This window comes from Trachypithecus francoisi, unplaced genomic scaffold (genome assembly GCF_009764315.1).
Source record: "Trachypithecus francoisi isolate TF-2019V2 unplaced genomic scaffold, Tfra_2.0 Lachesis_group5, whole genome shotgun sequence".
Taxonomy (NCBI): Eukaryota; Metazoa; Chordata; class Mammalia; order Primates; family Cercopithecidae; genus Trachypithecus; species Trachypithecus francoisi.
In genome coordinates this window covers 141986809-142122034 of record NW_022681470.1, presented here as the reverse complement: position 1 = coordinate 142122034, position 135226 = coordinate 141986809, and the positions used below count along the sequence as shown (strand labels likewise).

Genomic DNA, 135226 nt, shown 5'->3' with positions numbered 1-135226 from the left:
AGTAGCTGGGGCTTCAGATGTGCTCCACCACACCCTGCGAACTTTTTAAATCTTTTGTAGAGATGTGGGTCTCCCTTTGTTGCCCAGGTTGGTCTCCAATTCCTGGGCTCAAGCGATCCTCCCGCTTTGGCCTCCCAAAGTGCTGGGATTACAGGCATAAGACACTGCACCCAGCCTTAGGATACATAACTCAGTAGAGAAGTTGAGAAGTGAGGAGAGCATACTGAAAGGTAAGTCAGAGTCATGGGGGCTCAGAAAGTCCCAGAAAGGCCAGAAAACAGATTCCACAAACATCAATTGGGTACTTACTGTATGCATGATTCTGCTAAAGGAATAACTGTGTGGCCAACAGAGCTAGAAAATACAGCTTTTCTCAATAATGAGCTCCCTGTTCACGGAAAGAATCAAGGATAGGCTGAATTTTGTGAGCTCTGGGAAAAGGTTTGGACCAGCAGATGTTTAAGGCTCCGTTCTTCTGGAATAGTCTACAATTCCACAACAGGGATTGAGTTTGGGGGAAAGATAGGAGGTGGACAAGAAACAGAAAACGAGGACACGGGCCGGGCGCGGTGGCTCACGCCTGTAATCCCAGCACTTCGGGAGGCTGAGGCGGGTGGATCACCTGAGGTCAGGAGTTCAAGACCAGCCTGGCCAACATGGGGGACCACACAGTGAAACCCCATCTCTACTAAAAATACAAGAATTAGCTGGGCGTGGTGGTGGGTGCCTATAATCCCAGCTACTTGGGAGATCACGCCACTGCATTCCAGCCTGGGTGACAGAGTGAGACTCTGTCAGAAAGAAAGAAGGAAAGAAGGAAAGAAAGAAAGAAAGAAGGAAAGAGAGAAAGAGAGAAAGAGAGAGAGAGAGAGAAAGAGAGAAAGAGAGAAAGAAAGAAAGAAAAAAGAAAGAAAGAAAGAAAGAAAGAAGAAAGAAAGAAAGAAAGAAAGAAAGAAAGAAAGAAAGAGAGAGAAAGAGGGAAGGGGAAGGGGAAGGAGAAGGGGAAGGGGAAGGGGAAGGGGAAGGAAGAAAGGAAGACAGAAAGGCCAGGTGTGGTGGCTCACGCCTGTAACTCCAACACTTTGGGAGGCCAAGGTGGGTGGATCACTTGAAGCCAAGAGTTTCAGACCAGCCTGGTCAACATGGTGAAACCCTATTTTTACTGAAAAAAAAAAAAAGTTACCCGGGCATGGTGGTGGCTAACACCTGTAGTCCCAGCTACTCGGGAGGCTGAGGCAGGAGAATGGCTTGAACGTGGGAGGCAGAGGTTGCAGTGAGCCGAGATTGTGCCACTGTACTCCAACCTGGGTGACTGAGGGAGACTCTGACTCAACAAAACAAGACAAAAAACAAACAAACAAACAAACAAACAAAAAAAACAGGACACCGAAGGAGGAAGGATGGGAGTGCAGGAAAGAATAGCTTGGGAGAGGAGAGAGGGAAGGGATGCTGGATAGGCAGGCCCCAAAGTTTGGGCTTCGCCCAGGAGGGTTCTTGCCTTCACTGAGGAAAGAATTCAAGGGTGAGCTGGTGGTGTGAGTAACTTTTACTGAAGTGGCAGCAGCAGCAGAGGTTCTGCTCCTGGCAGAGCAGGGCTGCCCCACAGGCAGGGAGCCCAGAATAGCAGCTGAGAGGCAGTGCTGCAGTGAGACTTATATCCACTTTTAACTGCATGCAAATGAAGGGGCAGATTATGCAGATATTTCTTTCTTTCTTTCTTTTTTTTATTCTTTTATGCAGATATTTCTAGAAAAGGGTGGTAACTTCTGGGCGACTGCCATGGAAAGGGGTGGTGAGTTCTGTGTGTTGCTATGGCAATGGTAAACTGACATGGCCCACTGGAGGGCGTGTCTTAGGGAGAGGTGCTTTCACCTGTTCCCTGTTTCAGCTAGTGTTTTTTGTTTGTTTGTTTTTGGGGGACGGAGGCTCACTCTGTTGTCCAGGCTGGAGTGCAGTGGTGTGATCTCAGCTCACTGCAACCTCTGCCTCCCAGGTTCAATATTCTCCTGCCTCAGCCTCCCAAATAGTTGGGATTACAGGTGCCCACCACCATGCCCAGCTAATTTTCATATTTTCCGTAGAGATGGAGTTACCTCATCTTGGCCAGGTTGGTTTTGAACTCCTGGCCTCAGGTGATCCACTGGCCTCGGCTTCCCAAAGTATGGGGATTACAGGCATGAGCCACCGTGCCTGGGCTGTTCCGGCTAGCCTTCAGTCTGGTCCAGGCTCTTAGCCCCATCTCAGGAATCTAGTCCTGACTCCTACCTCAAAACAACTGGATGTGGCAGGGTTTGCGGTGGCTCACACCTGTAATCTCAGCACTTCGGGAGGCTGAGGCAAGCAGATCACCTGAGGTCAGGAGTTTGTGACCAGCCTGGCCAACATGGCGAACATGGTGAAACCCTATCGCTACTAAAAATACAAAAATTAGCTGGGCGTGGTGGCGGGTGTCTGTAATCTCAGCTACTTTGGAGACTGAGGCACGAGAATCACTTGAATCCAGGAGGTGGAGGTTATAGTGAGCCGAGATCGCACCACTGCACTCCAGCCTAGATGACAGAGCAAGACTCTGTCTCAAAAAATGAAACAATCAAAAAAAAAAAAAAAAAAAGAGTGGATGGTGGGTGATGATGCAGAGAGGTTTAGGAGGGCAGGTTTTAGGTGAGACCTCCCTCACTGACTCTTCTCACTGACTTCTTCATCAGACACCCTCTTTCCTGCCTTCCCACACACACACTGCTAAGACCATCTTCCCCAAGGTCACGATAGGATGCCGTGTCCCTGGATCTAATGCAGCCACCCACTTCTTATCTCACACAGCCTCCAGGCCAGCCCAGGACACTGGAGACTACTCCCACCTTCCCAAAGCCTTTGTTCCCTTGTTTGCTTGATTTCCTCCCTCTCTGGAAACTCAGAGCCTCCTCTTTCTCCTCCATTCCCTCCCAGGGCCACATTCTCAACCCCGTGTCTCACTTTCCATGGAGCTTCCATTTCTATCACTGGCACACCTATATTCCCAGTCTAGGTTTGTCTGTTTGTTTTGAGTCAGAGTCTTGCTCTGTCCCCCAGGCTGGAGTGCAATGGCGCGATCTCGGCTCACTGCAACCTCCGCCTCCCTGGTTCAAGTGATTCTCCTGCCTCAGCCTCCCGAGTAGCTGGGACTACAGGCGCCCGCCACCATGCCCAGCTCATTTTTTGTATTTTTAGTAGAGACGAGGTTTCACCATGTTAGCCAGGATGGTCTTGAACTCCTGACCTCAAGTGATCCGCCCACCTTGGTCTCTCAAAGTGCTGGGATTACAGGCGTGAGCCACGGCGCCCAGCCCACCATTATAGTATCATACAGAGTAGTTTCATTGCCCTAAACATCCTCTGTGTTTCACCTACTCATCCATCCTCCCTCTTAACCCTTAGTAACCACTGAACTTTACTATCTTCATAGTTTGGCCTTTTTCAGAATGTCATAGAGTTGGAGAAGTACACAATAAGTAGTCCTTTCAGATTGACTGTGTTTTCCATTTAGCCATATGCACCTAAGTTTCTTTGATGTCTTTTCACAGCTTCAGAGCTTTTCTTTTCTTTTTTTTTTTTTTTTGAGACGGAGTCTGGCTCTGTCGCCCAGGCTGGAGTGCGGTGGCCGGATCTCAGCTCACTGCAAGCTCCGCCTCCCAGGTTCACACTATTCTCCTGCCTCCGCCTCCCAAGTAGCTGGGACTACAGGCGCCCGCCTCGTCGCCCGGCTAGTTTTTTGTATTCTTTAGTAGAGACGGAGTTTCACCGTATTAGCCAGGATGGTCTCGATCTCCTGACCTTGTGATCCGCCCATCTCGGCCTCCCAAAGTGCTGGGATGCTTTTTTTTTTTTTTCTTGCTCTGTCACCCAGGCTGGAGTGCAGTGACATGATCTTGGCTCACAGCAACCTCTGCCTCCCAGGTTCAAGTGATTCTCATGCCTCAGCCTCCCCAGTAGCTGGGATTACAGGCCTGTGCCACCAGGCCCGGTTAATTTTTTGTTTTTGTTTTTGAGGCGGAGTCTCGCTCTGTCGCCCAGGCTGGAGTGCAGTGGCGCGATCTCCACTCATTGCAAGCTCTGCCTCCCGGGTTCACACCATTCTCCTGCCTCAGCCTCCCGAGTAGCTGGGACTACAGGCACCCGCCACCTCGCCCGGCTAATTTGTGTGTGTGTGTGTGTGTGTGTGTGTGTGTTTTGAGACGGAGTCTCGCTCTGTCGCCCAGGCTGGAGTGCAGTGGTGTGATCTCCACTCACTGCAAGCTCCGCCTCCCTGGTTCACGCCGTTCTCCTGCCTCAGCCTCCCCAGTAGCTGGGACTACAGGCACCCGCCATTGTGCCCCGCTAATTCTTTTTTTTTTTTTAGTAGAGACGGGGTTTCACCGTGTTAGCCAGGATGGTCTCGATCTCCTGACCTCCTGGTGATTAGACGGGCGGCTGTCTCGGCGTGTGTGTGTTTTTAATAGAGAGGGGGTTTTACCATGTTGGCCAGAGTGGCCTTGAATTCCAGGCCTCAAGTGATCTGCCCGCCTTGGCCTCCCAAAGTCCTGGGATTACAGGTGTGAGCCACCAGGCCCGGCCTTTTTTGTTTTTTGTTTTAAAGAGAGATAGGGTCTCACTGTGTCACCCAGGCTGGAATGCGGTGGCGCGATCACAGCTCCCTCCTCTGCTCTGGGGATCTTGTGGATTGGTGGAGGCACCTGGGCCAGCATTCATCACATGGTAAAGATGACACATTTCTGGCCTCCTTGATGGCCCTCTGGGATGTGAAACTCAACCCGACCAAGACGAAACTCATCTTCCCCACCCAGCCTGGCCCCCATCTCCTGTCCCCATCTCAGCATGCAGCACCACCATCTACCTGCTTGCGAAAGGCAGAGATCTGGGCATCTTCCAAGGCTCCACCTTCCCTCTCCTGGCCGTCTGTTCCCATCCACTACAAGCCCTGCCAATTCCATCTCCCAACACATTCTGCACCCGTGCGTGCTCCCTGGCCCCAAAGCCACACCCTGGGGTTGACCTCATTAGCAGAGCCTCTGTGGTCTACCCGAAATTGTCTTAGAACCACCAGGTCCCCCAAGGGCCACCTGAAGCCCACAGATGTGCAAGTTCTCAGGTTTGATTTTGTCACCCGTATGTACGCGGTTTTCTTTTTCTTTCTTTCTTTTTCTTTTTCTTCTTCTTTTTTTCTTTTTTTTCTTTTTTTTTTTGAGATAGAGTCTTGCTGTGTCGCCCAGGCTGCAATGCAGTGGCACGATCTCGGCTCACCGCAACCTCTGCCTCCCGGGTTCAAGCGATTCTCCTGCCTCAGCCTCCCGAGTAGCTGGGATTATAGGTGTGCATCACCATGCCCAGCTTACTTCTTTTTTATATCCTTGGTAGAGATGGGGTTCACCATGTTGGCCAGGCTGGTCTCGAACTCTTGACCTCAAGTGATCCACCTGCCTCGGCCCCCCAAAGGGCTGGGATTACAGGAGTAAGCCACTGTGCCCAGCCTGTGCATGGTGTTCAAGGGGACAATGATTCAGCCTGCTGGGGGACGTTTGGCAATGCCTGGAGCTGGAGAGGGCTGCTACTGGCATCTGGTAGGTAGAGACCAAGGGTGCTGCTAAACGTTATGCAATGCACAGGACGGCCCCTGCAGCAAAGAGTTATCCAAATATTCTACATTTTGATAGTGCCATGATCCAGAAACCCCATACTGGAACTACTCAAAGTGTGAACCGCAGCCTGCAGCTGGTCCCAAGCTGTTGATTTTCCATTTAGATGAGAGAGTCCAAAAAAAAAAAAAAAAAAAAAAAAAAACAACTTTCAGAACTTTTATTTTTATTTATGTTTTTTGAGGTGGAGTCTCACTCTGCTTCTCAGGCTCGAGTGCTGTGGCACAATCTTGGCTCACTGCAACCTCCGCCTCCCAGGTTCAAACGATTCTCCTGCCTCAACCTCTGGAATAGCTTGCTCCACCATGCCTGGCTAATCTTTATGTTTTTAATAGAGACAGGGTTTCACCATGTTGCCCAGGCTGGTCGTCTCGAACTCCTGACCCCAGGTGATCTGCCTGCCTCGGCCTCCCAGATTGGTGGGGTTACAGGCATGAGCCACTGTGCCCCGGCCAGCTTTTAGAATCTTTAAAGGCTGGGTACGGTGGCTCACGCCTGTGATCCCAGGACTTTGGGAGGCCGAGGCAGGAGGATCACTGGAGCCCAGGAGTTCTAGTGCAGCCTGGGCAACATAGCGAGACCCCAACTCTGCAAAATAAAAAATAAATTAGCCAGATGTGGTGGCACATGCTTGTGGTCCCAGCTACTTGGAAGGCTGAGGTGGGAGGATCGCTTGAGCCTGGGAGGTCCAGGCTGCAGTGAACCAGGATCACACCACTGCACTCCAGCCTGGGCGACAGAGTGAAACCCTATCTCAATCAATCAATCAATCAATACATAGAATCATTATAGTAATTTGACATAGTAATTTTGTGACAGCTGGGCTCATGTTCTGCATGCCTTTTAAATTCCTTCTGTATTAATAGACTTTTTTATTTTATTATTTTTTTTATTTTTTAATTTTCATTTTCTTTTTTCCCTTTTTTTTTTTTTTTTTTTTTGAGACGGAGTTTCGCTCTTGTTGTCCAGGCTGGAGTGCAATGGGCGATCTCGGCTCACCGCAACCTCTGCCTCCCAGGTTCAAACAATTCTCCCGCCTCAGCCTCCCGAGTAGCTGGGATTACAGGCATGTGACAACATGCCCGGCTAACTTTGTATTTTTATTAGAGATGGGGTTTCTCCATGTTGGTCAGGCTGGTCTCAAACTCTCAACCTCAGGTGATCCGCCTGCCTTGGCCTCCCAAAGTGCTGGGATTACAGGCATGAGCCACCGCACCTGGCCTTTTATTTTCATTTTCTTGGAGATAGGGTCTCACTCTGTTACCCAGGATGGAGTGCAGTGGTGTGATCACAGCTCACTGCAGCCTCCAACTCCTGGGCTCAAGTGACCCTCTCGCCTCAGTCTCCTGAGTGGCTGGGACTACAGGCTTGTGCCACCTTGCCCAGCTAATAGACTTTTTAAAGAACAGTGTTAAATTTTCAGAAAAATCAAGTAGATGGTACAGAGAGTTCGAGTACACTCATTCTCCCCCAACACATACACGATACAATTTCCCCTTTTATTAACATCTTACACTGATGTGGCACATTTGATACAATGAATGAACCAATTTTTTTTTTTTTTTTTTTTTTTTAGACAGAGTATCGCTCTGCTGCCCACACTGGAGTGGAGGGATGCGATCTCAGCTCACTGCAACGTCTGCCTCCCGGGAATGAACCAATATTGATACATTTTTAGTAACTAAAGTCTGTTCTTCATTCAGTTTCTTCAGCGTCCCCTTAATGTCCTTTTTCTGTCCCAGGATCCTATGCAAGATTTCTTATTTCTTTTTTTTTTTTTTTTTTTTTTTTTTTGAGGCGGAGTCTCACTCTGTCGCCCGGACTGGAGTGCAGTGGCCAGATCTCAGCTCACTGCAAGCTCCGCCTCCCGGTTTACGCCATTCTCCTGCCTCAGCCTCCTGAGTAGCTGGGACTACAGGCGCCCGCCACCTCGCCCGGCTAGTTTTTGTATTTTTAGTAGAGACGGGGTTTCACCGTGTTAGCCAGGATGGTCTCGATCTCCTGACCTCGTGATCCACCCGTCTCGGCCTCCCAAAGTGCTGGGATTACAGGCTTGAGCCACCGCGCCCGGCCGACTAAGATTTCTTATTTCTTTATTATGACAGAGTCTCACTCTGTCACCCAGGCTGGAGTGCAATGGCATGATCTTGGCTCCCTGCAACCTCCGCCTCCCAGGTTCAAGCAATTCTCCAGCCTTAGCCTCTCAGTTCCTGAGAAACTGTCCCAGTTGAATGGAAGGAGATGATTGAATGTCATGTGAGGCTGGGCGCAGTGGCTCACGCCTGTCATCCCAGCACTTTGGGAGGCCGAGACAGGCGGATCACTTGAGGTCAGGAGTTCAAGACCAGCCTGGCCAACATGATGAAACCCCGTCTCTACTAAAAAGACAAAAATTAGCCAGGCGTGGTGGTGGGCGCCTGTAATCCCAGCTACTCAGGAGGCTGAGGCAGGAGAATCACTTGAATCCAAGATGCGGAGGTTGCAGCGAGCCCAGATCTCGCCACAGCACTGCAGCCTGGGTTACAGAATGAGACTTTGTCTCAAAAAAAAAAAAAAACAAAAAAGAAAGAAAAAAAGAAATAGCCAGATGTGGTGGCACCTGCCTGTAGTCCCACCTACTCAGGAGGCTGAGGTGGGAGGATTGCTTGAGCCTAGGAGGTGGAGGCTGCGGTGAGCTGTGATCGCACCACTGCACTCCAGCTGTGGTGGGATCAAAAAAAAAAAAAAGTACATACGAACAACATAATTTCTGACTGTCAAGGTTGTGTTTGACCATCTGCTGGAGTCGTGTGTTAGGTTTCTCCACTGTATCCCTGTTCTTGCTCTTTCCTCCTTCTATACTGTGCTCTTTGGAAGCAAGGCACCCTGTGTGGCTTACACCTAAGGACTGGAGAGTTACGTTCCACTCCTTGAGAGTGAATCTACATGAATTATTTGAAATTCTTCTGCAGGGGAAGAAGTCCCTCATCCCGTATTATGAAATTATGTGCTCTTTTTTTTTTTTTTTTTGAGACAGGGTCTTGCTCTGTTGCCCAGGCTGCAGTGCACTTATGCAAACACGGCTCACTGCAGCCCCAACCTTCCAGTCTCAAGCAGTCCTCCCACCTCAGCCTCCTGAATAGCTGGGATTACAGGTGTGCACTGCCACACCCAGCTAATTTCTTTAATTTGTTTTATTTGTAGTAGAGATGGGGTTTCGCTGTGTTGTCCAGGCTGGTCTGGAACTCCTGGCCTCAAGTAATCCTCCCGCCTCGGCCTCTCAAACTGCTGGGATTGCAGATGTGAGCCACCAGGCCTGGCCTGCTCATTTCTTGACATCAGTATGGACTCTCAAATATTCATTTTATACTTCGGATTCTGTACTTCGGTCATTTTTTGTTTTTTTGGACAGGGTCTCTGTCTGTCATCCAGGCTGGAGTACAATGGTGCAGTCATAGCTCACTGCAGTCTCAAACTCCTGGGCTCAAAGGATCCTCCTGCCTCAACCTCCCCAGCAGCTGGGACCACAGGCATGCACCACCATACCTGGCTAATTTTTAAAGTTTTTATTTTTCAGCCTGGGCAATGTGAAACTCCATCTCTACTAAAAATACAAAAACTTAGCCGGGCGTGGTGGCGCGCTCCTGCACTTCCAGCTACTCGGGAGGCTGAGGCACGAGAATCATGTGAACACGTGAGGCAGAGGTTACAATGAGTTGAAGTCTTGCCACTGCACCCGCACATCAGGCTGGGTAACAGAGTGAGACTCCATCTCAAAAAAAAAAAAAAAAAAAAAAATGGGACCGTGTGCGGTGGCTCACGCCTGTAATCCCAGCACTTTGGGAGACTGAGGTGGGCGGATCACCTAAGGTCAGGAGTTCAAGACCAGCCTGGCCAAAATGATGAAACCCCGTTTCTATTAAAACTACAAAAATTAGCCATGCATGGTGGCGTGCGCCTGCACTCCCAGCTACTCGGGAGGCTGAGGCACGAAAATTGCTTGAACGTGGGACGCGGAGGTTGCAGTGAGCTGAGATCGTGCCACTGCACTCTAGCCTGGGTGACAGAGTGAGACTCCATCTCAAAAAAAAAAAAAAAAAGAAGAAGAAGAAGAAGTGGTCCTTCACCAGGGAGAGTTTGGACAGCAACAAAACACCCTCCAGCATCTCCTTGCATTGCTCCTGGCTGCATGCCAGGAATAGTGACCTTCCTTGAGTACCAGCTTGGTCCTTCCCCAGGGCCTCTGTCCTTACCATTTGCTCTGCCCGGAATGCTCTTCCCCCATCTGCTTCTTTTCATCGTCCCATTCCCTGCCCTACCTCTCCTTCCTCCTGGAAGAAGCTTGCCCCGACAACTGCCCTAGCAAAAGCAGCTCCCACCCTATCGCTAGCCATTTTGCTAGACTGTGTGATTGTCCCAATATTTTATTCCTAGGTGAAATGATTCCTTCCTTCCTTCCTTCCTTCCTTCCTTCCTTCCTTCCTTCCTTCCTTCCTCTCTCTCTCTTTCTTTCTTAGACGGAGTCTCGCTCTTTCGCCCAGGCTGCATCCAGCGGCATGAACTTGACTCACTGCAACCTCCACCTCCCAAGTTCAAGTGATTCTCTTGCCTCAGCTCCCGAGTAGCTGGGACTATAGGCACGCACCACCCCGCCTGGCTAATTTTTGTTTTTTGTTTGTGTGTGCGTGTGTGTGTGTGTGTGTGTGTGTGTGTGGAGACAGGATCTCACTGTGTTGCCCAGGTTGTTGTCAAACTCCTGGGCTCAAGTGATCCTCCCACATCAGCCTCCCAAAATGCCAAGATTGCAGGCGTGTGCCACCGTGCCCAGCCAATGTTGTTCTTAAAAATTATTTTGAGGCTGGGCACGGTGGCTGGGCACTGTGGCTCACACCTGTAATCCCAGGACTTTGGGAGGCTGAGGTGAGCAAAGCACTTTAGGTCAGGAGTTCGAGACCAGCCTGGCCAACATGGTGAAACCCCATCTGTACTACAAAAACAAAAATTAGCCAGGCTAGTTGGCAGGTGCCTGTAATCCCAGCCACTCGGAAGGTGGCACAATCTCAGCTCACTGCAACCTCTGTCTACCGGGCTCAAATGATCCTCCTGCTTTAGCCTCCCGAGTAGCTGGGATTACAGGTGCCCGGCACCACACCCAGTTAATTTTTGTATTTTTAGTAGAGACGGGGTTTCGCCATGTTGCCCAGGCTGGTCTTGAACACCTGACCTCCAGTAATCCACCCACCTCGGCCTCCCAAAATACTGGGATTACAGGCGTGAGCCATTGTGCCCATCCTGAAGGTCATAGACGTTGAGAGAAGCGTGAACCAGCCTCGCAGTGGAAGGGCTGCAAAGTGGCTCAGCTGGTGGACCCTAGATTCGACTCAAAGCCTCCTTCCATTCGCCTTGGTGTATGACTCAGGTTTTCCATCTGTAAAATGGGTACAATCCTCATTATGCTGGTGTTGGCATGAGGATTAATGAGACGATGTCGGGCATATAACACACTCAGAAATTGTCATCTATGAGTCCGATCCCTGAAATGCACACACAGGCAGAACTTTGCAGATGATTTTATGGGGTTTCATATACTCCCCCAAACCAAATCCTGAACTCCTGACTTATAAATCCTCTAAGTCATCCCCACCCCCAGCTTAATAACCAGGCTCTGTCTAATGAGTTAGGAGGCGTGAGAGCCCAAAGAGCTCCAGGTGTGGGAGGAGGCGGGAGGCTGGAGGGGGGCTCAGGGAGGGGCCGCCCCATGGGCACAGGGCAGCCAGTGTGTCTGAGGCTGCCTGGGCCAGAGGAACAGGCCCCCAGGGGCAGGTGGGATCTCGATTCCAGCCGGCAGTGTGTGGGTGGGGCAGTCTAGACCAGCCAGGCTTTCCAGTCCGCCCAGTGTGGGGGTTGGGCCAGTGGAGGCCCCTGGAGGCAGGGGCAGGAGCACTCGACCTGTACCGACACCTCTGGACCTGGACGGTCCCCAACCCATCCTTCCTAAGCTGCAGCCCCCTCCCGGGATGGGAAGCTGAACCTGTGCGTCCACCCCGCTTCTCCCCGGATTGTGTGTGAGCAAGTTGCATTTGCCGCCTTTGCTGGGTTTGTCCTTGGGGTCCACAGAGGTCCTGGGAACCATCCCAGGGAAAGCAGACCCGTGTGGGAGCTGGCAGGACACGCCAAGCTCATAGAGGGGCAGGGCATGGCGGGAGCACCCTTTCCTGCTGGAAATGCTTCCCCGGGTCGGGAGCCCCAGGTCTCCAGATGGGGAAACTGAGGTCCAGTGGGGAAAGGACCTTGTTTAGGTCCTTCGAGGGGACTGGGACAGGAGCGGGGGCATGTGTCATCCATACCAGCACCTGTGCTCACACACATAGACACTGGCCCCTTTATGCACCCACACCCACTCCTGCACGGGCATATCCAGACAGGAGCGCCCACGCCCCAGCTCCCCTCCCTCGGCACACCCACCCCCATGCCTGCTCACAGGCTCCGGACCTTGAGACCCACGCCCCAAACACACGTGTGCAACGCAAGTCAGGGGGGCCCTGCAATGGGGCCACCATCTGGGGTCAGGGTCTTGGGGACCGGCATGCTACAGCATCTTTCCATTTCATAGCATTTTTTTTTTTTTTTTTTTGAGACAGTTTTGCTCTTGTTGCCCAGGCTGGAGTGCAATGGTGAGATCTTGGCTCACTGCAACCTCCACCTCCCAGGTTCAAGCAATTCTCCAGCCTCAGCCTCCTGAATAGCTGGGATTACAGGCATGTGCCACCACGTCCGGCTAATTTTGTGTTTTTTTTTTTTTTTTTTTGAGACGGAGTCTCGCGCTGTCACCCAGGCTGGAGTGCTGTGGCCGGATCTCAGCTCACTGCAAGCTCCGCCTCCCGGGTTCACGCCATTCTCCTGCCTCAGCCTCCCGAGTAGCTGGGACTACAGGCGCCGCCACCTCGCCCGGCTAGTTTTTGTAGTTTTAGTAGAGACGGGGTTTCACCGTGTTAGTCAGGATGGTCTCGATCTCCTGACCTCGTGATCCGCCCGTCTCGGCCTCCCAAAGTGCTAGGATTACAGGCTTGAGCCACCACGCCCGGCCTAATTTTGTGTTTTTAATGGAGATGGGGTTTCTCAATGTTGGTCAGGCTGGTCTGGAACTCCTGACCTCAGGTGATCCACTGGCCTTGGCCTCTCAAAGTGCTGGGTTTTTTTTTTTTTTTTTTTTTTTTTTTTTAAGACGGAGTTTCGCTCTTGTTGCCCAGGCTGGAGTGCAGTGGTGCGATCTCAGCTCACCACAACCTCTGCCTCCTGGTTTCCACCAATTCTCCTGCCTCAGCCTCCCAAGTAGCTGGGATTACAGGCATGCACCACCACCTCTGGCTAATTTTGTTTTCGTATTTTTGGTAGAGATGGCTTTCTCCATGTTGGTCAGGCTGGTCTTGAACTCCGGACCTCAGGTGATCTGCCCATATCGGCCTCTCAAAGTGCTGGGATTACAGACATGAGCCACTGGGTCCAGCCGTTTTTTTTTTTTTTTTTGAGACAGAGTCTCGCTCGTCGCCCAGGCTGGAGTGCAGTGGCCAGATCTCAGCTCACTGCAAGCTCCGCCTCCTGGGTTCATGCCATTCTCCTGCCTCAGCCTCCCGAGTAGCTGGGACTACAGGCGCCCGCCACCTCGCCCGGCTAGTTTTTTGTATTTTTAGTAGAGACGGAGTTTCACCGGGTTAGCCAGGATGGTCTCGATCTCCTGACCTCGTGATCCTCCCTTCTCGGCCTCCCAAAGTGCTGGGATTACAGGCTTGAGCCACCGCGCCCGGCCTTTTTTTTTTTTTTTTGAGATGGAGTCCTGCTCTTCCACCCAGGCTGGAGTGCAGTGGCGCGATCTCAGCTCACTGCAACCTCTGCCTCCTGGGTTCAAGCAATTCTCTTGCCTCAGCTTGGATCACAGGCGCCCGCTACCACACCCAGGTATCTTTGTATTTTTAGTAGAGGTGGGGTTACACAATGTTGGCCAGGCTGGTCTCGAACTCCTGACCTCAGGTGATCCCCCTGCCTCGGCCTCACAAAGTGCTAAGATTACAGGCATGAGCCACTGCACCTGGCCTGTATGTTATCTTTTTACGTATCGCTTTCTGAATGCATTTGTGTGCATGAAGCTGACATTTACATCTGTGTGAATTTGTGAATATTGTGTTAGTCTGTGAGCATTTTCTCTCATTCAAAAGGTGACAAGGTGCATGTGTGTATATGTGTGTGTGTGTGTTTTCTGAAAGTAACACACTTTTCTTTCCAGGCCTGGAAAGAACGAACTCACACAAACACTTGTGTGTTCACAATTACATGCAGCTAAGAGGAATGCAGGGGATATTTTGACAAAAATACAATAGAGGGCCAAGCACAGTGGTTCATGCCTGTAATCCCAGCACTTTGGGAGGCCGAAGCAGGAGGAGCTCTTGAGCCCAGGAGTTTGAGATCAGCCTGGGCGATATAAGGAGATCCCATCTCTACACAAAATAAAAAATTAGCCAGGCATGGTGGCTGCAGTGAGCCGTGCGTGATTGTGCCGCTGCACTCAAGCCTGGGGTTACAGAGTGAGATCCTGTCCAAAACAGCAACAACAACAGCAGCAAACAATGGAACACAAAAGCAAATGTTAAAATATTAAAAACATCTGGCCGGGAGCGGTGGCTCACACCTGTAATCCCAGCACTTTCGGAGGCTGAGGCGGGCAGATCACCTGAGGTCAGGGGATCGAGACCATCCTGGCTAACACAATAAAACCCCATCTCTAATAAAAATTCAAAATATTAGCCGGGCATGGCGGTGGGTGCCTGTAGTCCCAGGTACTTGGGAGGCTGAGGCAGGAGAATGGTGTGAACCGGGGAGACGGAGCTTGCAGTAAGCTGAGATCACGCCACTGTACTCCAGCCTGGGCGACAGAGCGAGACTCCGTCTCAAAAAAAGAAACAAAAACTCCACAAATCAGTGCTTAGACTTTACAAATAAACACACAATTGCACTTCTGTACACAAACACTTGTACTCAACACGTTCACACATACCTCCATACTGACAGACACAATCAGATTCATACACAAAAATGCATTCGGTCACACAAATATGCAATTCCTAGATAAATATGCACATTTGAATTCTCACAAAAGCAGTCAGAAACGGGCATTCTTTATTTTTATTTATTTATTTTTTTTATGTGACTGAGTCTTGCTCTGTCACCCATGTTAGGGTGCAGTGGCACAATCCTAGCTCACTGCAACCTCTGCCTCCTGGGTTCAAGCGATTCTCCTGCCTCAGCCGCCCAAGTAGCTGCAATTACAGGCGCAGGCAACTACGCCTGGCTAACTTTTGCATTTTTAGTAGAGACAGGGTTTCACCATGTTGGCCAGGCTGGTCTTGAACTCCTGACCTCAGGTGATCCACCCCCCCCCCGGCCTCCCAAAGCACTGGGATTATAGGCGTGAGCCTCTGCACCCGGCAGAAACAGGCATTCTTGCACACTTATACCTGCTTTTATGCTTACACAATGTGTCACAGGCACCCACCATGTGTTCAAATCCACAAAGATACTCACATGTAAACATACATATATGCACAAAAATATAGGAACTGCTCATCATAGATCACACATTCGTGTGCATACAGCCCCAGGCCCGGCTAATTTTTTGTATTTTTAGTAGAGACGGGGTTTCACTGCATTAGCCCGGATAGTCTCAATATCCTGACCTCGTGATCTGCCCGCCTCGGCCTCCCAAAGTGCTGGGATTACAGGCGTGAGCCACTGCTTGGCCTGAAATACATACACTCTTAATGTCTCTCCATACTCCTGCATAGACAGAGACATCAATAACACCCTCATACAACACAGTACGTTTAGATGCACAGAGAGACATACTTACATGCACTCCAACAACAGACACACAATTGGGCGCGGTGACTCATGCCTGTAATCCCAGCACTTTGGGAGGCTGAGGTGGGTGGATCACCTGAGGTCAGGAGTTTGAGACCAGCCTGGCCAACATGGTGAAACCCCGTCTCTACTAAAAATACAAAAATTAGCCGGGAGTGGTGGCCCACACCCATAATCCCAGTTAATCGGGAGGCTGAGGCAGGAGAATCACTCGAGCCCCGGAGGCAGAGGTTGCAGTGAGCCGAGATAGTGCCACTGCACTCCAGCCTGGGTGACAGAGTGAGACCTTGCCTCAAAAATAATAATAATAATAACAACAATAAAACAGACACACACACACTCATCACTTCCATCCTCAGGATACGCACATCTATATAATACAGATCCTTGTACACACAACAAATTAAACACACACTTACACGTGCCCAGATACATACCCCAGAAACACACACCCCTAGACACCCCGCAGTACACTTGGTCACCACCCAAATGCATTCAGAGATACACGCACAGATACGAAGACACACATATTCTTGTGTCTTCACCAACATAATCAGAAACAGGTGCACCCAATCACACGCTGCCTGCGGGCCCGGCGTTTATTGCAAGCACGTGCAGGAGCTCCTATGCCTAAGGGTAGACACTGGGGCTGGCACACACAGAGGGTCCCTAATCCTTTCCAATGCGCCAGGCGCGCGCGCACACACACACACACGCGCGCGCACACACACACACTCAGTCCGCTGCAAGCTCCCTCCACCATCGCCACAGTCCAGGCCCCCCCACCTCCCACCCCTGCTGCTCCGTGCACCCTGCAGTGAGAGGTCCGGGCGGGGCGCAGGGGCGCGTCAGGGTCCGGGTCCGGGTTCGGGGGCGGGGCGCACCTGGGCTCCTCCCCAGGGCGGGCCCGACGCAGCGTCGCCAGCGCAAGCGGCCGCACCTGGCTCAGCAGCAGCAGCGGCGGCGGCGGCAGCGGCAGAGGCAGCAGCAGCGGGCCCGGCCCGGGGCGCGAGAGCGGCGCAGCCCAGCCCAGCCCAGTCCGAGCGCGGACCCGGCGCCCGCAGCCCCGGCGCCGCCATGGTGGAGGCGGCGCCCCCCGGGCCCGGGCCGCTGCGGAGGACCTTCCTGGTGCCCGAGATTAAGTCGCTGGACCAGTACGATTTCTCGCGGGCCAAGGCGGCGGCCAGCCTGGCGTGGGTGCTGCGGGCCGCGTTCGGGGGCGCAGGTACCGGGGCTCGGGCGACCGGGGTGGGGGGCGGCGGGCCGGGCGCGGCAGGTGCGGGGGGGCGGGGCGCCGGGCCGGGAAGGCCGGGGGCCGTGGGAACAATAGCGCCGGCCGCCGGGGGTCCCCGAGCTCTGGCCCCTGCCTCGCCGGGGCCTCCGAGCTTCCTGCTCGGCCCGGGCGGTGGACTTTGCCCCGCCGGCTGCGGGAGCGCGGTGGGGGTGGGGCCGGCGGCCCAGCTCCGCGCGGGGGTCCCCGGCGTCCAAGCCTCCAGGTGAGCCAGGCGGGGTCTGCGGGCGAGCCGGGTAGGGTCTCCCCGTGCAGACCTCTCGTTCCCGCCTCCCGCACCCCCGGGGCCTTCCCTTGCACGCCTTCTTCTCTTTTACACACATCACGCCCCTGCGAGGATCTCCGCCTCGGTCTCTCCCCCCGCCACACACCCTGGAGACCCAGACCCCGGCCTCGCTGGGCGGTCCCAAGTGCTCCGGTCTCCACCACCGCACGACCCCCAGGCCCGGACACACACCCGGCGTCGGCCCTGGCCGCGGTGCGGGCAGCGACCGTGGAGCTCTGGGAACCCCCTCTTTCGCCTCCATAGCCCCCTCCAGCGCCTGGCAGCTGTGACTTATGGCCCCGTTTTACTGGGGAGGTTGGCGAGCCCAGCCGAAGGGAAATGGCTAGTCCAAGATCGCCCGGGGTGGGCCCCCCCCTCCCCGGCTGGGCTGCGGGGCCTTCTCCCATTAGAGCAGATCCTTCACTCCCTCCCCCAGGCCCGCTTGCCTGAGAACCCGAGCCACCCGAATGGGGAGGATGCTGTAATCCCGGGTCCCCGGGATTAGAGGCCCTGGACACACTCAGTCCCGGTTTTGGGCGGCTTCACAACCCCAGGCCAGAGCTGGGAGTCAGGGCCTGGCCTTGGAGAAGACGGGTTAATTAAGGTCTGGGCCTTCCAGCGGGGAGCCGTGGGGGGGACACCCTTTTCTCCCACTGGTTCTGCCCACTGGTGTTGGCACAGCCCATCCCCCCTCTCCCTGACCTTCCCAGATCAACCAGTTCTGGGTGTGGGTCTCGGTGACAGCTGTCCGTCCGTCTCCTGGTTCCGCCCCAGCCTGTCCCTCTTTCTCCCATACTCTCTCTCTGTCTGCTCTTTTCCATGCATGCACGGCCCAAATATCTGCACGGCCTGCAGATATTTGCTTGAGGAAGAAAGATTGGGGATTGGACAGCCAGGACAGCCCCAGCCCCAGCCCCAGCCCCAGCTCCAGCTCCAGCTCCTCACTCGCAAGGTTAGGAGGCTGTAGAGAACTCAACGTGGAGAGTCAGAATTGAATGTGAATCCCAGCTGCACCAGAATGCGAATTATTCCAATTATCTGAGCTTCTGTTTCCCCTTCTGTAAAAGAAGGCGTTCGTTGACTGATTTATCCATTTTGCAAGTGTTTGAGGGGCAGGGGCACTTACTATGTATAGAGCACTGCTCCGGTGATGGAGACCCCAGTTACCTCTTTGCAAGGTTGCTGGGAGGCTAAAAAGCCATAGTGACCACAGAATCCTTCACGTGGCATGGGGCGAGCGATACATGCGAAACAGATGCTCGCTGCTGGTATGATTGGTGTATTTTGATGAATAATATTAACGTTATCCATTATCCCCTGGCCAGGAATCAGAGTAGAAATTATCCCATTTTGAAGAAAACAAAGCGAACTTCTGATGAGGGGTGTTGGTGAGCTCCCAGTGCCCTGAGTCACCCAGTTCTGTTCTTGTTGACCCAGCTTCCTCTGCTATGTGACACATGGCAGTGGCTGCCTCTACCCTGAGGGTCAAGTTCAATCTGTTCCCTGTTCAACTCCCCTAAAAAGAGGAAGGGGGCTGAAGGAAATGGGAGCAGAGTTCTACAAGATTCATGAGCTCTGGGGACTCTTGACGGGACCATGCCTATCAGGTGCCGGGCTGGGCGCTCAGGGTGTAGAGGAGATGGCAGGGGATGGATACGGGGCGGAGGGAGATGGGCAGGAAACCAGATCATAGGGAAGCTGGCCAGCAGGGCTTGGGGGAGGCAATTCTTGAAATCTTCCAGGGAGGGAAGAGATCCCACAGGAGGAAAGATTTGAGTCTGGAAGGATGCATGGAAGTTAGACATGGAGAAGAGACGTGTGGGCAAAGGCTTAGAGTGTGGACCGGCAGGGATTTCTCAGAGAAGAAGATGTAGGTCCCCGGGGTGGCAGTGGGAGATAAGGGAGGCTGGTGAGACTGAGGACGGCCCTTCAGGTCCCTGGTTGTGGATCCAAGGGTACTGGGGAGCCACAGACGGTGTAAGGAACTGACCAGTTCAGGTATGCAGTGGCCCTGTGAGAATAGTGATGGCTCAGAGGAAGGCATAGTTCTGGTAAATCCCAGGCACAGGTGTGAGAAGGCTGTGCAGAAATAAAAGTGGAACACAAGCTTGGAGATTAGATAAGAAAGAGTTCCAAGCTTGGCCAACATGGTGAAACCCCGTCTCTACTAAAAATACAAAGAATTAGCCAGATGTGATGGTGCACGCCTGTAGTCTCAGCTACTTGGGAGGCTGAGGCAGGAGAATCCTTGAACCTGGGAGGCGGAGGTTGCAGTGAGCTGAGATCGCACCACTGCACTCCAGCCTGGGTGAAAGAGTGAGACTCTGTCTCAAAAAAAAAAAAAAGAAAAAATGAACAAAAGGGTTCCATGTTAAACACATTTGGGAAACACCCCATGCAGTTCCTTATGCCTTTGGAACAGCTGCGTGATGTGTGAAGGAAACTTGAGTTCATGTCGGATGTTTTTATCCTGGACACGTTATCTCAACTCTCTAGGCCTTGGTTTTCTCATCTGTATAAGGGGTATAATAATAAGTGTTGTAAGGATTAAATGACTGGATGCAGGGAAGGTCATGGTATAAATAAATGGTTGGGTGTGGTGGCATGCGCTTGTAGTCCCAGCTCGTCAGGAGGCTGAGGCAGGAGGATCGCTTGAGCCCAGGAGTTCCAGGGTACAGTGAGCTATGATCATGCCACTGCACTCCAGGCTGGGCAACAGAGTGAGACCCTGTCTCATTCTTCCATCCACCCACCCACGTACCCACCCACTCACTCATCCACCCACCCACCCACTTACTCATCCACCCACCCACCCACTCACTCACTCACTCATCCACCACCTACCCATTCTCCCACCCACCCACCCACCCACCCACCCAGCCACCTACCTCCCCATCCACCCACCTACCTCCCCATCCACCATCCATCCATCACCAGCCATCCACCCACCTACCCACCCACCCATCCACCCACCTACCTCCCCATCCACCCACCTACCTCCCCATCCACTCACACATCCATCCATCACCAGCCATCCACCCACCTACCCACCCACCCATCCACCCACCTACCTCCCCATCCACCCACCTACCTCCCCATCCACCCACACATCCATCCATCACCAGCCATCCACCCACCTACCCACCCACCCACACATCCACCCACCTACCTCCCCATCCACCCACACATCCATCCATCACCAGCCATCCACCACCTACCTCCCCATCCACCCACCTACCTCCCCATCCACCCACACATCCATCCATCACCAGCCATCCACCCACCTACCCATCCACCCACCTACCTCCCCATCCACCCACCTACCTCCCCATCCACCCACCCATCCACCCCCTACCTCCCCATCCACCCACACATCCATCCATCCACCACCTACCTCCCCATCCACCCACCCACCCACCCACCCATCCACCCACCCACCCACCCACCCATCCACCCACCCACCCACCCACCATCCATCCATCACCAGCCATCCACCACCTACCCACCCACCCATCCACCCACCTACCTCCCCATCCACCCACCTACCTCCCCATCACCCACACATCCATCCATCCACCCACCTACCTCCCCATCCACCCACACATCCATCCATCCACCCACCTACCTCCCCATCCACCCACACATCCATCCATCCACCCACACATCCATCCATCCACCCACACATCCATCCACCCACCCACACATCCATCCATCCTAGCTATGTTGTAGACTTGTGCTATTCAGTATGGTGACCACCAGCCAGATGTGGCTTCTGAGTCACTTAAATGTGGTCAGTCTGAACCAAGATGCACTGTAAATGTAAAATATACTCAGGGTTCCAAAGACTTGGTACAAAAACAAACAACAAAAACCAGTGTAAAATATCTTATTAATAATATTTTTATGTTGATGACATGTTAAAATAAGAATTGGATATGTCTTGGGTCAATGTATTACTACATTCTTATTGTTTCTGCATATGTAATGTGGCTACTAGAAAACTTGACGGCTTATGTGGGCTCACATTATATGCATTATATTTCTCTTTTTTTTCTTTTTGAAACAGTGTCTTGCTCTGTGGCCCAGGCTGGAGTGCAGTGGCACGATCCCGGTTCACCACAGCCGCCACCTCCCGGGTTCAAGTGATTCTCCTGCCTCAGCCTCCTGAGTAGCTGGGATGACAGGCGTGCACCACCACGCCCCGCTAATTTTTGTATTTTTAGTAGAGATGGAGTTTCACCATGTTGGCCAGGCTGGGCACATTGTATTTCTGTCAGACAGCAGTGTTCTGCTGTAAATAATGCTCAGTAAACATTTTAGCCAGGTGTGGTAGCACATGCCTGTAGTCCCAGCTGCTCGGGAGGCTGAGGCAGGAGGGTCCCTTGAACTCAGGAGTTCAAGACCAGCCTGAGCAACATAGTGAGACACTCAGCTCTAAAATAAAATAAATGAATAAATAAAATAAAAAGAAAGTGGGGCCAGGTGTAGTGGCTCATGTCTGTAATCCCAGCACTTTGGGTGGGTCACTTGAGGTCAGGGTTCGAGACCAGCCTGGACAACATGGTGAAACCCCATCTCTACTGAAAAATAGGAAAATTAGCTGGGCGTGGTGGCGCACACCCGTAGTCCCAGCTACTTGGGAGGCTGAAGCAGGAGAATCGCTTGAACTTGGGAAGCAGAGGTCTCAGCGAGCTGAGATGGCACCGCTGCACTCCAGCCTGGGTGACAGAGTGAGACTGTCTCAAAAAAAAAAAAAAGAAAAAGAAAAAGAAAATAAGTTTATAGTATAAGGAAGTGGTTCTCAAATGGTGATGATGTTGACACTTAATTGACATTTGGCAGTGTCTGGCAATATTTTTGGTTGTCATTACTTGGGAGGAATGTACTGCTGACGTCTAGTAAGTAGAGACCAGAGATTTTGCTAAATGTCTTACAGTGTACGGTACAGGACAGTGTCCCCTGAATACAAAGAATTTTCCAGCCCCAAGTACCAGTGATACAAAGGTGGAAGAACATCTGTCTATAATAAGTGCCTGATAAATGTCAGTGTAGCCCTGGCTCAAGGTTTTGGTATTTGAACAGTTTTTCATCTTAAAGGCCCTGAGAAGTCCTGTAGGAAAGGAACACGTGTGATTTTGCTGGTGGGAGCAAGATGTGCCCAGGGCTGGGGCGGTAGAGAGGAGGGTTTGGATTTGGGAGATGTCAGGAGGTTGAAAGCCAAGGATGCATTAAATGTGGGGTGAGGGCGTAAAGAAAGGGAGGGAGGGTGATTTCTCACTGCTTTGGGGGCGGGGAGGAGGGGAGGTGTGGGTGAGATGTTGAGAGTTGTGGGAGATGCCCAGGGCACAGTGGGGGGCTCATGGTTGGGGCTGCCGCAGTTGCGGTCCTCAGGTGGCCCTGGAAGCTGTCACGGGGTAGGGTGGCCTGGGGTGGGGGTGGGGCCCGTCCATTTACAAGGAGACGCCTGTGGGAGGAAGGTTTCTGGAAGAAGGAGGCGCTGGGCACAGAGCCCAGGCGAGAGATATGGGCCCACAGATATGCTTCGGAGGTCCCTGCTGGCCTTGGGGAGGCTGGAAGCCATGAGGGCAGCACCAAGCTCAGGGAAATTGAGGGAGAGTTGGAGGGGGGCTGGGAGGGCAGGGAGGAAGTGAGCCTGAAATACCTCTTCTTTCAAGGAGCCAAGATAAGAGGGGCAAAAAGAAGGCCCAAGTCTGTATGCAGGTGGTGCGTTAAGTGGGACGGTCCAGTGTGGTTTTAGAAGGTGGGAAGGGAGCCAGGACAAGGAGGGACGGAAGGCAGCCAAGAGTGCCTGGGTCCTCACGGGTGGAGGAGTCACGTTCAAGTATGTTCTGAAGCACTAGAACCCCCCTTGCCCTCTTCTTTCCTTTCTTCCTTTCTTTCTTTTTTTTTTGTTTTTGAGAGTCTTGCTCTGTCACCCAGGCTGGAGTGCAGTGGCGTGATCTCGGCTGGCTGCAACCTCTGCCTCCCAGGTTTAAGTGATTCTCCTGCCTCAGCTTCTCGAGTAGCTGGGATTATAGGCATATGCCACCACGCCCAGCTCATTTTTGTATTTTTAGTAGAGATGGGGTTTCACCATGTTGACAAGGCTGGTCTTGAACTCCTAACCTCAAAAGATCTGCCCACCTTGTTTTCCCAAAGTGATGGGATTACAGGCGTGAGCCACTGCACCTGGCCCCCACTCCGTTCTTTCAAACACACACACAGAACCCCAATATACAAAACAAGCTGGGCACAGTGGCTCACCCCTGCAATCCCAGCACTTTGGGAAGCCGAGGCAGGTGGATCACCTGAGGCCAGGAAATTCGCGGCCAGCCTGAGCAACGTCATGAGACTTCCATCTTTACAAACAATTAAAAAATTGGCTGGGCGTGGTGGCGGTGCCTGCGGTCCCAGCTACTCAGGAGGCTGAGGCAGGGAGGACCCCTTGAGCCTGGGAGTTCCAGGTTGTAGTGAGCCATGATCGTGCCACTGCACTCCAGCAAAAACTCAAACAAACAGAGAAAGCTGTGCAGGCTGGGCGTGGTGGCTTACGCCTGTAATCCCAGCACTTTGGCAGGCCGAGGTGAGCAGATCGCTTGAGGCCAGAAGTTCAAGACCAGTCTGGCCAAAATGGTGAAACCCTGTCTCTACAACATACAAAAATTAGCCCAGTATGGCAGCATCGCGCCTGTAATCCCAGCTACTCGGGAGGCTGAGGCAGGAGAATCATTCAAACCCGGGAGGCAGAGGTTGCTGCGAGCCAAGATTGCGCCACTGCACTCCAGCCTGGGTGACAGAGAGACTCTTATCTCCAAAAAAACAACACAAAATCTGTGCAGATTAGAACAAGAGCTGGACAGGTTTCCTGCTGTTGATTTTAGTCATCTCTTCCCTGACCCCTGCCAGGCCTTCCTGGCTTTCTCCTCTCCACTCTTGGTCCTGTGTGGATTTCTGCCCCCAGGCCACCGTCCACCTGGGACTTCCTCACGCCTCTTCCCACTGTCCTATTTAGGGACCTTAGGCTGTCTCTATGATGTGACTTCACCATCTCCCTAAGCCCCAGCCTTTCACATAATCTGCCTCAAGCATGTCCTCAAAGCCCCTCACATTCAATTTCACCCCTTCACCTCCCATTCCTCCTGCATCCCACCTCAGTCATTACCCCTCTGTTCCATCTTCCCCCTCAGACCCAGCAAGGCCCCGGCCACCTCCCTCTCTGTCCCTTGCCTCCTCCCTTCAATCACCAGGTTTACATCACTCAACTCCCTTGATGTGCCCACCTCCCCTGCTCACCCGCGTGCCGCCCCACTCATCCCACCCTACCTGCAAGCTGAGAGAGGGCGTCCAGTTTGCTGGGTCTAACCTCAGTCCTGGCGTTGAAGAGCTATTTGGCCTGGGGCAAGGGACTTTCCTTCTCTGTGCCTCAGTTTCCTCTTTTGTAACATGAGAGTTGCCAGTTGGGCCCTGGCTGCCTCCTAGCATTGACGTAAGGCTCAGTGAGTCTACACTGGCAAGTGCAGGAAGGCTCTTAGGGTTGCGGATGTTATTGTCTTTCCTGGGACCTACAAGAGCCAGTCCAACTAGCCTGGGATTGGGGTTAGCCTCCCCTCCTTTCCACTCTAAGTGCCCATCAGCTCCCTGAGGCACCGCGTTCTCTCCCACCTCCTGGGCTTTGCATCTGCAGGCCCCTCTGCCTACAACACCATCACCCCTTCCTCCAGCAAACTCCTGCACATCTGTACTCTCCTTCCAGATCCCCTCTCTCCCTTCCCAATGCCTTCCCCCCGGTCCAGACCCACTCTTAATCCAGGCCATGTGGTGTGTGTGTGTGCGCGCGTGCGTGTGCGTGCGTGCGTGTGTGTGCGTGTGTGCGCGTGTGCGCGTGTGCGTGCGTGCGTGCGTGCGTGTGTGTCTGTGTGCGTGTGCGCGTGTGTGCGTGTGCGTGTGCGCGTGCGTGTGCGTGCGTGTGTGTGCGTGTGCGCGTGCGTGCGCGCGTGTGTGTGCGCGTGCGTGTGTGCGCGTGTGCGTGCGCGTGCGTGCGTGCGTGCGTGCGTGTGTCTGCGTGCGTGCGTGTGTGTGTGTGTGTCTGTGTGTGCGTGTCTGTGTGTGCGTGTGTGTGTGTGCGTGTGTGTGTCTGTGTGTGTGTGTGTGTGTGCGTGTGTGTGTGTGTGTGTGTGTGCGTCTGTGTGTGTGTCTGTGTGTGTGTGTGTGTCTGTGTGTGTGTGTGTGTGTGTGTGTGTTGCGTGTGTGTGTGCGTGTGTGTGTGTGTGTGTGTGTGTGTGTGTGTGTGTGTGTGTGTGTGTGTGTGTGTGTGTGTGTGTGTGTACGTGTGTGTGTGTGTGTGTGTCTGTGTGTGTGTGTACGTGTGTGTGTGTGTGTGTGTGTGTTGTATCTGGTGACCCTGACCCCGTGTTTCCTCTCTATGCCCTCACAGAGCACGTGCCCCCGGAGCTGTGGGAGCCCTTCTATACCGACCAGTATGCGCAGGAGCATGTGAAGCCCCCGGTGACACGGCTGCTGCTCTCAGCCGAGCTCTACTGCAGAGCCTGGCGCCAGGCGCTGCCACAGCTTGAAACACCCCCCAACCCCTCTGCACTGCTGGCGCTGCTGGCGCGGAGGGGCACAGTGCCTGCTTTGCCCGAGCGCCCGGTGCGCGAGGCGGACCTGAGGCACCAGCCCATTCTCATGGTAGGCCCCGCCACTGCCTGTTAGACCACGCCTACCATGCTCATCTCCTTCCCCCAAGCTCCTCCCACTAGGACTGGCTCCTCCTTTCAAGCTTTGTCCATTAAGCCTAGCTCCTCCCATCAGGCTTGGCTCCTCCCCTCAAGTGCTAGCCATATGCCTAGTTCCTCCCACCAGGTCTGGCTCCTCCCCTCAAGCGCTATCTATTAAGCCTAGCTCCTCTTCCCAGTCTTGGCTTCTTCCCTTAAGCTCTGTCAATCAAACCTAGCTCCTCCTATCACTCGGCGCCTTCCCTTAAGCTCTGGCCATCAAACCTAGCTCCTCCTACCAGTCCTGGCTCCTCCCCTCGAGCGCTGTTCATTAAGCCTAGCCCTTCCTCCCAGCCCTGGCTCCTCCCCTCAAGATCTTCCCATCAAGCCTGGCCCCTCCCATCAAACCCAGCTCCCCAAAAAGGCGCCATTCTGGCCCTTGAGGATTTGCGTACACAGTCCACCCTATCCTAAGGCCTAGCATCTGACCTCAAAATCCCGCCCATTGTGCGTGGCTCCTCTAGGACCCCATTTCTAGTTCCTTCCCTAAAGGCCCCACCCATGAACCACTGGCCCCGCCCCCTCAAGCTCCACCCCCCCCCATCAAGTTCCTTCCATCTCCAGGTTCTTCCTTTTCCCAGGCCTTTGGGGGCCAAGGTGTGCCTCCTGCAGCTCTCGGGTCTCACCCTCTAGCCCTTGCCCCCACAGGGAGCCCACCTAGCTGTCATTGATGCCCTCATGGCTGCCTTTGCCTTCGAGTGGACAAAGACCCTGCCAGGTCCCTTGGCCCTGACCAGCTTGGAGCACAAGCTGCTTTTCTGGGTGGACACGGTAGGTGGGGTTGGGCCCGGGGTGGGTTCAGGGACCAGCATCGTCCAGTGGCCAGACCACTGACCCCCCCGGCCCCCCCGCCCTCCAGACTGTCCGGCGGCTGCAGGAGAAGACAGAGCAGGAAGCGGCCCAGCGAGCCTCTCCAGCAGCCCCTGCAGACGGGGCGGCCCAGGCGCAGCCTTCGGTGAGGCCAGGGCATAGAACCATCCAAAGGATGGGGGGACCGGAGATCTGGGAGGGCTGGGCGGGGCTGTGCTTCCGGCCACTCCTGAAGTGGGGAGGGGGCTAGAGGTGACACACACTCTCTTTCTTCCCCCTTCTCTCAATCTCTCTGTGCCCCGCCCGTCCCCTGTGCCGGTACCCGCTGCCCTCCTCTCTGCCTCTCTGGCCTCAGTGCCCTACGCGCTGGTACTGGAAGCTGGTTCCTGTAAGTGGGGCTGTCTGTCCGCCCCGTCTGCCTGCCCTGCTTGTAGCTCTGTCTGTCTGTATGTCTGTTTCCGCCTGCCTGTCTGCACGCCCTCTCATACCTCCCCAAGCTGTGAGCAAAGGAAGTTGGACCCCAGTCCTGGGAGACAGAAACCCTCTGTGCACCAAGCGAAGGGTAGAATCTGGGCCATTAACTGAGAGGGCGGCCCCCTCCCCAGTGAACTGATGGGTGGAGACGAACTTCCCCTCCCATTATTCAGAAGGGCAAACACTCCCCGTTCCCATTAATGAAGAGGGTGGGACCCCCTGAACCTGTCCCCCTTAACCGAGGTGGGGAGACCGCATAAATTTCTGAAGGGGGGACCTGCAGCCCATCACAAACGTGGATCCTGACCCTAGCAGGCAGGGCACCCTCTAGCCAAGAGGAAGACCCTCCAGTGCAGAAGATAGAATAACCTTCCTGAGATCCCCTGCTTCCCTAGAAAAAAATCCCAGCTTTGAGAAGGAGGAGGAGGCCCATCCCTGAAGCTAGAGGTTGAAATTTCTCTCTTCCCTGAATGAGCTGTGTGACCTTGCAGAAGTATCTAAACCTCTCTGTGCTTCATATAAATTACTCCCATAGTAGATAAACAAGGAGGAAGTGGGGGAGGTTTTGGGCTGGCTGGCATCCCCACCTTTGCTCACTCCTTCCCCCGACCCTGGGGCCTGGGTTGGGAGGTTCCCTTCCTGCCTACCCGCTTCCTCCGCATCCTCTCCCCAAGCTGGGGGCCTGGGTCTTTTGTGGGAGGAGGATTCCCCGCATAAGAAGGGATCCCTACTCTGTGGGGTCCCTTGGGGCTGGGAGGAGCTGGGATTTGCAAAGCCGGCCAGAGCAGTCAGGGAGCTGGACGGCCGGGGCTCAGGGCCAGGGCCAGGGCTACCCCCTCCCCCCCAAGGTGGGCTTGGGGGCCCAGCAGGTCAGCATCCCTCCGCCTTGCTGATGGCTGCTCCTCTCCCCCCAGCACGCAATTGCCTTCTGTTTGAAGGAGTCGGGGAGCAAACCCCCCATGGTAATGTATCCCCCGCCCCGGGGTCCCAGGAGTCCCTGTCCCCAGCCCCCGCTGCTGGCCTGGCTGCTCGAAGACATCTCCTCTGCCTCTTGCTGCTGCCCCTCCCCTGCTCCAGGCTGGCCCTCCAACTCTTGTCTCTGGGACCCCCAGCTTCCCGCCCCCTCATGGCGGAAACCCCAGGCCTCCCCGCCCAGCCTGCATGACCGCTGACCCTGGGGGCCAGCCCGGCCACTCACCTGACCTGGCTCCCATCTGCAGATCCGATACCGCAAAGACCGTGTGGTGGCGCGACGTGCCCCCTGCTTCCCGACGGTGACCAGCCTCCAGGACCTGGCCAGTGGGGCCGCACTGGCCGCCACCATCCACTGCTATTGTCCCCAGCTGCTTCGACTTGAGGGTGAGTAAATGGACGTGGACCAGATCTTGTGCGGGGAAGCTGGACATCCTAAGTCCCAGCCCCCCAGGTCCGAGAGACCAGTAACAATGCAGTGGTCATGAGGGCAGTTTCCGGAATTGGCAGACCTGAGTTTGTGTCTCTCTCTTCCCCGATTAGTTGTGTGACCTCACGCAAGTGTATAAACCTCTCTGTGCTTCCACGAATTCATTCCTGCAGCAGATGAAACGTATGGAGTGTGGACTGTGTGCCAGACCTTGTTGTAGGCACTGGGGATCCAGCCAGAATAGAGACATACTCCCGACCTCACAGATGGCTCTAGCTGGGGGAGAAAGATACTAAGTTTATCCAGAAGTACTTTTTTTTTTTTTTTTTGAGACGGAGTCTTGCTGTGTTGCCCAGGCTGGAGTGTAATGGCATGATCTTGGCTCACTGCAACCTCCACCTCCCAGGTTCAAGCCATTCTCCTGCCTCAGCCTCCTGAGTAGCTGGGACTATAACCACATGTCACCATGCCCAGCTAATTTTTGTATTTTTAGTAGAGACAGGTTTCACCATATTGGCCAGGCTGGTCTCGAATTCCTGACCTCAAGTGATCTGCTCGCCTTGGCCTCCCTAAGTGCTGGGATTACGAGCGTGGACCACTGCACCCGGCCCAGAAGTATTTTTTGGATGTTGGGTACTCCTAAAAGCAATGGGTGGTCAGAAAAAGCTTTTTTTAAAAAAAAAAAACAAACTTTTTTTATTTTTATTAAAAAAAAAAAATTATAGGGCTGGGTGTGGTGGCTTATGGCTGTAATCCCAGCAGTTTGGGAGGCTGAGGCAGGTGGATCACGAGGTCATGAGTTCAAAACCAGCCTGGTCAGGATGGTGAAACCCTGTCTCTACTAAAAATACAAAAATTAGCTGGGCACGGTGGCAGATGTCTGTAATCCCAGCTACTCAGGAGGCTGAGGCAGAAGAATCGCTTGAAAATAGGAAGTGGAGGTTGCAGTGAGCCAAGACCGCGCCATTACACTCCAGCCTGGGCGACAGAGCAAGACTCCATCTCAAAAAAAAAATTATGTAATAGAGATGGGGTCTTGCTATGTTGCCCACGCTGATCTTGAACTCCTGGACTCAAACATCCTCCCGCCTCAGCATCCCAAAGTGCTACGATTACAGGCATGAGCCACCACACCTGGCCCGGAAAAGCTTTTTGATCTAGGGAACCCTGAGCTTGTTCCTGCAACTAGACGGTCCCAGCTGGGGGTGATGGGAGACAGTGACAGATCATTAGGCATTCGATTCTCATAAGGAGGGTGCAACCTAGATCCCTCGCATGTGGGGTTCCAATACTATTCGCTCTCCTGTGAAAATCAGCCACTGCTGATCTGATGGAGGCGGGGCTCAGATGGGCCTGCAAATAATGGGGAGCGGCTGTAAATACACTCACTGCGGCTCACCTGCTGTACGGTCCGGTTCCTAACAGGCCACACCCCGGGGGCTAAGGACCCCTGGCCTTAGGATGGTCTATCATAGAATTCACCTCGGCCGGGCGCGGTGGCTCACGCCTGTAATCCCAGCACTTTGGGAGGCCAAGACGGGCAGATCACGAGGTCAAGAGATCGAGACCATCCTGGCTAACACGGTGAAACCCCATCTCTACTAAAACTATAAAAAATTAGCCTGGTGTGGTGGCACACTCCTGCAATCCCAGCTACTCGGGAGGCTGAGGCAGGAGAATCACTTGAACACGAGAGGTGGAGGTTGCAGTGAGCCGGGATTGCGCCACTGCACTACAGCCTGGGTGACACAGCAAGACTCTGTCTCAAAAAAAAAAAAAAACAAAAAAATTCACCTCTCAAATGGCACCTGGCAGAAGCCGGGCTCATAGGAGGTCTTCGTGTGGGGGCTGCTGGTCCCTGGCTTCCCTGGGGCCCCCGTCCTCCTTCTCATAGAGTCAGGGACCCACTCCTCCTGTCCCCACAGAGGTCTGCTTGAAGGACCCGATGTCTGTGGCGGACAGCCTGTACAACCTCCAGCTGGTGCAGGATTTCTGTGCCTCCCGCCTTCCTCGTGGCTGCCCCCTGTCCCTTGAGGACTTGCTGTACGTCCCACCACCGCTCAAGGTAAGGCCATCCTGGGGCCTCCTGGGCTGAGACGGGCGTCTGGGGCCGGGGGTATCCCGTCTGCTGACCCAGCCTCCCACCTCCAGGTCAACTTGGTGGTGCTGCTGGCTGAGTTGTTCATGTGTTTTGAGGTGCTCAAGCCCGACTTCGTGCAAGTGAAGGACTTGCCCGATGGTCACGGTGAGGCCCTGGGGGCCTGGGGGCCGGGTGGGGGGTGGGTGGGAGAGCCAAACCCCACCTGACCTTCTTCTCTGTACCACAGCTGCCTCCCCCCGGGGCACTGAGGCCTCCCCACCTCAGAACAACAGCGGCAGTAGGTACGGTCCCCACACCGGGCGAATCTCTGGCATGTGGGTGGGCGGCGCCATGTCTGCCCTGCTGGGCACTGGGACGCAGCTGGGTGACGCTGATGTCTACCCCCTGGGGAGAGGCGGAGGAGGAGGTGGGGGTCCTGAGGCTGAAATACGTCTCTCTGTACAGTTCTCCTGTCTTCAACTTCCGCCACCCGCTCCTGTCATCTGGTGGCCCCCAGTCCCCACTCCGAGGATCCACAGGTGAGGAGGGGGTAGGTGGCTTCTGTCCTGGGGGACCCCCCCATCCACAGACTGCTCCAGTGGGCCTCATGTTGTCTCCTCGTGAGCCTTCCAGTAGCCCCTCCATCAGGTCCCCCTTGGGCATCCCAAGGTGAACCCTAGAATCGCCTCCCCAGTGGCCCCACAGTACCCCGTAGTGACAGTAAATGGCCCCGGGTATCTGTTTCTGGAAACCTCTGGTTTCACTAGACCACATGATGAGCCATCAGTGACTCATCCAGTGACCTTGCAGAGGTTGTGCCCAGATGCTGGCTGACCCCACTCAGGGTCCCCATAGTAACCACTCATCGCCTACCCCAGGCTCCCTGAAGTCTTCCCCATCCATGTCCCATATGGAGGCCCTGGGCAAGGCCTGGAACCGGCAGCTCAGGTGAGTGCACCTCATGGGCCAGGGTAGGGGGTGGAGCAGGCTAGGGCGGGGTGGGGCCGAGGCTGGTCCCACGGGCTGACCCCTCCCTCCGGCCGCCCAGCCGTCCCCTCTCCCAGGCTGTGTCATTCAGCACCCCCTTTGGCCTGGACAGCGACGTGGATGTCGTCATGGGTGACCCTGTGCTTCTCCGCTCTGTGAGCTCGGACAGCCTGGGCCCCCCGCGTCCCGCGCCGGCCAGGACCCCCACCCAGCCACCGCCGGAGCCTGGCGACCTGCCCACCATCGAGGAGGCTCTGCAGATCATCCACAGTGCCGAGCCCCGGCTCCTCCCAGATGGGGCGGCCGACGGCAGCTTCTACCTCCACTCCCCTGAGGGGCCCTCCAAGCCATCCCTGGCCTCCCCCTACCTGCCCGAGGGGACCTCCAAACCACTCTCCGACAGGCCCACCAAAGCACCGGTGTACATGCCACACCCCGAGACCCCCTCAAAGCCATCTCCCTGTCTGGTGGGGGAGGCATCGAAACTGCCAGCCCCATCCGAGGGGTCCCCGAAGGCGGTGGCTTCGTCCCCAGCAGCCACCAACTCTGAGGTGAAAATGACCAGCTTTGCAGAACGCAAGAAACAGCTGGTGAAGGCAGAGGCTGAGGCTGGAGCGGGGTCCCCCACGTCCACTCAGGCCCCGCCGGAGGCCCTGAGCTCGGAGATGAGTGAGCTTGGCGCCCGGCTGGAGGAGAAACGCAGAGCCATCGAGGCTCAGAAGCGACGGATTGAGGCCATCTTTGCCAAGCACCGTCAGCGGCTGGGCAAAAGCGCCTTCTTGCAGGTGCAGCCGCGGGAGGCCTCCGGGGAGGCAGAGGTGGAGGCCGAGCCAGGCCCAGTCCCTGGTGGGGAGCGGCCGGCGGGCGAGGGCCAGGGTGAGCCAAGCTCACGGCCCAAGGCAGTGACCTTCTCGCCAGACCTGGGCCCGGTGCCCCCTGAGGGGCTGGGGGAATACAATCGAGCGGTCAGCAAGCTGAGTGCTGCCTTGAGCTCACTGCAGCGGGACATGCAGAGGCTCACGGACCAGCAGCAGCGGCTTCTGGCCCCGCCGGAGGCCCCCGGACCTGCCCCACCACCCGCTGCGTGGATCATACCTGGCCCCACAACAGGGCCCAAAGCTGCATCCCCTAGCCCCGCCCGGCGGGTCCCAGCCACCCGGCGCAGCCCTGGGCCTGGGCCCAGCCAGTCACCCCGCAGCCCGAAACACACGCGGCCAGCGGAGCTGCGGCTGGCACCCTTGACCAGGGTGCTCACGCCACCCCACGACGTAGACAGCCTCCCCCACCTGCGCAAGTTCTCGCCGAGCCAGGTGCCCGTACAGACGCGCTCTTCCATCCTCCTGGCAGAGGAGACGCCCCCCGAGGAGCCGACTGCCCGGCCAGGCCTCATCGAGATCCCTTTGGGCAGCCTGGCAGATCCCGCTGCCGAGGATGAGGGAGACGGGAGCCCCGCTGGTGCTGAGGATTCCTTGGAGGAGGAGGCGTCTTCAGAGGGGGAGCCCCGGGCGGGGCTGGGGTTCTTCTACAAGGTGAGTCCCCGAGCAGGTGGCTGGAGGGTCCTGGGCCTGGGGCGGGGGGTGTGGGCAGATGCATTGTTGGATGAATAGGGCTCTACTGAAGGATGGGTGGGCGGGTGGGGGATGGATGGGCAACCAGGTGTGAGTGGACAGAAGAGGTGTGAGTGGCTGGGTAAGGCCTCCATGGGTGTAGGGAGAGGGACATTTGCACGGTGGGGGCCAGGTGGGGTAACAGGGGCCTCAGATGGGATTTGACCTTGTTTGTTGGGTAAGGACTTCCACAAGGGGCTGTAGGGGTGCAGTGGGGTGAGAGGTCCTCCCTCTGTGGCTTAACGAGTGAGGCCCTCAGGTATGTTTGGGGGTGAGGGGTTTCCAGTGGGGGCTGGCCCAGTCATCTCCCTCCCAAACAAGGTATGGGTGGCTGGACAAGGGGGATAGATAGATGTGGGGAGTGGTGGAGAAACAGGGAGGAGTGATGGATAGACAGATGGATGAGTGGCTGGTTGCCTGGGTGGGTGATGGACAGATGGATGGACAAGACCAGGATCTTTGGCCGGGCGCGGTGGCTCAAGCCTGTAATCCCAGCACTTTGGGAGGCCGAGACGGGCGGATCACGAGGTCAGGAGATCGAGACCATCCTGGCTAACACGGTGAAACCTCGTCTCTACTAAAAGAATACAAAAAAACTAGCCGGGCGAGGTAGCGGGCGCCTGTAGTCCCAGCTACTCGGGAGGCTGAGGCAGGAGAATAGCGTAAACCCGGGAGGCGGAGCTTGCAGTGAGCTGAGATCCGGCCATTGCACTCCAGCCTGGGTGGCAGAGCGAGACTCCGTCTCAAAAAAAAAAAAAAAAAAAAAAGACCAGGATCTTCAGGCATCTTCTTGCTCATCCTCTCTTTCACCCCGTCACCCCCAGCATGCTCCTTTCCTGGCCCTTCCCTATGTCCACTGTCTCTCCATTCCCATGGCTCTCCCAGCTGGGGCCACCACCGTGTCTCATCTGGACACCTAGGATCACCCTCCGACTGGCCTCTGCTGCCCACTTCCATCCCGGGCCATTTTCCACTGAGAAGTGGACTGCTCCCCTTACCCTTGCTTTTAGAATGAAAGTCCTCCCCAGGGCTTTGGGCTATGCTCATTTTTTTTATTTTTTATTTTTTGTTTTTTGAGACGCAATCTTGCTCCGTGGCCCAGGCTGGAGTGCAATGGCGTGATCTTGGCTCAATGCAACCTCCACCTCCTGGGTTCAAGTGATTCTCCTGTCCCAGCCTCCTGAGTAGCTGGGACTACAAGACTATGCCACCACACCCAGCTAACTTTTGTATTTTTAGTAGGGACAGGGTTTTGCCATGTTGGCCAGGCTGGTCTCAAACTCGTGACCTCAGGTGATCCACCAGCCTTGGCCTCCCAAAGTGCTGGGATTACAGGTGTGAGCCACTGCACCTGGCCTGTGCTCACTTCTGACTTAGTCCTGCGCCACTGTCCTCAGCTCTGTGTCCCAGCCACACTGGCCCCCCTGTACTTCCGTGCCCCCCAATAGGTTTGTTCCAGCCTCAGGGTCTCGGCACTAGCCGTCGCCTCTGCCTGGAACGCGCTGCTCTGTACCCCTGTATGCCTACCTAGTTAAGTTCTGATCATTCTACAGGGTAGTTCCTCTGGGAAGCCTTCCTGGGTGTCCAAAGGCCAGGCCAGGGTCCTCCCGCAGTGTAGAGTGTCTGCCCAACACGAGCTTTTGCTGGCACTCATTGCTGTTTGCTGCCTTTGTCTTCCCCGTTGGGTTAAGCACTGTGTATGTGAGCAGCACCCAGTGTACCCCATCCCTGTATGTGTCCCAGTACTTAGTGTGGCTGTGCATACAGTAGGCACCAACTAAATGCATTTAGAACAGTGATGAAAACGAAAGCACAGGTGGGTGGCGGGCAGCCTGGGTGGATGGAAGATGGGCCTCCAGCCATGCTGGGGGAGGGGGTGGCTAGCTAGACTCGGCATCTGTCCCCAGGATGAAGACAAGCCTGAGGATGAGATGGCCCAAAAGCGGGCCAGCCTGCTGGAGCGGCAGCAGCGGCGAGTGGAGGAGGCGCGGCGGCGCAAGCAGTGGCAGGAGGCGGAGAAGGAACAGCGGAGGGAGGAGGCCGCGAGGTGAGACTGGGCCTGCCCTGGACGGCCGCTCCTTGGCCTGTCTACCACTGTGGACCCTGTGAGTGGTTCTGATGCCCATTCCCTGTGATCTGCAGGCTGGCCCAAGAGGAGGCCCCCGGCCCAGCCCCGCCTGTGTCCGCAGTCCCCGTAGCCCCGATGGCGACCCCATCCCCTGCTGCCCGGGCTGCAGCCGACGAGGAGGTGGGTCCCCGGAAGGGGGACTTCACGCGGCAGGAGTACGAGCGCCGGGCCCAGCTAAAGCTCATGGACGACCTCGATAAGGTGCTGCGGCCCCGGGCTGCGGGGTCCGGGGGCCCAGGTCGGGGCGGGCGGAGGGGCCCCCGGCCTCGCTCTGGCTGCTGTGACGACTCGGCCCTGGCACGAAGTCCAGCCCGTGGCCTGCTGGGTGAGGACCCTTGGGAGATGGGGCCTGCCCAGTGCCCTTTCCGGGGCTGACTGGGTGAGGCTCCCCGTGGGTAAGGGGGGAGGGGGAGGGAGATGTAAGCAGGGGTGCAGGGAGGGGACGGGTGTGTGGGGTGACAGGGGGCCTCTGGGTGTCTTTTGGGTAAAGACTTCCATCGGTGGCTGGGCGCCGTGGCTCACGCCTGTAATCCTAGCACTTTGGGAGGCTGAGGCGGGTGGATCACAAGTCAGGAGTTCAAGACCAGCCTGGCCAACATGGTGAAACCCCATCTCTATTAAAAATACAAAAATTAGCCGGGCATGGTGGCGCGCCTGTAGTCCCAGCTACTCGGGCGACAGAGGCAGGAGAATCGCTTGAGCCTGGGAGGCGGAGGTTGCGGTGAGCCAAGATTGCACCACTGCACTCCAGCCTGGGCAACAGAGCGAGACTCCGCCTCAAAAAAAAAAAAAAGACTTCCATAGGGATGTGGGGTACAGTGGGGTGAGGGGTCTGTCTTCTGTGGCTTAATGGATAAGAACCTTTGGGAATATGTTTGGGGTGAGGTGTTGCCAGTAGGGGCTGGCCCAGTGCTGCTTGCCACCACCTGCTGGACAGAGCATCCTCCCTCATGGGGGGGCCCTCCATAGGGGGGCCGCAGAGGGCCGACGGGTCTTGGGCAGGGCTGACTCCTCCTGTGCTCCCCCCACAGCCTGCTGGACCGCGTGTTGTGGAGGGCAGGGGGCTTCTGGTGGGCACTGACCTGCACTCTCTGTCCCCAGGCTCTCGGCTGAGCAAAATCTATTCCCAGTCCACCCTGTCACTGTCCACTGTGGCTAACGAGGCCCACAATAACCTCGGGGTGAAGAGGCCCACGTCTCGGTGAGTTCAGCCTGCACGGGGGCGGGGGGAGCGTGTCATGTGCCGGGCGGCCTCTCTCAGCGCCTGGGAGGTGTGCGGGCATCTGGGTGAACCTAGAGGGTGGTATGGCCCCAGTGTATGGATATGCCATGAAGAGATGGAGGGACGCCTGTGGGCACGTGTGCATGGGGGAGGGAGAGTCTGTACCTGGCAGAGAGGACCCAAGCGTGTGCCTCGGTGCCCGAGTGCCAGGTGTTCCTGAGGGAGGAGGACAGGATGGGGCGCTGCATGGACTTGGGAGGGTATGCAGTGTATACCGCCTCCTCTGCAGTGTGTGGGGCCCACCTTTTCTTTTTGTTTTTTTGAGAGGAAGCCTCACTCTGTTGCCCAGGCTGGAGTGCAGTGGCGCAATCTTGGCTCACTGCAACTTCTGCCTCCTGGGTACAAGCGATTCTCGTGCCTCAGCCTCCCGAGTAGCTGGGGGTTACCTGTGCCTGTAGAGATGGGGTTACACCTTGTTGGCCAGGCTGGCCTTGAACTCCTGACCTCAACTGATCTGCCCGCCTTGGCCTCCCAAAGTGCTGGGATTACAGGCGTGAGCCATGATGCCCAGCCGTGGCCCTTCTTTTCCTTGGTCCCTCTGCACATCAGGAAGCTTCCCATCTCTGACCCCACCTTCATCCCATCCTTTCCCCACTGCAGGGCTCCCTCCCCGTCAGGTCTCATGTCCCCAAGCCGCCTGCCTGGAAGCCGCGAACGGGACTGGGAAAATGGCAGCAATGCCTCCTCCCCCGCGTCAGTGCCCGAGTACACAGGTAAGCGGGGGCGCTGGGTGATGTGGGGAGCAACAGGCACCCTCCTCCATGGCCCCTGCTCATTCCTCCTGTCCCCCGCCGCGCCCCCTGCCTCACCCTCTAGGTCCACGGCTGTACAAGGAGCCCAGCGCCAAGTCTAACAAGTTCATCATCCACAACGCCCTGTCACACTGCTGCCTGGCGGGCAAGGTGAACGAACCGCAGAAGAACCGCATTCTGGAGGTGAGCCCGCCCACACGTGGGAGTTGGGGGCCGGTGGGTGGGTAGGTGGCCTGGTGGTGGGCGGGTAGGTGGCCTGGCTTGGCCGGCTGACCATGTCCGGCACTCCTACCCAGGAAATCGAGAAAAGCAAGGCCAACCACTTCCTGATCCTCTTTCGCGACTCGAGCTGCCAGTTCCGGGCACTCTACACGCTGTCTGGGGAGACGGAGGAGCTGTCGCGGCTGGCGGGTTACGGGCCCCGGACCGTCACACCCGCCATGGTCGAAGGCATCTACAAGTACAACTCGGACCGCAAGCGCTTCACGCAGATCCCCGCCAAGACCATGTCCATGAGCGTCGATGCCTTCACCATCCAGGGACACCTCTGGCAGGGCAAGAAACCCACCACTCCCAAGAAGGGCGGCAGCACCCCCAAATAGCCCCACCCAGGCAGTCCACGGGCCGGGCCCTGTGTGCTGTGGCCGCCACCCCCCGGAGGACAGTCAGTCGGTATTCCTGGGTCCTGTCTGTCCCCAGCCGTGTCTGGGTGGGGCTGGAGTCTCCACCCTCTGACTTTGAGTCCAGTCCTGCTGTGGGGGCTGAGCTGGGAGGTTCAGGGACTCAGGGCTCAGCTCAGTCCCCTTGTCTGTCCTCCCCCACTTCTTGAATAAAATAATTTAAAGAGAAGTTGAGCCTTGTCCCCTCCGAGGCTGGCCAGGGTCCCACACTCCCTGGCTATGTTTTCAGTCTCCTGTTCTTTCTTGAACCCACTCGTGTCTTCAACCCCCATAATCCCCTAATGCAGCTTCAGCCAGGGTCTGAGGGCCCCGCCTTCCTGCCATCACCCCTAGTACCCAACCAGGGCTGTTTCAAAGCTGCCTCTGAACTGATCTCTCGGGCTCCAGGCTTCCGACTGGCCCTGCAGCCTCGGCACCCCCCGCTTGCTGGATTTTCCTGTGTGGCTGCTGTTACTGGCCCTAACCAGTGTTTGGCCTGGGGCCAACTTCTAACTTGATCTTGTCTACCCTGGCCAGCCTGGTGTTTTCAGGCCTGGCATCTACCTCTGGGCCAGCGATTCCGGGTTTGAGAGCTGACAATCCGGTTGCCCCCTTGGCATTGCCTGGGTGTGTCAGATGCAAGGCCTGCCCTGCAACCCAGGCTGGCACTGGCTTCCCAGCTGCTGCCCAGTTCTACGCAGCTCAGCCCTCCCCGCCTGTCTGTCTTCTCTCCAGCCCTGTCACCTCCCCGCAAAGTCCAAGCCAATGGCCTGGGCCTCCCCATGTCCCCAGCTGCCTCCTGCCCACACAGCAGCCTGTGTAACCCGTTCAAAGCACAAATCTGATTATATCCCTTGATGCTTAAAACCCCTTAATAGCCTAGAGTCCACTAATGGCTTCCCAGGCTTAGGACTAAGGACCACGCCCTGGTCCTGGGCCGTGCACGAGGTCTGGCACCCAGCCCCCCCAAGCCACGGAAGCGCCTTACTAATCAGTTCGCAGAGCTGGGCCAGAGCCTGCCTGACTCCAAGACTCGAGGGCAAGGGCCAGTCCCTGGTGGGGAGCAGAGAGCGGGTGCCACCCCAGGGAGGGGGTAGTTGCCTGGGGCCACACAAGGGCTCTGAGAGGCAGGGGCTAGTGAGACCTGGGCAGTCAGGTCGGATTGCCCTTCCCAGGCTGCAGAGGCTCAAGGAAGTTTCCGGGCAGGACCCACTCCAAGGCCCCAGGCAGCGGAGGGACTGGCCTCTCGAGTCCAGAACTGGCTCTGCGGGGTGAGGCCGGGCGGTGTCTGGCCTAGGGCCCAGCAGCCGCCCCACCTCCCACAGCAGCCAATCCGGGCCCAGGGCCAGGCACTCCTGAGCTGCCCTCCCTCGGGCACCTGGGCGGCAGGAAGGAGGCTCAGACCACTATGTACAAACGTGGCTGTATTGGGGAGGGGAGGGGATAGGGAGGGGAGAGGGGAGACGGGGGAGGGATGGGTCAGTCTTCCTTCAGGCTCCCGAACACTGCGGCTGGCACGCTCTGCTGCTCCAGCCGAACCTCTGTGGGGAAGGCGGGAGCCAGTCACCCTCCTGGCGGTCGCCTGTCCCCGGAGGCCCGCCCTGGCCCTGCCCCGTCCCCATCCCTGCCAGGCCCTCACCGTTGGGCTCCAGGTCCATCTCGTCCTCGTCCTCGTCCTCGCCCAGTTGGATCTCCTCAGGGTTGACCTGCTGTGCCAGCTCCGCCAGCTCCTCCCGGGAGGCGTCACTCCTGGGGACAGGCCAAGCTGCCTCAGTTCCCCACCCTGGGCCCCCTCGGGACCTGTCCCAGTCCTGTCCCATCCCAGGATCCGCCCTCACCTCACGAACAGGATCTTGCTCTGGGCACGTGGGGGCTGGTCACGCTCCGCCTCAGCCGCCAGCTGCTCTGCCCGCTGTTCCAGCAGCTTCATGTCGTCCATGCCGCTCTGCCCGGGGGCCAGGTCAGACACTAGGGGGCGGGAGCAGGGGGTCAGCACCACAGGGGCCCCTCCCACACATCAGATGCCACACTGTCCCAGTCCCCCAGGTGATGGCCCAGCCCTCAAGGAGGTGCCCCTCAGGACCTGAGGCTCCAGACCCAGAAAGCCCAGGTCAGGCCGGGCTGAGATGCCCTGGATCAGGGACCCAGCCAGCCGGGGTGGCTCACCGGTGCCTGTGGCACTGCCCGAGACCTTGAGCATCTGCGAGGCCATGAAGTTGACCTGCGTGTTGTACGTGGCCTGCACGCTGCGCCGGATGCGCAGCATCTCCTTGATGGTGTCCTCGTTGCCGTGCCGGACCTCGAAGTCCTTCCACGTCTGCCAGAACGCGCCGGTCGTCTGTGTGGGGGGCAGGACAGGGCAGGGGTGGGTGTGTGGGCCCGTGAGGTGGCTGACTCCGCCGCACCCCCAACCCTGATGCCTGTCCCTCCCCAGCCCCCAGCCCTACCCGGGGGTCACAGATCTGGGAGCAGAAGCTGTAGATGGCCCTGGCACGGTCGATCTCCCCGAGCTTGCACTCCATGTCTGCAAACCGCAGGCACATCTCACGCGCGTGCTCGTCCGACAGCACCTGGACACCGGGGTTGGGGAGGCCGGGAGTGAGGCCAGGGTAAGTCAGGGCTCCCAACACACCATGGCCATCTCTGTGCTTCCAGAAGGCTCCTCCCCAGCCCCTCCCACCTGCCTGGGCCCCTTCCATCTGCTCAGGGACCTCTGGCCCCGGCCCGGACTCCCGCAGTGGGTACCTCAATGGCCTTCTGGTAGATGCCTCGAGTGTGCGTGACCCCATAGATCTCGGCCGCCCGCTTGATGTAGATGTTGAACATGTCATACTGCTGGGCGGGCTCCACGGCCCTGGTGGCACGCTCGTACACGGCCATGGCATGCCGGGCCAGGCCCCACTCCTCCTCCAGCTGTGCGTATAGCAGGTATAAGGCTGGGCAGGGCAGAGGGGAGAGGAAAGCACAGTCAGCTAGGATCAGTCAGAAACCCAGCCTGCCTGCCCCCCCATGCCGTCTGCCCGCCTCACTCTTGGCATATTTTGGGGGACAGCCATCCAGAGCCTGTTCAAACAGGTCCCGCGCCCGCTCCAGCTTGCGGCCCCCATAGCGGGCAATGAATTTGGTCAGGTAGGTGCTCCAGATGTCGGACACGTTGGGCCACTTGAACAGCGAGATGCCGCGCTCGTACGCCTGTTACCAGAGGGACAGTCATACCTAAGAGTCTGTAGACAGAGACCACCAGGCACCCGGGATGTCCTTGGGTGACGTCCGTAGGGAGCCCGCTGGGGTCTCCCTCGGGGCCCTTCCCTGTCCCTAATGGCAGTTGTTGGGGTCTGTCCTCTGCACTGTCTTCCTCTGCGAGAACCCCAAGAACAGGGGTGCAATGGGACCTGCTAAGCAGTCTGACCCCATAGGAGGTGACATGATGGGGATGGGTGAAGGTAGGTGGCTCCCCAGTTCCGCTGATACTGGCTGCCCATCCCCAGGGAGAAGGCCACACCCCCAGGCAGAGGGGCAGGCAGCAGCACGCATGTGCATGTACGACCTTCCCATTTGTGTATCTGTATAATGCCCACACGATCCACAGAAACACACACAAACACGGTTGACTACTCCGGCCGCGGGACAGGGCCTTGCCACGGAGACACGCAACACAGCCCATGGACCCCACAAGCCATCTCCTGAGCAGCGGGGCAGGGACAGCCCGCACACGCTGGCACCAACAGCCTCCCCACGAATCACGGGTACACACGGAAGCAGAACTCCGTGCCTGCTGTGGAATGAACTGTGCCCCGCCACAACATTCGTATGCTGAAATCTTAACCCCCAGTACCTCAGAAGGTAGATTCGTTTGAAGATGAGATCATTAAGTTAAACTGAGGTCGTTAGGGGCCGCCTAATCCATTATGACTGATGTCCTTTTAAGAAGAGGAAATTTCGGCCAGGTGTGGTGGCTCAAGCCTGTAATCCCAGCACTTTGAGAGGCCGAGACGGGCGGATCACGAGGTCAGGAGATCGAGACCATCCTGGCTAACACGGTGAAACCCCGTCTCTACCAAAAAAAAAAAAAAATACAAAAAACTAGCTGGGCGGTGAGGTGGCGGGCGCCTGTAGTCCCAGCTACTCGGGAGGCTGAGGCAGGAGAATGGTGTGAACCCGGGATATGCCCAGGATACAGAGCTTGCAGTGAGCTGAGATCTGGCCACTGCACTCCAGCCCGGGCGACAGAGCGAGACTCCGTCTCAAAAAAAAAAAAAAAAAAAAAAAAAAAAAAGGAGGAAATTTCGAAGTGACACACACAAAGAGAAGGCCACACAAAGACACAGGGAGAAGGTGGCTGTCTATAAGCTAAGGAGAGAGGCCTCGGGAGGGACCAGCCCTGCCCACGCCTCCATCCTGGACTTCCAGCCTCCAGGACAGGGAGAAGCTGAATCTCTGGTGTTTAAATCACCCAGTCTGTCTACTGTGTCACAAGGGCCCCAGTGGACTTGTAAGGTGCCGAGGCTCCCTGGGGCAGGGGACACCACCGTCAGGGGCCTCCGGGTCTGCCCCAGCCCCTCACCTTGAAGCTCTCCTCAAAGTACTTGTGCTCCTCCAGGAACATGGCATAGTTGATGACGATCTGGGGTGTCGCGATGCGCAGGTCCAGGATGCGGTCATACACGGCTTTGGTGGACTATGGGGGCGGGGATGGGGACAGGTCAGAGCTGGTTCTGGAGCTGAAGCCGGGGCCCCGTCCCTCCCCAGCCACAGGCGGCTCACCTGGAAGGTGCCGAGGCTCTCCTCCAGGTCGGCGAGCATGGACCAGACCTTCAGCGACTTGTACACGCGGTTCTGCACGGGCTCGGAGCCATCAAAGTACTCGGCCCGGCGGGCAGGCAGCGCCGTGGCCTTCTGCAGGGGCAGCCAGCGGCCGGGGAGGTGCTCAGGGGCTGTCCCAGGCCCCGGCCGTATAACCTGCAGCCCCCACCCCACAACCTGGGCCTGCTCTTACTCGCAGCAGCCGCAACGCCTCATCGTAGTTCTCGTGTCGGAGCTCCAACTCCCCGCACTGACACCACACGCTTGCCAGGTCATCCACCTGCTTGAAGTTCACCTTGGTGGCCTTCTCCAGGATGACACGGGCCTGCAAGGGCAGGCAGAGGCCAGGCTGAGACCCTGCCCGCCTGGACAGCCCCCATCATCAAGGGTCAGAAAGGCGACCATGCTCACAAACGTACAGGCACACACATACATGCATACACACAGGCACACACATGCGTGCAGACATGCATGCACCCAAACACGCACACATGCACACATCCATGCACACACGTGCGCACACAGGCACACACATGCGTGCAGACATGCATGCACCCAAACATGCACACATGCACGCATCCATGCACACACGTGCGCACACAGGCACACACATGCGTGCAGACATGCATGCACCCAAACATGCACACATGCACACGTCCATGCACACACGTGCGCACACAGGCACACACACATGCACACATCCATGCACACACGTGCGCACACAGGCACACATGCGTGCAGACATGCATGCACCCAAACATGCACACATGCACACATCCATGCACACACGTGCGCACACAGGCACACACATGCGTGCAGACATGCATGCACCCAAACATGCACACATGCACACATCCATGCACACACGTGCGCACACAGGCACACACATACACATGCACACATCCATGCACACACGTGCGCACACAGGCACACACATGCGTGCAGACATGCATGCACCCAAACATGCACACATGCACACATCCATGCACACACGTGCGCACACAGGCACACACATGCGTGCAGACATGCATGCACGCAAACATGCACACATGCACACGTCCATGCACACACGTGCGCACACAGGCACACACATGCGTGCAGACATGCATGCACCCAAACATGCACACATGCACACGTCCATGCACACACGTGCGCACACAGGCACACACATACACATGCACACATATACGAGCACACACATGCATGCACACATACATGAACACACAGGCACACACAGCAGGGTGCTCACATCGTCCAGCTGCCCGTTGTCCTCATAAAACTTGGCAAACGCCACCCACAGAGTGTGGGGCTTGCCTGTGGCCTTGAAGGGGTCCACCGTCTGCACGGCCTCTGTGTAGGTGTTGATGATCTGGAGACAGGAGACAGGAGGTCATATGGGACTCAGGACCCTGCAGATGGGTGTCGGGGCAGAGCTGTGGTTCTGGCGGGGGGGGGCCTGGAGGGTGCTGTGGCCCCGTCAGGAGAGGCCAGAAAGGAAGTGTGGCCCCTGCCAAGGGTCGGGACCAAAAGAGAGCTGTGGTCCCCCAAAGGGCAGGGTCAGGAGAGCTGTGGCCCTAATGGGCGGGGCCGGGAGAGAGCAGTGGCGCTCCAAGGGGTGGGGCTAGGAGGGAGCTGTGGCTCTGAGGGGCGGGGCTAGAGCAGGACAAGAACCCCAAGAACATGGGTGGAATGGGACCTACTAAGCACAGTCAGGCCCCTAGGAGGTGACATTATGGGTGAAGGTGGGTGGCTCCCCAGTTCTGCAGGAAACTGGCCCTCGGGGGAGGACCAGGGCAGGCTTCACGCACCTCCCGGGGGCGGCCCTGGTGCAGGGCGACACGCTTGTGCCACTCGTGCACGTGGTGTGGGTTTTGGCGCAGCAAGACGCTGTTGAGCAGCAGGGGCCGTCGGCTGATGAGCTGCTCAAAGCGGGCCAGGCGCAGCTCCAGGTCCACATCATCTGGGAGCCGCGAGGGGAGTTCGTGAGGGACCGAGACCCAGGATGCAGGGCCCTGAATGCCGCCGCCTCTGCTCCCTGCCCTCACTCCGCTCCAGCCCCCAGCCAAGTGCTCTGGGCCCTAGACACTCAGCTTGGGTGTCCACCTGAGCCCCACCCCCAGCCCCAGGTACTGCGGATACCCCCTCCTACCCCCACTGTTCCCCTAGCCCTCCTGCCTTGCCAGGCTCTGGCCAAGGCCTGAGATATGTCCCCATTCCTGGCTCTTCCAGGACCCCCACACCCCCTGCATTCACCCAGCCTCCTTCTCTGCTGGCCCCCAGCTGAGCCTCCTGGGGCTGCCCCACCTGAGATATGCCCCGCCCCCACCCACTGATGTCCACTCAGCTCTCTCCCCACCAGCCAGGGGCCCCAGAGGCTCACCCTCCTCCTCGCGCCCCAGCTCTGAGGCGGTCTCCATCTTTGCAGCGATCATGCTCTCCTCGAACTGGGCATAGCTGTCAAACACCTGTGTGAAGTCCCGCACGGTCATCACCGTCCGGATGGCCTCCTCGTACACATCCCGAGCCTGTGGGGACCCAGGGAAGGGGAGGTGAGAGGAAAGTGACGCAGGGGACAGGCAGCAGCACTCTTAGCACTAGCCCCAATCTGGAACCCCTGGGGCCTTCCGGGGGCCCATCCAGCACCTCTGGGCAGTGATCCCAGGACAGAGTTCTGAGTCAGTAGAGGCCCCTCACCCCCAACCTGCCCTGCACTGCCAGGGTGATCTTGGGAGCTTCAGGACCTCCTTAGTAAACCAGGTGACTGCTCTTTGTGCACAGTGACCTCAGGCTCAACTGAGACACGTGTGTGAAGCACTTGGCACCCAATAGGTGGCCAAAACCCCCCAGCGCCTATGGGTCCACTCTGCAGGGACCCTGGCCTCAGCTCATCCTCCGAGGGCTCAGACTTTGCTCCAAAGTGCCCCTCTCGCTTGCCTGACCCTCTTTCCCTGGCCTGCCTGTCCCCCACCTGGCTCACCCACCCCACCTCAGGCCCACTCTCTACCCAGCCCTGACGGGTCTCGCCCTGCTGCCTCCAGCAGCCTTGGCCTACACGTGCCCCTGGAAGGGGCGCTGGGAAGCACATAGCGTCCACACCCCACTGGCAGCTCCCCTAGTCAGCAGCACGGCCAGCCCATTTGGCTTTCGAGGCTCCCAACCTATCTTCCCCGGGTTCCTGTGCCTCCCTGCTCTCGGCTCCAGCCCCCTCTGTGCCCACCTGCCCCCAGACCGTCCCCTGAGCTTGCCACTCCACCGCCTACCAAGAGCCATAGTCACCTAACCCCCGAGGGAGTGGCCCTCACACCACGTACCTCCTCAGTGCTGTGCCTGCGTCACTGTGCGGATTGGTGACAGGCAGTAACTGTCACCCTGATTTTACAAATGAGGACACCCAGCCTTAGTGGGGCCAAGGCCACACAGCCAGGGGGTGTACCCTGAACGCAAGTGTGGCTGACTCCAAGTTTGGTGGGCTTGCGGGCAGGAGTGTCTCCCTCTCCTCACCACGATGGCAATTGTGTGCAGGGACGTGCATGTCTGTCACAAATGGCACTTTTTTTTTTTTTTTGAGATGGAATCTCGCTCTGCCACCCAGGCTGGAGTGCAGTGGCGTGATCTCGGCTCACTGCAACCTCCACCTCCCAAGTTCAAGCGATTCTCCTGCCTCAGCCTCCCGAGTAGCTGGGATTATAGGTGCCTGCCACCATATGTGACCAATTTTTGTATTTTTAGTAGAGATGGGGTTTCGCCATATTGGCCAGGCTGGTCTTGAAGCACTGACCTCAAGTGATCCTACTGCCTTGGCCTCCCCAAGTGCTGGGATGACAGGCGTGAGCCACCGCGCCCGGCCATAAGTGGCTCATGTTCTCTGCCTGTGCATGTGTCAACATGTATCCCCAAGTGTCGGAGGGAGACCCCGCCCCGATCCCAGAGCCCCGTGTGCCAGCGTGCACCTTCTCGAAGTGGCCGCTGCGGATGTAGTAGTCGGCGAGCGAACACCAGAGCTTGCCCAGCTGGTCGGTGAAGCGGGTGAGGCCCCCGCGGATGATGGCATCCACATTGAGGGACTGTACCTTGTCCGGGTTCTGGGAGATGAGGTCGCACAGCTCGTGCCACAGCTGCAGGGCATGGGGCAGCAGGGGGAGAGTCTCAGGCTCAGTCACTGAGGGGGGTGGCCCTCCCACCCACTCGGTTCCCGGCAGGCCCACCTGGTAGTTGGACTTGCCGGCCTTAGACACAAAACGCTCGTCGTTCACCACAGTGGCCAGGCGCTGTGCGGCCTCATCCAGCCGGTCACTTGACTTGAGGTACTCAATGTACTCCTCTGCACTCTCGGGACTCAGCTGGGGACCAACCCACCCCTCAGGCAGTCAGTGGGGCGGCAGGGCTATACCCACCTCCCGATTCAGTGGCCTTGGGGTGCCCCCTACCCATTTACAACTGTCTTGGGCAAAAGCAAGCCCTGTCAAACCAGCCTCAGTCCCACTGGTCCAGCCCGGTTCCCACTGGTCTAGCCTTGGCCCCGCTGGGTTAGGCTCAACCCCCTATGGGTCCTGCCTGGGCTCCACTGGTCCAGCCTCAGTCCTGACTAGACCAGCCACGGACCTTTTGGGTTAGCCTTGACCTGCAAGGGCACAGCCTCGACTGCAGTGGTCCAGTCTCAGCCCCAAAGGTCCAGCCTTGATCCTTTTGGGTTAGAATTGACCCCCAACCCACAATGGATCCAGCCTTGGCTCCACTGGTCCAGCCTCAGTCCTGACTGGTCTAGCCTTGGCCCCTTTGGGTCAGCCTTGATCCCATGGGTCCAGCCTTGACGACAGTGTCCAGCCTGGGCCCCATGGGTCTAGCCTCAGTCCTGACTGGTCCAGCTTAGAATCCAAATGTCACAGAACAGATGCTGTAAGTTTGAGCAAACCACGCCCCACTCCCGCCCAGCTGATGCTTCCACTCTCCGCCCTGCCTGCTTCTCCCCAGCTCCTCTTCCTGGCCCTCACCATGGCTGTGGTTTGACTCTAGTTCATGCCATCAGCTCACATGCATCCGTCTTCCTAGTTAGACTAAAAGCTCTGTGCAGGCAGAGAGTGTCTTAGCCACACTGTCTTCAGCACCCATCTCTATACCTAATGTGAAACCAGTGTGGGCAAACTATTTGGAAAATAAAGACATGATTCACAGACAGGACGTATGCATCTCCTGGTGCCTCTTCCCACACGGTCTGCTGGGTGGCATCCCACACGGAGCTAGTGTCATACTGAGGCAGTTTCTGGAAACTAACCTGGGGAACCAGCGTACCTGCTGGGCTCACCTTGAGGAAGCGCCGATAGCCTCGCACAGCTGTCTCCGGCAGCGGGTGTGAGCGCAGGAAGCGCAGATACAGGGGCCAAATTCGAGAGTGCTGCGTGATGGGCAGTGCCCGGAGGGCACGGTCGAAGGTGCGGCGGGTGTGTGTGACGCGCCCCTGGTCCATGAGGAACTGGCAGTAATCTAGCCACAGACGGGGCATCTGGGGGTGTGGGGAGAGGCGGCTGGGGCTAAGCCACTGACTCCATGGCCTAGCCACAGACACTCGATGTCCTGTGGCTGAGTCACACCTGGGGCCTCCACATAAATGCAGCAGGACCCAGAAACCCCCAGCTCCAGGACTGAGTCCAGCCCAACTTCCCATGCACAGAAGCAACAGGATTCCAAGTCCCCATCCCTAACATGCTGAGCCCAGCCCCTGTCCCTACCCGACTCACCACCATGGACTGAGCCCCACCTCCCGATTTATCCCCTCGCCTAGCCCCAAACCTTGTGCATGAACACAAAGGCCCTTTCATGACAGTTGTTGACATCTTCATAGGCGGGGTCGGTCACACAGCGATGCTTCACCTGTGCCCGACGTGCCTTCAGGTATCGGTACCAGAGTTTGTAGCTGGGGAACAGGAGGGGACAGATGCTGATCGGTCAGCTTTATGGACTCCCTCAGAACCATCTGCCCTGCCCCTGTTGGCAAATGTGGGTGTGGGAGGGGTGACATGTCTCAGCAATGACAGGGAGAGACTGGGACATCAGAGGAGGTGTGCTGACCCATCAAGGGATGTACAGGTCAGTGATGGAACACGAAGCAATCACCTGGGACCTACTTGGCAGTTTTGTTATAACTGGACCAAGTGGGGCGGGGGCTGGTGAGCAGGGCAGCTGAAGCCATTCTCACCTGCAAGGTAGCAGCTTGAGTGCCCGCTCATATAGCTGATTGAGCCTGGGCTTTGGGGCGCCCTGTTTGAACTCGATGTAGCGAAGCCAGCATTTGACAGAGAACTGGTTCCGCATGATTTCCTCCTCATAGGGGAGGTCCTCTTCCTCCTGCCAGGGCCAGGGAATGGGAAGAAGAGGGGCCTACCCTCAGAGCCTGTGTGCAGCACCACCCCACTACTGGGGCTCAGGTCCAAACTCTGGACTTTTACCCAAATCCCACCGCCCACCAAGGAAGTCAGGTCACCAGATGCCCAGACACCAAACCAGGCACCAAACCAGATGCCCAGACACCAAGACACTGGCCCAGAACTTTACCCCTCAGAATTCAACTACCCAAAATCAAGCCCAAATCATCAGACTTCTCAGTCATTAGGGCTCTGGGCCAGGCATGAGTCCATATCATCACTCGCTTTCTGCCCCAGATGGTCAGACTCCTTAGCTACCAAGGCCCTGGCCCAGATGCCAGGCCTCTGTCCTGGACACCAGACCCCACTTCTTCAAAACATGCCTCTTCCTAGACAGCAGGCCTTTGGCCCCTCAGGCTCCCACTGTCACCATCTGACCCATCTCCACTCCAGGCCCAGACGACCAGATCTTCACCCCAGCCACCAGGGCTCTCAGGTCCAGATTCCAAGCCACTGGCCCCACCCCCAGAACCCCACTAGCCAGCATCTAGCTCAACTCTGCCCCAGAAGTTAAAAGCTAGGCCTTTATCTCATAAGAGCAGTTATACACCAGAAGCCAAGCCTTTAACTCTGCACACCAAGAATCTGGTGAAGATGTCACGCCTCTACTCCAGAGAATAAGCATTTCATTGGCCACTGCCTGACAAGCTCCACATCACCAGGGTTCTTCTAGCCTGGCCATCACCCCCATAAACTGTCATGCCGCAGTCCAGGCCTAGAGACCGCTATACAGAAAACCAAGGCTTCATCCCAGAAACCGGAGCCCTGGCCTCGTAATCACGCCTTTACTTCAGACACCTGTCTTCACCTCTCAAGTTTCAGTTACGCGATCTCCTTGCTCTCCCATTCCCTGCACGCCCCCATTTCCGCCCCTGGCTCGGGAGGCTAGATGCTTTCCTTCGACAGTAGTTTTCTACTCAGACCCTAAGACACAACACCGTATTTTTTACTCCTGGCCAGTTAGGGTGGACATCACAATCCGGTCTCTGGCCCGTTAGGGTCCCCAACCCTTGGCCTGGCAATTTTGGTCTAAATCCCCTTGGCGACCCGGCCCCGATCCCCTGCGGCGTCCAGGTCCCAATACCCCAACGCAGGCCACCCCTGGCCCCTCTGTGGACTCACGAAGACAAGGTCCGGCCGCTCGGGCCGCGAGAGTCGCGCCATCACCACCATTTTTCTGGATGCCCAGGTACAGGCGAGAGTCGCGCTCTTATGACGTCTACCACTGACGGCCCGCCCCTCCGGGCCAGACCCGTTTTCTATTGGTTAAATCCTTTTTGACGGACAGGCTCACGTTACTGACTTCGTTTCGAAGACGCCAGCGACCGGAAGCAAAATAGAGGCGCCCGAAGATACGTCATCAGGATACACATTGGCCAATCAGCTTCAGCAATGGAGCGTGCAAAACACCAATGAGCTTCTGTCTTGCTGGAGGGTCGGCTTTAGGCGGAAGTTGCTTTGTTGACCGGGAGAAACGAGATGGGGGTGAAGCTGGAGATATTTCGGGTCAGTGGACACAGGAGTGGATTGGGAGGCTGGGCAGGGGATCTTCCTGTATCTGAAGATGAGGCTGGAAATGGGGGGGCTTAAAAGAAAGAGGGTGCTCCAAGGAGAAAGCTCTTAAGATTTGAGAGGGACCTTTCTGGTTGGAAATCCAGGAGAGGGGACGCTGGGTTGGGGGGTTCTCAGATTTGGGCTTCTGGGTTTGGGGGCTGTGAGAGGGCTGGTCCGAGGAAAGACCTCACAGGGGGGATTAGCTGAGAAGGGGGCTCTAAAGAAGGAAGACTTAAGATCCTGGGGGAGCTCTCGGGCTTGTGGTGGGTGGGTGTCTATGATAGGGAGACTCCTAGACTTCGAGAAGTGGAGTTGAAGAGTGACGCCTCCTGGGTTTGGGTTTGGGGGTGCTCCCGGAATCTTAAGTGGAGATGAGTAATGAGGTCTCGAGGAGATGCTTTTGATTGTAGCTGGAGCCTCTGTATGTCTGTCTGTCTTTGAGAGGAAGACTCCAGCTAAGGGGGACTTTCAGGAATGAAGCCTCCTGAATTATAGGAGTTAGGTTTTAGGATGCGAGGTTTCTGTACCCTTGGTGGGAGTTCTGGGGTTCTTGGGTCCGCCCTAACGAGGCGCTTCTGGACTCTGCAGTAGGATGGGTCCCCCAGGCTCTGAGAAGCCGCTGCACATTGCTTGGGGGAAGGGGAGCGGTCACCTCACCCACCCTCTGCCATTCCAGATGATAATCTACCTCACTTTCCCTGTGGCTATGTTCTGGGTTTCCAATCAGGCCGAGTGGTTTGAGGACCACATCATACAGCGCAAGGTGGGCATAAGAGGAGTGTTTGAGGGTTCATTCCAGGGGTGGGAGAGGGTGTGGGGCACCAATCTGCTGGGGACCAATGTCTGCCTCCCATGAGCTGACCCCACCCTGGTGTGGGGCTCTGGAGGCTCTTGGCTTGTGTCCCAGTTGTGACTTTTCCTTACAGAGGGAGCTGTGGCCACCTGAGAAGGTAAGTGATCTCCTCTTCTTCCTGCCAGAGGGATGGAGGAGGCTGGATTCTTGTATCCGGGATGAGTTTCAGATGAAAATTTTAGGCCAGGTGCAGTGGCTCATGGCTGTAATCCCAGGGCATGGGAGGCCGAGGTGGGTGGATCACTTGAGGCCAGGAGTTCAAGACCAGCCTGGCCAACATGGCGAAACCCTATGTCTACAAAAATACAAAAATTAGCCGGGTGTGATGGCAGGCGCCTATAATTCCAGCTGCTCGGGAGACTGAGGGAGGAGAATCACCTGAACCCTAGAGGCAGAGGTTGCAGTGAGCCCAAGATCGCGCCACTGCACTCCAGCCTGGGCAATAGAGCGAGACTTCATCTCAAAAAGGAACATTTTACTCTCAGCCATGAGTAAGGACCCAAGAGCAAGGGAGTAGATGGTTTCCTTCTTGCCTTCTCCTGGAAGAGTGAAGCGGACCCCCCTTGGACCCCTTTGTCATTGGCAGGGAGCTTCCAAGAAAGACACTGAATCCTGAAGCCGTGGTCTGGGGCCGGGTGGTGGGAGAGTGGTAGAGGGGTCCCAGCTCGGCGCTGAGGTGTGTGCCCCTCCCCACTTCCTGTCCCACCCACTTCTCCACCTGTAGCTTCAAGAGATAGAAGAATTCAAAGAGAGGATACGGAAGCGGCGGGAGGAGAAGCTTCTTCGCGATGCCCAGCAGAACTCCTGAGGCCTCCAAATGGGAGTCCTGGCCCCTCCCCTGATGAAATATACGCATACTCAGTTCCTTGTTACTCATGGAAGTGTTTTATTCTTTTATGAGTTTTTGGGGGCCGAGTAAGGCCCAGGATGCCTCAGGCCCTCAGGGGGCTTGTGTCGGGGGCTGGGGGCTGCTGTTCCGACGGAAGCCGAGAGCGGTCGGGTCCTGAGGGGTGAGCAGGGGTTGGGGACTGAGGGTCCCAGCTCGTTTCTGCGCTCCGTCCTGTGGATGAAGAGGGGTCAGCCAGGGGGAGGGCTTAAGGGCAGTGCCGGCCAGAGGTGGCGAACGTTGGAGAGAGGGTGCGGGTGGGCACCATGTCCCACCTCATCCTGAGCACTGGTCTATGTTTACCTTCGATATCTGCCATTTAGGGTGGCATTTGAGCGTGAGGTGGCAGGTCTTGGGACCCTTGCTGGGGTCCTGATCAGAACCCAAGCTTTGTGTATGTGTGAAGTCAACACATGTGAGTATGCGGATGTCCTCCTCCCTGAGGTATCTTCCTAGGAGGGGGTCCTGTTTTCTCCCTTTGGCCTCCCCAGAACCTTTAGACTTGGGGGCAGGAGCCACAAGTTCCAGCCATGGGTCTGACACTAGCATGGCCCCTCTATAACCTTGGGCCCCTCTAGCCGCTGTCTGGACCTTGGTCCTCCCATCTGAAGTCAGGGCAGCAGATGGACAGAGGTGGGGCAGGCCCTGTTCCCTCCCGGCTGGGGTGGAGGGCAGGATTGGAGAGCACACTGCCTGGCGGGTTTCTCCGCGGCATCGCCAGAACATCACCTACCTTGGGCCCCACGGGCTGGAAGCCAGGCAGGCTGCTGACTGTCACACGTTGGTCATCCATGCGGCGGCCCTGGGTACTGGCCAGCATGTCCATGAGGCTGTCCATCTCGGGGGTGGGGTCGCTCTCTGCATGGACGTTCACAGACTTGGGAGAACACAGCCAGACTGGGGGCCCCCAACCCTACCCCTTCATCCCCATGCAGATGCTTCAGGGTGCACAACCACCTCCCACAGCCCGTGCCCCCACGCCCTCCAGATGACCACTTGCCCTGCACTCCCACCCTGTTCACACCCCATGGACAGCACCCCCGTGCCCATGCTCACGGCTCTTGGTCTGGCCCGGCCCGGCCTGCAGTGAACAGCGCTGCCCCTCCATCCGGTCACCCTGCACGTGGCTCAGCAGATTGAAGAAGCCCTCCTGGTCTGGGGAGCCCGCCTGCGGACAGACCCGCTCAGTCCGGTTGGCCCTTCAGCTTGGGGGCCCCTCCCCAACCTTCTCAGCCAGCCTGCTCACACCCGACCCCGGGGCCTGCTGTCCCCTCTTCCTCAGCTCTCACCATGGTCCCCGCCGATCCGCTCTGCAGAGCTGTTCTGAATGAGACATGAGTCTCCTTCCCAATCCCGGCCCCCGCCCCAGGGGCCCAGCCGGCAGTGCCACTTCACGTGGTACCGTCTCAAGGGACAGGCTCCGATGCCAGTGTCCTGCCGTCCTAGATTAGGGCCTGATGAGTGTGGCCTGGGAGCTGGGACACGAGTCAGGGAAACATGGCCCAGGAGCTACCCCCAGGTCCCAGCATCTCCCATCAATAGGGGTCCACACAGAGAGCCCTGCCCTCTGCCCTCAGGCCTGGCACTCAGACCCCCAAGCCCACCAGCCCCTTTCTACAGCCACAACTGGGTCAGGGGGTCCTAGGAGACTCGCTAATTAGGTGCCCTACAAACTAATTAGTCTTGTCAATCATGGGCTCTGAGACCTTGAGCTGGGGGTGGGGTGGGGGCAGGGCCCTCTCACCTCGGCACAGAGGCCTGAGCCCTCCTCCGTCTTCTCCTGATCCATCATGTCCCTGGACTCCGGTCACTTTCCTGCTGGCCTCTGCCCCGGCCCAGTGCCAGAGAGGGCCTTTTAAGCGTCCGGGACGTGGGGGTGTGGATTCCCCCCATCCCCAAATCCCCAGCTCATGCCCCATCTGCTCCCACCCAAGCTTAAGCCCCATAAAGATCATCCAGATAATTGTTTGCCCACAACGATGCCGGATCTGGCATGGGGGGTAGGGGGCAGGGCCACCGGAGCTTGGCTCGCTGGGCCCAGGAGCAGTGACCGGACCCCAAGGACTCCTGGGTGATGTCACGAAAGGCCTGAGCAGCGTCCCCGCAGTTGGAGAAGGGAAGCCAACAGCGTATGGTGGTAGCTGGCTTAGGCGAGGACTTGGCAGGTGTCCCCACCCAGCCACCCAGGTCCCCCCACTGGCTCCTGGAAGGGCAGCTGCCACCTGCAATCAGTAGAGAAAGAAGAGATTGGAGTCAAAGGCCCCTTCCCTCCCTCCCTCCCTCTCTCTCTGCACCTGCCTCAGATGCCACCCTAGCACCAGCTCTGTCTCCTTGGCAGCAAGTCAAGGGGTGTCCCAGCCACCCTTCCCTTGACTCACTGTCCCTGGAGCCTAGTTGCCTGCTCCAGACCCCAAAACAAGAAAGTCTGGGGTCTCCTGTTCCCACACCACCCAAATGCCAGGTTGAGCTATCTCCTATCGATCACCCCAGCCCTAGGTGGGAACAGGAGGTGAGACCCCCTGGGGACAGGCAGGCGGGGAGAGGACGTCCCTGCCTTCTTCCCCAAGCCACTGTGGCTTTCCCTCAGTGCCCGAGAAGGGGATGCCACTGGGAAGTCCCCATCCCCTTCCCTGCGCTCCCCAAGATGCCTTTACAGAAACCAGTGGAAGTTTCATCTCAGAATGAATGGACTGCCCTATCGCCACCTCTGCCTGAGTCTCCCCTGTTCCACAAAGGGCCAAGTTCACACTCTCTCCCTCTATGCCAACCAAGTGTCCCCCTCCTCAGCACAAGTATCCCTTTCCTAGGCCTGCCAGAACAAAGTGTCACAGACCAGATAGCTTAAAGCAACGTAAGTTGACTTTTATTATGTATTTTTATATAGAGATGAGGTCTCACTGTATTTGCCCAGGCTAGTCTCAAACTCCTGCGTTCATGTGTTCCTCCCGCCTGTGCCTCCCAAAGTGCTGGGATTACAGGCATGAGCCACCATGCTCAGCCTTTAAAATGTTTTTTAACAGAAATGTATTGAGCCAACGTTCCAGAGGCCAGAGCCTGAAATGAAGGTGTTGGCAGAGCTGTGCTCCCTCTGAAAACCAGGTCTCAGGAGCCCTCTTTGTCCCTCCCTGGCTTTTGGCAGTGGCCTGCCGTCCTTGGTGTCCTTGGCTTGTCACTGCAGCTCTTCACTCCCTGCCTCCGTGGTCACATGGCATTCTCCCTCTGTGTCCTGGTCTTCATACACCCATTCCCCCACTCCCCAACCACCTACCCAGAATCAGGCAGCCATATAACTATCTTACAAGGACACCAGTGATATTGCATTAGGAGCCCATCCTACTCCAACGTGAGCTCATGCTCACTGCTAATATCTGTAATGACCCCATTTCAAATAAGGTCCCATTATGGGGTATTGGGGATTAGTACTTCATATCTTGTGGGGGTTAGGGGTGGAGTGATTGGCCCTATCAGCTCTCCCTCCCCTCAAGAGGTCAAGCTGAGAAGCAGGAGGTGGTCCTGTCTTTGGTCCTTCCCCTCAGGATCTGGAGGGTTCCCTGCCTTCCCCTGCTCCAAGCTCTTCCCTTGGGTTTTATCTTCTCAAGACCAAACCCAAACACCTTGGGGTCGTGGAAATGTTCTGAAGTGGATTGTGGTAATGGACACACAACTCCAAAAACACTAAAAGCCATTGACTTACGCACTTTAGGTCAGCAAGTTGTATGGTATATGAATTATATCTCAGTAAAGCTGTTAAAAAAGGAGGAAGGGGCAGGGTGTGGTGGCTCATACCTAAAATCCTAACACTTTGGGAGGCCAGGGCAGGAGGATCCCTTGAGCCCAGGAGTTTGATACCAGCCTGGGCAACATAGGGAGACCCTGTCTCTTAACAACGACAACAACAACAAAATCATCTGGGCAAGGTGGTCCCAGCTACTTAGGAGGCTGAGGTGGAAGAATCCCTTGAGCTCAGGAAGCAACAGAGCGAGACCCTGTCTCTTTACACAACAAAAACAAAAACAAAAACGGGGAGGAGGGAGAAAAAGGAAGAAAGGAAGGGAAAAGGAGAGGAAAGGAAGAAATAGCTCAAACTCCTACCTACGGTCACCAACCGTCCTGGTTTGCCTGTGACTGTCCTATTTTTAGCACTGAAAGTACTGCATCCTGGCACTGGGATGGGTCAGTCTGACCTTGTCCTACAGAAGTCTGGCCCCTGCTGCCCCCACCCTCCAGCCTTCTTAAGCTCAGGGCCCCTCCCTTCTCTACCTGGACATGCTGTGTAGATGCTTCTAGAATTCATTCAGGGATAAGGTCAAAAGGCTGCTTCTTCAGAGAGGTTCTCGGGGGTCACCCGCAATAAAGTCCCCTCCCACCCCTACCTTTCATGGCACTTGCTGTCACATCAGTTTATTTCCTTTAGGGCAGCATGGATCCTTTCCTATCTCCACCAGACCTTCAGGTCTGATTCACTCTCTGTGTCCCGTGTAAGTGGCAGGGGGCTTGGTACCTTCATCAACACGGCCGAGCGAAGGAACCAGCTCAGACCAGTAAGAGTCTGTTTATACACATACCTCGCACCTTAAATCGGAGACCTCATTTTGTATGGGTGCTGCCGGGGCTGTGCCTTCCAAGTAACAGGACACACAGCAGAAGCAGCTCCTGAGATTCCAAGTTGAGTGTGTGTGTGTGTGTGTGTGTGTGTGTGTGTGTGTTTCCAAGCATTTGAGGGCGTCACTCACCCCATGGGTGTATCAGCATGTTAATTCGATTGTTGGTCCACAAGGGTAAGTGTGGCGCCTTCCGGAAGAGCGTAAGGCTGTGACAAGTGCTCCCCAGGGACAGGCTCCTGGCTGGAATCCCAGCAGGCTCACTCGTTGTGGCCTTGGATTAGGGATCCCGCTAAGCCTCGGTTTCCTCATCGGCACCGCAGTCCAGGTCGGGGCATCGGGCAGGACTGAATGAAAATTATGTCCAGGTGCCGGCACACAGGAGGTCTCCAGGCCTCCTGAATCCATCAAAAGTTATCCAAGACCGCTGCTGCTGCTGCTGCCTCTAAACCCTGAAGTACAGAAGACAAGTGGGTCAAGATTCCAGGCCCAGACGGTGGCGGCCCGGTGGCATCGAGTGGGCGCGTGTATCTTGCAGTCACCGAACCTCCCGGGGAAGATGGAGGGATTATTGCCCTGCGATTCCGCTTCGCACGCAAGCCAGGAAGTGTGTGTCTGAACTCCCGTCTGTGAGCGTTTCATCGAGGTGTGCCCCTCCAGCGACTTCGTGCTCGGCAGCGCAGACGCACCTGCCTGTCCTCCCAGCCAGGGACTCAACTTCCTGGGCCTGAGCGAGAACCGACGGCGGGGAGGGGCCAGGTGCGCAGGGGGCGGGATCAGGGCCCGCGGGGCGGGGTCCACGTGGGTGACGCGCGGGGCCACGCCCCCACCTTGGGACACACCCGGAAGCGGCGGCGGCGCCCCTCGGGGAAGATGGCGCCCTCGGGGCTGAAGGCGGTGGTGGGGGAAAGTGAGTGCCTCTCCGGGGCCGGGCTCTGGCGTCCCGTGGGGGATGGGGGTCGGGGGCGCACGGGCTCTGGGACCCTGCGTTCGTGGCGGCTAGGAGTTGGGAGCCGGGCTGGGCGTCCGAGCACCTGACCCTCGAGGGGGCGGGCGGGGACGGGTTCCCAGCTGGACGCCCCTGCTCGCCGGTACCAGAGCAGAACAAAATTGGGGGGCCGGACTCCGGGGACCCAAAGGGGACGGGTAGAGGGTGGCGTAGGCTGGGGCGCGGACTCCTGGGCCTCTTAGGGTGCCTACCGGGGGAGGAGGGCACAGCTGGATGCCCACACTCTAGGATCTCTTAAGCTGGGCAAAGTTCAGGGGCTGGACTCTTGGGACCTCCTGGGGCTCTGGTCAGCGACCCCAGGTGCTGTGAGCGCTCAGGGGACGTGTCCAGGCCCCACAGGGGTGGTGTAGGGGGTGCCTTCCTCCTTGCCCCATTCCCAGGAGCGCCTTGCAGCTGGAGGACCCAGACATCCAGGCCTCACCGGCCCCTGTTCTTGGGGGAAGGGTGGAGGGCGCCTCTTCCTCCACCCCGGGGAGTTCCGGCCTCAGCTGCTCCTTCCGCCCTGGCCTCCTTGATAACAGTGGACATGACAGTGGACGTGGCTGGGCGGGGCCACCCCGTTACTTCTCTCCACTCTCTCCTCTAGGCAGGGCAGTCTGTAGCTCAAAACCCTTTAATTGGGGGAGATTAGAAAAACAGTGATTCCATTTTACAGATGAGGAAACTGAGGCCGGAGGTCGATGGGCTAGCCTCAGCTAGGCATCCCTCAGAGCTGGGAACCAGGGGTCCTACATTTTAGACCAGGGTGGAGGGACTGGCTGAAACCCATACAGCAGGAATACTTGAGGTAGCAGGTGGGGAATCCGAGAGCCTGGCTCTAGAAGCAGATAGAGCTGTGGATGATCCCGGCTCTCCACTTTTCCTTCATCTAAAATATGTTTATCGAGTGGCACCTTTTGCCCCGGCACTCTGCCACTTAAACACTCAGAATGCTTAGGTGAGTTACATGTTACCTAAGAATCTGTTTCCCTGTCTGTAAATTGGGGGTGTCCCCAGAAGCCACCTCGCAGAACTGGGGGGTAAAAATAAATGGTTCCCGTGTAGTGTCTCATGCCTGTAATCCCAGCACTTTGGGAGGCCGAGGCAGGAGGATTGCTTGAGGCCAGAAGTTTGAGACCAGCGTGGGCAACATAGCAAGACCCCATCTATACCGAAATAAAAATAAATTAGCTGTGGGTGGTACACATACCTGTAGTCCCAGCTACTTGGGAGGCGGAGGTGAGAGGATCGCTGGCGCCCAGGAGTTGGAGGCTGCAGTGCGTTATAATCACACCACTGCACTTGAGCCTAGGTGACAGAGTGAGACCCTCCTCTCTTAGAAAGAGTAAATGGGAATTAAGATGAGGGTTCAGCCCCAAGGCTGAGAAGGCTTGGGGCAGTGGTGGGACCAGAGAACCAGCATTCTGACCCCTCCCCTCCCTTCCCTGCAGAAATTCTGAGCGGAGTTATTCGGAGTGTCAAGAAGGATGGGGAGTGGAAGGTAGGGGCAAGGCAGATAGCTGGGTACCCAGAGGCAGCCCCTCATCAAGCCCATGGGGAAGACCCTGAATGTGGGACCCCCAAGAACTGCCTGTCCACATGGGCGGAGTTGGGTGAATGGGTCCTGGGTCCTCCCGCCCAGCCAGCCCTTGAAACTGCCCCTCCCACTGCCTTGGCCCCCCTGGGGCCAGCTGTGGCCTCTTCCGCCTGCTCCTCCGTCCATCTGTCCATCCATCTGGACAGGTGCTTATCATGGATCACCCGAGCATGCGCATCTTGTCTTCCTGCTGCAAAATGTCAGACATCCTGGCTGAGGGCATCACCAGTGAGTGAACGTGTCCCCAGTGAGATGGGACCTGAGTGTGGGAACCCCTGACTGTGCCCCGCTCCCAGGGTTCAGCCCTTGAGTGTAGGATCCCTCAAATCGTCCAGAACTCCCAAGTACGCAGCTCCCTGCAGGGACAGCCTTGATCATGTGACCAAGTCAATTTCCTAAACGTTGCAAGCTGACCGCGGGAGCCCATGGATTGCAGACCTCCCCTGCAGGACTCCCTGGCTGCAGCCTCTTCCTAACCGTGCAGCCCCGACGTGGAGCCCTGTGTGGGACTCCCAGGGTGGACTCTGGATGTGAGGCCCCAAGAATGCAGAGCCTTCTATGGGTGACCCCAGGAGGTGCCCCAGTCACTTTGCCATTGAGGGACAGGTGCTGAGGGAGCCTGTCCTCTCAGAATCTCAGTTTCCCTGTCTGTAAATTGGGGAACCCAGTTTGGAACCCAGTTGGCTGCACAGCCCCCAAGTGTGCAGAACCCTGCCGTGTGACTCTTAGCTGGGTGACCCCTAGGTATGTTTCTCCTGCAGTCCCTCCTAAGCATCCACGCCCCCTCCCCAAGCCTCCAACTCCCCACACCTGAGACTCCCCAGATGGCCCTGCCTGGATGCCACCCACCTGTGTCCCTTCCTCTGTTCCTACTAGTTGTTGAAGACATCAACAAACGGCGAGAACCCATTCCCAGCCTGGAGGCCATTTATTTGCTGAGCCCAACAGAGAAGGTGCCTACATGAATGAGCGTGTGTATGCTTGTGCATGTGTGTACATGTGCCTGTGTGCATGTGCATGTGTATGTGTGCATGCATGTGTGTGCGTGCATGTGTGAGTGCGTGTGTGTGTGCATGTGTGTATGCGTGTGCACGTGTATGCATGTGTGTGCGTGTGTGTGTCTGCATGTGTATGTGTGTCTGTGTCTGTGTGTGTCTGTGCATGTGCGTGCGCGCATGTGTCTGTGTCTGTGTGTGCATGCGTGTGTGCGTGTTTGTGTATGTGTGTGTGCACGTGCACCCATGTGTATGGGACACTAGTGTGCATGTGCACATATGCATGACCCTGTCCATCCATGTTTGCATATGGTGGCAGCTAGGAGGTGGCTGGGAGGCCTGGGCAGACAGTGAGCCTGGGTGTGCAAGCTCAGGCCTAGAGAGTGACCCACCTTCCCCAGTCGGTTCAGGCCCTGATCGCAGACTTCCGGGGGACCCCGACCTTCACCTACAAAGCGGCCCATATCTTCTTCACCGACAGTGAGTGAGGAAAGCCCAGGGTGTTGGCGGGTGGGGCGAGGAGGTGTAGGGGCTGCTCTGGCCTGATACCCCACTCCTGCCTCACCCCAGCCTGCCCCGAGCCCCTGTTCAGTGAGCTGGGCCGCTCTCGTCTGGCAAAGGTGGTGAAGACGTTGAAGGAGATTCACCTTGCCTTCCTCCCCTACGAGGCCCAGGTACGGCCCAGGCTCATCCTGGGCAGGGGGTGGGGATTTGTGACCAAATGTCCCCTGTTCTCTCAGAAACAGACACTGAGGCTGGGCGCAGTGGCTCACACCTGTAATCCCAGCACTGTGGGAGGCCAGGGCAGGAGGATCGCTTGGGGCCAGGAGCTGGAGATCAGCCTGGGTACAGAGCAAGACCCCGTCTCTTAAAAAAAAAAAAAAAGAAATTAGCCTGGCGTGGTGGCGTGCACCTGTAGTCCTAGCTACTCCGGGGGCTGGGGTGGGAGGGTTGCTTGAGCCTGGGAGGTTGAGGCTGCAGTGAGCTATGATTGCACCGCTGCCCTCCAGCCTGGGCAACAGAGCGAGATCCTGTCTCAAAAACAGATACATAAAGTAAAATTTTAAAAAGGGGAGGAACCCGGAGTCCAAGGAGCTCTTGCCTTGATTTCTATCCCACTGGGCCCCTGCAGGGGGCAGCACAGAACGCACCGCGGGGTTGTCCAGCCAGCCTAAAGGACAGGGACTGCGGTATTTATCCACTGACTCCTCCAGGCATGGGTTTAGGGTTGACCTGGGCCTGCCTCCAAGTCGGCAAAGCAGGCTTCAGGGACCAGGGATGGCTCCCAGGAGGTGCAGGTGGCGGCTGTGGGAAGCGGGGCAGGTGTGCACCTGCAGCGGCAACCCTGGTGCTTCTGTCCCCCTCCTCGCCCAGGTGTTCTCCCTCGATGCCCCCCATAGCACCTACAACCTCTACTGCCCCTTCCGGGCAGGGGAGCGCGCGCGGCAGCTCGAGGTGCTGGCCCAGCAGATTGCCACGCTGTGCGCCACGCTGCAGGAGTACCCGGCCATCCGCTACCGCAAGTGGGAACCCCACCCAGCCCTACCCCGATGCCGCCCCCTCCCCCTTAACCACGAGCAGCACCTAACCTTTAACCTCTCTTGTGACCCCAGCCCCGGCCCTCACCCTGGTCCCTGTCTCCTACCTTCAAACCCATCCTTGACCCCATCCCACGTTGATGTCCCCCATGTCTGGCCTCCCCACCAGGGGCCCAGAGGACACAGCCCAGTTGGCCCATGCCGTCCTGGCCAAGCTGAACGCCTTCAAGGCAGACACTCCCAGTCTGGGCGAGGTAAGGGGGCGTGCTTGGGCGGTGAGGGGCAGCCCCAGGCAGCTCAGGGTCAGTGCCTCATTCCTGCCCTGAACCCCACCCCAGGGCCCAGAGAAAACCCGCTCCCAGCTGCTGATCATGGACCGGGCGGCGGACCCCGTGTCCCCACTACTGCATGAGCTCACGTTCCAGGCCATGGCCTATGATCTGCTGGACATAGAGCAGGACACGTACAGGTCTGCAGACTTGGAAGCCGCCCCCATCCTTGCCACCGACCTGGTTCCCCAGTCCTCAGCTCCCCTGACCCCCAGGCTCCCTCCTTCCTCCCCAGATATGAGACCACCGGGCTGAGCGAGGCGCGGGAGAAGGCCGTCCTGCTGGACGAAGACGATGACCTGTGGGTGGAGCTTCGCCACATGCACATCGCAGACGTGTCCAAGTGCGTGCACATGGCAGCCGGATCCCCCCTTCCCTCCCCCACTGTGGGCCTGGTAGCGGCCCTGGGATCCCTGGCTGCTGCCAGGTCTTTGGCCCTCATGAGCACCCCTCAGTGTGACTCCAGATTGGCCTCCCATTTCAACCCACCTCCTTTTGTGCCCCCTGAGTGGGCTTACCTGTGGCCGGGTGCAGGGACACATGACTTCTGGCTCCTCTCCCCTCAATCTCACCCCTGCCCACCCTCATGGCCAGGAAGGTCACGGAGCTCCTGAGGACCTTCTGTGAGAGCAAGAGGCTGACCACGGACAAGGTAGGGGCAGACCCAGGTCACCAAAGGCGCTGGTGGAAGGAAGCCCCCTCCCCATGGAGGCAGGGTCACAGCCTGGATTTCGAGCCTGGAGTGAGGCCCAGGTGGGCATTGCCTGGCCTCACCCCCCACGTCCTACCCTCTTCCCCCTACTTCCCCAGGCCAACATCAAAGACCTGTCCCAGATCCTGAAAAAGATGCCGCAGTACCAGAAGGAGCTGAATAAGGTACGCTTGGGTGGGCAGGGAGTGGGGACACCTTGGCCCCTCAACCCCATGCTCTGTCTGCATTCTGCCTTGACTCAGCCTTTGTTACCCCCTCACTCCCACCCTGCACCCCACAGTATTCTACGCACTTGCATCTAGCAGATGATTGCATGAAGCATTTCAAGGGCTCGGTGGAGAAGCTGTGTGGTGTGGAGCAGGTGGGGCGGGGCCTGCGGGGGCGGTGTACTGGGGAGGGGCTGAACTGTAGAGATGGGGGGGTCTGGGGGAGGGGCAGGGTTTGTGGAGAGGTGGAGGGGCCTTGGAGAGAGGTGGGACCTGGTGGGAAAGGAGGGGGTCTTGTGGAGAAATGGTCCTAGGATGAGGGTGTGGCCTGTGCCTAGGTGGATGGGGCCCTGGAGAGGTGGGACCTGGGTGAGGGGCAGAGCCTTGGACAGGTGGTCCCAGGACAGGGGTGTGGCCTGTACATAGGTGGGTGGGACCTTGGAGAGGTAGGTAGAGTCTTGGAGAGGTGGGACCTAGGAGAGGGGCGGAGCCTTGGAGAGGTGGGACCTGGGTGAAGGGCGGAGCCTTGGAGAGGTGGGACCTGGGTGAGGGGCGGAACCTTGGAGAGGTGGGACCTGGGTGAGGGGCGGAGCTTTGGAGAGGTGGGACCTGGGTGAGGGGCGGAACCTTGGAGAGGTGGGACCTGGGTGAGGGGCGGAACCTTGGAGAGGTGGGACCTGGGTAAGGGGCGGAGCCTTGGAGAGGTGGGACCTGGGAGGGGGTGAAGCCTCAGAGAGGTGGGACCTGGGAGCGGGGCGGAGCCTTGGAGAGGTGGGACCTGAGTAAGTGGTGGGGCCTTGGAGAGGTAGGACCTGGGAGAGGGGTAGAGCCGTGGAGAGGTGGGACCTGGGTGAGGGGTGGAAACTTGGAGAGATAGGACCTGGGTGAGGGGTGGAGCTTTGGAGAGATGGTCTCAGGATGGGGTGTGGCCTGTGCATAAGTGGGCGGGGCCTTGGAAAGGTGGGACCTGGGTGAGAAGCAGGGCCTGTAGAGAGACTGTCCCTGGACAGGGGTGGGACCTTGAGACCTGGTGCTGAGATGAGGTAGGACCCAAATGTCTTGTTGCCAAGGATCCTGGGGATGTCCCTGGCCTGCCTACCCCTGGGGACGTCCCTGGCCTGCCTCTCCCATCCCCTTCCCTGACACATAGTGGCCGGTGGACGGCTGACCCCATGCCTGCAGGACCTGGCCATGGGCTCTGACGCGGAGGGGGAGAAGATCAAGGACTCCATGAAGCTGATCGTGCCGGTGCTGCTGGACGCGGCGGTGCCTGCCTACGACAAGATCCGGGTCCTGCTGCTCTACATCCTCCTTCGCAATGGTGGGTGGGGGCTGTGGGGAGTCGGAATGCCCCCGTTTGCCAGGGTCTCCCACAGTCCTGGGAACTGCTGAACCCCACAGCTCTCCTTGGGTCATTTCCACTCACCGGGCTCACCAACCCCCACAGCTACTCCTCTGGACCCGGGAACCCTCCTCCATTGGCTTAGGGATTCCTCCATTGAGGTGAGGGCTCCCTGCTGACGTGGAAACCCTCACATCTGTGATTCCTATGGATGTGGGGCTCCCTCAGCTCATCTGGAGGAGCCCCTGATCTACCCCCTCCAGGTTCCCCACTCTTGCTCACACTAGCCCAGGGTCCTGAGGCCCTCCCCACTGCAAGATTCTCCCATCAGAGTCCTGGGAGCACCTCAGCCCACCCCAAATTCCCCTAAACCTGGGAGCCCACCTGGCCACCACCTCCACCCCGCCCATCCCCGTCCCCCAGGTGTGAGTGAGGAGAACCTGGCCAAGCTGATCCAGCATGCCAATGTACAGGCGCACAGCAGCCTCATCCACAACCTGGAGCAGCTGGGAGGCACTGTCACCAACTCCAGGGTATGCCAGGAGCGGGCGTGGGGGGACTCTGGGAGAGGGCGGGGCCCTGCAAGGCAGAGGGCCGGTGGTGCACAGGCATGGTGTGGTTCCTGACGTGGTGTGGTTGCTGGGAGGCCAAAAGCAGTGTTTCGGGTCTGGTCTGGGGCCCAGAGGATGCTGGGGCCTCCCCCAGTCCCAGCTCACACAATAGGCAGGGGGAGAGAATGGGCGCTGCCAGGCTGGTCCTGGCAGTGGTACGGTTGGGGGCAGGTGGTCTGAGTGCTAGAGGCAGGGAGTAGGGTCTACTCCCTAGTGTGGGGGCTACAACACACTGTCTATCTGGGTTCCCAGGGTTCTCTGAGGGTCCCCCGCATCCATCTAGCACCCGCACACAGCCATGTGTGTGCTTTACTCTTGGGTGAACCTCTCCTGTCTCTCTCTGGCCCTGTGCGTCCCCCTCCACAGTGCCCTCACGCTGTCCCCATCTCTCCCCCATCCCTCATCCATCTCGCTGTGCACTGTTTCTCCGTGTGTATCTCTCTGTCTCTTACCTTTCTCTCTGCCTTCCCCTTTCTCTCTGTTCTGTCTCGTTCCGCTCCCCTCTCTGTGCCCCTTCTGTCCCCGTCTTCCTCTGTGTTTCCCGCTTCATCTCTTGTCTCTCTCTTTGCCTTCATACTTTGTCTCACTGCCTCTTATCTCTTTGCCTATCTCTGCCTCTGTCTCTCTGTCTCTCTCTGGCTCACTGTTTCTCTCACTGTCTCCCGCTCTCTCGCTCTCGCTCTGTCACTCTCTTGCTCTCTGTTCCACTTCCCCATCTTTGCCTGCCATCCCCCACCCCACCAGCCACACCAGGCCCAGCCCCTCTGCAGGGCTCGGGGACCTCCAGCCTCCTTCCCCTCAATCCTCCTGCGGCCCTCCCTGCCCCACCTGTAGGGCTCGGGGACCTCCAGCCGGCTGGAGCCGAGAGAGCGCATGGAGCCCACCTATCAGCTGTCCCGCTGGACCCCGGTCATCAAGGATGTCATGGAGGTACTGGGTGGGCAGGTCAGGGTGGGGGCCAGCCCTCCACATCAGCTGGCAGCTCAGCCTCCCTCCTGCCGAGGCGCTAAGCCTCAGGGCTTAGGGCAAAATGCTCATTGCTGGCATTCCCTTGGCACCGATCTGCTCTGCCGAGGGGGGCACACCAAGCGTGCAGCTGAGGAATTGGGGCGACAGCGGCATCTGTGCTGGGGAGCCTCACTTCCTCCCTACCTGCTGGCTGCCTCCTCTATATCTCTGTAGTCTGTTCCCCTGCCCTCCCAGGACCCCCCTGAGCCCCAGCCCTGGCCTTTCCCAGGATCCCGGGGCAGCACCATCCAATGGTAATGGACCTGGGCGGCTTCCTGCTTCCTCCTTGTTCCTCTAAGAGCCCCAGCCCCTCCTTCTGCCTGGGGGCCAGAGACCTGGGCCTCCTCATCCCCATGGACCTCGAATATCTGGACTTCTGGGGCTCCGAGGGGCTGAGTCCAGACTCTGGGTTCCCCTAAGGGCTAGGGTTATTGACTGATGGTCCCCAGGGGCCTGGAGGCCCAGACTACTGGGTCCCCAAGGAGTTGCGGAATTAGATTCGTGGGTTCCCAGTGAGTTATGGGTCTAGATTTCTAGGTCCCCAGTGGCCTAGAGGCCTAGAGTCCCCAGAGGCAGCTGGTGGAGATGCTGGTTCCTGTCTGCCAGGATCTTGGCCCCTGAATACCCTGTGGGGGGCACGCCTGACCCTGGGCCCATGCCTGGGGCTCCTCCCCTAACCCCTGTCTCGGCCACCAGGACGCTGTGGAGGACCGGCTGGACAGGAACATGTGGCCCTTCGTATCCGCCCCCGCCCCCACGGCCAGCTCCCAGGCCGCGGTCAGGTGAGGCCCCGGGGCCGCCCCCACCCACGCCTGGGTCTGTGTTAGCGGGCGGCCTGGCGGCGGTGAGGACCTCCTGCCTGGACTTTCTGCCCCTGCCCTGCAGTGCCCGCTTCGGTCACTGGCACAAGAACAAGGCCGGCGTAGAGGCCCGGGCGGGCCCCCGGCTCATCGTGTACGTCATGGGCGGTGTGGCCATGTCGGAGATGAGGGCCGCCTACGAGGTGACCAGGGCCACCGAGGGCAAGTGGGAGGTGCTCATCGGTAAGTCACCAGGACTGGGACTCGGGGGCTCCGGGGCTTGGCTTCCCAGGGGCTGGACTTGGACCTTCCAGGTTCCTAGACTCCAGAGTCCTCCGAGTCAGGGACCTGGTTTGCAGAGGGACAGGGACAGCCGCACACCAGCTGGGACCCTGGCGGGAGCCTGTCAAAGACGAAGGCAGTGTCCCTCAACATCGTCTCCAAACCTCTGCTCCTGCACAGGCTCTTCACACATCCTCACCCCGACCCGCTTCCTGGATGACCTGAAGACGCTGGACCAGAAGCTGGAGGACATTGCCCTGCCCTGACCCCTGGACCTGCCCCTACCCCTCCCTTTCCAGAGAATAAACTATTCCCGTCTCTCTGCCAGCCAGCGCCCGCCTCATTTTCTTTCTAAGGGATCCCCTGGGAGTTGTGCTGAGCCGGGCCGGTGCCCCAGGCCCCACCAACCCCTATTATCCTCTCAGAAGGAGAATGAGCCGCTCCCTGGCCCCCAGGGCATCTCAAGCCCTTGTGGAGGTTAAGAACTTGGACTTTTGGCCGGGCGCGGTGGCTCACGCCTGTAATCCCGGCACTTTGGGAGGCCAAGGCGGGAGGATCACTTAAGGTCAGGACTTCAAGACTAGCCTCGCCAACATGGTAAAAACCCATCTCTACTAAAAATACAAAACAACTAGCCAGATGTGGTGGTGTGCATCTGTAGTCCCAGCTACTTGGGAGGCTGAGGCAGGAGAATCGCTTGAACCCACAAGGTGGAGGCCGCAGTGCGCTGGGATCACGCCTCCGCACTTCAGCCTGGGTGACAGCGAGACTCTCCGTCTCAAAAAAAAAAAAAAAAAAACTCTCGTTTGAATATCGGCTCTAAGATTTTCCAGCAGTGAGGCCCTGGCCAACTTACGGGGTTCCCAATCTAAAAACAGGGAGCCCAAAATAGCAGCTGCTTTGCAGAGGAGAGAACAGAGAGAGCGCGGGAAGACTGGTGGCATGCAAACGTGACAGCTGCTGCTACCTCATTTTCACTGGAACCATTTTGGCTTCTCCATTCATACTGTTATTAAGCAGAATGGACCCTGGAACTCCAACCCCCCTAGTACTGTTCCAAGGGGTCCTGTAGGCACACGATGCCAGAAGTTGTGTTCAGCTGCTGGTGTATTCATGTGAGGCACACAACAAACTCTGCTTTCTCCTCCCAGCCCCATGGGGTTCACAGAGGCTCCTGACTGCAGGACTTATCAGGACCTTCAGTGGGTATATCTGTTTGCTAGGGCGTCGTAACAAGGTACCACAGACTAGGTGACTTAACAGAAATTGTCAGGCGCCATGGCTCATGCCCGTAGTCACACTTTGGGAGGCCACGGCAGGTAGATCGCTTGAGGCCAGGAGTTCAAGACTAGCCTGGGCAACATAGTGAGATCCTGTCTACAAAAAAAAAAAAAATAGAATTAGTTAAGTGTGGTGGTGTGCACTGTGGTCTCAGCTGCTCAGGAGGCTGAGATGGGAGGATCATTTGAGCCTGGGAGGCAGAGGTTGCAGTGAGCCAAGATCATGCCAGTGCACTCCAGCCTTGGGTGACAGAGCGAGACCTCCATTTCAAAAACAAAACTATAATCCCAGCACTTTGGGAGGCCGAGGTGGGTGGATCACCTGAGGTCAGGAGTTCGAGACCAGCCTGGCCAACATGGTGAAACCTTGTCTCTACTAGAAATACAAAAAATTAGCCAGGTGTGGTGGTACACGCCTGTGGTCCCAGCTACTTGGGAGGCTGAGGCAGGAGAATCGCTTGAATTCAGGAGGTGGAGGTTGTAGAGAGCCGAGATCATGCCTCCGCACTCCAGCCTGTGCAACAGGGCAAGACTCTGTCTCAAAACAAACAAATTTATAGTCTTATGTTTCTAGAGACTGGAAGTCCAAGATGAAGATGTGCACAGGGGTGACTCCTTATGAGGTTCCTCTCCTTTCCTTGTAGACAGCTGTCTTTTCCTGGTGTGCTCACACAGTCTCCTCCCCCCACCCCCGTGCATGTCTGTGTCCTAATCTGCTCTTCTTACGAGGAAATTGATCATGTTGGATTAGGGCCCACGCATATGACCTCGTTTTTACTTATTTCTTTAAAGATCCTATCTCTAAGTATAGTCACTTTCTGAGGCAGTTGCAGGGCAGAACTTTAGCATAGACGTTTTTGGAGAGGACACAGTTCAGCCCATAGCACTCACAGCACCAATCTCACAGCGCCAATAGAGCAGGAGAGGCCAGGCGAAGTAGCTTAAACACCTGTCATCTCAGTGCTTTGGGAGGCCCAGGTGGGAGGATCACTGGGGCCCAGGAGTTCGAGACTAGCCTGGGCAGCATAACAAGATCCTGTCTCTACAAAAACAGTTTTTAAATTAGCTGGGCACAGTGTCTTGCACCTGGGGTCCAATTTACTCAGGAGGCTGAGGTGGGAGATCGCTTGAGGCTACGAGTTTAAGACCAGCCTGGGCAACACAGCAAGACCCTATCTCTACAAAAAATAAGAAAAATTAGTCAGGCACCTGGTGGCATGCACCTGCCTGTAGTCCCAGCTGCTCAGGACGCTCAGGTGGAAGGATTGCTTGAGCCCAGGAGGTTGAGACTGCAATGAGCTCTGATCATGCCACTGCACTCCAGCCTGGGTGGCAAAGTGAGACCCTATCTCAAAAAAAAAAAAAAGAAAAGAAAGGAAAAGAAACCTTTCTGGGGCACAGATATACAGCCAGCCATGTGAGTAATCTGAGGCAAAAGGGGCCGTGGGAGCCCATATCACATCTAATCCACCCAGTCTGGGGGCAATCTTGGAAGGCTTCCTAGAGGAGGCAGCATTTGCATAGAGAATGAAAATGAAGAGGGCGAAGGGAAGGGAGGGGAGGGTAGAGCAGAAGCCAAGGCCAGAGAATGCCAGAGGCCCCTGAGGAGCCGAAGGGGAGGGTACTGACCTGCAACCCAATCTGAGAACCACGTGGAGCCACACAGGTCATGGTGAGGATTTTCGTCCCTGCTGAGGCCATAGGACATCATAGACAGGGTCTGAGTTGGGACAGGTAGGGACCCATGTCTCATGTCGGCGGTGAAATTCTTGCTGCTGGAGTGGGTGCCTGGGGAGGGGGCAGTGGGTGGGGAAGCAGCCTCTTCAGAGGTAGAGCCTCTCTCACTGCCTGGGCTCAAGCAATCCACCCACCTCAGCTTCCTGAATAGCTGGGGCCATGAGTGCGTGTCAACAAGCCCAGTTAATCTTTTATTTTTTTGTAGAGACTGGGTCTGGCTATGTTGCCCAGGCTGGTTTCCTGGGCCCATGCAATCTGCCCACCTTGGCCTCTCAAAGTACTGGGATGACAGGCGTGAGCCACCGCGCCCGGCGTCTCTCCTGATTTTGAGGTCACAGAGCCTTCTGAGAATTCAGGGAAATTTAAGGACACTCGTCCCAGAAAAACTGCACACACAATTTGCAGGTGGGGACTGAGGAAAATGCAGCCCCCTCTGATTCAGCAGTTCCACGATGAGGATTTATCCGAATCTCCCACCGGGGAAGGGAGATGAATGAGCAGAGTTGTGAAGGGGATGAGGTGTGGGGAAGAAAGTGGGTCGGCTGTGGACCCCTGGGGTCCGCCCGCCCTGGATATGCCTTTGCAAGGTCTCAGCAGGGACGCATTTTAAGTTACAGGAGGTGCAGGGAGTGGGAGGGAGGTGGTTTTATTTTATTATTATTATTTTTTTATTATACTTTAAGTTCTAGGTACATGTGCCTAACGTGCAGGTTTGTTACATATGTATACTTGTGCCATGTTGGTGTGCTGCACCCATCAACTCGTCAGCACCCATCAATTCATCATTTATATCATGTATAACTCCCCAATGCAATCCCTCCCCCCTCCCCCCCCTCCTCCCCATGATAGGCCCCAGTGTGTGATGTTCCCCTTCCCGACTCCAAGTGATCTCATTGTTCAGTTCCCACCTATGAGTGAGAACATGTGGTGTTTGGTTTTCTGTTCTTGTGATAGTTTGCTAAGAATGATGGTTTCCAGCTGCATCCATGCGTCCTACCATCAGAGTGAACAGGCAACCTACAGAATGGGAGAAAATTTTTGCAATCTACTCATCTGACAGAGGGCTAATATCCAGAATCTACAAAGAACTCAAACAAATATACAAGAAAAAAACAAACAACCCCATCAAAAAGTGGGCAAAGGATATGAACAGACATTTCTCAAAAGAAGACATTCATACAGCCAACAGACACATGAAAAAATGCTCATCATCACTTGCCATCAGAGAAATGCAAATCAAAACCACAATGAGATACCATCTCACACCAGTTAGAACGGCAATCATTAAAAAGTCAGGAAACAACAGGTGTTGGAGAGGATGTGGAGAAATAGGAACACTTTTACACTGTTGGTGGGATTGTAAACTAGTTCAACCATTGTGGAAAACAGTATGGCAATTCCTCAAGGATCTAGAACTAGATGTACCATATGACCCAGCCATCCCACTACTGGGTATATACACAAAGGATTATAAATCATGCTGCTATAAAGACACATGCACACGTATGTTTATTGCGGCACTATTCACAATAGCAAAGACTTGGAATCAACCCAAATGCCCATCTGTGACAGACTGGATTAAGAAAATGTGGCACATATACACCGTGGAATACTATGCAGCCATAAAAAAGGGAGGTGGTTTTAATGTTTAAAACTTAAGCTCAAGGTCGGGCACAGTGGCTCACGTCTGCAATCTCAGCACTTTGGGAGGGTGAGGTGGGAGGATTGCTTGAGGCCAGGAGTTTGAGGCCAGCGTGGGCAACAAAGTGAAATCCTAAATATATGTATTTTTGAGACAGTCTCACTCTGTCGCCCAGGCTGGAGTGCAGTGGTGCGCTCTCTACTCACTGTAACCTCTGCCTCTTGGGTTCAAGTGATTCTCCTGCCTCAGCCTCCCCAAAAGCTGGGATCACAGGCTGCGACACCATGCCCAGCTAATTTTTATACTTTTAGTAGAGATGGGGTTTTGCCATGTTGACCAGGCTGGTCTCAACCTCCTGGGCTCAAGTGATCCTCTGCCTCGGCCTCCCAAAGTGCTGGAATTACAGGCGTGAGCCACTGCGCCCAGCCAATGTCTACAATACTCTTTTTATATTTTATTTTTGAGACGGAGTCTCCCTCTGTCGCCAGGCTGCAGTGCAGTGGCTCACTGCAACCTGCGCCTCCTGGGTTCAAGTGATTCTCCTGCCTCAGCCTCCTGAGTAGCTGGGACTACAGGCGCGCGCCACCACGCCCAGCTAATTTTTGTGTTTTTAGTAGAGACGGGGTTTCACCATGTTGGCCAGAATGCTGTCGATTTCCTGACCTCGTGATCCACCTGCTTTGGCCTCCCAAAATGTTGGGATTACAGGCGTGAGCCACCGCGCCCGGCCAGTACTCATTTTAATAAAAATAAAAATTTATCCATGCCTAACTGGGTAGTTACTTGACACAATAAGTGATCTTTTCTAGGTTAAGAAAAAATAAAAAGGAAAACATTTAAACTCAACTTCCTGGGAAGCCGCAGCTTCGCTCCGGGACTGGCTTGTGTAAGCACGTGTTGCGAGCGCCAGGGGGCGCAGCGGCGCAATTTCCCGGTTTCTTTGATCTTCCGCGTCTGTAACTGGAGATGAGGTGACCCTAATTAGAGACGACGGGGAAGTAGGTCAGGGTTTTCAGCGGAGACAAAAGTCTGTTGCTTAAACCGCCTCTGCCTCTGCCCCTTACTTACACCCAAATGATGCAATGTCTTCACACTAAAGGCAAATATTGAGTCTACAAATATTTATGTACCCCTGTGGGCGGTAGCAGCTGACGATATCAGGTCCTAACGAGCACGAAATCAAGTTCCCTCTGCACGCGTTATGCAGATCCTCCAAACCCTCCTGTGAGGATCGCTGGAGCCCAGGAGTCTGAGGCTGCAGTGAGCTATGATCGTGCCTCTGCACTCCAGCCTGGGTGACAAAGGAGACGTTGTGTTAAAAACAAAACAAAAGAAAAGAAAAAAAAAAACAAAAAACAAAAAAAACCGGTTGGGGACCGGGCACGGTGGGTCACCCCTGTAATCCCAGCACTTTGGGAGGCCAAGGCGGGTGGATCATGAGGTCAGGAGTTCAAGACCAGTCTAGCCGGCCAGGCACGGTAGCTCAAGCCTGTAATCCAAGCACTTTGGGAGGCTGAGAAGGGCGGATCACGATGTCAGGAAATCGAGACCATCCTGGCTAGCACGGCGAAACCCCGTCTCTACTAAAAAATACAAAAAACTAGCTGGGCGCAGAGGTGGGCGCCTGTAGTCCCAGCTACTAGGGAGGCTGAGGCAGGAGAATGGCGTGAATCCGGGAGGCGGAACTTGCAGTGAGCTGAGATCCGGCCGCTGCACTCCAGCCCGAGAGACAGAGTGAGACTCCGTCTCAAAAAAAAAAAAAAAAAAAAGACCAGTCTATCCAACATGGTGAAACCCCATCTCTACTAAAAATACAAAAATTAGCCAGGCGTGGTAGCAGGCGACTGTAATCCCAGCTACACGGGAGGCTGAGGCAGGAGAATGGCTTGAAACTGGAAGGTGGAAGTTGCAGTGAGCCATCATGCCACTGCACTGCAGCCTGGGCAACAAGAGTGAAACCCTGTCTCAAAAAAAAAAAAAAAAAATTATCCTATGAGATCCTTCCCCCAAGTCCATTTCCCACCATGACCTGGCTGCTGTTCTCAAACACACCACACTGTCCCTGCCCCAGAACCTTTGCACCTGCTGTTCCCATCACCTGCAATGCTGTGCCTTGCAAGCTATTGTACTCCTTCCTCCTTCCCTTCCCCAGCTCAGAGAGGCCCCGGCTTTACTTCCTTGTGGTATCCCTACTTAGGGTGCTTTCTTTCTGGTTCTTTTCTGGTACTGAGGAATGATTCTCATTCTAGATTTGGCAGGTTGCTTCCTCTCTCCCCATCCCTGCCCCGATGTTTACCCTATAAATGGGTTAGAGCCACATGCTATATTGGAATAAGGGTCAGTTGTAGCCAGAATAATATCGTGCTGGTGGGGCCAGGTACTTCCTGGTACATCCCATCAGGTGGTCCATAATGTCATGTCACTACAACTGATAGGTGGGTTTGGGGAACGTCCCGGGTCTCCAGTAACTGCCCACATAAAGATGTTAGCAGGAGCCAGGACCAGTGGCTCACGCCTGTAGTTCCCAGCACTTTGGGAGGCCAAGGCAGGAGGATTACTTAGGCCCAGGAGTTTGAGACCAGCCTGGGCAACATAGCAAAACCCTGTCCCTACTAAAAATAAAATAAAGGCCGGTCACGGTGGCTCATACCTGCAATCCCAGCACTTTGGGAGGCTGAGATGGGCAGATCACTTGAGGTCAGGAGTTCAAGACCAGCCTGGTCAACATGGTGAAACTCCGTCTCTACTAAAAATACAAAAATTAACCAGGTGTGGTGGCACACACCTGTAATCCCAGCTACTCAGGAAGCTGAGGCAGGAGAATCACTTGAACCCAGGAGGCAGAGGTTGCAGTGAGCTGAGATCATGCCATTGCATTCCAGCCTGGGCAACAGAGTAAGACTTTGTCTCAATAAATACAATAAAATACAATAAAATTATTAACCAGATGTGGCAGCAATTGCTTGTAGTCCCAGCTACTTGGGAGGCTGAGGTGGGAGAATTGCTTGAATCCAGGAGGTTGAGGCTGCACTGAGTTATGATCTCGGCACTGCACTCCAGCCTGGGCAATAGAGTGAGACCCTGTCTCATAAATGAAAAAGAAAAGAAAAGAAAAGAAAGTTGTTAGCAGCCATCAATTTTTGTTGTTGTTTTTTGTTTTTGAGATGGAGTTTCACTCTTGTTGCCCGGAATACTAAGTAATCGGCTTATTTAAATTTTATAAAAACTCTTCTTAAGGAAGGAGGGGTTAAAGTTTCTACTGAAAAGTTAATTGAATTATTTGAGGTTGTAGATCTTCTTTGCCCTTGGTTTCCGACTGAGGGAACTTTGGAACTTAAAGATTGGGACAAGATTGGCCAACAATTCAAAATTGCCCATGAAGGGGGACATTTTGTTCCACCCACCGTTTGGTCAATCTGGACTTCGGTTCACTCTGTCTTAGATTCCTTACAGACTCAGGTGGACAAAATGGAGACTGATCCCTCTTTCCTCTCCTCTGACGAAGTTGAGGAAGTGCTCAGTTCTCTTTCCCCTGAGGATACTACACAAATTGAAACCATAATTTCACAGGCAGACTTCCAGTCTGACATGCCACCGCCACCGCCATCTATGCCAGAGGCTACCGCAACCCCGCTGTTGCTTTATGATGATCTTTTAACTGACCTGAATGAGCTTATTTCCCCCAACCAGCAAAACTCAGCTGCAACATATCAACAGCCATTGTGGCCAGACCCTCCTGCCTCTCCTCACCCTCTCAATGCTGCTGCTACGGAGACAGCGGATGAGATCAGGCAGCCCAAAAATGAGGCTATAAATTATGTTTCCATGCAGCCCAATACAGAGGCTCCGATATCTGAACAGTCCGGAGAGGAGGCTTTCCATTCTCGGCCCGATAATGAGATTTTCAACCCTATCCCTCCACAGCCTGGTTCCTTTCTTACTACTCAGACTCGGCTAGAGTCACAGGCTCCCTTGAAGCCTGGTCCACAGTTGTCGTGGCAGCCTGGCTTTCAGGCCCATAAAAGACCTGCTCAGCAGGTAATCTGGTCTCATCCTGGCTTTCAGGTTCTCAACTCTCCCTCTATTCAAAATTCCCACCTTTTTTCTGCTCCTGGTTCGGTCGCTACGACTGTTATCGACACTACCATTGCCACTCACAGGCAACAAGTTACATACATCCCTGAAAATGACACTCCACTTATGAGGGCTATAGCTCAGGCAAGGGAATATGGGGGTCCCAAAGCCTGGCAATTTCCTGTAATTTTACAACCTCCAGTACCCGCCACCTCAGCAGCACAAAATCACTCACAGTCCGTTGTTGATCCTGCTCAGCAGGCAGCTGACCCCACAACTCTTCAAGATCAAGAGGCTGATAATCACGCCCCTCGGCCCGACAATCAGGCTGCTCAGGGAAATAATCAGGCTCCACAATTGCCTGCCGCTGGGGCACAGCCAGTACCTGGCATTCCAGCTGTTCAGGCGGTAGTTCAACCCAACCCCATACATCCAGGTCAGGTTCAGATACGCCCTGCTACTTGGTAAAGTTTTTCTTTTAAATTCCCCAAAGATTTCAAGGAATCAGTAAAACAATATGGCACCAACTCTCCTTTTGTCCGTTCCACATAAAAAGCCCTGACAGAGGATAAACATTTGGTGCCCCGCCCTATGACTGGGAAATTTTAGCAAAGTCAGTCTTGTCTAAATCTCAATATTTATAATTCAGGACTTGGTGGGCTCATGCTGTCCAGGAACGCATTCGTCTTAATCAGGGCTCCAACCCTCCTGTTAACATTATGGCTGACCAATTACTGGGAATGGGTCAGTGGACTGCAATTCGATACCAAACTATACTAAATGATGAGGTTATTAAACAACTGCGAAAATGTTGCTTAGATACTTGGACAAGATTCAAGATGATGGTAAACGATGCCCATCTGTCACTGCTGTCAGACAGGGGCAACACAAACCCTACCCAGACTTTATTGCTCGTCTCCAAGACACGGCAGAAAAGGCTCTCCGTGATAGCCACGGCCAACGACTTATTGTAGAACTCACGGCTTATGAACAAGCAAATCCATATTGTCAGGCGGCTATTTGCCCTGTCAAAGGCAAAATTCCACCGGGGGGTGATATACTCACCTCCTACATGAAAGCCTGTGAAGGGGTGGGAGGAACTCTGCATACAGCAATGATTATGGCACAAGCTATGGCCTCTATTCGAATGCCTGGGCAATTCTCTGGTCAATGCTTTATATGCGGCCAGAAAGGACATAGAAAAAGAGATTGTCCCCAGTGTACAGGTCGCTATTCTACACAACAACAACAAATTTTTCAGCAACCAAAAGCCCCACCTTCTACTTTACGTCCACGATGCCGAAAGGGAATTCACTGGGCTGCTCACTGCCATTCAAGATTTGATATTGATGGTAATCCTTCATGGCCTTTTAAGAGGGCATGATAAACAATGGGGTATTCCCCAACTAAACAATGGGGCATTCCCCAACTCCCAGCCCCCAACGTCCCGCCAGACGGGAGTTTTCACAGTCTAATCCATTCAACCTCCACTCCAATTCCCACTTCAGCAATTTGTGCCACAGGATCTAATGGTTCAACCATCCTGTACACCTGGCTCTACCTTTTAAATAACAGTAGCAAATTAGTGAAAGTACTAAAAGTCTCTGATATGCAGAAATAATGGCATAAGCCGTCTCTCTCTCCCTCCTCTCTTTCTCTCTGCCTCAGCTGCCAGGCAGGGAAGGGCCCCCTGTCCAGTGGTCATGTGACCCAGGTGATCTTACCTATCATTGGAGATGGCTCACACCCCTTACCCTGCCCCTTTATCTTGCATCCAATAAATATCAACACAGCCTGGCATTCGGGGCCACTACCGGTCTCCGTGTCTTGGTGGTAGAGGTCCCCCAGGCCCAGCTATCTTTTTTTTTTTTTTTTTTTTTTTTTTTTTGAGGCGGAGTCTCGCTCTGTCGCCCGGACTGGAGTGCAGTGGCCAGATCTCAGCTCACTGCAAGCTCCGCCTCCTGGGTTTACGCCATTCTCCTGCCTCAGCCTCCCGAGTAGCTGGGACTACAGGCGCCCGCCACCTCGCCCGGCTAGTTTTTTGTATTTTTAGTAGAGACGGGGTTTCACCGTGTTAGCCAGGATGGTCTCGATCTCCTGACCTCGTGATTCGCCCGTCTCGGCCTCCCAAAGTGCTGGGATTACAGGCTTGAGCCACCGCGTCCGGCCCCAGCTATCTTTTCTTTTATCTTTTTGTCTTGTGTCTTTATTCCTACAATCTCTTATCTCCACACACCGGGAGAAAAACCCACCGACCTTGTGGGGCTGGACCCTACACACCCAGGAACGATTGCCATAATAATTATTATCTAATCTATTAGATATAGTAAAAATAAACTTATTACTAATTATTATCATTAATGATTCTGATTACTGGGTGAGAACAGTGGTGATCGCATGTATTTGTGTGCATTACAGGGTAAAAGTTCTCCTTCCTGTGGTGTGCAGGAGATTCTAGAATAGAAACTCATTGAAATAGTGAAAATATTTGTGGTCTTGAACCTGTTCCACTTAAAAATACATGAGGGAGGCCAGGTGCGGTGGCTCATGCCTGTAATCCCAGCATTTTGGGAGGCCAAGGGGCAGGTGGATGGATCACCTGAGGTCAGGAGTTCGAGACCAGCCTGGCCAACATGGTGAAACCTCGTCACTACTAAAAATAAATTAGCTGGGCATGGTGGCACACGCCTGTCATCCCAGCTACTCGGGAGGCTGAGGCAGGAGAATCACTTGAACCCGGCGGGGGGTGAAGATTGCAGTGGGCCGAGATCGTGCCACTGCACTCCAGCCTGGGTGATACAGCAAGACTGCGTCTCAAAATAAGTTAATTAATTAATTAATTAATTAAAATACATGAGAGGACTGGTGCAGTGGCTCATGCTGGTAATATCAGCACTCTGGGAGGCTGAGGTGAAAGGATCATCTAAAGCTGGGAGTTTGAGACCAGCCTGGGCAATATAGCAAGACCCCTGCCTCTACAAAAAATGTAGCTGCACCTGGTGGTGCACACTCAGCTGCTCAAGAGGCTGAGGCAGGAGGATCACTTGAGTCTGGGAGGTGGAGGCTGCAATGAGGTGTGATTGCACCACTGCACTCCAGCCTGGGTAACAGAGCAAGACCTCACCTCCAAAAAAACACAAAGAACAAAAACATGAGGTCCAGGGAAATTAAAGCTGCAGGCTGGGCCAGCAGCAGTGGTGGTGGGATGGTGAAGCCAGCGGCCCTGACAGAGAAATTGGGGACAAAGGAAGCAGTGCTGGAGACCTGCAGAGGAGGGTCCTGGCCTCAGACAGGAAAAGGAGGTGATGTAAGTCAATAAGGCAAGGAAATCTCGTGGAAATGAGTAAGGTATCAAAAAGAGGCCACCCAGAGGGAGACCCAGACATTGAGGGAAGCTTCCCTTTTTTTTTTTCTGTAAAGTTGCTCAAAAACCTTAAAACACAGTTGACCAACAGCTGCTGCCAAGAACATTGTGAAAAGGTTTCTGGGTAAGGAAATGGCCCTGAGAATGGGAAGGTTCCGCTCTGGTGTGATCAGAGATGAGGTCTCCAGGGCTGGATAACAAAGTCCTGGCATATGGAGGCTCCATTTTGGGTGTCCTGCATTCTCTTTTTCTTTTTCTTCTTCTTCTTCTTCTTCTTCTTCTTCTTCTTCTTCTTCTTCTTCTTTCTTTTTTTTTTTTTTCTTTTGAGACAGAGTCTTGCTCTGTTGCCTAGGTTGGAGTGCAGTGGCACGATCTTGGCTCACTGCAGGCTCCGCCTCCCGGGTTCATGCCATTCTCCTGCCTCAGCCTCCCAAGTAGCTGGAATTACAGGCGTGTGCCACCACGCCCAGCTAATTTACAGGTGCCCACCAGACGCCTGGCAAATGTTTTGTATTTTTAGTAGAGACGGGGTTTCACCATGTTAGTCAGGATGGTCTCGATCTCCCGACCTCATGATCCGCCCGCCTTAGCCTCCCAAAGTGCTGGGATTACAGGCATGAGTCACCGCGCCCGGGCTTTTCTTTTTTTTTTTTTGAGGCAGGGTCTCGCCCTGTTGCCCAGGTTGGAGTGCAGTGGCATGATCTCGGCTGACTGCAGCCTCTGCCTTCCGAGTTCAAGTGATTCTACTGCCTCAGCCTCCCAAGCAGCTGGCATTACAGGCGTGCGCCACCACGCCCAGCTGATTTTTGTATTTGTAGCAGAGACAGGCTTTTGCCATGTTGCCTAGGTGAATCTCGAACTCCTAATCAAGTAGTCCACCCACCGTCAACCTCCTTCATCCCCTTCTGAGATGACTCAGTTTCTGTCTCTGTTGGCAGCTGGGAAAGTTCTGAAAAGAGAATGAAGAGCAGGCCAGGCACGGTGGCTCTCAACTCTAATCCGAGTACTTTGGGAGGCCGAGGTGGGCAGATCACCTGAGCTCGGGAGTTGGAGACCAGCCTGACCAAAAAGGTGAAACTTCACCTCTACTAAAAATACAAAAATTAGCTGGGAATGGTGGCGGATGTCTGTAATCCCAGCTACTCAGGAGGCTGAGGCAGGAGAATTGCTTGAACCTGTGAGGCAGAGGTTGCGGTGAGCTGAGACTGTACCACTGCCCTGCAGCCTGAGTGACAGAGTGAGACACTGTCTCAAAAAAAAAAAAAAGACAAAGACAAAGAAAAAGTAAAGACAATGGCATTAGACAAATTCTGGCTCTGAAATCTAGACTAGCTAGGTGACTTCTGTGTTTTTTACATAGAGATGGGGTCTTGCTATGTTGCCCAGGCTGTTTTTGAATTTCTGGCCTCAAGTGATCCTCCTGCCTCAGCTTCCTAAAGTGCTGGGATTATAGGTGTGAGCCACCAATGCGCCCCACTTTTTTTTTTTTTTTTTTTTTGAGACAGTGTCTCACTCTGTCGCCCAGGCTGGAGTGCAGTGGCGCAATCTCGGCTCACTGCAACCTCCACCTCCCAGATTCAAGCGATTCTCCCACCTCAGCCTCTTGAGTAGCTGGGATTATAGGTGCCCGCCATCACGCCCAGCTAAGTTTTGTATTTTTAGTAGAGACGGGGTTTCACCATGTTAGTCAGGATGGTCTCGATCTCCCGACCTCATGATCCGCCCGCCTTAGCCTCCCAAAGTGCTGGGATTACAGGCATGAGTCACCGCGCCCGGGCTTTTCTTTTTTTTTTTTTTGAGGCAGGGTCTCGCCCTGTTGCCCAGGTTGGAGTGCAGTGGCATGATCTCGGCTGACTGCAGCCTCTGCCTTCCGAGTTCAAGTGATTCTACTGCCTCAGCCTCCCAAGCAGCTGGCATTACAGGCGTGCGCCACCACGCCCAGCTGATTTTTGTATTTGTAGCAGAGACAGGCTTTTGCCATGTTGCCTAGGTGAATCTCGAACTCCTAATCAAGTAGTCCACCCACCGTCAACCTCCTTCATCCCCTTCTGAGATGACTCAGTTTCTGTCTCTGTTGGCAGCTGGGAAAGTTCTGAAAAGAGAATGAAGAGCAGGCCAGGCACGGTGGCTCTCAACTCTAATCCGAGTACTTTGGGAGGCCGAGGTGGGCAGATCACCTGAGCTCGGGAGTTGGAGACCAGCCTGACCAAAAAGGTGAAACTTCACCTCTACTAAAAATACAAAAATTAGCTGGGAATGGTGGCGGATGTCTGTAATCCCAGCTACTCAGGAGGCTGAGGCAGGAGAATTGCTTGAACCTGTGAGGCAGAGGTTGCGGTGAGCTGAGACTGTACCACTGCCCTGCAGCCTGAGTGACAGAGTGAGACACTGTCTCAAAAAAAAAAAAAAAAGACAAAGACAAAGAAAAAGTAAAGACAATGGCATTAGACAAATTCTGGCTCTGAAATCTAGACTAGCTAGGTGACTTCTGTGTTTTTTACATAGAGATGGGGTCTTGCTATGTTGCCCAGGCTGTTTTTGAATTTCTGGCCTCAAGTGATCCTCCTGCCTCAGCTTCCTAAAGTGCTGGGATTATAGGTGTGAGCCACCAATGCGCCCCACTTTTTTTTTTTTTTTTTTGAGACAGTGTCTCACTCTGTCGCCCAGGCTGGAGTGCAGTGGCGCAATCTCGGCTCACTGCAACCTCCACCTCCCAGATTCAAGCGATTCTCCCACCTCAGCCTCTTGAGTAGCTGGGATTATAGGTGCCCGCCATCACGCCCAGCTAAGTTTTGTATTTTTAGTAGAGACGGGGGTTCACCATGTTGGCCAAGTTGGTCTCGAACTCCTGACGTCAGGTGATCCGCCCGCCTTGGCCTCCCAAATTGCTGGGATTACAGACATGAGCCACCATGCCCTGCCCTTTTTTTTTTTTTTTTTTGAGAGTCTCTGTCTGTCACTTAGGCTGGAGTGCAGTGGTGCAATCAGAGCTCACTACAGCCACAAACTCCCGGGCTGAAGCAATAGATCCTCCCCTTTCAGCCTCCTAAGTAGTGGCTGGGATTACATGGACATGCCACCACACTCAACTAATTTTTTTCAAAGTTTTTGTAAAGACAGGGATTTTTCTATGTTGCCCAGGTTGAACTCGAACTCTTGAGCTCAGTGGATCCTCCCACCTTGACCTCCCAAGGAGCTGGAATTATAAGCATGAGCCACTGTGCCGGGTCCTGGTGACCTTTTGACCGTGGCTCCGCCTTCCCCAGCGTGGGTTTTCCCCTTTAATGTTGCGTAGGGCCTTGCGATCACAGCGGGATCCTGGGGTACTCCTGGGGTACATGCCGGAGGCTGGGGGTTTGTGGAGGTGGGTGGCTCAATTTTATTCCAGGAAACCGTGGCCAGACTGCCGGTCAGCACCTTCCTTTTCATCTAGAGTTCCTCAATTAGCGGGGGTGTGAGTTGTTTCATAAGCCACTCCCCCTTATGTCTTGCAGGAAAGTAATGCAAAGAAACTTTTTGCCACATCTATATTCTTTGTAACCTTTTAAACTAAGATACTTGGCCTGGCGTCTGTAATCCCAGCATTTTGGGAGGCCGAGGCAGGCAGATCACTTGAGCTCAGGAGTTCGAGACCAGCTTGGCCAACAGGGTGAAACCCCGTCCCTACTAAAAATACAAAAACTAGCTGGGCACGGTGGCGCACACCTGTAATCCCAGCTACTCGGGAGGCTGAGGCATGAGAATCGCTTGAACGCGGGAGGTGGAGGTTGCAGTGAGCCAGAGGAAGAAAAAACTTAGGGTGTTTAGCCCTGGAAATCTCTTTTGATGTTTACTGCCTCAAGGTTCTTGCTATCTCTTGCTTCAAGTCACAGCCTGGCCCCAGCAGGTCCGGCCAGAGCCCCCAGCCTGTCCTCTGCCAAGTGGTGGTCCTGGCAGCCGCCTAGACTCCCACTCCAAAGCTGGATCATTTGTAGATGGAAAGTGTTTGCATACATGGGGCCAGGGAGTGCTCTCTAGCTCTTTGGTAAAGAAGCCTGACAGCTGCCAAGACTTTTACTTTTATTTCCCATCCTTCACCCAGGAGGGGAAGCAAGTGTGGTTATTTTCTGATTTGGCAGAGCCACCTGTCATTGCAAATTGTCACCAGGGCAACAAGTTACCATGTTTGTAAGGCAACCAATGAGAAGCATGGATTTCCTCTGGTGGTCTTTTCACAGAACGGCAACAGTTTCTAGGCATCGGAGTGATACAAGAACTCTTTGTTCAAATAAGGCTTCAAGGACAGATGTATAGTGACAGAGAGGAGAACAAGCTGGTAGCAGTTATGGATTTTCACAAGGAAAACTAGTTGTGGGGCAGGGCAGAAAAATCCTCTCTGTGGCTTCAGGGAACAAAGAGGTCATTTCCTTTGGGTCTTTAGGAAACCCCTTTTTCCAACTATGATTTATTTTATTATTATTTTTTTTTTTTTTTTTTTTTTTTTTTTTTTTTTTGAGGCGGAGTCTCGCTCTGTCGCCCAGACTGGAGTGCAGTGGCGCAATCTCGGCTCACTGCAAGCTCCGCCTCCCGGGTTCACGCCATTCTCCGCCTCAGCCTCCGAGTAGCTGGGACTACAGGCGCCCGCCACCTCGCCCGGCTAGTTTTTTGTATTTTTAGTAGAGACGGGGTTTCACCATGCTAGCCAGGATGGTCTCGATCTCCTGACCTCGTGATCCGCCCGTCTCGGCCTCCCAAAGTGCTGGGATTACAGGCTTGAGCCACCGCGCCCGGCCTATTTTATTATTATTTTTTGAGATGGAGTTTCACTCTTGTTGCCCAGGCTGGAGTGCAATCGTGCGATCTTGACTCACTGCAACCTCTGCCTCCTGGGTTCAAGCGATTGTCCTGTCTCGGCTCCTGATTAGCTGGGACTACAGGCATCCGCCACAATGTCCGGCTAATTTATATATATATATATTTTTTCTTTTTATTTCTTTTGAGACGGAGTCTCGCTCTGTCGTCCAGGCTGGAATGCAGTGGCCAGATCTCAGCTCACTGCAAGCTCCGCCTCCCGGGTTCACGCCATTCTCCTGCCTCAGCCTCCCGAGCAGCTGGGACTACAGGCGCCCGCCACTTCGCCCGGCTAGTTTTTTGTATGTTTTAGTAGAGACGGGGTTTCACAGTATTAGCCAGGATGGTCTTGATCTCCTGACCTCGTGATCCACCCGTCTTGGCCTCCCAAAGTGCTGGGATTACAGGCTTGAGCCACCGCGCCCGGCCATTTTTATATATTTAATTAAGACGGGGTTTCACCATGTTGGCCAGGCTGGTCTGGAACTCCTGACCTCAGGTGAACTTCCCCCCTTGGCCTCCCAAAGTGCTAGGTTACAGGAGTGAGCCACCACGCCCAGCCTAACTATAATTTAAATTACAAATATTTGGCCCGGCATTAGTGGTGTATGCCTGTAATCTCTGCACTTTGGGAGGTCAAAAAGCAAGGATCCTGGCAACCTATGAGACTCTGTCTCTACAAAGAGGAATCAATTTTTTGAATTAACTGGGGGTGGCAGTGGGTGCCTGTAGTCCCAGCTACTCAGGAGGCTGAGGCAGGAGGATCGCTTGAGCCCAGGAGTTGGAGGATGCAGCGAGCTCCGATGGTACCACTGCACTCCAGCGTGGGAGATGGAGACAGAGTGAGACGGCATCTCTAAAAAATAACAAGAAATAAATAAATACGTATTTGGTGGTGATGGCTACAAGACTGTGTGCAGAATTTTAGTGCATATAAATGCCACCTTAATCAAACCTGATTTTTAGAAAACAATTCTTGGGAAAAACAAAACGTGCAGCAGGCAGGTAGACACACATTTGTCAAAATGCATCAAACTCAGTGACAGCAGACCAAAGACTTCCTGTTCTCACTTATAAGTGGGATCTAAACTTCAGGTACTCATGGACATAAAGGCAGCAATAATGGACACTGGGGATTACCAGGGAGGGGTGAGAAAAAGGGGCATGAGGGTTGAAAAACTAGCTGTTAAATACTGAGCTCACCATCTGGGTGACAGAATCGCTCATACCACAAACCTCAGCATCATGCAATATACTCAGGTAGGAAACTGGCACAGGTATCCCTGAATCTAAAATAAAAGTTGCTTAAGAGGGTCCCGGGCGGAGCGGCTCTCACCTGTAATCCCAGCACTTTGGGAGGCCAAGGCAGACAGATTGCTTTGAGGCCAGGAGTTTGAGATCAGCCTGGGCAACATGGTGAAACCCTGTCTCTACTAAAAATGCAAAAATTAGCTGGGTGTGGTGGCGGGTGCCTGTAATCCCAGCTACTTGGGAGGCTGAGGCAGGAGAATCGCTTAAACTCGGGAAATGGAGGTTGCAATGAGCCAAGATCACACCTCTGCACTCCAGCCTGGGCAACAGAGAGAGACTCTGTCTTGAAAAATAAAAATAATAATAATAAAAAATAAAAGTTGATAAAGAGGGCTGGGCATGGTGGCTCATGTCTGTAATTCCAGCACTTTGGGAGGCCGAGGCAGGTGGATCACTTGAGGCCAGGAACTTGAGACCAACCTGGGCAACATGATGAAACCCCATCTCTACGAAAAATACAAAAATTAGTTGGGCGTGGTGGTGTGTGCCTGTGGTTCCAGCACTTTGGGAGGCCGAAGTGGGTAGGTTACTTGAGATGGAGAGTTCGAGACCAGCCTGGTCAACATGACGAAATCCTGTCTCTACTAAAAATACAAAAATTAGCTGGGTGTAGTGGCGCATGCCTGTGGTCCCAGAGACTCAGGGGGATGAGGCAGGAGCATCGCTTGAACCCGGGAGGTGAAGGTTGCAGTGAACGGAGATTGTATCACTTCACGCCAGCCTGGGCAACAGAGTGAGACCCTGTCTCAAAAAAAAATTTTTAAGGTTGCAAAAGAAAAACAATGCATCGAACCAAACACATAAGATAGGCACATTCTACTGTATGTAAATTACACATCAACAAAACGGATTTTTCAAAAATCACTGTTCCTGAGATTTTATTAGATGGCATTAGGTACACAATTGAGGTCAGTAGAGCTCAGTTTTACTGGTAGAAATCAGAGGAGGTTAAAGGATTTTATGTTTTAGAAGAGAATTAAGGGACAGATTGCCTTTTCCTGCTACAGAAACAAGAATTTTCAAACTGGGTTCCTAGGGAACCCTAGGGGTTCCACGCCTACCCTGCTTTCTGCTTTCTCCTCAATCTGTAATCACAGCTGCCCAAAAGGTTTTACCCGAAGAGTTCTGAGACCAAAGGATTTGAAAATCAGAGCTCTCAAAAAATGATTTTTCTTTTTCTTTTTTTTTTGAGATGGGATCTTGCTTTGTTGCCCAGGCTGGAGTGCAGTGATGCCATCATAGCTTACTGCAGTCTCAGCCTTTCTGGGCTCAAGTGATCCTCACACCCCAGCCTCTTCAGTAGCTGGGACTACCAGCATGGACCACCACACCCAGCTAATTTTTTTTCCCCCAATGTTTATTTATTTATTTATTTAGACCGAGGCTCACCCTGTCACCCAGGCTGGAGTGCAGTGGTGCAATCTCAGCTCGCTGAAACCTCCACCTCCTGGGTTCAAGCAATTTTCCTGCCTCAGTCTCATGAGTAGCTGGGATTACAGGCATGTGCCACCACGCCCATCTAATTTTTGTATTTTTAGTAGAGACGGGGTTTCGCCACGTTGGCCAGGCCGGTCTTGAACTTCTGACCTCAGGTGATCTGCCCATCTTGGCCTCCCAAACTGCTGGGATTACGGGCGTGAACCACTGACTCTGGCTTTTTTCCTTTTATCTTTGTAGAGATGGGGTCTTGTTATGTTGTCCAGGCTGGTCTCGAGCTCCTGGCCTCAAGCGATCCTCCTGTCTCAACCTCCTAAAGCACAAGGATGACAGGCATGAGCCACTGCACCTGGCAATAACATGGTTTCTGTCTCTTTCCAAGCTACCCTTTGTCCAGGGTGTGTCAAAGAGTAGCTCAAGAAGAGATAGAAGTCATGTCTTCAAGGAGGCAGGATGAGCTGGGACTTGAGCTTGGGGAAATATCAGGACAAAAATGGACTTGAAAGTTCTTGCTAGGACCGGAAGAGACAGGCAGCCTGTGGAATTCGCTTTTCCCCTCCAGATTCCCCATCCCACAAATTTGCTTTCAGTTCCTCTAAATGCACACACTCCATTCTGCCTCGGGGCCTTGGAACACACAGTCCTCTCCCTCCACCCAGAAGGCCCTCCCTAATTGCCTCTCCTGTTTAACCCTTGTGCATCCTCCACCCTCCCCTCAGACATCTTTTCCTCCCCCCAAAATACTTTCTGGATTCCCCTATGTGGGGCTGATTGTTAGGTCAGAGGTTCTCATGGAAATGGGTTCCTCTCCTTGGGAGATGGAGTGGTCCTTGAGGCTGATGGCTGATTGAGCATTCTATTGGTGTTTGGCCTTGTTTTTTGGTTTTTTGGTTTTTTTTAGAGATGGGGTCTTGCTCTGTTGTCCAGGCTGGAATGCAGTGGTGCAGTCATAGCTCACTGCAGCCTCCAACTCCTGGACTCAAGTGGTCCTTCTGCCTCAGCCTCCTGAGTAGCTGGTACTACAGAAAGGCACCACCATGCCTGCCTGATGTTTTCTTATGTTTTGTACAGAAGGGGGTCTCACTGTGTTGGCCAGGCTGGTCTTGAACTCCTGGGCTCAAGCAATCCACCCACCTCGGTCTTCTAAAGCACTGGGATTACAGGTGTGAGCCACAGTGCCCGGACTTTGTTTTTTGAGATGGAGTTTTGTTTTTGTTGCCCAGGCTGGAAAGCAATGGCGTGACCTTGGCTCACCACAATCTCCGCCTCCCGGGTTCAAGCAATTCTCCCGCCTCAGTATCCCGAGTAACTGGGATTACAGCTACCCACCTGCTGTGCCACCACCCCTGGCTAATTTTGGATTTTTAGTGGAAAAGGGGTTTCTCCATGTTGGTTAGGCTGGTCTTGAACTCCCGACCTTAGGTGATCCGCCTGCCTCAGCCTCCCAAAGGGCTGGGATTACAGGCGTGAGCCACCGTGCCCGGCCTAGCGCCCGGCCTTTTTATTGCTGTTCTGTTGGTGTCTGCCTTCCCCTGACTGTCAAGGGCCAACTCATCCCAGGGAAGGGTAGCATCCCTCTGCTTCCTACTGTATGCACAGTGTTTAACACAGTATGTGGAGCATAGTAGTTGCTCAATAAATATTGCCTGCACTTTGAACCTGTGTGCACCCTTGTATTTACACAGGGATTTAATACACATGTATCATGTTGACTGATACATAAATACATAGAGGAAATTGTGCAAATGAGAATTACAGCTCAACATTTTTACAAAACTCCCCCCTCACCAGGGGCCTTCCTGGTGCTCTTTTATCACCACTATCTCTGATTCCCCAGACACTTCCATCCTCATTTCCAACAGCATAAGTTAGTTTGGTTCATATTTCATTTATTATTATTGTTATTGTTATTATTATTATTTTGAGACGGAGTCTCTCTCTGTTGCCCAGGCTGGAGTGCAGTAGCATGATTTTGGCTCACTGCAACCTCCACCTCTTGATTTAAGCAACGCTCCTCCCTCAGCATCCCAAGTAGCTGGGATTACAGGCACCTGCCACTACACCTGGCTAATTTTTGCATTTTTAATTTTTTTTTTTTTTTTTTTTTTTTTTTTTTTTGAGACAGAGTCTCGCTCTTTTGCTCAGGGCTGAAGTGCAGTAGCACGATGTCAGCTCACTGCAACCTCCGCCTGCTGGGTTCAAGCGAGCAGGTCTGGCTAATTTTTGCATTCTTTTTTTTTTTTTTTTTTTTTTTTTTGAGACGGAGTCTCGCTCTGTCTCCCAGGCTGGAGTGCAGTGGCCGGATCTCAGCTCACTGCAAGCTCCGTCTCCCGGGTTTACGCCATTCTCCTGCCTCAGCCTCCGAGTAGCTGGGACTACAGGCGCCCGCCACGTCGCCCGGCTAGTTTTTTGTATTTTTTAGTAGAGACAGGGTTTCACCGGGTAATTTTTGCATTCTTAGTAGAGAAGGGGTTTCGCCATGTCGGCCAGGCTGGTCTTGAGCTCCTGACCTCAAGTGATCCACCTGTCTCAGCCTCCCAAAGTGCTGGGACTAGGCATGAGCCACTGCACCTGGCCTAATTTTTGTATTTTTAGTACAGACAGAGTTTCACCCTGTTGGCAGGCTGATCTTAAACTCCTGACTTCAAGTGATCCGCCCTCTTCGGCCTCCCAATGTGCTGGGATTACAGGCATGAACCACCACGCCCAGCCTATTGTTACTATTATTATTTTGAGACAGGGTCTTGGTCTGTCACCTAGGCTGGAGTCCAGTGGCACAATCGCAGCTCACTGCAGCCTCAACCTCCCAGGCTCAAGTCATCCTCCAGCCTCAGCCTCCTGAGTAGCTGGGACCACAGATGCACAATATGATGCCTGGCTAAATTTTGTAATTTTTTCGTAGAGATGGGGTTTCACCATGTTGCCCATGCTGTCATCCTTGTTTTTTTTTTTTTTTTTTTTTTTTTGAGACAGAGTCTCGCTCTGTCGCCCAGGCTGGAGTGCAGTGGCGTGATCTCGGCTCACGGCAAGCTCTGCCTCCCGGGTTCACGCCATTCTCCTGCCTCAGCCTCCCAAGGAGCTGGGACTACTGGCGCCCACCACCACGCCCGGCTAATTTTTTTTGTATTTTTTTTTTTTTTAGTAGAGACGGGGTTTCACAGTGTTAGCCAGGATGGTCCCGATCTCCTGACCTCGTGATCCGCCTGTCTCGGCCTCCCAAAGTGCTGGGATTACAGGCGTGAGCCACTGCGCCCGACCTAGATTTTGTCTTTAAAAAAAAAAACAAAACTTTTTTTTCCTATGGTTTAAAAATGTGAAAATTGGCAGTGCCTCAAAAAGTTAAACATAGAATTACCATATGATCAGGCAGTACTACTCCTGGGCATATGCCCAGAAGAATTGAAAGCAGGAACTGCAAACAGATATTTGCACATCTATGTTCATAGCAGCATTATTCACAATAGCCAAAAGGCAGAAGCAGGCCAGGCACACTGGCTCAAGCATGTAATCCCAGGACTTTGGGAGGCCGAGGCAGGCAGATCACCTGAGGTCAGGAGTTTGAGACCAGCCTGGCCAACATGGCGAAACCCCATCTCTATTGAAAAAAAAAAAAGAAAAAGAAAAAATTACCCAGGTGTGGTGGTGGGTGCCTGTAATCCCAGCTACTCAGGAGGCTGAGGCAGGAGAATCGCTTGAACCTGGGAGTCGGAGGTTGCAGTGAGCCAAGATCGTGCCACTTGTACTCCAGTCTGGGTGACGAGAGCGCAACTCCGTCTCAAAAAAACAAAAAACAAAAGAAAACCCCAAAACATTTTTGATCCGCTGTCTGCAGTGGAGCCGCCACCAAAATGCAGATTTTTCCTGAAAATCTTTACAGGGAAGACCATCACCCTCGAGGCTGAACCCTCGGATACGGTACAAGATGGAAAGGCCAAGATCCGGGGTAAGGAAGGAATTCCTCCTAATCAGCAAAGACTGATCTTTGTTGGCAAGCAACTGGAAGATGGATGTACTTTGTCTGACTACAACATTCAAAAGGAGTCTCCTTTTGTGTTGAGAATTTGTGGTGGTGCTGAGGAAAGGAAGAAGAAGTCTTTTTTTTCTTTTACGGAGTCTCGCTCTGTAGCTCAGGCTGGAGTGCAGTGGTGCCATCTTGGCTCACTACAACCTCTGCCTTCCAGGTCCTGGTTCAAGCAATTCTCCTGCCTCAGCCTCCCGAGTAGCTGGGATTACAGGCACGTGCCACCATGCCCAGCTAATTTTTATATTTTTAGTAGAGATGGGGTTTCACTATGTTGGCCAGGCTGGTCTTGAACTCCTGACCTCGTGATCCACCTGCCTCGGTCTCCCAAAGAGCTGGGATTACAGGCGTGAGCCACTGCGCCCAGCCAGAAGAAGAAGTCTTACATGCAAGAAGAATAAGCATAAGAGAAAGAAGGTGAAGCTGGCTGTCCTGAAATATTATAAGGTGGATGAGAATGGCAAAATTAGTCAGCTTTGTCCAGGTTGCCCTTCTGATGAATGTGGTGCTGGAGTGTTTATGGCAAGCCACTTTGACAGACATGATTGTGGCAAATGTTGTCTAACTTACTGCTTCAACAAACCACAAGACAAGTACTCTATGAATTAACAAAAGATATGAACAAACAAACAAACAAAAAACGAAACAAAAGCCGGAAAGCAACCGGTGTTCATTGATGGGTGAATGGATGAACACAACGTGGTTCATCCACACAAGGGAATATGATGCAGCCGTGAAAAGGAAAACAGTTCTGACTCAGGCTGCAGCATGGATGAACCTTGGGGATATTATGCTCAGTGAAATAAGCAGATACAAAAGGACAAACACTATGTGATTCCACTCCTAGGAGGTCCCTAGAGTCGTCAGATCCACAGAGACAGAAAGAAGGACGGAGGGAGCCAGGGGCTGGGGAAGGAGATAGGGACTGAGTGTTTCATGGGGACCGAGTTTCAGTTTGGAAAGAGGAGAAAGTTCTGGAGATGGATGGCGGTGGTGGCTACCCAACAACATGAATGTGCTTATTGCCACAGAATTGTGCACTGAAAAATGGTTAAAATAGGCCAGGCATGGTGGCTCACACCTGTAATCCCGGCACTTTGGGAGGCTGAGGTGGGCAGATCACTTGAGGTCAGGAGTTTGAGACCAGCCTGGCCAACATGGTGAAACCCCATGTCTACTAAAAATACAACATATTAGCTGGGTGTGGTGGTGTACGCCTGTAATTCCAGCTACTTGGGAGGCTGAGGCAGGAGAATTGTTTGAACCCAGGAGGTGGAGGTTGCAGTGAGCCGAGATTGAGCCACTGTACTCCAGCCTGGACAACAGAGTGAGACTCTGAAACAAATAAACAAACAAAAGCAAGGGTTAAAATGGAACAAGATGGTGCATACCTGTAGCCTCAGCCACTGGGGAGTCCAAGGTGGGAGGATTACTTGAAGCCAGGAGTCTGAGACTAGCTTGGTCAACAAAGCAAGACCCCGTTTCAAAAATAAAAAAAGGCCGGGCATGGTGGCTCAAGCCTGTAATCCTAGCACTTTGAGAGGCTGAGGCGGATGGATCACAAGGTCAGGAGATCGAGACCATCCTGGCTAACACAGTGAAACCCATCTCTACTAAAAAAAAAATACAAAAAATTAGCTGGGCGTGGTGGCGGGCTCTTGTAGTCCCAGCTACTGGGGAGGCTGAGGCAGGAGAATGGCATGAACCCAGGAGGCGGAGCTTGCAGTGAGCCAAGATCGCGCCACTGCACTCCAGCCTGGGCGACGGAGCGAGACTCCATCTCAAGAAAAAAAAAAGTTATAACGATAAATTGTATGTTATGTGTATTTTACCACAAAAAAATCCCATTGTATTGGAGACAAAGAACAAACAAAAATGTCATAACCGTTCCTAGCTCATGGGTGGTTCAAGAAGAAACATGAGCTGGACCTGGGCCCACAGGCAATGGCTTTCCAACTTCTGTTGTAGGTGATGCCATTGATGGAATAAACTATGATTTTTTTTTTTTTTTTAGACGGAGTCTCGCTGTGTCGCCCAGGCTGGAGTGCAGTGGCGCAATCTCTGCTCACTGCAAGCTCTGCCTCCCAGGTTCACGCCATTCTCCTGCCTCAGCCTCCTGAGGAGCTGGGACTACAGGCGCCCGCCACCACCCCTGGCTAATTTTTTGTATTTTTAGTAGAGACAGGGCTTCACCGTGTTAGCCAAGATGGTCTCGATCTCCTGACCTTGTGATCCGCCCGTCTCGGCCTCCCAAAGTGCTGGGATTACAGGCGTGAGCCACTGCGCCCGGCCAAACCGTGATTTTCCTTTCTTTGTTTTTGAGATGGAGTCTTGCTGTGTTGCCCAAGCTAGTCATCCAGGATGGAGCGCAGGGGTGTGATCTCGGCTCGCTGCAACCTCTGCCTCCCGGTTCAAGTGATTCTCCTCCCTCAGTCTCCCAAGTAGCTGGGATTACAGGCACACACCACCATGCCCAGTTAATTTTTGTATGTCTAATGGAGACAGGATTCCATCATGTTGGCCAGGTTGGTCTCAAACTCCAGATCTCAAGTGATCCGCCTGCCTTGGCCTTCCAAAGTGCTGGGATTACAGACATGAGCCACCGGCCACAAACCATGATTTTATTTACCAGTTCTATTGCTAATAGGCATTTGGGTATGAATGTGGTATGTTATTCTCACCCAGGGACATAATTATTATTACTATTTTAGAGAAGTGGTCTTGCTCTGTTGCCCAGGCTGGAGTGCAGTGGTGTGATCATAGCTCACTGTAGCTTCGAACTCCTAGGCTCAAGCGATTCTCTCACCTCAGCCTCCTGAGTAGCTGGGAATACAAGTGCTTGTCCCCACCATGCCCAGCAAGAGACATTATTTTTGTCATGTTTGCATCAGCCACCTTGCATGCAAAACTGCTTCACTAGTTGTTCCTCAGACCACAGCCCCTGGCATTATCCCTGGGGCACCACCTCCTGACCAGTCTCTGGACATGAAGAGGGAGGCCCTATTGGAAGCGGAGAGGCTCCCTCCCTCCTCCAGCCCTTATGGTCTGCTCAGGGGCTTCCTCTTGGTCCCGGATGTGGGACCGGAGGGTTGGGGGCCCCGGGACTTATTAGCCAAGACAGGAAGCCCCACCCCCAGAGGCCTCAAAGAAAGAGCTGCGGTGCAAGAATTCGTGTGCCAGATTTGGTTAGCTGAGTCCACCGAGAGGGTAAGTGACAGCTGCTCCTGGCCTTGCCATGGCACCAGCGGAGAGGCTGCGGTCAAAGCTGAGCCTCCATCCCTGACCCCACGGTGGGGGACAGGGGTCCGGGGACAGGGGTCCAGATCCCACTCCCTCCAGGGGCCGGATCCTCCCCACGTGGGCGGGGCTGAGCCAGCTGTGGGTCTCTTGGTTCCTTCTTTCAGCGCCTGCAGGATGAAAGCTCTCTGTCTCCTCCTCTTCCCTGTCCTGGGGCTGCTGGTGTCTAGCAAGACCCTGTGCTCCATGGAAGAAGCCATCAGTGAGAAGATTCAGGAGGGCGCCAGCTCCCTAGGTGAGGACCCCCAGAGGCAAGCTCCCCAAGGTTCTCAGAGACCTCACCGATTCCTGGCATAGACCTGACTCCAACCCAGCCCCAGCGCTCACCAAATCTCATCCTCAAATCCAACCAGATCACAAATTCAACCCCAGCTCCACTCCTAACCCCTCCGACTGTTCTCACCTTATCTACAGCTCCAAACCCAATCCCCGCTCTCACCCTAAACCTTCCCTTACTCCAAAACACCCAACTCAAGACAGGGTCCTGGAAGCCAGTGAGCTCCTATGCCGGTATCTAGCTCCAAACGAACAGGAGGAAAGTAGCGGGAAGATGGGGGAGGGGCCGTTTGGCCTCACAGCCCCTCCTCTCTCCTTCCCTCCTGCCCCCCAGTATTTAGGGCAATAAGGAGCATTGGCCTGGAGTGCCAGAGCGTCACCTCCAGGGGGGACCTGGCTACTTGCCCCCGAGGTGAGTGCTGTTCCAAGTCCCCTGGGAATGCCGCCTCCCCACCACGTTCCCCATGTCTAGCCTCTACTCCCCTAGGATCCTCGTCCTGACTCCCAGCCTTCTCTGCCCACCATCTGGACTCTGGTGTCCACCCTCACTCCCTGCCTCCAGTGCCCACTCCGTGGTTGGAGCCTCCAGCCGTCCGCATCCCCAGCCCCCCGCTCCCACCCTCAGCCTCCCAGCTCAGAGTCCAAGCTCCTCTGCTCCGGGCTGCAGGTTTCGCCGTCACCGGTTGCACTTGTGGCTCCGCCTGTGGCTCGTGGGATGTGCGCGCCGAGACCACATGTCACTGCCAGTGCGCGGGCATGGACTGGACCGGAGCGCGCTGCTGTCGTCTGCAGCCCTAAGGTCGCGCGCAGCGCGTGCACAGAGCAGGCGGAGGTGGTTACAGGTCCGGACGGATTGGGGGGAAGCTGGAAATAAACCTGGAGATGATGATGATGGAGCGGATCTGAGCCCTGCGTGGTTTCTTTAGTAGGTCCGGAGGGACTGATCTAGCGTCTCCAAGAAGAGTGGGGCGCGCAGTTGCTGGAGGGGGCGGGGAGACCGCGACTTTCTACTGCCCCATCTCCCTTCCTCCTATGGGGTCTCCAACTGCTTCCTCCGAAGATAGAGCCTGAGCTTCTTCTAGTGACGTCCCCACCCACGCAAGGCTCATGGCCGCCTTCAAGAGGGGACTTCTCACCTTTGAGGCTACCTTGAAGCTCACTCTGGGGTCTCCGACCTCCCCAGGAAGTGGCTGGGTCATTTTCCCCCTGTCCTCATAATGAGGCTTCATCTAGGACCTGTGTCAGTGTGGGCAGTGGATGGGGACCCTCCAGGGCCCCAAGACTCCAGGAGCCCCAGGTCAGGGTAGACCCCTGAATCATGTCTCAGCCCAGAGCTGGAACATGTACCCCTCACTACCTACCTGCAAGGAGGAACCCCCAAGGCACAGGCAAAGTTGAGTTACCTGATGTCACGTGTCATCACAAGTTCACGTTTTCACACAGGCAAGTGCAGTTGTGAGTAGTTAGAACCAGAGACACACAGGGTGCTTACCCCCTCCTGGACACTAGATTATGAAAACACAGAGCAGGGGACTTGTCTGCTCCTAGATCTCTCCAGGGTTTCGTTTCTCCCCTTCCCTTCCTCTCCCTCCCCTCCCCTCCCTTTCCCTCCCTTTCCCTCTCCTCCCCTCCCTTTCCCTCTCCTCCTCTTCCCTCCCCTCCCCTCCTCATCTTCCTCTCCCTCCCCTCTCCTCCCTTTCCCCTCCCCTCCCCTCCCCTTCCCTTTCCCTTCCTTTCCCTCTACTCCTCTTCCCTCCCCTCCCATCCTCCTCCTCCTCTCCCTCCCCTCCCCTCCCCTCCCCTTCCCTTTCCTTTCCTTCTTTTTGAGACAGGGTCTCGCTCTGTCACCCAGGCTGGATTGCAGTGGTGCGATCTCGGCTCACCACAACCTCTGCCTCCTGAGTTCAAGCGATTCTCCTGCCTCAGCCTCCCAAATAGCTGGGACTACAGGTGCTCATCACCATGCCTGGCTAATTTTTGTATTTTTAGTAGAGAAGAAGTTTTACCATGTTGGCTAGGTTGGTCTTGAACTCCTGGCCTCAAGTAATTCACCTGCCTCAGCCTCCCAAAGTGCTGAGATTACAGGCATGAGCCACTGCGCCCGGCCTATTTTTTAATTTTTATTTTTGAGACAGGGTCTTCTCACTCTGGCACCCAGGCTGGAGTGCAGTGGCACAATCTCGGCTCACTGCAACCTCTGCCTCCCAGGTTCAAGCGATTTTCCTGCCTCAGCCTCCCAAGTAGCTGGGATTACAGGTGCCTGCCACCACACCCGGCTAATTTTTGTATTTTTAGTAGAGAGTGGGTTTCACCATGTTGGCCAGGCTGGTCTCGAACTTTGTTCTCCTGCAGCTAGACAGTCCCATCTGGGGGTGATGGGAGACAGTGACAGATCATCAGGCATTCGATTCTCATAAGGAGTGAGAAAGATCCCTCAAATGCGCAGGTCGCAATGGGATTCTTGCTCCTACGAGAATCTAATGCTGCCGCTGATCTGACAGGAGGTGGAGCTCAGGCGGTAATCTGAGCGATGGGGAGTGGCTGTAAATACAGATGAAGCTTCTCTCGCTCGCCCACCACTCACCTCCTGCTGTTTGGCACAGTTCCCAATGCCTGGTGGTTGAGGACCCCTGTTCTAAAGGACAAAACCTCCAACATCCCCTGCCCCAGCTCCCTGAGGGCACAAATTCGGGTGATTCAGGGTCCAGTTCTACAGGAAGCCTGACCCAGGAGTCTTGCCATCCAGTCCCTGATTTGCCACCACAGGCTTCAGAATTCCTAGCACCTAGTCTTGAAAGCGACCCCAGACTCAAAAGTCACAGCTGGACAATAGATGATAGAGGGAGGTTCTGGTTTTCAGGATGTTTTGGAGTCTCCTCCCACTGCCACCCACCCCCTGTGATGGTCCAGCCTCCTGTCTGATGCTGATGGCCATGAGCAGAGATTACAGCCACTTCTGGTGCCAGGGACCCCACCCAGACTCCAGCCCAGGGATTCTCTCCTGACTCCACTGTGGTCATGGGGGTAGGGCGGGACCACTGAGTCAGAAGTGTGGTCAGGGCCAGAGAGGGTGAGTCTAGTGCCTTGTGTGTGTTCCTGCTCCTCACTGCTTTGTGTGTGTGTTATGGGTGGGGATACTCCATTGTCCCCAGAACTATTTGTCTCAAATCCCCATCCAATAGTCCTGTATCTGGATCCTAAGAGGGATCTCTTCAGGTTCCTCAATTCCAACATAGACATCACAGACATTCTCCTGCCCCAGACTGCAGACTTGGAGGTCATACCTGCCCAGGTGATGTGGACAGGCAAGCGCCCTATTAGAGCCTCCATTTCCTCAATAGCTAATGCCTAGACCCCCTGTGGTCGGCAAGGTGATCCTTTTCCTCCTCCTCCTCCTCCTCCTCCTTCCTCTTCCTCCTCTTCTTCTCCTTCTCCTTCTTCCTTTTCGAGATGGAGTCTTATTCTGTTGTCCAGGCTGGAGTACTGTGGCATGATCTCAGCTCACTGCAACCTCCACCTCCAAGTTCAAGTGATTCTCCTGCCTCAGCCTCCTGAGTAGTTGGGATTGCAGGTGCCCGCCACCACTCCTGGCTAATTTTTGTATTTTTAGTAGACACGGGCATTTTGCCATTTTGGTCAGGCTGGTCTCAAATTCCTGACCTAAAGTAATCCGCCTGCCTCGGCCTTCCAAAGTGCTGGTATTACAGGCGTGAGCCACAGAGCCCAGCCAATGCGAGATTCTTCTGCTTGCAAGTACAACAGACCCTACTTCAGACTAGTTTGGGCAAAACTAAAAGGAAGTTTCTTGTTTGTGCGACTGACAAACCCAGGGTTAGAACAACAGGTTCAGGTATGGCTTGGAACCAGGGTCTCAAATGATGTCTCCAGGACCCAGACTTCCTCTAGGGTCTGATTTTCTCAGCACTGCCTTCACTCTCAAGTAGATTCTTCCCTGTCACAGCTCCCATTACATCCTCCCATTGTGGTAGCCCTAGTGAGCGCTGGGGAAAAAAAGAGAATGCTTTCTTCCCGCTAGTTAAACCAATAAAAGTCCCAGATCAGAGTTTCATTGGCTGGGTCTTGCTCACATGCCCGCCTCTCTGCCCAATCTTAGACTCTGATTGGCTGGGTCTAGATCATTTGTCCACTGTAAACCAATCCCTAGTTTATGGCTGGTTGGACCTAGGACACATTTTCTTTCTTACAAGAAAATTGAGAATATTCCCTATGAAAGGGATAGGTGCTGGTCAGGCAGCTTTACAGATGTTTCTCACAAGACATGATTGCTTGTGGGCCTCTGGTTTAGCGTGGCCTTTTTCTCAAAGGAAGTCCAGAGCCTAGAACCCGGTCTCAGCCCCACCCAAGCCCGGGAAATGTGCAACGCTGTGGCTCCACCCCCTGCACCTGTCCATCAAGGTAGAGCTCACATCCAATTGGTCCGTCTACTCCATTAGAAGGCGGTCCTATAGCTCAGTAACTGGCTTCTTTCTAAGATCAAATAGAGGAGCTGGCATGAAGTCATTATTAAATTGATCTTTCTTGGAGACACAGGATTTGGCAATACTGTAAGAAACAAAATTTTCCTCACCAGATCTCGACGCTCATTTCTCAACATTCAAGTTGTCTCAAATTTCACCACATATTTTAAACCAAAGCATCATCACTTTCTGCACATAAGACAGAGAGTCTTATACTTGTTTTTTTTTCTTTTCTTTCTTTCCTTTTTTTTTTTTTTTTTTTTGGAGACAGAGTTTTGCTCTTGTTGCCCAGGCTGGAGTGCAGTGGCACGATCTCAGCTCACTGCAACCTCCACCTCCCGGGTTCAAGTGATTCTCCTGTCTCAGCCTCCCGAGTGACTAGGATTACAGGCGCCTGCCACCACACCCAGTTAATTTTTGCAGTTTTAGTAGAGATGGGGTTTCATCATATTGGTCAGGCTGGTCTCGAACTCCTGACCTTAGGTGATCCCCTCGCCTCAGACTCCCAAAGTGTTGGGATTACAGGCGTGAGTCACGGCCCCCAGCCATTTTTTTTTTTTTTTAACCTAAAAGGGAGAAAACTAAAATTCTCAAGACCTGCATCGTCCATCAGCAACCTTGAGCACTCAAAAGGTAGCTAGTCTAAATTGAGGTGCTCAGTCTATACACATTTGATTTCGAAGGCTTTGTGCCAAAAAAGGAATGCAAATTAGCTCATTAATCATTTAAAAATATTACCTACATGCTGAAATGATCATAGTTTGGGTATATTATGTTAATAAAAATAGTATTAGCATTTTTTTCAAATATTGACATTCTTTTAGTTGATCTCTTTTTAGCCTTTTAATGTGGCTGCTAGAAATTTTATTTTCATTTATTTATTTTAAACAGAGTCTCCCTCTGTCGCCCAGGCTGGAGTGCAATGGCGTGATCTCAGCTCACTGCAACCTCTGCCTCCCAGGTTCAAGAGACTCTCAGGCCGGGCGCGGTGGCTCAAGCCTGTAATCCCAGCACTTTGGGAGGCCGAGACGGGCGGATCACGAGGTCAGGAGATCGAGACCATCCTGGCTAATACGGTGAAACCCTGTCTCTACTTAAAAATACAAAAAACTGGCCGGGCGCGGTGGCTCAAGCCTGTAATCCCAGCACTTTGGGAGGCCGAGACGGGCGGATCACGAGGTCAGGAGATCGAGACCATCCTGGCTAACACGGTGAAACCCCGCCTCTACTAAAAATACAAAAACTAGCCGGGCGAGGTGGCGGCGCCTGTAGTCCCAGCTACTCGGGAGGCTGAGGCAGGAGAATGGCGTAAACCTGGGAGATGGAGCTTGCAGTGAGCTGAGATCGGCCACTGCACTCCAGTCCAGGCGACAGAGCGAGACTCCGCCTCAAAAAAAAAAAAAAAAAAAAAATACAAAAAACTAGCCGGGTGAGGTGGCGGGCGCCTGTAGTCCCAGCTACTCGGGAGGCTGAGGCAGGAGAATGGCATAAACCCGGGAGGCGGAGCTTGCAGTGAGCTGAGATCCGGCCACTGCACTCCAGCCTAGGTGGCAGAGCAAGACTCCGTCTCAAAAAAAAAAAAAAAAAAAAGAGACTCTCGTGCCTCAGCCTCAGGAGCAGCTGGGATACAGGTGCCCATCACTACACCCAGCTAATTTTTTTTTTTTTTTTTTTTTGTATTTTTAGTAGACACAGGTTTCACCATGTTGGCCAGGCTGGTCTCGAACTCCCGACCTCAAGTGATCCACCCACCTCGACCTCCCAAACTGCTGAGAGTACAGGCATGAGCCACCGCACCCGGCCAGAAAAAAATAAAAATAAAAATGCATGCCTGTAATCCCTGCACTTTGGGAGACCAAGGCTGGAGGATCAGTTGAACTCAGGAGATCAAGACCAGCCTGGACAACATAGTGAGACCCTCATCTCTTCAAAAAATAAGAAAAATTAGACCGGGCACGGTGGCTCATGCCTGTAATCCTAGCACTTTGGGAGGCCGAGACGGGTGGATCACGTGAGGTCAGGAGTTCGAGACCAGCCTGACCAACATGGTGAAACCCCGTCTCTACTGAAACTACAAAATTAGCCGGGCGTGGTGGTGCATACCTGTAATCCCAGCTACTTGGGAGGCTGAGGCAGGAGAATGACTTGAACCTGGGAGGCGGAGGTTGCAGTGAGCTGAGATGGCGCCATTGCACTCCAGCTTGAGTGACAAGAGCAAAACTCTATCTCAAAGAAGGAGAAAAATTAGCCAGGTGGAGTAGTGCCTACCTCTAATTTGAGCTACTTGGGAAGCTGAGGCAGAAGGATTACTTGAACCAGGGAGGTCAAAGCTGCAGTGAGCCGTGATTGTGCTGCTGCACTCCAGCCTGGGCAACAGAGCGAAACCTTGTCTCAAAAAAAATTATTAAAAAAACTTTTTTTTTTTTTTTTTTTTTTAAGAGACAGGGTCTTGCTATGTTGCTCACACTGGTCTCAAACTCCTGACCTCAAATGATCCTCCAACCTCAGCCTCCTGGGTAGCTGGGACTATAGAGTGAGCCACCATACCCAGCTACTTTGTGCCTTTTGTAATCCCAGTTTTCAAGATCAGGTAAACACAAAGTGAACTAAGACACTTTCTAGATAGAGTTGTGGGCATGTGAACACATGCCTGTGTCTATTTTTCTGAGTATCACAATGCAAATAGTATGCAAATGAGTTTGGGATGTGTGTCCGTGTGCAGACCTGTGTGTGTGTGTATGTGTGTGAGACAGAGAGAGAGAGAAAGAGAGAGAGATAATCTGGGTAGATGAGCAGATGGATGGATGAGAATGAGAAACCTGGAGTTTCCAGGTGCAAAGGAAACTGTTCCTCCAGGTTTTTTATTTTTTTATTTTTTTTGAGACAGAGTTTTTGCTCTTGTCACCGAGGCTGGAGTGCAATGCAGCCTCTGCCTCCTGGGTTCAAGTGATTCTTCTGCCTCAGCCTCCTGAGTAGCTGGGATTACAGGTGCCCACCATCACGCCCAGCTAATTTTTGTATTTTTAGTAGAGACGGGATTTCACCATGTTGGCCAGGCTGGATTCGAACTCCTGACCTCAGGTGATCCACCCACCTCAGCCTCCCAAAGTGCTGGGATTACAGGCGTGAGCCACCGCGCCTGGCCTCCTCCAGGATTGTATAAAAGCAGGGGATTTGGGGAGGGAGGGAAGGATGTGGGTCTGTCCTCAGTCCCAGAGGTGGCTGTGGTGTTCCAGTGGTTAGGTCCTGTTGCCTCACATCTGTGCTTTTCCCCCACGGGGACTTGTAGAAGTAGAACTTCTTGGGGGTGGAGCTGAGGCTGGGGGAGGAAGGTGTGGGGGGACCCAGGGGTCCTGTCTCCAAGCCTGGTGGCTCTTACCCGAAAAGTGGGGACACTGAGGTGTCACAGCTTCTCTTTTGAGACAGAGAGGAAGTAGGAGGGTGAGGCCCATCCAGGTAGACACAGACACACACAGAGACACAGAGCTTCCTGTAACATTTCCGAGTGTCGAATTCTGTCTCCCGGTCTAGAGGTTTTTCTTCTTGGTCTTTCCTGAGACTTCTAGGCTCCCAAGACCCTCTTGATCAGGGCAGGGATGAGGGTGCCCCAGGGTGGGAGAGTCGTGGATCCCTGAAAAGAGGAGGCTGCTCCCTCTCTTCCCTCCCCCCACCTCCAGATTTCCTCATCTGCCTTGACACCTTCCGGTGGGTGGGGACGTGTATGGACAAATTTGTGGGCTGGGGACCATGGAAGTGGAGGAAATCTACAAGCACCAGGAAGTCAAGATGCAAGCACCAGCCTTCAAGGACAAGAAACGGGGGATCTCAGCCAAGAATCAAGGTTAGGGACCTTGAGGTGGAAGGGAGGGGTTAAGAAGGAGAGGTGGCCGGGCGCGGTGGCTCAAGCCTGTAATCCCAGCACTTTGGGAGGCCGAGACGGGCGGATCACGAGGTCAGGAGATCGAGACCATCCTGGCTAACACGGTGAAACCCCGTCTCTACTAAAAATACAAAAAAACTAGCCGGGCGAGGTGGCGGGCGCCTGTAGTCCCAGCTACTCGGGAGGCTGAGGCAGGAGAATGGCGTAAACCCAGGAGGCGGAGCTTGCAGTGAGCTGAGATCCGGCCACTGCACTCCAGTCCGGGCGACAGAGCGAGACTCCGCCTCAAAAAAAAAAAAAGAAGGAGAGGTGTGGGGGCCGGGGGCCGTTGCTCACGTCTGTAATCCCAGCACTTTGGGAGGCTGAGGCGGGAGGATTGCGTGAGCCCAGTCGGTGGAGACTGGCCTGGGCAACATAGGGAGACGCTGTGTGTAAAAAAATAAAAATAAAAAAAGAAGAAGAGGTTCAGATGGGAGAGGTAAGGGATTAAAGGTGGGGGCCGGGGGCTCCTTCCCTTCCAAGGTGTGTGTGTGTGTGTGTGTGTGTGTGTTTATGTGTGCTGTAATCACTCAAACCCTCACACACCCGCTCTGCTTAACCAAAAAGCAGATTTTAGCTTCTCACTCCTTATCTTTCACCCCCTACAATTTATTGAGTGCAAATGGGTTAGGTAAAACAAGATCCTGGGTCCCCTCTCTACACCACAGAGCTCTGAGCAGGTCTCCAAACCCTCCCACTGCCCTCCACACAGGTGCCCATGACCCAGACTATGAGAATATCACCTTGGCCTTCAGAAACCAGGACCATGCGAAGGGTGGTCATTCACGACCCACGAGTCAAGGTGAGCAGACACTCACCTGCTCACATCCCATCACCTTGGGAAGGGGTAGGTGGGCAGGCAACTGCAGGGCCCCCGGGGCTGCATGGACGGGAGGAGGCGATGGGGAAGGAAGAGGTGACAGCTGTTGATGTGATAATGAGGTCTGTTGATGATGACAATGTTGGGGAATGCTGGTGAGGGGGTCTGTGATGGTGACGGTGTTAGATCGCTGAGGGTGGCTGCTGGCGGCAGTGATGTTGACAATGACGGCAAGCTGCATGACCACAGCTGCTGACCGTTTTGGGAGGAGCGAGGTACCCATGGTGTTAGAGACAGTGAGGATGGTTTGAGTGGTGGTGCTGGCCCCTCAAGATCACTTCACTGCCTCTCTGCTCCAGTCCCAGCCCAGGGCCAGCCACCCTCAGACTCCACCCAGGTTCCCCGCTGGTTGTACAGAGCCATCCTGAGCCTGTACATCCTCCTGGCCCTGGCCTTTGTCCTCTGCATCATCCTGTTGGCCTTCATCATGATGAAGAGTGAGTACTTCTTGGGAGAAGGGTGCTGGGGGGCCCTAGACTTTCTCCTTGTCCCTCTCTCTCTTTCTCCCTGGGTGCTTCAAGGGTTTTCCTGCCCCTCCTGAACAGATGTTGAGATGTCCAAGCAGCTGCTGGGCTTTAAAACGGAGCTTTGGAATGGTGAGCAGAGGGTCTGAGGGAGACCCATGGGGTCACGGTGGCGGTCTGGAGAGGGATGGATGCACAGACACCCCTGTTTCATGCCATCAGTCTCAAACTCCATGCAAGCCTGCGAAGAGAGACAGGAAGAAGTCTGGAAGTCTGTTCAGAGCAGCGTCATCATGGTCAGGAGCAAGGTGGAGAAATTAGAGATGCAATTAGCAGGTGCCTGTGCAGTCTCGCCTTCTGTGGGGGAAATTTGTCACCAATGCCTGGCATTGAGCTGGGGGCAGGGAATTCAGGGCAGGAGATAGCCGGGGTCTTACCCTTCCAAAGCTCAAGTTGTGGAGGGGCAATGGGTGTTACCCTCTGGGTCGCTCTGTAGGTATTTAAAGGCTCCTGGGAACCCCAAATCCATGGGCTCTGTTGTACCCCAGGGTGGGTGTGGGGCAGGGAGGGGGCTTCCAAGGAAGGTGGGGGCTTTGTTTGAAGCTCCACCGCAGCTTGATGTATCTGTTCCCACCCAACCCTTCCCGCCCCCAGGCATAAGAAACACTGACACAAAGGTACAGAAAATCTTGGAGTTGCTGCAGAGAAAGCCACGTAAGTTGACACCCCAAGGAGAGGTGGAGGAGGGTGGGTGGGACTTTGGATTTAGCCCCAGTTCCTCTCCCAGGGGCGGGATCTGTCTCACTGTAGGTCTCTCCCCATCCCCAGAGTCCTCACCTCAATAAATGAGAGAACATTGTGGCAGCCAAAGCTAAAGCTTGGAAGACGGGGCTGCATCTGCTAATGAAGACGGGAAATGACCCTCCTCCAGCCTAATGTGACCCTGCCCCTCGTCCCACATATAGAAAACCTCGAGTCACGGTGAATGAGTGTCTCGGAGCTGCTCGTGTGTGTGTACACCTGCGTACGTGTGCGTGCGCGTGTGTGCGTGTGTGCATTTTGCAAAGGGTGGACATTTCAGTGTATCCCCCAGAAAGGTGATGAATGAATAGAACTGAGAGTCACAGTGAGTGTGGCGTGCATGTCTGTGTCACGTGACATACGTGAGTCTCAGCATGTCACGGTGGATGGCTGTGTCTGAGGACCTCCAGCAGGTGTCACTCTGAGTGTGGGTGTTGGTGACATGCATTGGACGGGCCTGTCTCCCTGTTTGTGTAAACATACCCGAGTGTACTGCGGCGTGTTTTGTGTCTACACATGTCATAGTGGGGGAGATGTATCTCTGTACATGTAGGTGTCGCCGTGTGTGCCCTGTCACTATCTGTGCCTGGGTGAATGGCTGTGTCATTATGAGTGTGCCAAGTTATGCCACCCTGTGTGCTCAGGGCACATGCACACAGACAGTCATGTATCTCTGCACTCACATTTTGTGACTCATGAAGATAAATAAAGTCAAGGGAAAACAGCGTCGCTATGGGACCTGTTATTGGGGCAACTGGAGGGGCTTTGGGACCTGGGGAGAGGGAGACTCCGCACGTGACAATGACCCCGGAGCACAAGGGTGGGCGAGACTGGGTGCCGCGCGTGAGTACCTGTGTGCCTGTGAATGAGTAACTCATTCCCTGTGTCCCAGAGTGGGTGACCCTGAGCGTACAACATCTCCCTGAGTGTACCTGGGCCCACGGATATATGCAAACCCCAAGCGTGTACCCATGTGTGTAATCGTGCCCGTGAGTGTATCTGTGCCACTGAGCATGCATCCATGAGTGTACATGACTCTAATGTACTATGTCCACTGCTCATGCATGCACTTTATTTTTTTTTTGTTTTTTGTTTTTTGAGACAGGGTCTTCCTCTGTCACCCATGCTGGAGGGCAGTGGTACGATCATGACTCGTTGCACCCTCGACCTCCTGGGCTCAGGTGATCCTCCTGCCTCAGCCTCCCGAGTAGCTGGGATTACAGGTTCACACCACCACACGTGGCTAATTTTTTTATAAAGAGGTGGGGGTCTCACTATGTTGACCAGGTTGGTCTCAAACTCCTGGCCCTAAGTGATTCTCCCACCTCCGTCTCCGAAAATGCTGGGGTTACAGGCGGGAGCCACCGCGCCCGGCCACACGGATGCACTTAAGGCGATTGAACCCATCCCCAAGGGCATAGGAGTGTCTGGAAACGTGAACAGGTGTGTCCATGTGCAAGGGTATACATGGGCCCATTGTCATACGCGTGCCCTGAGGGGATGACTAGGCCTGCAAGCGTCCCCTCCAGCGTGGGCCACCCAGAGTCAGCGAGACCCTGACCACGCGCGGAGCAGCGATCACAGCCGCGGCCACGTCCTGGGGTCCAGCTCCACGGACTCGCGCGCCCCCGTGCGGCTGCTCTCGTCGGCGCGCCTGCGCACGCACTCCTGGCCCGTCGCGCGCCTGCGCACGCAGCGCCTTTTACGGCGCCGTAAAGCAGCTCTGGCCAGCGGAAGGCTGCGGTTCCTGGTGAGATCTTGCCTGCCCCCTTGCCCGCGCCGGGCCTTGTGCGCTCCCGACCCCTTCCCCGCGGGCCTGTGGGTCCTGGGCTGGGGTATCGGCGTCCACGATCCCGGGTCCGCTCGCTTCGGCCCCCTTCAGGAAACTGCGAGGAGGGTGGGTTTCTCCCCATTGTAGAGGTACAGGACGAGAGTCGCGGGGCCGAGTCCCTGCGGCGGTTCAGCTCACTTCAGCCCGCATCGCAGCCCGGTGGTGGGGTCTTAACCATCCCCCTCTCATCGCGCGCGCCCACGGCCCTCGCCACGGACGGATCTGCATGCTGGGGCTGGGGCGACCCGGAGCCCCTGGGACCTCCCTCCCCTCGCCGCTAGTTCTCCCACCTCCCACGCAGACCTCGTTGGGGTCGGCTCAGCATCCACAGACCTCCCCATGCATGGTGGGGGCGGGTTCTCAGCTGCGTCTCCAAACCCGTCTCGGCGCCCGCCCCCCACCCCATTTCTCTCCAGGAGCCCCCTGCCCCATCTCCCTCTCCCTGCACCGACAGCTGATGGGAGGACCACAGTTGCTCAGCATCCAGCTTCCTCTCTGGAGAGCACGGGGGTGGGAGGCTCCCAATACCTCTGGGCCCCTTCTCCCAGCCTTCAGAACCCAGGCCCATCCGCGTCTCAAAGGACGAAGGGTTCCATGCGTGACACATCGGAGCTGCCTGAGGGCTTGGGGTTGGGGATTCCCCGCTCCTTCTGCCTGGCCCCACGGATCTCACCTGTTCAAGCCCCCAACCCTCCTGGCCTTTGGTCTTGACATGCTCCTATCCCACTCCCACCCTCCACCCCCTTTACTCTGGCTTTCCGCAGGAGGCAGGCAGGAAAGTTCCCGAGGGTCGTCAGTGCTGGAGCGCATGACGGGGCAGGGGTGACTGCCCATATCCCCTTGTGGTAACTCATCTCTGTCACCTCCCTACCCTAGATCTGACGCCCCTCCCCCCATACACTAGTTTTCTAGCTACTCCCGTAGGTGGTGGAGCGGACAGGAAGGCGCTTTTCGCAATTGAACAGTCTGCGTGCCCGAGAGTTAGGTGGTTTCCGGCGCCCTCTTCTGTTCCCCCTCATGTCTCTCCTCCCACCTTGTCCCTACTCCTGCTGGCTCGCTGCCTGCCGAGGGTGTAAGCCTCCCCACTTCCCTGATTTATCTGGTTACATGTAATCGAGGCGTGTTTTACGCGCATCTCTTTGCACGCGGGAAGTCGGCACTGGACCACACAACGGTGGCGTGGGGCGAGGGTGTCCCAGGGCTCCTCGTGGTTCTCCCTTCTTCCCTCCCCGCCTGGTCCCCTTCCCAGTTGCCCCTGACACCCGCGCTTCTTGGTCTCCCAGCAGGGCGGCGGCGGCATGGAGGCGCGCTTCACGCGCGGGAAGTCGGCGCTGCTGGAGCGCGCGCTAGCGCGGCCGCGCACGGAGGTGAGCCTGAGCGCCTTCGCACTGCTGTTCTCTGAGCTGGTGCAGCACTGCCAGAGCCGCGTCTTCTCGGTGGCCGAGCTGCAGGCGCGCCTGGCGGCGCTGGGCCGCCAGGTGGGCGCGCGCGTGCTGGATGCGCTGGTGGCGCGCGAAAAGGGTGCCCGGCGTGAGACCAAGGTGCTGGGCGCGTTGCTCTTCGTCAAAGGTGCCGTGTGGAAGGCGCTCTTCGGCAAGGAGGCGGACAAGCTAGAGCAGGCCAACGATGACGCGCGTACCTTCTACATCATCGAGCGCGAGCCGCTCATCAACACCTACATCTCCGTGCCCAAGGAGAACAGCACGCTCAACTGCGCCAGCTTCACGGCGGGCATCGTGGAGGCGGTGCTCACACACAGCGGTTTCCCTGCCAAGGTCACGGCGCACTGGCACAAGGGCACCACGCTCATGATCAAGTTCGAGGAGGCAGTCATCGCTCGAGACCGGGCCCTGGAGGGCCGCTGACCCTGCTGGAGATAAAGGATACAGAGAGCCCCTCCCCAAGTGTGTCTTGTGTCTTGTGTGGGGGCCTCAGATCCACTCAGTACCTTGAGCCACAGCCCTGCCCCAGGCTGGGGAGGGAGACCAGGTCCAAATGTGTTTACAATAGAGTGGGGGTGGTGGGGGCACCTCTGGCCATAGGGTTTGGGGGGTTGAGTGAGGCCAGGGGTGGTGGGAAGAAACAAACTGGACAGAAGGATTTGGTGGGAAATGCTGGCAGGTTCTGGAATCACGGTTGGAGAATATCTGCAGGCTTTAGGGGGCATGGGGTTCTGGGAGACCATCAGGCCGAGACAGACTCCTTTAGACTTGTAGTGGGCGAAGTACCAGATGGGCAATATTTTATGCCATTAGTCTTTATTTTTTATTATTTTTTATTTGTTGAGATAGAGTCTTGCTCTGTCACCCAGGCTGGAGTGCCTCCACCATCTCACCTCACTGCAACCTCCAACTCTGGGGTTTACACGATTCTCCTGCCTCAGCTTCCCAAGTAGCTGGGATTACACCTGGCTAATCTTTGTATTTTTAGTAGAGATGGGGTTTCACCATGTTGGTCAGGCTGGTCTTGAACTCCTGACCTCAGGTGATCTGCCCACTTAAGTCTCCCAAAGTGCTGGGATTACAGGCGTGAGCCACTGTGCTCAGCCGCCATGTGGTCTTGTCCCATTACTCTGCCTACGTATTGAAAGCAACCACAGACAGCATGTAAAGGAGTGGGTGTCACCATGTACCTAGAAAACAGGCTGAGGGAAATTGTTTGCCTTCCTCCCTCATTTATTTTATTTTTCAGAGACAGGGTATTGTTCTGTCGCCCAGGCTAGAGTACAGTGGCACAGTCATAGCTCACTGCAGCCATGAACTCCTGGGCTCAAGCGATCCACCTGCCCCAGCCTCCCAAGTAGCTGGGACCACAGGTGCACACCACCACAGCCAGCTAATTTTTTAAAAATTTTTGTAGAGATGGGGGTCTCACTAGGTTGCCCTAGGCTGGTCTTGAACTCTTGGCCTCAAGCGATCTTCCCACCTCGGCCTCCCTAAGTGCTGGGGTTACAGGTGTGAGCCGAATCGAAGTGTGTTCTGTAGATCAGCAGTAGCAGCGTCAACGGGGAGTTGATCCATAAGGCAGTCTCAGGCCCACCCCAAAGCTGCTGCATCTGAGGCTGCATTTTAGCCAGGCCTCCAGGGTATTCCTAGGGACCTTAGATTGAGATGCAGGCTTTAGGGTATCAGAATTGCCAGGAGGGGCTGGGTGCAATGGCTCACGCCTGTAATCCCAACACTTTGGGAGGCTGAGGCGGGTGGATCACGTGAAGTCAGGAGTTCAAGACCAGCCTGGCTAACATGATGAAACCCCGTCTCTACTAAAAATACAAAACATTAGCTGGGTGTGGTGGCACGTGCCTGTAATCCCAGCTACTTGGGAGGCTGAGGCAGGAGAATCGCTCAAACCCAGGAGGTGGAGGTTGCAGTGAGCCGAGATTGCACCATTGCACTCCAGTCTGGGCAACAAGAGTGAAGCTCCAACTAAAAAAAAAAAAAAAAAAGGGCGCGGTGGCTCACGCCTGTAATCCCAGCACTTTGGGAGGCTGAGGCAGGTGGATCATAAGGTCTAGGAGGATCACGAGGAGTTCGAGACCAGCTCGGCTAATATGGTGGAACCTTGTCTGTACTAAAAATACAAAAATTAGCTGGGCATGGAGGTGCATGCCTGTAATCCCAGCTACTTGGGAGGCTGAGACAGGAGAATCGCTTGAATCTGGGAGGCGGAGGTTGTAGTAAGCCGAGATCACACCACTGCCCTCCAGCCTAGACGACAGAGTGAGACTCCATCTCAAAAAAAAAAAAAAAAAAGAATGGCCAGGAAGGCTTGTTGCAACCCAGGTAGCGGGGCTGTACCCTCAGACTTCCAGATTGTGAAGCTTTGCGGTGTGCCTGAGAATGTGCAGTTCTAACAAGTTCCCAGGAGCCACTGATGCCCTGGGACTACCTTTTGAGAACTGTGGCTCTGGAGACCTCCCTGTCAAAGTCCAGAACTGTCTGGAGGCTTTTTATATATATATAATATATATTATATATATATATAATATATATTGTATTTATATGTAAATATATATAAATGTATAAAATATATATTATTTATAATATACAAAATATATATAGTACATATATATATTTGAGATGGAGTCTTGCTGTGACGCCCAGGCTGGAGCGCAGTGGCGCAGTCTTGGCTCACTGCCACCTCTGCCTCCCAGGTTCAAGCCATTCTCCTACCTCAGTCTCCTGAGTAGCTGGGATTACAGGCGTCCATCACCACACCTGGCTAATTTTTGTATTTTTAGTAGAGACGTGGTTTCACCGTGTTGGCCAGTCTGGTCAATACTTTAAAGTTAATCTTAAAGTTCAGGATGATACAAACACATTTTCCTTGTTAAAAAAAAAAAAATAAGTGGGATGCAGTGGTGCACACCTGGAGTCCCAGCTATTCAGGAGGCTGAGGCAGGAGAATCGCTTGAGAGCAGGGATTGGAGTCCAGCCTGGGCAACATAGTGAAACCTTGTCTGAAAAGATTTGAAATAAGGCCGGGCGTGGCAGCTTATGTCTGTAATCACAGCACTTTGGGAGGCCGAGGTGAGCAGATCACTTGAGGCTGGAAGTTCGAGACCAACCTGGTCAATATGGCAAAACCCATCTTTACTAAAAATACAAAAATTAGCTGGATGTGGGGGTGGGCACCTGGAATCCCAGCTACTCGGGAGGCTAAGGCGGGAGGATCACTTGATCCTGGGAGGTGGAGGTTGAAATGAGCCAAGATCGCGCCACTGGCACTCCAGCCTCGGCGACAGAGTGAGACCTTGTCTTAGAAAAAAAGAAAAAAGTAATGTATTACACCTCAGGCGATTTTCCTTTCTCTTTTTGTTCACCACACTTGGTTCCTGATCGCTCCTCCTCCCCAAGAAAAGTCCTTCCAGATTTTTGTTTTTTGTTGTTGTTTTTTTTTTGAGACGGAGTCTCGCTCTGTGGCCCAGGCTGGAGTGCAGTGGCCAGATCTCGGCTCACTGCAAGCTCCGCCTCCCGGGTTCACGCCATTCTCCTGCCTCAGCCTCCCGAGTAGCTGGGACTACAGGTGCCCGCCACCTCGTCCGGCTAGTTTTTGTATTATTTAGTAGAGACGGGGTTTCACCGTGTTAGCCAGGATGGTCTCGATCTCCTGACCTCGTGATCCGCCCGTCTCGGCCTCCCAAAGTGCTGGCATTACAGGCTTGAGCCACCTTCCAGATTTTTGGGGGGATCTGGGATCCAGTCTTCCCTGCTTCCTTTCCCCCACCCCCCAGGATGTGAACAGGCAGATCTGTTGAGAAAAGGAACTGCAGGGACTGTCAGCTGGGCTCCCCTCACTGGTTACGAGAAGGGCCAAAGCGGTCGGTGTCTAGATTTGTTGGGGATGCTCCATGGGGCTGCCTGGTGGACTAGGGCTGAGGGCTTGGTCAGGGCAGTCGCAGTCATCCCAGCAAGAGGTGTTGAGCTGGGTGGGCTTCAGCACACTGGGGAGAAGGTGGTGCATCTAGGATGAATGAAACCATGGAGCAACCACCACGCATAGCCCAGGGCTGATCCTGGAATAGCTGTTGGCTGGTGGAGGTGGCGCTGGGAGAGGGCTTGGGCAGGGTGATGGCCTGAATCTGGAATGATGGGGAGGCGTCTAGGGGGCCAGCAGATGCACAGGTCTTGGGGTTTGGGGTCTGGAGTTCTGGAGGGAGGTCTGGGCATCAGCACAGACAGAAACCACAGTCCTGGATGGGGGACAGAGGGAGGGAAACATGGTGTCTGAGAAGCTGGATTTCAGAGCAAAATGCAGGACGCTTTGAGCTAAGCAGCCCCAGGCAGGTCCTCTGAGACCCTGGTGAGAGGGGCTTCCAGGGTCCAGAGGCCAGGCTGTGAAGGATGTCAGAGAAATCGGGAGGGAGGAAAGGAAGAGGGGCTGCGGGAATTTGTAAGCTGGGAGTGCAGGGCCCAGGGTCTGTTCCCATGCGCCGTCCTCACCCAGCCACCACCGTCCTTACCTGGCCACCGAGGCTGAGTTAGGGGGCTTGAGAAGGGAGAAGGTTTGAACAAGCTGTAGGGTTATGAGGCTGGGCCTGGGGTTGGGGCAAGGGAGGCTGATGAGAAAAAAGAGGAGCCTGTGATCCGGCAGCTTCTGATCACAGCAGCTCTAACTTAGAGTGCTTTGAGCTGCAAAGGTCTCCCCTGGACCCTCCAGGTGGGTGGGTGAGAAGAGGAGGAACCGGGCACCAGCCCTTGGTGAGCTGGGCAAGCAGCATCACCTCATTTCACAGGCAGGTTCCAAAAGAAGTCATGTACCCATGGTCACACAGATTAATTATTATTTTTTGAGATGGAGTCTCACTCTGTCGCCCAGGCTGGAGTGCAGTGATGCGATCTCAGCCTCCCAGGTTCAAGCAATTCTCCTGCCTCAGCCTCCCAAATAGTTGGGACTACAGGTGGCCACCACCACGCCCAGCTATTTTTTTTTATTTTTAGTAGAGATGGGGGCGGGGGTTCACCATGTTGACCAGGCTGGTCTCAAACTCCTGATCTCAGGTCACCGCCCACCTCAGCCTCCCAAAATGCTGGGATTACAGATGTGAGCCACCATGCCCAGCCCAGATTTATTAATTTGACAGGTATTTTGTCAAGCACCTACTGTGTGCCAGGCCCCAGGGACACAGCTGGGAACAAAACAAAGGCAGTGGCCTCCTAAAGCTCATTCTACCTGGGGTGACCAGCAGCACACAAATGAGAAGATGGCAAGTTTTGTTGAAAGGAGGGCTGTGGTGAGAATGTGCGGCGAGGGGTGGGGAATGAGGGCTGGGGAGTCAAGGTGTAATTGAAGTGTGAGCAGGGATGGGAAGGCACTCAGGACAGGCTCCACGGAGAGGAGAGGCTTGGAAGACGGAAGGAGCAGAGAGAAGGACAGGTGCAAAGACCCAGTGACAGGAGCGAGCTGGCGTGTTCAAGGAACGGTGGGGAGGGGCTCTGTGGTCATCAGGGGGAACCTATAGGATGTTGGCTCGTTTTCTCAATTTTTTTGTTTGTCTGTTTGAAACAGAGTCTTGCTCTGTCGCCCAGGCTGTAGTGGCAGTGGTGTGATGTCGGCTTACTGCGACTTCCACCTCCCGGGTTCAAGCAATTCTCCTGCCCCAGCCTCCCTAGTTGCTGGGATTACAGGTGTTTGCTACCACGCCCAGCTAATTTTTGTATTTTTAGTAGAGACGGGGTTTCACCATGTTGGCCAGGCTGTTCTTGAACTCCTGACCTCAAGTGATCTGCCCACCTTGGCCTCCCAAAATGTTGGGATTACAGGCGTGAGCCACTGCGCTGGACTTGCTTTGGCTTTCTCTCTTCTTCTTCTCCTTCCTCTTCCTCTTCTTCCTCTTCTTCCTCTTCTTCCTCTTCTTCTTCTTCTTCTTCCTTCTCTTCCTCCTTCTTCTTCCTCTTCTTCTTCTTCTTCTTCTTCTTCTTCCCCTTCTTCTTCCCCTTCCCCTTCCCCTCCTCCTCCTCCTCCTTCTTCCTCCTCCTCCTCCTTCTTCCTTCTCTTCCTCCTTCTTCTCCTTCTTCCTTCTTCTTCCTCCTTCTTCCTCCTTCTTCTCCTTCTTCTTCTTCTTCTTCCTCCTCCTCCTTCTTCCTTCTTCTTCCTCCTTCTTCCTCCTTCTCCTTCTTCCTTCTTCTTCCTCCTTTTTCCTCCTTCTTTCTTCCTTCTTCTTCCTTCTTCTTTCTCCTTCTTCTTTCTTCTTCTCTTCTTTTCTTCTTCTTCTTCTTCTTTTTTTTTTTTTTTGAGACAGGTTCTCACTGGCGCCCAGGCTGAGTGCAGAGGCACAATCCTCCCACCTCAGCCTCCCAAGCAGCTGGGACTAAGGCGCCCACCACTACGCCTGGCTGATTTTTGTGTACTGGACCTCAGTATGTTGCCCAGGCTGGCCTCAAACTCCTGGACTCGAGCAGTCCTCCCACCTCGGCCTCCCAAAGTGCTGGGATGACAGGCATGAGCCACCGTACCCAGCTGGCTTTGGCCTTTCCTCTGAGCTGGAGGAAACTTTTGGAAAGGGGGCAGTGAAGAGAGAGCCCCGAGTGGAGGCAACTGCTCCAGTTGGGGCAGTGGCAGGAGGGGTGAGCAGTGAGTGATGTGAACGCTGTTTGACAGCAGAGCCCACAGACTTTTCTTATGGACTTGGACTTGGAGGTGCTGTCAGGGGAAAGGGAAGAGGCGCAATGATCCCAGTGCTGGCCTGAGCCACTGGGAGAGGAGTGTGGAGAAGGACCCTGTGCTCCTGGCCTCCCTTCATGGCCTCGGGCATGGGCTGACCTTGGCTGAGCCTGAGGCTGGTGCCACCTCAGCCTCCCAGACCCTGAATAGGGTTAACACCTCCAGACCTGAAATGGCCTCCGGTTGAACAGGCCAACTCCCCATCAGCTTGTCCAGCCAGCCAGCACCTACTGAGCGCCTTCTGTGTACCAAGCCCTGTTCTGGGTACTTCCATGAGTCAACTCACGCCCTCCCCGCCTCAGGGTGATCCACTGCCTTCCCTACAATATTCCAAGGCGCCATTGGACTTCAGAGTCTTCATGTCCTGCACCTTCTCCTTGTAACAAAGGAGGAAAAAACGAAAACGGGAGATAGAATTCTACTTCAGTTGCTCCTCAATTTGTTTCTTTCTTTTTTTCTTCTTCTTCTTCTTTTTTTTTTTTGAGACGGAGTCTCTCTCTATCGCCCAGTCTGGAGTGCAGTGGCCGGATCTCAGCTCACTGCAAGCTCCACCTCTCGGGTTTACGCCATTCTCCTGCCTCAGCCTCCCGAGTAGCCGGGACTACAGGCGCCCGCCACCTCGCCCGGCTAGTTTTTTGTATTTTTTAGTAGAGACGGGGTTTCACCATGTTAGCCAGGATGGTCTCGATCTCCTGACTTCGTGATCCGCCCGCCTCAGCCTCCCAAAGTGCTGGGATTACAGGCTTGAGCCACCGCGCCCAGCCTTTTTTTTTTTTTTTTTGAGATGGAGTCTCACTCTGTTGCCCAGGCTGGAGTGCAATGGCACGATCCTGGCTCACTGCAACCTCTGCCTGGGAGACCTCTGGCTCCCAGGTTCAAGCAATTCTCCTGCCTAACCTTCCAAGTAACTGGGATTATAGGCACATGCCACCATGCCCAGTTAATTTTTGTGTTTTTTTAAGTAGAGATGGGGTTTCACTATGTTGGCCAGGCTGGTCTCGAACTCCTGGTCTCAAGTGATCAGCCCACTTCAGCCTCCCAAAGTGCTGAGATTACAGGCATGAGCCACCATGTCTGCTTGCTCCCAATTTTCTTTTTTTTCTTTTTCTTTTTTTTTTAGTTGGGGTCTCACTCTGTCGCCCAGGCTGGAGTGCAGTGGCACAATCTGGGATCACTGCAACCTCTGCCTCCCAGGTTCAAGCACTTCTCCTGCCTCAGCCTCCTGAGTAGCTAGGATTACAGGTATGTGCCACCACGCCCAGTGAATTTTGTATTTTTTTGTTTTTTTGTTTTTTGAGATGGAGTCTCGCTCTGTCGCCCAGGCTGGAGTGCAGTGGCACAATCTCCGCTCACTACAAGCTCCGCCTCCTGGGTTCACGCCATTCTTCTGCCTCAGCCTCCCCAGCAGCTGGGACTACAGGCGCCTGCCACCACGCCCGGGCTAGTTTTTTGTATTTTTAGTAGAGACGGGGTTTCACCGTGTTAGCCAGGATGGCCTCAATCTCCTGACCTTGTGATCTGCCCGCCTCAGCCTCCCAAAGTGCTGGGATTACAGGCATGAGCCACTGCGCCTGGCCGAATTTTTGTATTTTTAATAGAGCTGGAGTGTTGCCATGCTGGTCAGGCTGGTCTCGAACTCCTGACCTCAGATGATTCGCCTGCCTTGGCCTCCCAAAGTGCTGGAATTACAGGCATGAGCCACCACGGCCGGACAAAGATCTGATGTCCCAACCTTCAAAGGTGGTCTCAGGCATCAGACTCTGGAATTCCCAGCTGCCACGTGCCATACCCAGAGACCAGACCCAGCCAGGCCTCCAAGAAGGAGACAAATGTGGGGGCCCATCACTGCCCCATTTTATTGATGCAGGCTGGACAGGAGGACTCGCCACCTGAGCTGGGGTACTGAGGTCCTGGGGTGCTGAGGACATGGGGCTGCATCTGGAGAGGGTGGTGTTTGGGGGCACTCCCATGTGGAGAGGAAGCTGTTGGGGGACATTCCTGGGAAGGCAGGGGCCACAGAGGAGCCAGAGATGTATCAGCTGCCTCTGTTTGGGTGGCAGAAAATGTCATGGGGATCTTTCAGCCACAAAGAGGCGTTTAGGCCGTGGTTGGGGGTCTTCAGGGTCTCACTCTAGGCCTGGCTGTATCCATGCTCAAGAGTGGAGAGGGGCAGAGGGGGCAGGCAGGCGGCCGTCAGGGCTTGATCTTGATTCGGGTCCCAGGGACTCTGTGGAACCTTCACTGGCTGGCGGCGCACACGTGGCCAGCCGGTCGCACACCCAGGCGCCCAGCTTACGGTCGCAGAAGGCGTTGTTCCAGTGACTGGAGCCCCGCATCATCACACAGTCCTTGCCCTGGCTCTGGCTGGTGGGCTCCCCTGGAGCCCAGTTGCTGGAGCAAAAGGCTTTGGGGTCAGGGAATGGGGCAGGGAGAAGGGGCCCAGTTCCTCGCAGCCTGGACACAGCCCTCTGAGTCTGCACCCACCCTTCTCACCCCAGGTTCCTCCACCCTGAGTCTGTGCCTGGGGACCTGTACTTCATTTTGGTGCCCCATACCCTGTAGCCCAAGACTCACCCTTATTTTATTTATTTATTTTTGTTGTTGTTGTTTAGACAGAATCGCTTTGTCGCCCAGGCTGGAGTGCAGTGCGTGATCTCGGCTCATTGCAACCTCCACCTCCTGGGTTCAAGTGATTCTCCTGCCTCAGCTTCCCAAATAGCTGGGATTACAGGCACCCGCCACCATGTCTGGCTAATTTTTGTATTTTTAGTAGAGAGGGGTTTCGCCATGTTGACCAGGCTGGTCTTGAACTCCTGGCAGGTGATCCACCCACCTCGGCCTCCCATAGTGCTGGGATGACAGGCAAGAGCCACCCTGCCTGGCCAAGACTCACCCTTCTAATCTGTGCCCCTTCCTCTATATCTCCTCCTCCAGGTCAGAGAAGCCTTGGCCAGGTCCCCCCACCCCCACTGGCATCATCCTCCTCCCCTGCACCCTACAGACCCTTCTCTCTGAGCCCTCACCCGTTTCCCGGTGCAGTTTATTCAGGGAGCTCCTCCCTCCACCGTATTTCCGCCTCCTCCCCTGGATCCCAGAGGCCTCCTCCTCACCTGTAGTCCACGGGGCTCCCATCCACCCAGATAAACTCCCCCTTCAGGTTCAAGTTCCGAAGGCCAATCCAGGAGCCGGTGTGGCTGGCATGCTTGGTCAGGAAGTCCTGGGGGGCAGGACGGGGCTGGAGGACTGGAGACATGTGCCCGGGGCCTTCCAGCCCACTTCGAGAGGTTGGGTAGAGTGGGAGGGGGGGTCCCTCCACCTTCGCCGTGCTGCCCACCACCTCTGCAGAGCTCGGGCCCACCTGCTCCTCCGGGCTGTGGATGCTGACCAGCTGCCCCTCCATGTCCTCACAGGCGTACCGGGCGTGGAGCCACTGCTTGGTGCCCTTGCCGAAGTAGTAGCACTTCCGTTGGAAATTGATCCACTTTTCAGGGCACATGTTGCACACAAAGCCTGGGGTGGAGAAGAGGCTCAGGCGTGGTGCCAAGGGAGGTGCCGTGGGCACCCTGGGCAGAGTAGGTGGCGGTGCCTCTCCTAGGGCCACTCCTGGGGTTCCGGCTAAAAGCAGACGCACCGCAGGGCCTAACAGACGGCCTCCTGGGTTCTGTTCTTTGCTGGAGCTGTGATGCCGACCAGTTCCATAGCAGAAGCACCTCAGCCACCGTGGCCACAAACACCTTCACGGTTAGCAGAGCACGGTGTCGACCATCAACACCTCAACCACCGTCAGCATCTCCACAAACACCTCATGGCCAGAAGCAACACAAGCACCAACACTGTCACCACACATTCAGGTCCAACATGGTCAACACCATGCCACAAACACACTCTCGTCCAACAACACTTCAACCACTGTCATCACCACAGACACCTCCCAGCTAGAGGTTCCTCAACCACCAGCACCATCACCACAGACGCATTCACGTCCAGCAACACTTCAACCACCGTTATCAGCACAGACACCTCACAGCTAGAGGCCCCTCACCATCAACACCATGGCCACAAACACACTCATGTCCAGTAATATTTCTTTTTCTTTCTTTTTTTTTTTTTTGAGACAGAGTCTCGCTCTGTTGCCCAGGCTAGAGTGCAGAGGCGTGATCTTGGCTCACTGCAAGCTCTGCCTCCCGGGTTCAAGCGGTTCTTCTGCCTCAGTATCCTGAGTAGCTGGGATTACAGGTGCCCACCACCATGCCCTGCTAATTTTTGTATTTTTGGTAGAGGCGGGGTTTCACGATGTTAGTCAGGCTGGTCTCGAACTCCTGACCTCAGGTGATCTGCCTGCCTCAGCCTCCCAAAGTGCTGGGATTACAGGCGTGAGCCACCGCACCTGGCCCAATAATATTTCAACCACTGTCATCACCACAGACACCTCACAGCTAGAAATCCTTGAACCATCAACACCACGACCACAGACACATTCATATCCAACAAGAGTTCAACCACTGTCATCACCACAGACACCTCACAGCTAGAAGCCCCTCAACCATCAACACCATGACCGGAAACGCATTCATGTCCAACAACACTTAAACCACCATCGCCACAAGCACCACCATGGCCAGCAGCCCTTCCATTGTCATTCTCATCACCTTAAATCCACCATGGCTTGGGAACTCTTCAATCACCAACGCCATGACCACATCACCAGCTCCACAGCCAGCAGCACCTTGGCCACAAATCCCATCACCACAAATGCTTCACAGTGAGCAGAGCAGCAATCACTAACACCATCGCCATCAACACCCTAGTTAGAAGTGCCTCAACTGCCACCAACATCACCATCAATCCATCCATGGCGAGCAACACTTCAATCCCCAACATTACCACCACATCCCAGTTCCACAGCCAGCAGCACCTCAGCCACAAGCACCATTGCCAACAGCACTTTGACCACCCTCATCACCTCAAACGCCTCATGCCAGGAGCACTTCAACCACCAACACCAGCACCACAAATAGCACATGGCCAAAAATGCCACCAACACCATCATCACAAATGCCTCACAGCCAGCTGAACATCAGTCACCAACATCATCTCCACAAACGCCTCCTCAACAACTATTATCATCACCATAAATACACCCATAGCCAGCAACACCCCAGTCACCAACACCATGACCACATCACCAGTTCCACAGCCAGCAACATTGCAACCGCAAACACTGTCACCACAAATACCTCACAACTAGAAGCACCTCAACCACCAGCACTATCACCACAAATGCATTCACGTCTATCAACACATCAACTACCAACACCATCACCACAAACACATTCACGTCCATCAACACATCAGCTACCAACACCATCGCCACAAACACATTCACGTCCGTCAACACATCAACTACCAACACCATCGCCACAAACACATTCACGTCCGTCAGCACATCAACTACCAACACCAGCGCCACGAACACATTCACGTCTGTCAGCACATCAACTACCAACACCAGCGCCACGAACACATTCATGTCCATCAACACATCAACTACCAACGCCAGCACCACGAACATATTCACATACATCAACACATCAACTGCCAACATCATCATTGCAAACACATTCATGTCCATCAACACATCAACTACCAACACCATCACCACAAACACATTCATGTCCAACAACACATCAACTACCAACATCATTGCCATGAATGCATTCATATCCAACAACACGTAAACCACTAACACTGTCACCACAAACACCTTATAGCCAGCAGCATGCCAATCACAAACACTATCGCCATCAACACCTCATGGTTAACAACACCTCAGCTGATGCCAAAGTCACCACAAACACTTCATGGCCAGAAGCAGTTCAACCACCAACACCATCATTATAAATATACTCTTGACCATCAGTGCTTCAAGTGCTGACACCATTACCATCAGTACATCCATGGCCAGCAGTACTTCAATCACCAGCACCATGGTCAGCAGCAAGTCAGCCACCATCACTGTCACCACAAACACATTCATATCCAACAACACTTCAACCACCATCATCAGCACAAACACCTTGTGGCCAACAGTGCCTCAGCCACCAACCACATCATGACTGACACCTCATGGCCAGCAGCACTTCAACCACCAACAGACGCCTCCAAGGTCAGCAACACCTTAATCACTGATATCATTATCAGAGGCACCCACCACCAGCAGTGACTTATCTCCACCACCCACACCACAGCCAACACCATCTTTACCAACCACACCAACCATGTCTTCATCACCAGCACTAACAGCAAAACCAGTGCTGTGGCCAAGTCCACCAGCAATTACTTTCCCGAAGCACCATCCCCACCAACAGCCCTGGTCATCATCCCTGGCAGTACCCCCCAAATCAGCACTCTTAGTCAATGTCTGGGAAATTGAAATGATTTTCTTCCAGTGGGAGGCTTTGGTCAGAAGAGCCAATGGGATTGTAAGACTAGGTCCCATAATCCTTCAATATGGTCTCTTTCTCCCCTTCCCTCCACCCCAAGGAGACTCCCAGACATTGTTGCTATCACCTCCCAGGTGGGAGGTCAAACCCACTCTTACTGGATCAAATCTTTCTTGCTTCAAAATAGATTTTCAGCAGTGGTGGGCACCTGTAATCCTAGCTACTTGGGAGGCTGAGGCAGGAGGATCGCTTGAGCCCAGGAGTTTGAGACTAGCCTGGGCAACATAGCAAAAACCTGCTTTAAGAAAGTCGGTTTTCCTATAGTGATATGTAGGGAGGGTTCCACTACACGTAGTCAGATGTTTTTTGTTTTGTTTTGTTTTGTTTTGTTTTCAGACAGAGTCTTGCTCTGTCTCCCAGGCTGGAGTGCAGTGGTGCTATCTCGGCTCACTGCAACCTCCACCTCCTGGGTTCAAGTGATTCTCCTGCCTCAGCCTCCTGAGTAGTTGGGACTACAGGCGTCCACCACCACGCTCGGCTAATTTTTGTATTTTTAGTAGAGATGGGGTTTCACCATGTTGGTCAGGCTGGTCTCGAACTCCTGACCTCAGGTGATCTACCTGCCTCAGCCTCCCAAAGTGCTGGGATTACAGGCGTGAGCCACTGTGCCCACCCTCACGTGGTCAGATTCTTCTAAGGGGCTTAGGGTCTGCAGTAGCTTGAGTCGGATTGCTTCTCACCCATGCAATGGTAACCAGTACTCAGTCCTCTGGAGGTACAGCGTTAAAACAGGAAGAGGTGGCCAGGTGCAGTGGCTCGTACTTGTAATCCCAGTGATTTGGGAGGCCAAGACGAGAGGATCACTTGACCCCAGGAGTTTGAGGCCGTAGTGAGCCATGATTGTGCCACTGCACTCCAGCCTTGGTGACAGAACCAGGCCCTGTCTCTAAACGACAACAAAAACAACAAAAACCCAAACTCCCAAAACCAGGAAGAGGACATTTCTGAGCCCTTAAAGAAAACTTCAGGGGGAGGTGTCTTGGTTGGTTGTTACACAGTCACCCAGAGACAACCTCAGACCTGGGCTCAGATCCCAGGCTGTGGGGCTGGATTTGGAGGAGACTTCAGGGACTCCGGAAGAATTAGGAGGTGAGCTGTCAGAAGTAGTCGTGGTCCAGAGTACTCTTCCCTTGCGCCTTTCCCTGAGGGACCACACTGAGGTTTCTGGCTGGGATTCCCAAAGCCAGCTCACATCCCGGGGACGGGACTCCAGCTCACATCCCAGGGGACAGGACTCCAGCTCACATCCTGGGGACGGGACTCCAGCTCACATCCCGGGGACGGGACTCCAGCTCACATCCCAGGGGACGGGACTCCAGCTCACATCCCGGGGACGGGACTCCAGCTCACATCCCGGGGACAGGACTCCGTCACACCAAGCGCAGAAACTTCCTCTTCTCTGCCCCAGTTAGGACAGCTGGGGCTTCCCAGAGGTCAAAGACCAAAAATCAAGGGTAGGGGCATTGGCTGGGGGAATGGTAGGGCTGTAAAACCCCGGTTCCCACCCTGCATTAACATTTTTTTTTCTTTAGAGGCAAGGTCCTACTCTGTTGCCCAGGCTGGAGTGCAGGGGCTCAATCCTGGCTCACCGCAGCCTCAAACTCTTGGGCTCAAGTGATCCTCCCACCTCAGCCTCCCGAGTAGATGAGACTACAGGTACACATCACCACATCTGGCTAAGTTTTTCATTTTTTTGTTGAGGCAGGATTTGGCTGTGTTGCCTAGGCTGATCTTAAACTCCTGGACTCAAGTGCTCCTCCTGCCTCGGCCTCCCAAAGTGCTGGGATTACAGGCGTGAGCCAGTGCACCTGGTCCCTACCCCACCTTAAGGGTACAGTGACTGAATGTCTGCTCTCTCTGCAGCCTGCTAACCTCCTGGGGTCAACACTGCCTCCATTACTGCCACCCCTGGGAAAGAGGCCACCATCTCCACTGTCTCATCACGGCAGACAGTACCCCTGTCCAGCTCCCTGACCTGGTCAATCTACCAGGAGGGCCGTGTGTGTGAGAATCCTACTAATGACTCCTCACTGGGGTACATCAGGCAGAGGACAACAGCAGGGAGATCCCAGCTAGGGTCAACACTGGACTGCTTTAACCCAGAAGAGAAAAAAAATTGTAGGAGCCTCCAAATCTGTGAAAGGACTCAATTGGAATCAGAAAGGGCATTCCTGCCAGGCAAGATGGCTCATGCCTGTAATCTCAGCATTTTGGGAGGTGGAGGCAAGAGGATTGCTGGAGCCCAGGAGTTCAGGAACAGCCTGGGCAACATAGCAAGATCCTGTTGCTACAAAAAATAAAAAAATTAGCTAGGGCCAGGTGCAATGACTCATGCCTGTAATCCCAGCACTTTGGGAGACTGAGGCAGAAGGATCGCTGGAGTCCAGGAGTTCAAGACCAACCTGGGTAACATAGGGAGACCCCATGGCTACAGGAAAATAAAAAAATTAGCCTGGTGTGGTGGCACACACTTGTAGTCTCAGCTACTCTGGAAGCTGAGGTGGGAGGATCGCTTGAGCCCAGGAGTTGGAGGTTGCAGTAAACTATGATTGCACCACTGCATTTCAGCCTGGGCAAAAGAGCAAGACTCCACCTCTTTTTTTTTTTTTTTTTTTGAGACAGAGTCTCGTTTTGTTGCCGAGGCTGGAGTGCAGTGGTGCAAAGAAAGCATGATCTCGGCTCGCTGCAACCGCTGCCTCCTGGGTTCAAGCGATTCTTGTGCCTCAGCCTCCCAAGTAGCTGGGATTATGAATGTCTGCCACCATGCCTGGCTAATTTTTTTTTAATTTTTATTGAGATGGAGTCTCGCTCTGTTGCCATCCTGCAGTGCAGTGGCGCGATCTCGGCTCACTGCAATCTCCACCTCCCGGGTTCAAGCAATTCTCCCTGTCTCAGCCTCCTGAGTAGCTGGGACTACAGGAGCGTGCCACTACACCCAGCTGATTTTTGTAGTTTTATTAGAGATGGGGGTTTTATCATGTTGGTCAGACTGGTCTCGAACTCCTGACCTCAAATAATCCACCTGCCTTGACCTCCCAAAGTGCTGGGATCCCAGGCGTGAGCCACCGTGCCCAGCTTATTTTTGTATTTTTGTTATTGTTGTTGTTGTTTGTTTTTTTTTGAGACGGAGTCTCGCTCTGTTGCCCAGGCTGGAGTGCAGTGGCACAATCTTGGCTCACTGCAAGCTCCGCCTCCCGGGTCCACGCCATTCTTCTGCCTCAGCCTCCCAAGCAGCTGGGACTACAGGCGCCCGCCACTAAGCCCGGCTATTTTTTTTTTTTTTGTATTTTTAGTAGAGATGGGGTTTCACCATGTTAGCCTGACCTCCTGACCTCGTGATCCACCCGCCTCAACCTCCCAAAGTACTGGGATTACAGGCGTGAGCCACCGCGCCGGCTTCATTTTTATATTTTTAGTAGAGACGGGGTTTCACCACATTGGTTAGGCTGGTCTCGAGCTCCTGAACTCACATGATCCACCCACCTCGGCCTCTCAAAATGCTGGAATTACAGGTGCGAGCCACCGCGCCCAGCTAAGAACCCTTCTCTTAAAAAATAAAATAAGGGTGTTTTATGTATGCCCCATGTGTCCTGCCCCATCGGAAACCTAGTCCTATTTCTGTCGTCACGCACACTTCTGCCTTGCATCCAAGCACACTCCCTACCCCGTGCTTTGTGTCCCTTGATGACACTTGGGTCACACAAATGTATAGACATGCTGCCTCATGTCACATATGCGTGCCGTCATTCACGTTTGCCAACACACCCGAGCCCCTGGTGCGGTCACGCGCCATCCTGAGCCGAGACTCATACACTCACCATTGGACACCTGCAGCTCCATCCGTAGCTTCATCACTTCCTCCCGGAGTCTTTCCAGCAAATCTGAAGCTGCGTTCCTCTCGTTCAATTCTTGGGGATTCGACAGGGGGCGGTGCTCAGAGACCGACTGGCAGGCCCCTCCTTGTCCGTTCCCTCTCCCACTGCCCCATCCCCTCCCCCACTGCCCCATCCCCTCCCCCACTGCCCCATCCCCTCCCAAGCCTCACCCTGGGACTTGAAGCTGCTCAGATCTGCTTGAAGCCCATTCAGGTTCCAGGACAGCTCCGAGTCTGTTGTGCGTAGGAGCACAGGGCTGGTCTCAGGGAGGATGTGTACAGGCCAAGGGCACCCGCCAAGCCTGGCCCCCCAGCCTCACGGTTCCCCAGGGCTCCAAGACACTCCCTCCTTCCCACTCAATCTGGCTCCATACCCCCGATCCCAGTCTCTCACCCTGAGATTTCAATCTCTGCTGTTCAGCTCGAAGTTCCTCCAGGTCCTGCCAAATCTGCGTGGCTGTTTGCAGGGGAGGGGGCTTTGTGGTCAGCAGGTCCTCACTGTCTCCCCCATCTACCCCTACCCATCCCCTGGCCTCTGCCTGGGTTCTTAAAGCCACCTGCTCAGTTTGCAGTTCCCGGGCGTTGGGGGTGGGGTACAATGAGTCTTAATGCTCTGGGTCCAGGAAGTCATCCAAGACCCCCTCGCCTTTCCCCCCTGCAACCCCCACTGCAGGGGTCACTCACACTGGGATTTTTGCGCCATCTGGTCACCATGGTGTCTTTCCAAGTTCTTGGAAACTTGAGAGACTGGAGCGGCGGGAGAGAAGAGATATCCCAGGAACCTCAAAGGCGGGTCCTTGGACCCCGCCCATGCCCCAGGCTCAGGGACCCTCTCACATAGTCACAACAGCTGCTGTTGCTGTTTGTTCATTTACTGGGGCAGCAGGAGTGTACTCAGGAAGATATATGCAAGAATATAATGAACCTGTGTACCTTTCCCTCACCCAGGATTAACTATAAAAGCAGTAGGCAACTATCAGAACACTTCACAAATTTTAGAGCTTGTTTCTGTCTCATGGCACTGAAATTATGCCCATTTTACAGATGAGGAAATGGAGGCACAAAGCAGTTACAAACTCCTTATGCTACAGATGCTTAAGGCTGCCCGACTTACAATGGCTCAACTTACAATAGCTCGAGTTACAATGGCTTGACTTTACAATGGTCTGAAACCAATATGCATTTAGTGGAAACCTTACTTCTCTTGCAATTCTGGGCAGTGGTAGGGAGCCAAAGCCTTTAGCCAGCCACACAGTTTTAACTTACACTATTTTTAACGTACTATGGGCTTACGGGGACATAACCCCATTGCAAGCAGAAGAGCATCTGTATTAAGATGCTATCAGGCACTTTTCCAAGCTTCCCTGGGTCCCCGCCTTCCCTAGGACAGGGATCAACTTAGGCTGACCTTCAGTTCCTTAGCGAGGGGACACTGAGGCTCAGAGAGGAGCGGGATGAGAGCTGGGCGTCCTAACCCTCACCGCCCCCTCCCACCTCCACCTTGACCCCTTCCTACCGTTCCGGGCAGCCCTCTCTTCCAGCTGTTTTACAGTCTGTGTGGTGTCCCAGTCTGGGGAGGGGGAGAGAAGAGGAGTAGAGAGTGGGGATTGTCAGTACCCCCACCTGCCTGCACCCTATCTCCCAGCTGGGGATGGAGGTCTTGGGTATAAACCATGGAGGTGCTGAAAGGATGGAGGACAGGGATGCTGGGTTAGGGGTGACAGGCTCTGGGGAGTGGGGCATGGGAAAGGGCTGGCAGTGCCAAGGTGGAAGGAAGGATGGGAGAACTGGGCTTTCAAAGGTGCGTTGGGCTCCCCAGGCTCTGAGATGGGGATGTGGGAGGGAACACAGAAGAGCCCCGTGAGTTGCGGGGACCACATGGGGCTGGGGATGTCCTCACGCCACAGGAGAAGGAGAGTCAGCAGCCCGGCCCACAGAGCAGCGGTCACCAGCCCCAGCAGCACGATCTGAGTCCTGCGCCTGCAACACCGCTTCCTGGGAAGCTCCTCGATCTCTGCCAGGGGTGGAGGGACTGACTATGGGTGCAGGGCGAAGCTGGATACTGGCCCTGCCCGTCTCCCCATTACCCAGAGCCCACACTGAAGCAGAGGGTCTCAGTGGACCCCTAGCTCCATTTGCACAGCTTCCTTACCTGACTTAGATCTGGGTCACTCTCCACAGAGACAGATCTGGGACCAAGAGCTAAGACTCCCTCAGTCCCCACAACCAATGCCAGACCCCCAGCCTTACTTCCAGAAGACCAGTTCCTGCTTTTTCCTTCCCCTCTGACCCCCAGTGCCCACCCTGATACCTCTGCACCTGTCCCCAACCCAGAGTCCCTTCCCTAAAACCAGGACACTGAGTCCCAGTTCTTCCCCAACATCGGAGCCACTCCCCAGCCGCTTTCCCAGGTGTCATGCAACATCCAGACCTCCAAAGCTCTCCCAGACCCCACCCAAAGGTCTATCTGGATGTCCCACCCCAAGCCCCTGGCCCTCTGCACTCACCCTGGCTTGGAGGATTCATTATGCTAAATTCTGCTTGTTCCAAGTTCCTGTTCTACTTGGCCTCTGACTCTATTGGGCTCCCAGCTTCCTAGCTGGAGCCGTTTGGTGTTTTTCTCTTTCTTTTTCTTTTTTTGTTATGAGGGTGTTGAGTCAAAAAAAGGAGGGGCCCTCAATTTTCCACTCCTTCCTGGCTCTGCACCAGGAAAGTCAGTCCGGCCTCACCTCCTTACTCATACCAGTCACTTTCTCAGAAATTCACCTCTTTTCCAGAGAGGGACTGGGGAGCCCCCCTTCTCTCCTGGGTGAAAGGCAGTCGGTAAGGGTCATTGCTTCTGCCAGTGTTAGAACCAGAGAGTCCTCCTACCTGAATATTGACCTTCCTCCATGGCGGTCCTCCTTGGATTCTCCCGAAGATGGGGCACTCACTCCCTGACAACGCAGTCCACTCAGCGGGCACTGTCACAGCTCTGGCCGGGATCTGGGTTTTAATGATGGTTAGGGTGAGGCATCAAACCCTAGTTGCCAGCGCAGGGTAGCATCTGGGACTTGGGGGGACTCAGTGACTATCTGCTGATTTTGGTTAGTCTACAATCTGGACTCACTAGCGTAGTTAACGGGGAGACACAGCTGGTGTGGAGAGAGAGCAGCCTGAGATCAGAAGTGGGGCAACCCCAGAGTCCATCACACTTGAGCTACACAGCAGGTGCACCCATGAGATCTTGACAAATGGCTTAATTAGCCTGGAAACTTCTTTCCTCATTCGTAAAATGATGATACTGGGAACACCTATACTGTGGGTTGGTGATCTGTGCTAAAAATATCACCAGCTTTTATTATAATTGCCTTGCCTGTGCACCCTCAGCCGAGGATTCAGCCTCAGTTTTCCCCTCTGTAAAATGAGCTGATGACAGCACCCAACTCATGAGGCCAAGATAGGATCCAATGAGATCACAGCATACCTGAGGCTTTTGGTGCGGGGCTGTGCGCAGTGGGTCTTCAGATTCTAAACGTTTATGAAGCATCTACTCTTAGCCACGTCCCACTGGGAAATGCTAAGAGCCCATAACCCAGGCCTCAGCCTTCTCCTCTGCCAGTGTCCCCAGGGCATCTGTAAAGTGCTCTGACTTTATTTATTTATTTGTTTATTTATGTATTTTTTGAAATGGAGTCTCCCTCTCTTGCCCAGGCTGGAGTGCAGGGGCACGATCTCAGCTCACTGCAACCTCCGCCTCCTGGGTTTGAATGATTCTCCTGCCTCAGCCTCCCTAGTAGCTGGGACTACAGGCACATGCCACCACGCCAGGCTAATTTTTGTATTTTTAGTAGAGACGGGGTTTCACTATGTTGGCCAGGCTGGTCTCAAACTCCTGACTTCATGATCCACCCACCTCAGGCTCCCAAAGTGCAGGAATTACAGGCGTGAGCCACTGTGCATGGCCTATTTTTTTAATTTTTTGAGATGGAGTCTTACTCTGTTGCCCAGGCTGGAGTGCAGTGGCACCATCTTGGCTTACTGCAACATCTACCTCCCGGGTTCAAGCAATTATCCTCTTTTAGCCTCCCAAGCAGCTAGGATTACAGATGCCCACCACCACACCTGGCTAACTTTTGTATTTTAGTGGAGACAGGGTTTCGCCATATGGATCAGGCTGGTCTCGAACTCCTGACCTCAGGTGATCTGCCCGCTTCAGCCTCCCAAAGTGCTGGGATTACAGGCTTAAGCCATTGCACCTGACCAAGTCCTCTGACTTTAAAGCATCTAGTATGTGCTGAGGAGCATGGAACTTGGGGTCTTTTAGGTCTGGAGGTCACTGGCTACCTTCTTTCGCTGCCTGACTGTAGGCAAGTCCCTTCTCTCGGAGCCTCAGGGAGGTGGGGTGTGGGCGGCCAGGCTCTGATTAGCTGCAGCTCAAGCTGGCCCTTTTGACATTGTGAGAGGAGCCCAGAGGTGTCACCATTCTGGGACTGGGAGTGTCCACGGAGGCAGCCGGACAGACCTGAGCCCGAGTCCTGGCTTCTCCCTGGACGAGCAGCTCAGTTTGCTCATCTGTTAATTGGGACTATTCAAAGCAACAGCACACAGTAGGTGCTCAGTATATCTACTAGCAGGATGCTGGGGGAGTGTCCTCATTCTGTGGGGCCTCTCTCAATGGAACAGAGGTACCAAGAGGGTAAGTGATTTATCCCCATCACGCAATGGTGGGACTAAGACTCAAACCCGGGACACTTGACCTGGGAGCCTATTTGCTCAATCATCCGCAGACAGAATCTCATAGTGGGGTATCTACGGGTGAGTGCCGGTTGGCAGGATCCCAACTCCAGACCGTCCTTCTACCCCAAAAGCTCCTGCCTTTGCCTAGAGCCTTCCATGGCTCCCCAGGGCCCTCTATGATCGGCCCAGCACACTCACCAAGCTCATCTCAGACCAGATGGCCTGTTTTCACTTCCCCAAATCAGGGACCCGAATGCCTCGAGATTCTGTCCACAATGCGGCCCCCACCCCCACTCCCACCGCCCACCACCTCCCTTCTCTGGCTGTGACCTCCTCCTGCTCATCCCTTGAGGCTCAGCCAAAGGTCATTTTTTTCCAAGGGCGCTTCGATCTCCACTTCCCATGGCCAACCCCCGACACACACAGATACGTACTCACTTAGTGGAGTTTGGAGCCTGTGTCTGTCCTCCTAGTGTGTTGGGGTCGACCAGAGAGATTGGCAGGGACCGTCAGGGACAAAGGTTTAAGGAGGAAGAAAGACACTTTCTTCTGAAAGTAGAGCCATGACAGCTTCTATTTTCGTGTTTTTTTTTTTTTTTTTTTTTTTTTTTTTGAGACGGAGTCTCGCTCTGTCGCCCAGCTGAGTGCTGTGGCAGGATCTCGGCTCACTGCAAGCTCCGCCTCCCGGGTTCACGCCATTCTCCTGCCTCAGCCTCCCGAGCAGCTGGGACTACAGGCGCCCACCACCCGCCCGGCTAGTTTTTGTATTTTTAGTAGAGACGGGGTTTCACGTGTTAGCCAGGATGGTCTCGATCTCCTGACCTCGTGATCCACGACCGGCCTCCCAAAGTGTGGGATACAGGCTTGAGCCACCGCGCCCGGCCAACAGCTTCTATTTTCATAGACTAAATATAAGCTTGCCGCCGGATAACATTACACGCATGGCCTCTCCTGGTGCTCCCCACACCCCGGTGAAGTCCGTGTTATTATTATCTCCATTTCTCAGGTAAGAGAATCGGGTGAAAACCAGAGCTGTTAAGCAGCAAGTTCCCACAGGGCTGAAGGAGGTGAGCGGTAGCATCAAGATTTGAACCAGGGTTATTGCACACGGAATCATTATACCACTATGGCCGATCACAGAGGACCCTGGGGAGCCATGGAAGGCTCTAGGCAGAGGCAGGACCTCTTGGGTTAGAAGGACGGCCTGGAGTTTGGATCTTGGCAGCCAACACTTACCAGCAGACACACCCCACCATGAGATTATGTCTCTTGATGATTGAGCAAATAGGCTCCCGGGTCAAATGTCCCAAGTTGGAGTCCCAGTAAGAAAAAAGGGAAGAGGAGAGACAGGCAGAGGAAGGGAAGAAAAAGACAGAAGGAAGGAGAAGGAGAAAGGAGGAGCAGGAGGGAAGGAGAGAAGGGGGAAAAGAAAGATACATGAGATAATATTCAGGTCAAATATGGACAATTTTGGCTGGGCATGGTGGCTCACATCTGTAATCCCAGCACTTTGGGAGGCTGAGGTGGGAGGATCACTTGAACCCGGGAGGCAGAGGTTGCAGTGAGCCAAGATCGCGCCATTGCATTCCAGCCTGGGCAACAAGAACGAAATTCCGTCTCAAAAAAAAAAAAAAAAAAAAAAAAAAAAAAAAGGCCTGGCGCGGTGGCTCAAGCCTGTAATCCCAGCACTTTGGGAGGCCGAGACGGGCAGATCACGAGGTCAGGAGATCGAGACCATCCTGGCTAACACGTTAAAACCCCGTCTCTACTAAAAAAAATACAAAAAACTAGCCGGACGAGGTGGCGGGCGCCTGTAGTCCCAGCTCCTCGGGAGGCTGAGGCAGGAGAATCGCTTGAACCTGGGAGGTGGAGCTTGCAGTGAGCTGAGATCCGGCCGCTGCACTCCAGCCTGGGCGACAGAGCCAGACTCCATCTCAAAAAAAAAAAAAAAGAAAAAAGAAAAAAGAAAGAAAAACAGAAAAGAAACACCAGACTCCATTCCAGCCCCATCCTGGAAAGAGACTTTATCCCGTGTCCCCACAACATGGCCCAGCTGGACTTATTCCCAAGCTTCCTCCTCCTCCTCCTCCTGTGTCCCCATTGCTGGGACCGTCCGTCCATCCACCCAGAGACCCCGGCCCAGGCCTTGTCCAAGCACTTCCCAATCCTCCACCCCACCACTCACCCAGCACCAGGGCCTGGCTTTTCTCAAAAAAATAACCTGCTTCTCCCCATCTCCATAGCTGCTGCCTCTGACCACTCCCTCTTCCCCCTGGGCCAGGTGACATCCCCCTCTTAGGGTTCCCCTGCCTGGTTTGCCTTGTCCCTGGAACAGCCTCCTCCATGGCCTCCCCACTCCCATCCTGCCCCCATGACAGCCCTCCTTGGGGCTCCACCTCCTGTCTTGCCCCCCAAAACAGACTCTCCAGGGCCCTCACTCCCACCTGGCCACCACGGCAGACCCCCTTAGGGTCCCCAACACTACCTGCTCCCATGACAAATCCCCCAGTGACCCCACCCTGGCTTGGCCTCAAATGCTGTCCCTAATGTCCACCCAGCAGCCCCCAGCGACCTCTCCAATGCTCACCGGCCAACTCTTTCCCTTCCTTTTTTTGAGACAGAGTCTTGCTATGTCATCCAGGCTGGAATGCAGTGGCATGATCTCAGGTCCCTGTAACCTCTGCCTCCCAGATTCAAGTGATTCTCCTGCCTCAGCCTCCCAAGTACCTGGGGTGACAGGTGCACACCACCACACCCGGCTAAGTTTTTGTGTTTGTAGTAGAGATGGGGTTTCACCAAGTTGACCAGGCTGGTCTTGAACTCCTGATCTCAAGTGATCTGCCCACCTCGGCCTCCCAAAGTGTTGGGATTACAGGCGTGAGCCACCGCACCCAGCCCCTCCCTCCCTTCTTTACCATCTCCGTCCTTGGCCATTACCCCAGATCAAGGTGGAGGGGACATTTTGGTACCCAAAGTGAACAGCTTCAGACCACCAGAGCCAGTCACTCACTCAACAAGCATGCACCAAGGGCCACTTGCTCAGACAAGGCAGCATGGTCCCAGCTGTTCTGGAATGCAGGGTCCAGGGAACATTCCAGCCAGGCCCCTCCCTGACATAGTGGAGACATCCAGCCCTAGTGGATGGCCCAGCCCAGCCCCCTCCTGGCTGGGAGGTGGGTTGTAGGGGCACAGGTGGGCGTCTTCTGGAGTGAGAGACATGGGAGGCGGACCACTCAGAAGCAGAGATTTGAAGTTTCCCAGTTCAAATGGAGAAGGGGTTAAGGATCAGGGGACGCATTTTGGGAAGGATGAGGAGGGTAGGCAAAGTGCCAAGGGGTCTTAGTATACAGAAGGTTAGGTGGCATAGTGACTAGGGCTGCAGATGCCTGAACCATGCTACCTGGGTTCAAATTCCTGGCTCTGCCGTTGAAGTGCTGTGTGACCTTTGGCAAGTCACTTAACCTCTCTGTGCTTCACATAAGGCAGCCATGATCACCAAAGATCAAATTCCTAAGATGGTGGTGAAAATTAGATGTGTTAATACGCACACAAGACACTAAGAACTGTGTCCGGCCGGGCGTGTCACGCCTATCATCTCAGCACTTTGAGAAGCTGAGGTGAGTGGATCACCTGAGGTCAGGAGTTTGAGACCAGCCTGGCCAACATGGTGAAACCCCGTCTCTACCAAAAAGTACAAAAATTAGCCAGAAGTGGTGGTGGGTGCCTGTAATCCCAGTTACTCAGGAGGCTGAGGCAGGAGAATCGCTTGAATCTGGGAGGCGAAGGTTGCAGTGAGCTGAGATTGTGCCATTGCACTCCAGCCTGGGCCATCCCAGAAAACAAACAAAAAAACTCCTGTGCCCAGCACCCGTTGCTACTAAATAAAGCTACACAACAAAAGTGTCCATATTTTTTTAGAGACGGGGTCTCACTCTGTGTCCCAGGCTGGAGTGCAGTGATGCAATCACGGCTCACTGCAGCCTCCACCTCCTGAGGTTCAGGAGATCCTCCTCCTTTCTTTTCCTGAGTAGCTGGGACCACAGGCACACACGACCACACCTGGTTCGTTTTTTACATTTTTGGTAGCAGTGGGGTCTCACTATATTGCCCAGGCTGGTCGTGAACTCCTGGGCTCAAGTGATTCTCCTACCTCAGCCTCCCAAAGTGCTGGGATTACAGGCCTGAGCCACTGTGCCCAGCTGGAATTCGGTGTTTCTGAGTTCTACAAGCCCAGCTGCCCCAGATCAACCCCACTGGCTCCACCGTGTCCTTCCCGGGGGCGAAAGCCTCCTGCCTGCTGGGTCCCTGCCAAGACTCAGCTCAAACACTAGGATGCTTTGGGGCCCCAGGGACCAGTCACGGGACTGCCCCACCTGCTTCCCCTCTGCGGTGTTAACATGCCTCTTGCTCACTTCGGGAGAAAAACAGAAAGCTGTACGGATGTGGGCCCCAGATCTGTGGGTGTGGGTTCTTCTTTCAGATTTGGGATCCTCTGTGTGTTGGGGGAGGCCGTGTCTCGCTCCTCATTTGACCTACATCAGAATTCAATAGGAAGGAGTTTAGCGTGTCCAGCAACAAGGACCCTAAACCATCTCCAGCTGAGCTCTCATCCCAGCCCCGGTCCTGACCGTAACCCCAGCTCAACTGCAACTCGATCCCCTCACCCCACGACACTCTGATCCCAGCCCTAACCTCTGCTCTGCACAGGACGGAGGCACGTCGCGGCTCTA

At 54.7% G+C, this 135226-nt stretch overlaps 10 protein-coding genes across 29 annotated transcripts; 7 read left to right on the top strand and 3 right to left on the bottom strand.

Annotated features, from left to right (window-relative positions):
- Positions 1-16490: 16490 nt before the first annotated feature.
- On the top strand, positions 16491-38261 carry CAMSAP3 (calmodulin regulated spectrin associated protein family member 3). 6 transcript variants are annotated; one of them, XM_033199088.1, is made up of 19 exons: positions 16491-16785; positions 25551-25804; positions 26539-26661; positions 26750-26845; positions 27056-27088; positions 28089-28136; positions 28395-28533; positions 30502-30641; positions 30728-30821; positions 30904-30958; positions 31122-31195; positions 31535-31604; positions 31756-33172; positions 35158-35297; positions 35393-35703; positions 36480-36579; positions 37261-37373; positions 37477-37595; positions 37709-38261. In XM_033199088.1, exons 1-19 carry the CDS (start codon positions 16638-16640, stop codon positions 38012-38014), a joined length of 3780 nt encoding a protein of 1259 aa, XP_033054979.1. In that variant the 5' UTR covers positions 16491-16637; the 3' UTR covers positions 38015-38261. The 6 variants fall into 6 exon arrangements, with proteins under 6 accessions (XP_033054979.1, XP_033054976.1, XP_033054977.1 ...); XM_033199084.1 differs by having other exon boundaries at positions 16503-16785; positions 31705-33172; XM_033199085.1 differs by lacking the exon at positions 27056-27088 and having other exon boundaries at positions 31705-33172; positions 37709-38060.
- A 1218-nt stretch (positions 38262-39479) lies between these two features.
- Positions 39480-50546, bottom strand: XAB2 (XPA binding protein 2). The gene is made up of 19 exons (XM_033199091.1): positions 50416-50546; positions 49068-49216; positions 48662-48785; positions 48177-48374; positions 47080-47214; positions 46825-46989; positions 45255-45399; positions 44683-44834; positions 44124-44243; positions 43068-43199; positions 42836-42967; positions 42636-42749; positions 41101-41263; positions 40817-41007; positions 40519-40641; positions 40238-40409; positions 39910-40039; positions 39711-39820; positions 39480-39612 (listed from the first exon to the last, which is right to left on the bottom strand). Exons 1-19 carry the CDS (start codon positions 50464-50466, stop codon positions 39551-39553), a joined length of 2568 nt encoding a protein of 855 aa, XP_033054982.1. The 5' UTR covers positions 50467-50546; the 3' UTR covers positions 39480-39550.
- Positions 50547-50659: 113 nt separating this feature from the next.
- Positions 50660-52572, top strand: LOC117076083 (protein PET100 homolog, mitochondrial). The gene is made up of 4 exons (XM_033199097.1): positions 50660-50799; positions 51524-51610; positions 51774-51797; positions 52425-52572. Exons 1-4 carry the CDS (start codon positions 50773-50775, stop codon positions 52506-52508), a joined length of 222 nt encoding a protein of 73 aa, XP_033054988.1. The 5' UTR covers positions 50660-50772; the 3' UTR covers positions 52509-52572.
- PCP2 (Purkinje cell protein 2) lies at positions 52563-57950 on the bottom strand. 5 transcript variants are annotated; one of them, XR_004434230.1, is made up of 7 exons: positions 57877-57950; positions 57325-57639; positions 57152-57242; positions 54331-54808; positions 53876-54061; positions 53320-53754; positions 52737-52760 (listed from the first exon to the last, which is right to left on the bottom strand). XR_004434230.1 is itself a non-coding variant. In XM_033199096.1 (5 exons), the coding sequence occupies exons 2-5, from the start codon at positions 53876-53878 to the stop codon at positions 52641-52643; spliced, it is 360 nt and encodes a 119-aa protein (XP_033054987.1). In that variant the 5' UTR covers positions 53879-54808; positions 57320-57921; the 3' UTR covers positions 52563-52640. The 5 variants fall into 5 exon arrangements, 2 of the variants coding, with proteins under 2 accessions (XP_033054987.1, XP_033054986.1); XR_004434228.1 differs by having other exon boundaries at positions 57735-57929; XR_004434229.1 differs by having other exon boundaries at positions 57783-57927.
- Positions 57951-57977: 27 nt separating this feature from the next.
- STXBP2 (syntaxin binding protein 2) lies at positions 57978-67922 on the top strand. 4 transcript variants are annotated; one of them, XR_004434227.1, is made up of 19 exons: positions 57978-58097; positions 59627-59676; positions 59919-60000; positions 60649-60725; positions 61169-61247; positions 61338-61441; positions 62142-62290; positions 62475-62559; positions 62644-62774; positions 62870-62977; positions 63229-63286; positions 63445-63510; positions 63627-63707; positions 64735-64873; positions 65318-65427; positions 66250-66435; positions 67210-67295; positions 67399-67556; positions 67776-67883. XR_004434227.1 is itself a non-coding variant. In XM_033199092.1 (19 exons), exons 1-19 carry the CDS (start codon positions 58061-58063, stop codon positions 67859-67861), a joined length of 1782 nt encoding a protein of 593 aa, XP_033054983.1. In that variant the 5' UTR covers positions 57982-58060; the 3' UTR covers positions 67862-67922. The 4 variants fall into 4 exon arrangements, 3 of the variants coding, with proteins under 3 accessions (XP_033054984.1, XP_033054983.1, XP_033054985.1); XM_033199092.1 differs by having other exon boundaries at positions 57982-58097; positions 66340-66435; positions 67776-67922; XM_033199094.1 differs by having other exon boundaries at positions 58018-58101; positions 66340-66435; positions 67776-67922.
- A 5533-nt stretch (positions 67923-73455) lies between these two features.
- On the top strand, positions 73456-91941 carry LOC117074192 (ubiquitin-40S ribosomal protein S27a-like). The gene is made up of 3 exons (XM_033195394.1): positions 73456-73478; positions 91125-91361; positions 91666-91941. The coding sequence occupies exons 1-3, from the start codon at positions 73456-73458 to the stop codon at positions 91898-91900; spliced, it is 495 nt and encodes a 164-aa protein (XP_033051285.1). The 3' UTR covers positions 91901-91941.
- A 2397-nt stretch (positions 91942-94338) lies between these two features.
- RETN (resistin) lies at positions 94339-95764 on the top strand. 2 transcript variants are annotated; one of them, XM_033197762.1, is made up of 4 exons: positions 94339-94498; positions 94696-94823; positions 95199-95276; positions 95427-95764. In XM_033197762.1, exons 2-4 carry the CDS (start codon positions 94706-94708, stop codon positions 95660-95662), a joined length of 432 nt encoding a protein of 143 aa, XP_033053653.1. In that variant the 5' UTR covers positions 94339-94498; positions 94696-94705; the 3' UTR covers positions 95663-95764. The 2 variants fall into 2 exon arrangements, with proteins under 2 accessions (XP_033053653.1, XP_033053654.1); XM_033197763.1 differs by having other exon boundaries at positions 94341-94498; positions 95532-95764.
- A 7065-nt stretch (positions 95765-102829) lies between these two features.
- Positions 102830-106135, top strand: MCEMP1 (mast cell expressed membrane protein 1). The gene is made up of 7 exons (XM_033196565.1): positions 102830-103183; positions 103974-104063; positions 104441-104578; positions 104687-104737; positions 104828-104941; positions 105260-105319; positions 105434-106135. The coding sequence occupies exons 1-7, from the start codon at positions 103090-103092 to the stop codon at positions 105448-105450; spliced, it is 564 nt and encodes a 187-aa protein (XP_033052456.1). The 5' UTR covers positions 102830-103089; the 3' UTR covers positions 105451-106135.
- Positions 106136-107102: 967 nt separating this feature from the next.
- TRAPPC5 (trafficking protein particle complex 5) lies at positions 107103-109136 on the top strand. 4 transcript variants are annotated; one of them, XM_033196562.1, is made up of 2 exons: positions 107103-107156; positions 108524-109136. In XM_033196562.1, exon 2 carries the CDS (start codon positions 108536-108538, stop codon positions 109100-109102), a length of 567 nt encoding a protein of 188 aa, XP_033052453.1. In that variant the 5' UTR covers positions 107103-107156; positions 108524-108535; the 3' UTR covers positions 109103-109136. The 4 variants fall into 4 exon arrangements, with proteins under 4 accessions (XP_033052453.1, XP_033052452.1, XP_033052455.1 ...); XM_033196561.1 differs by having other exon boundaries at positions 108521-109136; XM_033196564.1 differs by having other exon boundaries at positions 107142-107326.
- An 8082-nt stretch (positions 109137-117218) lies between these two features.
- On the bottom strand, positions 117219-131071 carry FCER2 (Fc fragment of IgE receptor II). Of its 4 annotated transcripts, none has more exons than XM_033197090.1 (11): positions 130931-131071; positions 128649-128762; positions 127678-127791; positions 127294-127347; positions 126462-126524; positions 126172-126234; positions 125949-126011; positions 125722-125811; positions 118759-118910; positions 118511-118617; positions 117219-117804 (listed from the first exon to the last, which is right to left on the bottom strand). In XM_033197090.1, exons 2-11 carry the CDS (start codon positions 128668-128670, stop codon positions 117693-117695), a joined length of 840 nt encoding a protein of 279 aa, XP_033052981.1. In that variant the 5' UTR covers positions 128671-128762; positions 130931-131071; the 3' UTR covers positions 117219-117692. The 4 variants fall into 4 exon arrangements, with proteins under 4 accessions (XP_033052981.1, XP_033052978.1, XP_033052977.1 ...); XM_033197087.1 differs by having other exon boundaries at positions 117219-117791; XM_033197086.1 differs by having other exon boundaries at positions 117449-117791; positions 130935-131071.
- Between the last annotated feature and the right edge of the window lie 4155 nt (positions 131072-135226).

Bases quoted from the DNA above. Each gene is read 5' to 3' on its own strand.
- RETN (XM_033197762.1), top strand. From the start codon at position 94,706: ATGAAAGCTCTCTGTCTCCTCCTCTTCCCTGTCCTGGGGCTGCTGGTG. The intron at 94,824-95,198 runs GTGAGGACCCCC...CCTGCCCCCCAG, and splicing joins GGAGGGCGCCAGCTCCCTAG to TATTTAGGGCAATAAGGAGC. The intron at 95,277-95,426 runs GTGAGTGCTGTT...CCCTGCCTCCAG, and splicing joins CCTGGCTACTTGCCCCCGAG to TGCCCACTCCGTGGTTGGAG.
- XAB2 (XM_033199091.1), bottom strand. From the start codon at position 50,466: ATGGTGGTGATGGCGCGACTCTCGCGGCCCGAGCGGCCGGACCTTGTC. The intron at 47,215-48,176 runs GTGAGCCCAGCA...GTTGGTCCCCAG, and splicing joins GCTATCGGCGCTTCCTCAAG to CTGAGTCCCGAGAGTGCAGA. The intron at 46,990-47,079 runs GTGGGCCTGCCG...CATGCCCTGCAG, and splicing joins CCGGCAAGTCCAACTACCAG to CTGTGGCACGAGCTGTGCGA.
- LOC117074192 (XM_033195394.1), top strand. From the start codon at position 73,456: ATGCAGATCCTCCAAACCCTCCT. The intron at 73,479-91,124 runs GTGAGGATCGCT...ACCAAAATGCAG, and splicing joins CAGATCCTCCAAACCCTCCT to ATTTTTCCTGAAAATCTTTA. The intron at 91,362-91,665 runs GTCTTTTTTTTC...CCCAGCCAGAAG, and splicing joins GCTGAGGAAAGGAAGAAGAA to AAGAAGTCTTACATGCAAGA.
- STXBP2 (XM_033199092.1), top strand. From the start codon at position 58,061: ATGGCGCCCTCGGGGCTGAAGGCGGTGGTGGGGGAAA. The intron at 60,001-60,648 runs GTGAGTGAACGT...TGTTCCTACTAG, and splicing joins CCTGGCTGAGGGCATCACCA to TTGTTGAAGACATCAACAAA. The intron at 63,708-64,734 runs GTGGGGCGGGGC...CCATGCCTGCAG, and splicing joins AGCTGTGTGGTGTGGAGCAG to GACCTGGCCATGGGCTCTGA.
- PCP2 (XM_033199095.1), bottom strand. From the start codon at position 54,378: ATGATGGATCAGGAGAAGACGGAGGAGGGCTCAGGCCTCTGTGCCGAG. The intron at 53,755-54,330 runs GTGAGAGGGCCC...GTCTGTCCGCAG, and splicing joins GCTCAGGCCTCTGTGCCGAG to GCGGGCTCCCCAGACCAGGA. The intron at 52,761-53,319 runs GTAGGTGATGTT...CTTCATCCACAG, and splicing joins TCCAGCCCGTGGGGCCCAAG to GACGGAGCGCAGAAACGAGC.
- MCEMP1 (XM_033196565.1), top strand. From the start codon at position 103,090: ATGGAAGTGGAGGAAATCTACAAGCACCAGGAAGTCAAGATGCAAGCA. The intron at 103,184-103,973 runs GTTAGGGACCTT...CCCTCCACACAG, and splicing joins GATCTCAGCCAAGAATCAAG to GTGCCCATGACCCAGACTAT. The intron at 104,064-104,440 runs GTGAGCAGACAC...TCTCTGCTCCAG, and splicing joins TTCACGACCCACGAGTCAAG to TCCCAGCCCAGGGCCAGCCA.
- CAMSAP3 (XM_033199084.1), top strand. From the start codon at position 16,638: ATGGTGGAGGCGGCGCCCCCCGGGCCCGGGCCGCTGCGGAGGACCTTC. The intron at 25,805-26,538 runs GTAGGCCCCGCC...TTGCCCCCACAG, and splicing joins GGCACCAGCCCATTCTCATG to GGAGCCCACCTAGCTGTCAT. The intron at 30,959-31,121 runs GTACGGTCCCCA...CTCTCTGTACAG, and splicing joins CAGAACAACAGCGGCAGTAG to TTCTCCTGTCTTCAACTTCC.
- FCER2 (XM_033197087.1), bottom strand. From the start codon at position 128,670: ATGGAGGAAGGTCAATATTCAG. The intron at 127,348-127,677 runs GTGAGGACATCC...CCCCCTCCCCAG, and splicing joins GACTCTCCTTCTCCTGTGGC to ACTGGGACACCACACAGACT. The intron at 126,235-126,461 runs GTGAGTGACCCC...CCCTGCAAACAG, and splicing joins GATGGCGCAAAAATCCCAGT to CCACGCAGATTTGGCAGGAC.
- LOC117076083 (XM_033199097.1), top strand. From the start codon at position 50,773: ATGGGGGTGAAGCTGGAGATATTTCGG. The intron at 50,800-51,523 runs GTCAGTGGACAC...CTGCCATTCCAG, and splicing joins TGAAGCTGGAGATATTTCGG to ATGATAATCTACCTCACTTT. The intron at 51,611-51,773 runs GTGGGCATAAGA...TTTTCCTTACAG, and splicing joins ACCACATCATACAGCGCAAG to AGGGAGCTGTGGCCACCTGA.
- TRAPPC5 (XM_033196562.1), top strand. From the start codon at position 108,536: ATGGAGGCGCGCTTCACGCGCGGGAAGTCGGCGCTGCTGGAGCGCGCG.